General features: G+C 57.2%; 8 protein-coding genes and 1 long non-coding RNA gene across 16 annotated transcripts; 4 read left to right on the top strand and 5 right to left on the bottom strand.

Annotated features, from left to right (window-relative positions):
- The first annotated feature begins 14,321 nt into the window (after window positions 1-14,321).
- On the top strand, window positions 14,322-66,768 carry DOT1L (DOT1 like histone lysine methyltransferase). 5 transcript variants are annotated; one of them, XM_012745676.3, is made up of 29 exons: window positions 14,322-14,654; window positions 27,366-27,409; window positions 28,837-28,911; window positions 30,371-30,434; window positions 32,153-32,381; window positions 34,653-34,747; window positions 35,355-35,417; window positions 39,874-39,929; window positions 41,571-41,650; window positions 43,927-43,995; window positions 44,101-44,207; window positions 44,575-44,616; window positions 45,481-45,591; window positions 45,676-45,910; window positions 46,380-46,493; window positions 47,124-47,215; window positions 48,206-48,307; window positions 48,536-48,673; window positions 49,212-49,337; window positions 52,590-53,074; window positions 53,197-53,332; window positions 53,770-53,916; window positions 54,467-54,581; window positions 56,860-57,443; window positions 57,673-57,878; window positions 59,712-59,776; window positions 60,286-61,230; window positions 61,909-62,541; window positions 63,917-66,768. In XM_012745676.3, the coding sequence occupies exons 1-28, from the start codon at window positions 14,574-14,576 to the stop codon at window positions 62,505-62,507; spliced, it is 5,205 nt and encodes a 1,734-aa protein (XP_012601130.2). In that variant the 5' UTR covers window positions 14,322-14,573; the 3' UTR covers window positions 62,508-62,541; window positions 63,917-66,768. The 5 variants fall into 5 exon arrangements, with proteins under 5 accessions (XP_012601130.2, XP_012601135.2, XP_075854298.1 ...); XM_012745681.3 differs by lacking the exon at window positions 61,909-62,541; XM_075998183.1 differs by having other exon boundaries at window positions 14,331-14,654; window positions 48,206-48,673.
- A 553-nt stretch (window positions 66,769-67,321) lies between these two features.
- PLEKHJ1 (pleckstrin homology domain containing J1) lies at window positions 67,322-69,423 on the bottom strand. Its single transcript, XM_012745690.3, has 6 exons — window positions 69,185-69,423; window positions 69,030-69,097; window positions 68,886-68,952; window positions 68,060-68,150; window positions 67,902-67,965; window positions 67,322-67,831 (listed from the first exon to the last, which is right to left on the bottom strand). Exons 1-6 carry the CDS (start codon window positions 69,276-69,278, stop codon window positions 67,766-67,768), a joined length of 450 nt encoding a protein of 149 aa, XP_012601144.1. The 5' UTR covers window positions 69,279-69,423; the 3' UTR covers window positions 67,322-67,765.
- Window positions 69,424-69,780: 357 nt separating this feature from the next.
- On the top strand, window positions 69,781-78,856 carry SF3A2 (splicing factor 3a subunit 2). Of its 3 annotated transcripts, none has more exons than XM_012745683.3 (9): window positions 69,781-69,866; window positions 72,864-73,027; window positions 74,068-74,139; window positions 75,346-75,392; window positions 75,668-75,777; window positions 76,920-76,969; window positions 77,063-77,203; window positions 77,782-77,850; window positions 77,952-78,856. In XM_012745683.3, the coding sequence occupies exons 2-9, from the start codon at window positions 72,902-72,904 to the stop codon at window positions 78,747-78,749; spliced, it is 1,413 nt and encodes a 470-aa protein (XP_012601137.1). In that variant the 5' UTR covers window positions 69,781-69,866; window positions 72,864-72,901; the 3' UTR covers window positions 78,750-78,856. The 3 variants fall into 3 exon arrangements, with proteins under 3 accessions (XP_012601137.1, XP_012601138.1, XP_012601139.1); XM_012745684.3 differs by having other exon boundaries at window positions 69,785-69,872; XM_012745685.3 differs by lacking the exon at window positions 69,781-69,866 and adding an exon at window positions 69,925-70,418.
- Window positions 78,857-78,936: 80 nt separating this feature from the next.
- Window positions 78,937-82,372, top strand: AMH (anti-Mullerian hormone). The gene is made up of 5 exons (XM_012745682.3): window positions 78,937-79,977; window positions 80,518-80,660; window positions 80,860-80,968; window positions 81,053-81,212; window positions 81,293-82,372. The coding sequence occupies exons 1-5, from the start codon at window positions 79,566-79,568 to the stop codon at window positions 82,149-82,151; spliced, it is 1,683 nt and encodes a 560-aa protein (XP_012601136.1). The 5' UTR covers window positions 78,937-79,565; the 3' UTR covers window positions 82,152-82,372.
- A 41-nt stretch (window positions 82,373-82,413) lies between these two features.
- JSRP1 (junctional sarcoplasmic reticulum protein 1) lies at window positions 82,414-86,176 on the bottom strand. Of its 2 annotated transcripts, none has more exons than XM_012745686.2 (7): window positions 86,102-86,176; window positions 85,108-85,246; window positions 84,727-84,764; window positions 84,472-84,595; window positions 83,937-84,110; window positions 83,121-83,212; window positions 82,414-83,005 (listed from the first exon to the last, which is right to left on the bottom strand). In XM_012745686.2, the coding sequence occupies exons 2-7, from the start codon at window positions 85,208-85,210 to the stop codon at window positions 82,508-82,510; spliced, it is 1,029 nt and encodes a 342-aa protein (XP_012601140.2). In that variant the 5' UTR covers window positions 85,211-85,246; window positions 86,102-86,176; the 3' UTR covers window positions 82,414-82,507. The 2 variants fall into 2 exon arrangements, with proteins under 2 accessions (XP_012601140.2, XP_012601141.2); XM_012745687.2 differs by having other exon boundaries at window positions 84,472-84,586.
- Window positions 86,177-88,415: 2,239 nt separating this feature from the next.
- LOC105860740 (uncharacterized) lies at window positions 88,416-97,387 on the bottom strand. Its single transcript, XR_001149207.3, has 3 exons — window positions 97,206-97,387; window positions 89,109-89,370; window positions 88,416-88,918 (listed from the first exon to the last, which is right to left on the bottom strand). It is a non-coding gene; the product is annotated as an uncharacterized LOC105860740 (long non-coding RNA).
- A 253-nt stretch (window positions 97,388-97,640) lies between these two features.
- On the top strand, window positions 97,641-100,596 carry OAZ1 (ornithine decarboxylase antizyme 1). The gene is given in 6 exon segments (XM_012745674.3): window positions 97,641-97,886; window positions 99,260-99,317; window positions 99,319-99,405; window positions 99,597-99,769; window positions 100,002-100,087; window positions 100,195-100,596. Coding segments are annotated over 6 exon segments (684 nt in total). The 5' UTR covers window positions 97,641-97,740; the 3' UTR covers window positions 100,329-100,596.
- Window positions 100,597-102,113: 1,517 nt separating this feature from the next.
- On the bottom strand, window positions 102,114-106,414 carry PEAK3 (PEAK family member 3). Its single transcript, XM_012745672.3, has 3 exons — window positions 105,968-106,414; window positions 105,124-105,653; window positions 102,114-103,252 (listed from the first exon to the last, which is right to left on the bottom strand). The coding sequence occupies exons 1-3, from the start codon at window positions 106,047-106,049 to the stop codon at window positions 102,461-102,463; spliced, it is 1,404 nt and encodes a 467-aa protein (XP_012601126.2). The 5' UTR covers window positions 106,050-106,414; the 3' UTR covers window positions 102,114-102,460.
- A 1,346-nt stretch (window positions 106,415-107,760) lies between these two features.
- LINGO3 (leucine rich repeat and Ig domain containing 3) lies at window positions 107,761-111,831 on the bottom strand. Its single transcript, XM_020284001.2, has one exon. It carries the CDS (start codon window positions 111,829-111,831, stop codon window positions 110,053-110,055), a length of 1,779 nt encoding a protein of 592 aa, XP_020139590.1. The 3' UTR covers window positions 107,761-110,052.
- Window positions 111,832-121,627: the final 9,796 nt, after the last annotated feature.

The raw sequence follows: 121,627 nt of genomic DNA, 5'->3' as shown, positions 1-121,627 counted from the left end.
AGTGAGCTATGTTGACACTGCTGCACTTTAGCCTGGGTGACAAAGCAAGATCTTGTCTTTTTTTTTTTCTCACTTTGTTGCCCAGGCTAGAGTGCCATGGCATCAGCCTAGCTCACAGCAACCTCAAACTCCTGGGCTCAAGAGATCCTTCTGCCACAGCCTCCCAAGTAGTTGGGACTACAGGCATGGGCCACCATGCCCGGCTAATTTTTTCTATATATTTTTAGTTGTCCAATTAATTTCTTTCTATTTTTAGTAGAGACGGGGTCTCGCTCTTGCTCAGGCTGGTTTCGAACTCATGACCTTGAGCAATCCACTGGCCTCGGCCTCCCAGAGTGCTAGGATTACAGGCGTGAGCCACCATGCCAGCCAGGATCTTGGCTTTAAAAAAAAAAAAAAAAATGTAGTGCTCACATCACACCTGTAATCCTAGCACTCTAGGAGGCCAAGCCAGGCTGATCATTTGAGCTCAGGAATTCGAGACCAGCCTGAGCAAGAGGGAGACCCGTCTCTACTATAAATAGAAACAGGCCGGGCGTGGTGGCTCACACCTGTAATCCTAGCACTCTGGGAGGCTGAGGCGGGCAGATTGCTCTAGGTAGGGAGTTCAAAACCAGCCTGAGCAAGACCTCCTCTCTACTAAAAATAGAAAATTAATTGACCAACTAAAAATATATATAGAAAAAATTAGCCGGGTATGGTGGCGCATGCTTGTAGTCCCAGGAGATTGAGGTTGCTGTGAGCGAGGCTGACGCCACGACACTCACTCTAGCCTGGGCAACAAAGTGAGACTCTGTCTAAAAAAAAAAAAAAGAAACAAATTAGCCAAACAACTAAAAATAGAAAAAATTAGCCTGGTGCTCTGGCGAGTGCTTGTAGTCCCAGCTACTCGGGAGGCTGAGGCAGAAGGATCACTTGAGCCCAGGAGTTTGAGGTTGCTGTGAGCTAGGCTGACACCACGGCACTCTAGCCCAGGGAATAAAGTGAAACTGTGTCTCAAAAAAAAAAAAGTAGGAATTCCTGCCACATGTAACTTCAATGAACCTTGAGAACATTATGCTAAGGGAAATAAACCAGTCACAAAAGGATAAGCACTGTATGATTCCACTCCTTAGGAATATTTAAAGTAGTCAAAATCACAGAAACAGAAAGTATTAATAGAAAGGTAGTGGCTCACGCCTGTAATCCTAGCACTCTGGGAGGCCGAGGCGGGCGGATTGCTCAAGGTCAGGAGTTCGAAACCAGCCTGAGCGAGACCCCGTCTCTACCATAAAAATAGAAAGAAATTAATTGGCCAACTAATGTGTATATATATATATATATATACATATATATATATATATATATATATATATATATATATAAATCAGCCAGGCATGGTGGCTCGTGCCTGTAGTCCCAGCTACTCAGGAGGCTGAGGCAGGAGGATCGCTTCAGCCCAGGAGTTTGAGGTTGCTGTGAGCTAGGCTGACGCCACAGCACTCACTCTAGCCTAGGCAAGAAAGCGAGACTCTGTCTCAAAAAAAAAAAAAAAAAAGAAAGGTAGTTGCCAAGGTATGAAGGGCAGAGAGGGGGTAAGGAGGAATTACTTTAGTGGGTATACATTTTCACTGTTGCAAGATGAAAAAGTGATAAGAGATTCATAGCACAATCATGTGAACATGCTTAATGCTACTAAACTGTACACCACTTCAAAATGGTTACTGACCAGGCACGGAGGCTCATGCCTGTAATCCTAGCACTTTGGGAGGCCAAGGTGGGAGGATCATTCAAGGTTAGGAGTTCAAAACCAGCCTGAGCAACAGTGAGACCCCATCTCTACTATAAATAGAAAGAAATTAATTGCCCAACTAATATATGTAGAGAAAAAATTAGCCAGGCATGGTGGTGCATGCCTGTAGTCCCAGCTACTTGGGAGGCTGAGGCAGGAGGATCGCTTGAGCCCAGGAGTTTGAGGTTGCTGTGAGCTAGGCTGACGCCATGGCACTCACTATAGCCTGGGCAACAAAGTGAGACTCTGTCTCAAAAAAAAAAAAAAGAAACAATGGTGATATAGCACCTCTTGTGTTTTCCTGGATAGAGCTGGAACCCATTCTACTAAGTTATGTATCTCAAGAATGGAAAAACATAACTCAGGTTGACTATCAGATCAAAAAAAAAATAAAAAAAAAAAAATAAAAAAAAAAAGAATGGAAAAACAGGCTGGGCGCGGTGGCTCATGCCTGTAATCCTAGCACTCTGGGAGGCCGAGGCGGGCGGATTGCTCGAGGTCAGGAGTTCAAAACCAGCCTGAGCGAGACCCCGTCTCTACTAAAAATAGAAAGAAATTAATTGACCAACTAAAAATATATATACAAAAAATTAGCTGGGCATGGTGGTGCATGCCTGTAGCCCCAGCTACTTGGGAGGCTGAGGCAGTAGGATGGCTTGAGCCCAGGAGATTGAGGTTGCTGTGAGCTAGGCTGACGCCACAGCACTCACTCTTGCCTTGGCAACAAAGTGAGACTCTGTCTCAAAAAAAAAAAAAAGAAGAAGAATGGAAAGACAAACACCACACGTACTCACCAGCAAATTGGTATTAACAGATCAACCCTTAAATCGACATGTAGGAATAACATTTATCGGGTATCAGGTGGGTGGGAGGTGGGAAGGGGGCATGGGCAATATACGTAACCCTAACATTTGTACCCCCATAATAAGCTGAAATTTAAAAAAATAAAAAAAATAAAAGTCAGGCAAGATGGCTCACGCCTGTAATACCAACACTATGGAAAGCCGAGGAAGGAGGATCACTTGAGGTCAGGAATTTGAGACCAGCCTGAGCAAAAGCAAGACCCCATCTTTACAAAAAAATAGGAAAATTTGCCGGGCATGGTGGCATGTGCCTGTAGGCCTAGCTATTTGTGAGGCTGAGGCAGGAAGATTGCTTGAGCCCAGAAGTTGGAGGCTGCAGTGAGCTATGATAACACCACTGCACTCCAGCCTGGGCAACAGAGCAAGACTCTGTCTTTTAAAAAATTTTTTTCAAAAAAGGAATGTTTAAATATATACAGAGGCCTGTGATTTATGTTAACAAACACACAAAATAAATGTTTATGTTGATGTAGAATGAAGAATATTTTTGACGAGAGCTAAGTTTTTACATTCTGGAAGCTGGTAGGCTGTCTGTAATCTCTGGGGTGGCCAGCAGAGAGCAGTGCTAGACAGGCTCAGAAAAGGGGCAGCTCCTATGGAAGGATCTTGGTCTGAAGCCCTGAGCTCTGGCACCCTGTAGGAGGTTCAGACGTCTGTCATCAGTCCCAGCTACAGCCCTGAATTAATTCCATCATCCACAAATGATCCACCCATCTATTCTATCTACCTACCCACCCACTTAGTCATCTATCCACCCACCCATCCATCCATCCATCCATCCACCCACCCATCCGTCCACCCATCCAACAACATACTGACTATCTACCATATGCCAACTTTGGCAAGGAGCAGAGACAGAGCGCAAAGTCACAACTAGAATAAGGTTTTGGGGGAAAGTGGTCCAGGCAGACATCAGGACAGGGTCCTGCTCCAGCTTAGCAGCAGGAGGAGCAGAGAGGAGACTTGTGGGGCTGGTGGGGATTGAGGAAGTGAACTCGGTGGGGTTAGTAAGGGCTAGAGCAGGCAACATTTTGCAGGAGTATTCATTGAATGACTATGGAATACCCCACATAAGTTTCTGTATTTTGATCCTCATGACAATGGATGAAGGCAGTGGCCATCCACTGCAATCAACTGACCAGGTTTCATGAAGCTGTAGTGGATGATACCAGTGCTGGACCACCCCATAGACACCATTAGCATTCTTTGCAGAATATTCGGTTTTGGACTGTGTTTTGATACTTCATCATTATCCAACCATTGTGCCAAATGCTTGCGATTGTCAAAAAGAATCCATTTTTCACCACCAGTCACAACATGGAGTAGAAATGATTTGCCTTTATGTCGTGACAGCAAAGAAAGGCAAGCTTCCAAACAATTTCTCATTTTGACCCTCATTTAATTCATGCAGAACCCATCTATCCAGCTTCTTTACCTTGCCAATTTGTTTCAAATAGTCCAATATTGTTGGAATAGTATTAATAACATCAAACTTTGCTGCTAATTCACTTGTATGTTGAGATGGATTTGTTTCCACTATAGCTTTCAGCTCATCATTATCCACGTTGGTTTCAGGTCACCCACGTGGCTCATTTTCAAGATTAAAATCACCACAACGGAACTTTTCAAACCATTGACGTACCATGTGTTGATTAGCCACATCCTTCCGAAACACTTCATTGATATTTTGAGCTGTCTGTGCTACATTGGTTCCACGACGGAACTTGTATTGGAAAATAACGTGAATTTTTTTCTTTTTCGTAAAATACCTTCTGATAACATGAATTTTTTTCTTTTTCGTAAAATACCTTCTGATAACATGAATTTTTGACTTATGCATGGTTTCCAAAAAATTACTCTTAAAAAATATTTGAAAGATAATTATAAGCCAAAACATGCGTTTGAAAGACTGTACCTACACAATGAAGATAAAACAAGAATTGTCAAAGTGAAATGTCAGAGATATCAACTGTCAAACTTAGTGCTTAAGGAAATCAGACATATCATACTTAATAAGCTAATATTATTGAGTTGTAAGAGTACTTTATATATTTTAGACATCAGTCCCTTATGAGATATATGATTTGCAAGTATTTTCTCCCATCTTTAAAAGTTGCCTTTTCACTTGTCAATGATGCTCTTTCAGCAGAAAAAGTTTTCATTTTGATGGTGTGTAACTTATCACCACTATGTACATTTTTTTTTTTTTTTTTTGAGTCAGGGTCTCACTCTGTCACCCAGGCTGGAGCATAGTAGCATCATCATAGCTCACTGCAGCCTCCAACTCCTGGGCTCAAGGGATCCTCCCACCTCAGCCTCCCGAGTAGCTGGGACTACAGGTGCAGCCACCACTACACCTGGCTAATATTTCATGTTTTGTAGAGATGGAGTCTATGTTGTCCAGTCTGGTCTTGAATTCCTGGTCTCAAGTGATCCTCCTGCCATGGCCTCCCAGAGTGTTGGGATTACAGGCATGAGCCACTGTGCCCGGCCCCTGTGGACATTCTCCAACATGTTTTTTGGTATGCCCGTGTCCTGGTATAAGTGTATGTTTAGTTTTAGTTAGGCAACAACAGTTTTCCAAAAGGGCGGTAGGAATTTGCAATCCCTACATCAGTGAGTGAGCATTCCCAGTGAGTTCCATTCTTTTTTGTTTTTTTTTCCCAGTGAGCTCCATTCTTGTCAACATTTGTTTCATTTTGTTTTTTCAATTTTATTTTTAATTGTCATGGGTACACAATAGTTGTAATCCTTGGTTTTGCCAGCAACATTTGTTTAATGAATACACAAACATGATGCTGCAATCCTAACAGTGCCACCTGGCAGTTGAGGAAGTCTCAGAGGCTCAGGTCACCCAGCAGAGCTTTCTGGCTCAAAGTCAGAAACACCTGCTGCTTCTGTCTATTTTTTTTTGGGGGGGGGGACAGAGTCTCACTCTGTTGCCCTGGTTAGAGTGCCGTGGCGTCAGCCTAGCACACAGCAACCTCAAACTCCTGGGTTCAAGCGATCCTCCTGCCTCAGCCTCCCGGTTAGCTGGGACTACAGGCATGTGCCACCATGCCCGGCTAATTTTTTCTATTTTTAGTTGTTTGGCTAATTTCTTTCTATTTATAGTAGAGACGGGGTCTCACTCTTGCTCAGGCTGGTGGTGCCTCTGTCTTTGAGCAGCACAGGTCCCAAGGATGGAGCCAGGTACAAGAGCAAGTGATTGAGCACCCCCCACCCCTCGAGACACCCATCAGGACCTTGGTGGCTGGGGAGGGCCAAGGCAAGGCCCAGCAAGGAACCCATTGTCTTGCATCACCTGTGGTCCTGGTAACCATGAGCGCCATGTCCACTGGGAGGTGGGGGAGGGCCTGACAATTCCTGGAGAGATGATGTAAAGTCAGACTGCCAGGGAGGAGGCTGAGGAGCCTGGGGTGGAGGGTGGAGCCTACTCCTCACCAAGGCCCCACGGGACATTCAGCCTGACAGTGTGATCCTGGGCCTCAGTTTCCCCAATTGCATAAGGGAATCATTACATTCCCTGTTGGCCTGAGCCTATGGAAAGTAGGAGGGACAAAAGTGTTAATAATGCTGACACTGATTATCATAATAATAGGCATATTTACTGAGCATGTGCTGTAAGTTTGTCGATGGCAGCTCTTTAACGCCCATATGAGGTTTATATAAAAATCAGAGACTGGGACCATGACCCAAAAGCAGACAACTGCTAAGGGGACGAACTGGGATTTGAACCCTCAACTGCTAGGTGGCACCATGACTCCAGAATTTACGTTCTTCTTACTCTACCCCATCCCAAGAATAGGAGTATTGTCCTACGCAACCAGGGTAAGATGACCATGTTCAGGAAATTTAACATTAATACACTAATATGCTTAGGTTTTGCTTTTTTGTTTTGTTTTGTTTAAGAAATAGGGTCTTGCTCTGTCACCCAGGCTGGAGTAGAGTGGCATCATCACAGCTCACTGTAACCTCCAACTCATGGGCTCAAGGGATCCTCCCACCTCAGCCTCCCGAGTATCTGGGACTACAGGTGCATACCCACCATACCCGGCTAATTTGTGTTATTTTTTTTATCTAGACAGGGTCTTGCTATGTGGCCCAGGCTGGTCTCAAACTCCTGGGCTCAAGACGTCCTCCTCCCTGGGCCTCCCAAAGTGCTGCATTACAGGCATAAGATACCACCCTCAGCAACATAGCAAGACCCTGTCTCCACAAAACATAGAAAAATTAGCTGGGTGTGGTGGTGCACACCTGCAGTCCCAGCTACTTGGGAGGCTGAGCTGGGAGGATCACTTGAGCCCAGGAGTTGGAGGCTGCAGTGAGCTGTGATGACGCCACTGCATTCCAGCCTGGGTGACAGAGCAAGACCCTATTTCTAAAACAAAACAAAACAAAAAAGCAGTATACCAACATAGCAATGGCAAATAACTTCTGTTAAATAAAAATTATAGGAGGCCATTATTTGGAACCAAGTTCCCGCATGAGGCTGCCACAGCCCAGACTAAAAATCAACATGGGATTACTCACGCTGAGGTTCTAGGGTTCTAAACCCAAACCAAGTTACCTGGTTTTCCCTGGCAGTCAGGAGATACAACAGCCAAACAGGCCACTTTCAGGGGTTCCCTCTGCTGTAGTACTTCACATGGCATCACCTGCTGCTCCCCACTCGGTGCTCTGTCATTCTGTCCCTGTCCCAGCATCACAAAGAAAATGACTTTAAGGCCGGGCATGGTGGCTCACGCCTGTAATCCTAACACTCTGGGAGGCTGAGGCGGGCAGTTTGCTTGAGGTCAGGAGTTTGAAACCAGCCTGAACAAGAGCGAGACCCCCGTCTCTACTATAAATAGAAAGAAATTAATTGGCCAACTAATATATATCGGAAAAAATTAGCCGGGCATGGTGGCACATGCCTGTAGTCCCAGCTACTCGGGAGGCTGCGGCAGGAGGATTGCTTGAGCATAGGAGTTTGAGGTTGCTGTGAGCTAGGCTGACGCCACAGCACTCACTCTAGCCTGTGCAACAAAGTGAGACTCTGTCTCAAAAAAAGAAAGAAAGAAAAAGAAAGAAAGAAAGAAAAGAAAGAAAGAAAGAAAGAAAGAAAGAAAGAAAGAAAGAAAGAAAGAAAGAAAGAAAATGACTTTAAAATAACGAATACACTTTTTGTTTTGTGTCTGCTTCCTTCAGCCCTGGTCTGTCTACACAGCCCATCGCCTCTGGCCACCGGCTGCGGGGACACTTATTCTATTCTGTGGCTTGAAGGGCGCCCGATTCTAGAAGCACAATAAAGTCAATCGAGATCTTCAATGAAAACTTGTTGGAATTTTGTCCTTTGACAGTTCTAGGGCCCCATTTGCCAGGAGCCATAGCAGGACCTTGGCACCCACAGTTGTAAGGATGAAACCAGGGGACATGGTGACTCTCTCAGCATTACCCAGCTGGGCAGGGATGGGTGGCCCCTGGTGCTGCCAGGTGGGCCCTGGTCTTCCCTGGGGAATGAGGAAGGTTCTGGAGGTGCTGAGGGTAAGCTGAGCCCTGGAAGGAGGTGGAGGGGGCAGGGGGTCCCAGGAAGAACATTCCAAGCAGGGGACAGTATGTGTCCTGGGCCCCGGGTCTCTCCCTGCCAGGGTTGGCTCTGACCATCCTCGAATGGAAAAAGTGGGGTTGGGGGAGGGGAGCAAGTGCCCGAGAGCCACCTTCTGTGATAGACAGCCCTGCTCAGGGTGTGGGGAGCCCTGGGGGTGTCTGCAGAGAGCGAGAGAGGGGGACAAAAAGAGAGACAGCGACAGACAGATGGAAACAGAGAGACAGACAGACAGACAGACAGAGAATCAGAGGGAGACAGGGAGGCAGGGAGGGAGGTGGATGCGGAGAGAGGAGGGATGGTGCCAGGGTTCCCTGCTGGCTCTGGCTGCCTCCTAAGGGATGGAAGCTTAAAATATTAATAGCTGTGGCTGTGGGAGGCAGAAGAGCCAGAGTCTTGTCCCTCGGGCAGTGGCTGGGCCTGGGTTTTTAGGGCTCAAGGGGGTGACAAGCAGGGAGGGAACTAAGACCCTTTTGTCTGGGAGCCCAGGGCTGTCCATGGAGGGGGATAGAGCCCATCTGATCCTGGGGGGGTATCCATCCTCTCCTTCCCCTGTCCCCTGGATGACCCTCTTCCTCTGCCAGCGGCTTCCTTTTCCCCATCCCTAAACCTCTCAGTTTGTTCTCACAGCCACCTGGGAAGTTTCTTTTCTTTCTTTTTTTTTGAGACAGAGTCTCACTTTGTTGCCCAGGCTAGAGTGAGTGCCATGGCGTCAGTCTAGCTCACAGCAACCTCAAACTCCTGGGCTCAAGTGATCCTCCTGCCTCAGCTTCCCGAGTAGCTGGGACTACAGGCTAGAGTGAGTGCCATGGCGTCAGTCTAGCTCACAGCAACCTCAAACTCCTGGGCTCAAGTGATCCTTCTGCCTCAGCTTCCCGAGTAGCTGGGACTACAGGCATGTGCCACCATGCCTGGCTAATTTTTTCTATATATATTAGTTGGCCAATTAATTTCTTTCTATTTATAGTAGAAACAGGGTCTTGCTCTTGCTCAGGCTGGTTTCAAACTCCTGACCTTGAGCAATCCGCCCGCCTTGGCCTCCCAGAGTGCCAGGATTACAGGCATGAGCCACCGCGCCCGGCTGGGAGTTTCTTTTTAAAAAGGGTTTCACTGACACCCATACAGAAAAGTCCACGATGGGGACACGGCACAAACTCCTGGACCTTGTAACACGGCCAGCTCCACAGCCCCCAGGGCAACCACGGTCCTGAGCTCATGGCCGTCTGCCTCCGCGCACACGTCTTTCCGATCTGGTCTGCTTGGTAAAACTAGTTTGGGAGAGTCACCGTGTGCATACTGTTAGGGACCGACCTTCCACAGCCCCACCGGACAGAAAAGCAGAGACATCGAGGATGCAATCACACAAGAGGAGGTTTATTTTCTGGCTAGCCAGGGTCCAAGCCCCAGAGCACCAACACAGTGGCCACTCTCGCAGGCAAGGACCCCGACCGGAACAACGGCATGCCTTTTATCCCCATGGTGCACAAGCTGCGCACAAGCCGACTACGCATGGATCATTGACCTTTAAAATGATTGGTTGCCCACTATTGCCTTTTGAAATAATTGGCGGGTTGGTTGCCCTCTATTGCCTGATGGGCCAGTCGCCCGTGCTTCAATGACCTCATCCCATAATTCCCGTTACAGCGGTGTAGCGAGCAAGCAATGACCAGAAGCAAAGGTTTGTGGTTAGCTCAAACCTTACTTAGGTGGGGTTACTTGCCCCACCCAAGTAAATTCCTCTGCCCTTCCTCTGTCCTACAAATTTCTCTGCCCTACACATACATGTAGGGTAGATGGTTCTGTGACATCTGTTTGTTGTATCGTTTGAGAACACTCAATGCTACAATGGAGAACAAGAGAAAGAAATCGTGCCCATGAAGGATTTATTTAACAAAGAGAGAGACAGGGAGAGAAAGCAGTGGAATGGGAGAGACGCCTGGGTTGTGTTAAGTCCAGGCAGGGGAGTCAGTGGCAGGGCTTGTAACCCCCGAGACTGCTAAAGTCTGGAACTGGACACTGGGGCCAGATCTTTCTCTCGGTGGAGCCATCCTGGGCACTGCAGGGTGCTGAGTAGCGTCCCTGCTTCCACTCACCCCATGCCAGGAGCACTTCGCAATGTGACAACCACAAATATCCCCAGACATCACCCAGTGTCCCCTGGGGGGTAAAATCAGCCCTTGTTTAGAAATCCTGGCCTGGACAGCAAAGTAGTAACATGTCGTAAGCTCAGCATAGACAGCATGAGTAGAGTCTCTGATAGAAAGGACAGAACAAACAAGGAACTTAGTTAAGGACGTGCTGACCCTAGACTGGCAGAGATGGCATCCCCGAAACAGCCACCCATGGTGACCCTCCCTGTCCCATGAATGTTGTGCCCTGGATAAACAGACACAAGGCTGGGCCGAGCCCAGAGTCTCCCGAGGGACAACTATGTGGAGGACGTTGGCTCCAGGCCCCGTCCCCCGCTAAGCCTGCTCTGGTCCTGGGCCCCCAGCAGATGGCTGGTGCAGCACGGAGGACAACCATAAGCTCCGAGTCATCAAGTTCAGGTCACCTGGCACTTCCTCCTGCAGGAGGTGCCACACCCAAACCCCATCTCCTTCCTGGTGAGATTTAAGTTGCTCCACCAGCCATATGAATCAGCAGGGCTGGATTGATGGAGTTTTCCATAATAAACACAGAAAATAAACAGAGATGAATATTTTTGGCTTTGCTGGGCTGATGGGCTGCAGACTCCACCCCACTCGTTCTCCATAAGTATCATCCATCTGTCTCCCGCTCTGTGCCTCCTGCTCTGTGCTGGGCTCTGAACTGGCCCCCGAGGGCACCAGGGTGGCTGAGTCTGGGGTTCAGGAAGGCCCTGCTGGCTGCATGAGGACTTAGCTGGGTCCTGGCTGAGTGCAGCCTCTGCTGTTAGAACTCCACCTGTGCTGAGATCTCAGCCTCCCCACCTCTCACCTGTGGGCACCCCAGGCACCTGACCTGGGCAGAACAGATGCCAGCACCACCTGCCCCCCTCAGAAGTTTCCACATGGAAGGGAGATATGGGAAGGACGGCAGGTGCTCAGTGGTAAACAGGGGTGGCTGCATTTCTCAGGGGTCCCCAGAAGCAGCACTGAGGAGGATGCCCTGTATAGAACAGAGAGATTTATTTATTTATTTATTTTTATTTTTATTTATTTTTTTGAGACAGAGTCTCACTTTGTTGCCCAGGCTAGAGTGAGTGCCATGGCATCAGCCTAGCTCACAGCAACCTCAATCTCCTGGGCTCAATCAATCCTTCTGCCTCAGCCTCCCAAGTAGCTGGGACTACAGGCATGCACGACCATGCCCGGCTAATTTTTTGTATATATATTTTTAGTTGGTCAATTAATTTCTTTCTATTTTTAGTAGAGCCGAGGTCTTACTCAGGCTGGTTTTGAACTCCTGACCTAGAGCAATCTGCCCACCTCGGCCTCCCAGAGTGCTCGGACAGAGAGTTTTATTTTAAGGAACTGACTCATGCAATCGTGGGGCAGCAGGTCTGAGGTTTGCAGGGCAGGCCGGCAGGCTGGACACCAGGAAGAATGGATGGTTGCTGCAGCCTGGAGGCAGAATTCCCTCTTCCTTGGGGGAGTGGGACCTTGTTTTCTTTTTCTCCTAAGGCCTTAGGAGATTGCATGAGGCCTGCTAAGGAGGAAATGATTCAATGACACTTGCTACAGGCAGACTTTCCTCAGGACCCTCTGAGCAGGTGTAGGGACCATGCGACAGGGTTTTGAAGTAGGGTCGAGAGATTGGGCTCCCCTGGCTCTGAGTACAGCTAGGAAAAGCAGGAACTCACCGCCAAGGAGCAAGATGGGCAGGAGTCAGAGGCTGGAAAATTACTAAAAGGCAAAACTGACCTAACAGGATTCTTGCTGAAGGCAGGCCAGGGTGACCACACAGCACAAGGCCAAGGTAGCAAGGCCAAGGTGAGGGGTGGAGGAATTTGGTTGGATACCTAGCTATGGGGGATGGGTGACCGCTGGCTAAACTGACTTAAAGGCAGGATTTTTGCTAGAACTGGATTCTGCAGGAAAGCCAAAGATGCCAGGTGTGGTAGCTAACTCCTGTAATCTTAGTACTCTAGGAGGCTGAGGCGGGAGGATCACTTGAGCTCAGGAGTTTGAGACTAGCCTGAGCAAGAGAGAGACCCCATCTCTACTGAAAAATAGAAACATTAGCTGCTGGGGAGGCTGAGGCAGGAGAATCCCTTGATTGCCACCCCACTCTAGCCCAGGTGACAGAGAGAAACTGTGCAAAAAAAAAAAAAAATTGTTTTGTCTAGGAGGGAATCTTGGGCAGGCCTACCCACATCAGGAAAGAACCATTCACTTTACTCAAAGGCCCTGATTTAAATGATAATCAAGTCTGAAAATACTTTTAGGGGGACATCTAGAATAAAGTTTGGCCTAACCAGCTGACATATAGATTAACATGGAGTGAGGAGCATCTATGACACTTGTCATTATTTTCCCCCTTGACCATTATTATGACTATTTCTATTTTGAACGGAAAAATCCAAACTCTGAAATATTTGAAAGAAGTTTATTCTGAACCAAATTTAATGACCATGACCTGGAGCCACTCCAAAGAAATCTTGGTCAAGTGGACTCCGCTGCGGCTGGGTTATAGTTTGATTTTATATATTTCAGGGAGTCAGGGGTTACAGGTAAAGTCGTAAATCAATACGTGGAAGACATGCATTGGTTTGGCCAATAAAGGTGGGAAATCTGTAAGGGAGGGCTTACAGGTTACTGGTGGGTTTAAAGATTCTTTGGCTTGTAATTGGTTAAAGACTTGAAGCTTTGTCTAAATGCTTGGAATAGGCTGGTTCAAAGGTAGTGAGTTATCTCACGTGATTGTTCACAGTCAGTTACAGATTGAACTCCTTGTTCTACTACTTTCCCCCCTCCTCACTACTGCACTTGACTAGTCTAAAAATAAAAAAAAAAATTAAAAAAAATAAAGGCTTGGAATGTTTCAACACAAGGAGTTGTTATCAGAGATAAGCCACCGGGACATACATTTGTTGTGTTAATTGAGGACCTGCAGGTTTGTCTTCCATACCCTTAGGCTTGTCAATGGGTCACAAAGGATGTCTCCAAGAAGGGAGGGGGGATGATGAGGCGTGTCTGACTTCCCTCCTCCTGGCAGACAATTTATTTTTATTTTATTTTATTTTTTTTGAGACAGAGTCTCGCTTTGTTGCCCAGGCTAGAGTGAATGCCGTGGCGTCAACCTAGCTCACAGCAACCTCAGCCTCTCCAGCAGCTGGGACTACAGGCATGTGCCACCATGCCCAGCTAATTTTTTCTATATATATATATTAGTTGGCCAATTAATTTCTTTCTATTTATAGTAGAGACGGGGGTCTCGCTCTTGCTCAGGCTGGTTTCGAACTCCTGACCTTGAGTAATCTGCCTGCCTCGGTCTCCCAGAGTGCTAGGATGACAGGCGTGAGCCACCGCACCAGGCTGACAATTTAGTATTAGGATATTCCTTTGGCCACGAGGGGGTCCATTCAGTCAGCCGGTATGGGGAGGGAGAGCCTTAAAATTTTATTTTAGTTCACACTATAAAGTGGAAGCCCTCTGCAGGCAGGGTGTTTCATTTTTTCCACTGGGGAGCAGGAAATGGCCAGTGTCCTGTGCATCCTAGATGCTCAACAAACAGCATTATATACCTGAATCCCACACCTGGAGCTGGAGTTGGAGCCTGGATTGCGGCTCTAACGTTGCTCAAGGATTTGTGGTTTTATTACGCGGTGCGCCGGACGGCTGGCCGAGTCCTCCTCCGGAGGCGAGATTCGAACCAGCAATACCCGCAGGATCTCCCCGGGTCCCCCGCTTCGGGAGGCGGGGCGGGCGGGTGTGGGCGGGGCGGCTGAGGGCACTCGAGGACGCCCGTGCGTGCGTGCTTGCGTGCGTGGGTCCGAGCGGGCGGGCGAGTCCACGGGGCGGGGCGGCGGGGGGGTGCCGCGCGCGGCTCGCGGGCGGGGTTGGGGAACGCGCGCCGGCTCCTCGCGCTGGGCCCCCCCGCGCGCGCGCGGCGAGTGGTTGCGCCCGACCCCCGGCTCATTGTGCTCGCCTCACGCCGGCCCAAGATGGCGGCGGCGCTGGAGGCCCCGGGCCTGTGACCACAAAGAGGGAGCCGGGGGCCGGACGGGAGCGCGGCGGCGGCGGCGGCGGCGGCGGCCAAGGCCAGGCCCCCTCCCCTCAGCCTCCCGCCCCTCCCTCCCGCCCGCCCTCCTCCGCCCGCCCTCCCGCCGGCGGCCCCGCCCCTCCCCCAACCGCCCGCCTAGCATGGTGCGGCGGCCGCGCTCGCCGACATGGGGGAGAAGCTCGAGCTGAGGCTCAAGTCGCCCGTTGGGGCCGAGCCCGCCGTCTACCCGTGGCCGCTACCGGTCTACGTGAGTGCCTCCCCTCCCCCTGCCTCCGGGCCGCCCCTCCCCCGCGTCCCGGGATCCCTGGCCCCTCCGCCGCACGCGCCGGGCCGCCAAGTGGCTGTTGGGGACCCGCGTTCGCGCCCCGCCAGGGCCCCGCGGCCGTTCCCCGGGGGGTGGCAGCCGGCGCGCGGGGCGGGAGCGGGACTCCGCGCCCCCAGTCCGTTCGCGCTGCCGTTGCCCGCGGGCGCCGTTGGCGGCTCGCTCCCGGCGCTGTCAGCGTGCTGGGCTCTCCTATTGCTATTTTGGGGGACATCTTTCTCCTGTTCCTTCCCCGTTTTCCTCCTGGCTCTTTGTTTTTTTTAATTAGGAATTTTGTCCCGCTAATCTTGAATGGGCGGGACTGGACTGACCCTGGGAAGTTAGGAAATTTTGTTCCTCTAATCTTGGGTGCGTTTGGATTGCCCCGACCCTGGGAAGTTAGGAATTGCTGTCCCATTGATCCTGGGGACCCTTGGAAGCGACAGGCCGGGTGGAAACTTGGAAGGGAGACCCCCGGATGGTTTCAGGAGCCCACGCGGGGCGCCGGGGGTCGCTGTCACGGCGTCGGCCCGTGGCGGAGGCGGTGTGCGTGCGTCCGCGTGTCCCTACTCCTTCGGTCCACTTTTCGGGCTGGGCAGAGCACGTTTTGGATGGGAAACAGAACAGGCGCTGTTGGTGGGTGACTTTGGGGCGTCTGTTTTTGTGCACACTGCGTTTTGGGGAGGGACAGCCCTGCAGGGGGCCCCGGCGGGGGAAACCCGCACGCCCGGGGACTCCTGCGCGCGCTCGGCATGTGTCAGTTGTTGGAAACGTGGTGTCCGGGGGCGGAGTCAGCGTGCAACGAGCGCCCGGATAGCCCGGGCTGGCGCGTGGCCCCGGGTCCTGGCTACTTGGAGGGTTCGGTGGGGTTTCTAGCCCGGCCGCAGGCTCTGTTCGAGCCCGGCCCGCGCACAGAGGCTGCCCAGTCGGGCCCTGGGGCTCTGGCTTTTCCGGTTGGGCAGCTCCTGGTGTGCGCCGGGCTGGGTGCAGGGCGGGGAAACGTCCAACGACAGAAACTGAAAGCAGAGGTGCCCTAGCTCGCTTACCGGTTTCTACCTTCAAACATTCAAAGCTTTCCAAGCCCTTCCTTGCCGCTGCTTCCCCTCCCCCCTGCTGTGTGCTCATCCTGGGAAGTGGTAGAAGACCTCTCACCATTTTAAACTTTTATTTCTTCCTCTTCTAGTTGTCATACAGTATAGCTCACTGTAGGGCACAGTTGTGTGAGTTTTGACAAATGCATGAAGTCTCTAAACCACTGTCACAGACAAGAGGTGCAACGGTTCAGTCACCTCCCACCTCCTGGCTGATCCATTCTTATCTGAAAGTTGTGCTTTTTTCCAGAAAGTCAGGTGAATGGGCTCAGCCGCATGTAGCTTTTGGATTTGGGGGACTCTCTCAGAATGCGTCAAAGATTCACCCATGTTGCTGGGGGTTTCAAAATTATTCCCTTTATTTTGCTGAGTCAAAGCCATTGGAGGGAGGACCAGCAATTGTCCCTTTGCCTGCAGGTCACAGGACTTGTGGGCTGTGTCCGTGTCTGGGGATTAGAACGAAGCTGCCTTAAACATCTGGCAGGTCTTCCTGTGAACTTAGCGGTCACCTCACTGGGGAAGGTTCTCGGAATGGGACTGCTGGGCTGGTGTAAGTGTACATCTCACATTTTTCCATCCTAAGAGTTGTCGTTTTTGAGTGTTGAAAGAGTTAAGAAATCCTTGGAGCCTGGTATCTGGGCCCTGGGCAGTGATCTTGCCAGCTGCCTCTGCCCTTGTCCCCAGTATTAAACTGAAAGTTCACATGGAGACAGCCCCTCTGTCCCTGCCTGGGGATTTGTGACCTGACTGGCTGGCATTCTGTTGTAAGTGAGGCCCTCTCTCTGCCCAGGGCTGGCGGGAGCGAGCTTTCTAGTGGCGGGCGGGACTGAGCTGCCCAGCGCCTTTTCCTCACTGGCCAGCACTCCACTTGGCAGGGGACAGTGTGTGCTGGGCCAGCAGGCAGGCGGGCCCAGCGGAATTCTTAGCACGAGTAGCCAGCAGCTACCTTCTTACAACCTTACGGTGACGGCTTCTAACTTCCCGTTCCCATTGAGGAATCTGGCTTCCTATAAGGAACAATGAGGGGGCAGTACTTTGTAGGAATTCATGTGTGGTGAGAATTCTGTGATTGCCATGTGAGGAATGTGGACTGTTTGAGAAGCATAGAATTTTGGAGGGCCAGAGTACTCAGATGACCACTCATTTGAAAGGACGGAGCACATTTATTCCTGTTTTATTCCGAAAGCTCCTACTGAATACCTTCCCTGTTCATGGGGGGTGTAGAGGCCAGTCTGCCAGCATCCTTAGTCTCAAGAAACTCATGGAATGTGGGTAGGTAGGTTATAAACAAAAGAGTTGAGCAGATAAAGTGCTGAGTACAGAGAGATCCCTGAGGGAGAGCTGCCAGTTTTGCTCTGGGGGAGGTTGTGGGTGGCTTCTTGGGGGGAGGGGCACGTTTAGGAGGAAGTGGAAACAAACTTCTGTCCACACTCGGAAATGAGCCCTTTGGAAACGCGGTTTGCCCTTTGGCAATTGAAGGGACTGAAGGTGATTTTTGTTACATGGCTTGAGCTGGGGGGGGACTGCTTCCTGAGAACAGTGCATGGTGGCGCTTCTAAGGCAGGGCAGACTTGCCCTATTGGTGGGAAAGGCGCAGGTGGACGGGAAGAACCCGAGAGGGCCAGGAGTGGGACCTTCCCCTTCCTGACTCACCCAGCTGTGGGTGGGCAGAGAGCCTCCCTGGCTGAGTGTCCCTGTTCTCTGATGAGCGCAGGCTGGCCTGACCGTGGGCGGCAGTTAGTGGGTGAGTAGTAGCTGAGGGGGCGGAGTGAGCCATCCCGCTGTGACTCAGAAGTTATTTTCTGACGCTGACCTCCTTGTGCATGAGTGTCCTGCTTAATCCAAGCTTGTGGGGGAGGCAGATTAACCTTTAGACTATTTTGTGTGGCTGAAGGAGTTGCCTTAGTAAGGGAAGGAGTATAGCAGGAGAGACCTGGTGTTCCACGTCGGGGTCATAATAACACACAAGATGGGCTGTCCAGGAACTAGAGCCCCAGCCTGGTCTTTCCCTGAGAATGGTGCTCTTTTCTTCTTTTTTCCCCTTTTTTTCTTTTTTTTTAAATAGATAGGGTCTGCTTTGTTGCCCAGGTTGGCTTTGAACTCCTGGGCCCAAGTGATCCAACTTCATCCTCCCTAGTAGCTGGGACTACAGGCGCCACCACCACTGTGTCCAGATAATGTTCTTTTTTTGTAATTAAATCTTTTGTTTTGAGATAATTGTAGATTTATACTGTTGACCTAAAAGAAGAAAACTGGGGCAAAATTAATATAAGTAGAGACTTTATTTGGGCCAAGTTTGAAGACTGCATCTGGGAGCATAGGCTCTAAGTTGCCCTGAACATACAGTGAAAAGGAGAGCCAGTTCTAAGTTGTTTGCCAAGAACTTATGTTAAAGTAATGTGAGTGAGTGATTGGCTGTAGGCGTTGATCTTTGTGTCACAGAGTCCAGGGACCTAGAGAGAAAGGGTGACGCTGCCAGGCCCCCTGGTTGGGTGTGGGTGACTGAAGCCCCTGCTCTCAGCTCTGGGCCTGGCAAACCTTGGACACCTCACACAGCTCAGATACCTTGGGCTGCTCATTCCTCAGCACTGGAGATGTGTAGGAAGTAAGCCAGCGCATTTCTCTGGTATTCATTGGACAATCAGCACTCGGGATTCCAAATGTTTGGGGGCTTTTCACCACAGGCCGAGCAGCCAACCAATTCAGCAGCCGACAGCAGCTGGGCCCTTCAGTTCAGTTCCGAGCCACAGGTTGAGGACTCAGCCTCCAGGACTGCCCCCGCTTTAGATGCCAGTTGTGAGCCCCGGGTTCTTTTACCTGCTGTAAGGGGGGGGGGGTCCCATGCCTGCCTCAGGCTTGGTTATCCTCCTTGAGTGGCCCACTGGACACAGGGAAACACTGTCATTGGCTGATTCATGATAAAGGACTTGACAGACAGAGGATACCGGTGGGGACAGAGGAAGAGCCACTCTGGGCGCCACCTTCTAGGCACCTCTGGAGTTTGGCCATCTGGAAGCTCCCAGAAGCTAGTCCTCTGGGGCTTTTATGGAAGCTCCAGTACCTGGGCAGGAGTGATCACAACACTGGCCACTGGTCACCTACTCCACCTTCTGCCCCTCCCCATGGTTGGGGTGGGGCTGAGAGTCCCAGCACTCTAATTGGTGACCCGCCCTGTCCTGAAGCTACTTGGGTGGGCAGCCACCAGTGAGCTCATTAGCATATGGCAAGACATTTATCACTTAGGAGATTCCTAGGATTTTAGGAGATAAGAGGACAAAGACCATATGCATATGTCACAGCATCACACCCTCCCAGTTCTAAGATTACAGGAAGAACCTGTTCCTTTACCCAGTTCCCCAGTGGTGGCATCTTAGGAAGTATAATTATATCCTTGATGTTGATGTCTGTACAGGCAGGTACACAACATTTTGGGGCCCCCTTTCCTTGCTGGAATCTGCAGGTGCTCCTGTGTTTGCGGGTGGTGGGTCCCAGGAGGAGTCCTTCCCCGCTCTTTCTGACGTTCCTTCTTTCCTGAGTGCTGTCTCCTCCCTGCCTAGGGAGTGTGTCCTGGCCTCCCTAGTGGGGCGGATGCTGTGCCTCGGTTCCCTTCTCTCACCTGTGGTTTTATACCTTAGCCGCCTTTGTGCCTCCTCTTTCCCCTCACACCATTCCCACTGGTCCCAGCCATGGGTGCAGGCAGGGTGTGGGGTGTCTTTCGAGTGATGCTGCCAGTCGACTGAGCACCTGCCGCCCCCAAGCGAGGCATTGGGGAGCTTGGCGCGGTGGGGACCTGCGCTCCATCCTCTCTGGTCTGCTGGGGCCCACGGTGGCCTTCAGTGCGCCCCAGGGACTCACTGCATTCTTTGGGGTTTTCTAGCACCTCTCAGGGTCCCTGCCATATGGTGCTTGGGCCCTCTCCCTGCCCACAGCACAGGTCAGTGGTTAAGGTTTGAATACTGGCTCTGCCACTTCATGTGCCATTGGAATAATCTGCATCTCTGTGGCACAGTTGTGTCCCCTCTGTTATGGGATGAGTGAGACAGAGCACAGGAAGCATGTTAGAATCCCACTAGGCGCTTATGCGTGGTGAATGATGTTAACTTTGTTAATACTTTTGTGAACATAATTTTAAAAACCTGACAATTTTTCTCAGAATTCTAACCAGTGGTGGATCCAGCCTAGGCTGCGTCTGGGGCCTGGGGGGAGGGCCCAGAGGACCCGAATCTTGAAGGCAGCCTGCGAATGGTAGGAAGGTTTCTTTCCTGTAAGAATTTCTGCATTTGATGGCTCTTTTGGCTGTGATCTGTGAGGGCTGTTCTGTGGAATTGTGTCCCAGCACCTAGTCCCCACAAGGCCAGGGTCTGGGGTGAGGGACTCACCCCTCGCCCTGTAGGACTTCACGGGGTGAGCGTGCTGGGGCTGGGGGTATGGCAGAAGGGCTGGCTTGGGAGAGATTCCAACAGTAGTCAGGGCTGGTTCTGCCCCCAGGGGACACATGGTGATGTCTGGAGATATTGCGGTTTTCACCTCCGGGGCTTGGGGAAGCCCTGGGACGCTGCTCAGCACCCACCATGCTCAGGATGGCCCCAGCAGAGTGTGGAACCGTGAATGCCAGCAGTGCTGAGGCTTGGTGGAGTCACCCTGTACTCCATGTGCAGATGTCCTCTCGGGGTACTGAGGACGAGTAAGTCTGAGGAGCTCAGGCCCAAACTTAGGCTTGCTGAAGACATTCACCCTGAACGTCAGCAGTTCTTATTAGGTCTGTTGGAGGCAATGCACTGTGTCCACCTAGAGGAGGAAACTGAGGCAGGGTTGACGTATGTAGGAGGTTATTGGGGCCAGGTTTGGGGGCTGCAGCCTGAGACACATCCCAGTAGCCCTGAGCTTTGTCTGGACGAAGGCATTTAGGAGGGCATTCCAAAGGAAAGAGCAGGGCAGTTCTTAGGATGCCTCATTAAAATCACATAAGGGACTGATACTCCTCAGTGTTCTTTGTTTCACAGATGATAATGGGTGAGGGTCACCTTGTGCAACTGAGATACCATCTTTGGGGGCTTATCAGCTGGGCTAGAAACTGCTGGGAAGCAGAAGATGGGACACCTGCCTGTAAACAGTGGCCCTGGGGCATGGGGACTGAGGTCACCTCTTGCCTCTCTTGGCCTGATGGAGAGCTAACTTTTCTTGCTCAATTGAGTGAGACATGCCCTGACCTGCTCCTGGCATGGGCGTCACTGCCTTGGGGCTGAGGTTTCTGGAGTCCCCTGTCCTCAGAGCTCTACCCTTCAACAGGAAAGACAGCCTCTCTCCTGTCTGGGCTTCAGTGGGTGGTGCTGCACCAACCCTGGGTGTGGGAGAGGGAGTGCCCCAAGGGGAGAGCGAGGAGTGATGGGCAGGGCTGTGTGCCCAGGGTGGGGCCCTGAGTTGCTGGTGCCTTTTCACAAGTCATAAAATTCACCCATTTAAAGTGTATAATGCAGGCTGGGTGCGGTGGCTCTCACCCATAATCCTAGCTCTCTGGGAGGCTGAAGTAGGAGGATTATTTGAGCTTAGGAGTTGGAAACTAGCCTGAACAAGAGTGAGACCCTGTCTCTACTAAAAAAATAGAAAGAAATTAGATGGATAACTAAAAACATATAGAAAAAATTAGCCGGGTATAGTGGTGCATGCCTGTAGTCCCAGCTACTCAGGAGGCTGAGGCAAGAGGATTGCTTGAGCCCAGGAGTTTGAGGTTGCTGTGAGCTAGGCCGACGCCAGGGCACTCTAGCCTGGACAACAGAATGAGACTCTGTCTCAGAAAAAAATAAACAAATAAATAAAGTGTACAATGCAGTGGTTTTTAGTATATTCGTAAATCGTGCAGCTGTCACTAGTATCTACTTCTAGAACATTCTGGTCACTCCAAAAAGCCCCCTCCCCATGAACAGCCTTTCCCCATCTCCTCCTGAGCCCCTGACAACCATGAATCCACGTCCTGTGTCTGGATCTGCCTGTTCTGGACATTTCATATAAATGGAGTGACACACTTTGTGTCCTTCTGTGTCTGGTGTCTCTCACTGAGCACGATGTCCTAAAGGTCCATCCACACTGGCGTGTTTTAGGGCCTTGTCCCTTTTCACAGCTGAGTGATATTCTGCATGTGGAGGGACCAGGTGGTAGGGCCTTTGGCCTTCATCCTGGGGTGTGGTTCTGATGTTGAACCTTGTGCCCAGGGTCAAGAAGGAGTGGGACTGGCTGCGTGGGTCCGGGGTGGAGTCTGGGCTCGCTGCTCGGGGCAGCGAGTCCTGGACTGAGCTACTAAACGAAGTCCTCACCAGTGCCTGGGCTTTTCTGTCCTCCTATTACATCTGTGGCTGTGGCCTCAGCTTGGCGTGGTCTGTGGTAGTGAGGCCTTTCCTTGGATGAGGGCGGGAAGAGTGTGGTGAGAACTCTTGGTCCATGTGCCCAGCCTCCCTCCTGTGTGACTTCATGGCAAGCTGCTGGGCACTCACAGAGGGCACCCGTGTGGTTGCTGGGCAGCGAGCGGTCCTAGGGCTATTGTTAGGAAATCCACGGGAATGGTCTTGTCAGCCCTCGGTTGCAGCTGTGCCCTGGAGCTGCACAGCACACTCCGGTCTTGCAGCATCCTTGGGCCAGGCCCTTTGGGGACATGGGTTCAGGGTCAAGTCTAGGGATGCTCTGGCAACTGGGCACTGTGGGGTGACAGTACAGAGAAGTGGGGCCACTGGCTGCTGTTGGGACAGTGCGGCTCTGGAGCCTGCTTCCCTGTGAGACCCCCTTCCCTAACTACCACAATGCAGTGTGCTGGGCCAAGGGGGCATTGCGCAGTGACCGCAGGAATGCTTAGCACCCCACATCTGGAGCAAGGTCCCGCTGGGCTTTGCTACCGGTCTCTGGTCAGCTGCTCGAGATGGTGGGAAGGGGGTGCCGTGCCTGCCGTCTCACCTGCAGGGGTGTCCTGCTTCTGGGAGAGACCCCTTTCCTCCCACTGTCGGGTCCCCTGGTAAGTTTTCTTGCAGAGGCTGCCTCTGTTCAGGAGGTTCTGGCTTCTCCACAGTGACAGGGGTGTTCCTACATTGGCACTCATTTGCCAGAGGGCCGTGCCTCGCCTGGGTTTGGGGTTTTCCTTGTCACCTAGCACGGCTGTCTGCTGTCTCAGTTATAAGCCGCAGGAGCTGGAGGCTGGCTGGCTGGCAGGGTATTTTTAGCTGTGGTTTTGTCTTGCTAGTACCTCCTTTGTCACAGGGCCCGCGCAGGTCAGAGTTGGTGCCCAGTGTGGGCAGCGTGAGCCGAGCCCTCCTTCCTGGTGATTCATTGCCTGGTCGTGTTTCTCGCAGTTCTGTTTCGTTTGAGCAGAAAACATTCCCTGGGAGCCAGATGAATCACAGGTATGAGGATGGGAAGGCGCTATTAAAGCGTTGACTCAGCACCCCCTGCCCGAGAAAGATTACTTGCAGAAACGTCATTTGCCCTTTTCTGCTCTCCTTTGCAGCGTAACATTATTTTGGGGGGCCACGTAATAGTCATTCTTAACACGAATGCCATGCAGAACCCGCCGTGGGTGGCTTGACCTTTTCCACAGCCCTGTGCATCCACTCCTGCCCTCTCACAGACAGTGGCCCTGCCCACAGCTCAGGAGGCAGTTCCCCAGCCCGGCAGTGTGCCCTGTGTCCCTGTCACATACCTTTGTAGTAGCTTTTGCTCCCGCCAAACACAGGAGTCCAGAGGTAGCTTGTTGTGGCCATTGCTGTGTGCACCGAGGGCCATGAGCCTGGGGTCTAACTCTCGTGTGCGGATCCTGCCAGGCTTTTCTGAACCCTGAGGGTCAAGCAGAGATGTCTCCTTTCTGGGCAGGTGGGTGGGCGGTGCCTGCTGGACCCCGACTGAGATGGGAGGTCTGGGAGGGGGCTGGCACGCAGCGTGCCTTTCCAGCCCAGGCCTGCCCCAGGGCCTGAGAAACAGATGGGATACTGGGCCGCAGATGCAGAGTGACCTGTCCAAGGCCCCATTCCAGAAATGGAGTTGGATTAATTCTCCTGGTCTTTGGGTCATGAACCTCCATGTGGAAGAGGCCTGTGCTTGGTAGGTTCTGGCTATGTGGAATTCCTAAACCATGCTTGGACAAGGAGCCCCAAGAATGCTGCCCGTCCTCTTGCCACCTGGCCAGGCAGGCCTCCCCCAGTGCCCTCCGCCCATGACCCTAACTCCCCTCTGTCTCAAGAGTGCCTGTGAGCCTCTGCCTTCCAGCTGGGTCCCACTGGTAACTCCAAGGTTCTTGCTGCCCTTTCCTGGGATGGGACGAAGGGTCTCACCCTGCCTGCCCTCCAAGCCAGTCTTGAGAATGGGTCAGGCCGCCTGAGCCATTGTGCTGGTGTGTTTTGCTTTCTATTTATTTGTGCACAAGGCCTCTCTTTTTGGGTTCCTGCTAATTTTGACCTGGTGGCGAAGGTGCTGTCATTATACCGTATTTGGTTGTGTTAAAACCATAAATCGGTTACTTTTGTGCCTGCCGGAAGAGTTCCTCCTTAATTAGTTTAACCGTGGACTTAGTGTGACTGGACTTAAAGCAATCAAAGGCCCTGTGTATAATCCTAGCACTCTGGGAGGCCCAGGTGGGAGGATTGCTTGAGGGCAGGAGTTAGAGGCTGCAGTGAGCTATGATGATGCCACTGTACTCTACCTGGGGTGATAGAGCAAGACTGTTTCAAAAAAAAAAAAAAGGCAATCAAGAATGAAAGTTTTGGCCAGGTGCGGTGGCTCACGCCTGCTAATCCTAGCACTCTGGGAGGCTGAGGTGGGCTGATCATTTGAGCTCAGGGGTTTGAAACCAGCCTGAGCAAGAGCGAGACCCCGTCTCTACTAAAAATAGAAAGAAATTAATTGGCTAACTAAAAATATATAGAAAAAATTAGCCGGGTGTGGTGGCTCAAGCCTGTAATCCTAGCACTCTGAGAGGCCGAGGCGGGAGGATTGCTCAAGGTCAGGAGTTTGAGACCAGCCTGAGCAAGAGTGAGACCCTGTCTCTACTAAAAATAGAAAGAAATTAATTGGCCAACTAAAAATATATGGAAAAATTAGCCAGGCATGATGGTGCATGCCTGTAGTCCCAGCTACTTGGGAGGCTAAGGCAAAAGGATCACTTAGGCCCAGGAGTTTGAGGTTGCTGTGAGGTAGGCTGATGACATGGCACTCTAGCCTGGGCAACAGAGTGAGACTGTGTCTCAAAAAAAAAAAAAAAAAAAAAAAGAAAGTTTGGCCAGGGCGGTAGTTTTAGGAAGCTGAGGTGGGATTGCTTGAGCCCAGGAGTTTGAGATCAGCCTGGGCAATATATTGAGACCCTGCCTCTATAAAAAATAAGAAAAATCACTGTCTGTATGAAAAACAGAAAAATTAGCTGGACATGGTGGCACCTGTAGTCCCAGCTACTCAGGAGGTTGAGCAAGAGGATCGCTTGAGCCCAGGAGCTGGAGGCTGCAGTGAGCTGTGATGACAGCACTGCACTCCAGCCTGGGAGACAGCAAGACCCCGTCTCTGGAAAAAACAGTAAAATAAAAAGTTTGTTACAAGGTCATGTCATAACATTTGAGCAGCAAATGGAGCTCAGGAGCCTCCAGCCTCTGTCTCTGCCCCTGCTGTGTGTCTCTGGCCTGGCTGGGCATCAGGGAGCTTGCTGTTCCCATCCTTGCCTGGCATGGCTGACCCATGTAGTAAGCTTTTTTGAGACATAATTCACATACTGTACAATTCATGCCCTTTAAAGTATACAGTTCACTGGCTTATAGTACATTCACATAGTTGTGTAATAATCACCACAATCAGTTTTAGGATATTTTTATCTGCATGAAGAGGCCCTGCCCCCATCAGCAGTCACTCCCCCTCCCCCCCCCCCCCCCCGCCCCTGGCACCCACAAATCCACATCCCGTCTCTGTGGTTTTGCCTATTCTGGACATTTCATATAAATGGAATTTCTCACCGTGTGTCCTTCTCTGTCTGGTGTCTCTCAGATGTAGATACCTTGTTCGAGAATGTGGGGGCCCAGCACCGCCTGGTGGGGACGGGTTGGGCGTGTGTACTGCCATATGTAGCTGGGGAAATGCTGTTGTCTGTGGTCCTTGGCAGGGGGAAAGGGAGGAAGCCCCAGGCCGTGGTCTCCAGACTGGGGCTTAGGCATGGAGTCCTACCACCCGATGAGGGGTGAGGGCTAGGGAACTGCAGCCCCTGCTCTTCCTGTCCGCCTGTTCCGTTCTGTCAGCAGAGTAGTCCTCGTGTAAATGCTCATGTGTGAACTGGTGGGAAACTATCTCTGTTTCTTTTTTTTCCTTGGAGATGGGTCTCCCTGTGCCGCCCAGGCTGGAATGCAGTCATCACAGCTCACTGCAGCCTCCAGTTCCTGGGCTCAAGTGATCCTCCTGCCTCAGCCTCCTGAGTAGCTGGGACTATAGGCATGGGCCGTGGCGCCCAGCATTTTTTCTATTTTTAGTTAGAGATGGGGTCTTGCTCTTGTTCAGGCTGGTCTTTTTTTTTTTTTTTTTTTGAGACAGAGTCTCCCTTTGTTGTCCAGGCTAGAGTGAGTGCCGTGGCATCAGCTTAGCTCACAGCAACCTCCAACTCCTGGGCTCAAGCAATCCTGCTGCCTCAGCCTCCTGAGTAGCTGGGACTACAGGCATGTGCCACTATGCCCGGCTAATTTTTTCTATATATATTAGTTGGCCAATTAATTTCTTTCTATTTTTAGTAGAGACGGGGTCTCGCTCTTGCTCAGGCTGGTTTCAAACTCCTGACCTCGAGCAGTGCCCGCCTCGGCCTCCCAGAGTGCTATGATTACAGGTGTGAGTCACTGCGCCTGGCATTTCAGGCTGGTCTTGAACTCTTGAGCAGAAGCAGTTCTCCTGCCTTGGCCTCCCAGAGTGCTGGGATTACAGGTGTGAGCCACCATGCCCGGCTGTGATCCCTATTTCTAACTGATGGTTGTTCACTCAGGCTCGCCAATCCCTGCAGAGTGACAGACCTGCCTGTGGCCATGGGCCTTGGGAGTGGGGCAGATGGGAGCCTTATGCAGGGGAGGGGGTCTGGTTCTTTGGGTATGATGTGTTCCACAAGTGCTGGCCCTGTGGTTTTTACAGATGAGGAAACAGAGGTCCAGGAAGCTCAGTCACTTGCAGTCACGTGCTGGGTGTGTATGGACTGGGGCCTCCTAGGCCATGGCTCCTGGGCTGGACAGGCCTCAGGGAGGAGTCGCAGTGGGCACGTGGAGGCCAGGCGAGGTGCCTGCACTGCTGGGGTGTGGGTGAGGGACCAGTGGCCACAGGGAGAGCAGGCTGACTGGAGCTGCAGACTCTATCCGGCCCTGTTCCCTCTTCCCTGCTGGGGGCACAGCATGCTGGGAACAGGTCCCGGAGTGTCCCTGGTGGTCCCTGCCTGGGAGATGGGCTTGGGAGCCACATCAGTAGGAAATGAAAAGAGCCGATGGCGTGGACCATCCAGGAGGAAGGGTGGCCTCTGGTTGTCCAGGATCACCTCCTGAGATCACATGGCCCGACAGGTCTGAACTGTCCCTTTCCTTTCTAGGACAAACATCACGATGCTGCTCATGAGATCATCGAGACCATCCGGTGAGTCCCGGCACCCGCTGGGGGGCGTGAGGGGCGCTCATGGGCAGGGGTGTCTGTAGAACCACTTGTCCATGCATCCTACCCACTGGTCACGGTCAGCATCCTCTGGGCACGCTCACGCCAAGACACCGCCTGGGTCTTCGTCCCTGTGTGCTCTCAGTGTGCTCCTCCACCCAGCCTGCCCTCGGGATCTGTGCCCACATGTGTGACAACCCCACCATGGTTTTCCCTTTATGCCACTAAGGAGCATATCTCAGCGATTAATGTGAGAATGTCAGACGACTTTTCCTTCCCGGGTGAACCCTCTGGGCCTCGATGTGTGCTGAATTCCACTTACTAACACATTTAAAGGAGTTTGTGTCTGTGTTCGTGAGGGATGTTGGTCTGTATGTTCCTTTCTCATAATGATGACTTTGCAACCCTTTGTCTCTCCCTGGTTTGGTGTCAGGATGGTGCTGGCCTTGTGAAACTCTGAGCAAGTTTTTGTGGGGTAGTGTCACATCTTAAATGTTTGGTAGAATCCATCTCTGGGCCTGGAGCTTTCTTTGTGGGAAGGAACTTGATTAGGAAAATGGAAACCAGGCATGGTGGTGCTTGTCATCCCAGCTACTTGGGAGACTGAGGCAGGAGGATCTCTTGAGCCTAGAAGTTGGAGGCTGCTGTCAGCTGTGGTGATGCTACTGCACTGCAGCCTGGGTGTCAGAACAAGATCCTGTCTCCATAAAAAAAGGAAATGGAGTTCTTTAATAGGTGTAGGGCTGTTAGGACCTTCCGTTTCTTCATGTCCATTTTGGTAATTTTAACCTTCAAGGAATTTGCTCATTCCTTCTGAGTTGTTGGGGTTGTTGGCTTACCATGTCTCATACTATCCTGTTCTCCTTTTACTGTCTGTGAGACCTATACTGATGACCTTCCTTTTGTGGTTTTTGTCTGAGGGTGTGTTGGGACCTGAGTGAGGCTTACGCGAGTGATGAGTTGGTGTGTTTTCCCATCTCTTAATCTGGGAGTCCCTCTCCGTCTCGTTCTTCCTTGCAGTGTGTGTGTTGAAGAAGCTCTCATGTGTTTTGGGACTAGCGAATTCTTCAAATAATAGTTCTCTTTAGTTTCTAGTCGATACATTGCTTTTCCAGCTCAGCTTTGAGCCACCTTGGTTCCTTACTAACCCTATAACATAAGTTCACTCAGCTCCCGACAGCCACCATCATTCAACTTTGGAGCCACATAAAATCTGTGCGAGTCACAATTTCACCATAAACTTTCAATTAGTTGTTCTGAAATAATTCTTCCCTTTTCTGCTTTATGGTTAGAGTTGAGTAATGGGGGTTTATGTGTTTATAACTGAGAGTCAACAACGTTTAAGAAAGTTGAATGTGGAAAACAGAGCCTGAATGATGATATTCATTGTTGTTTCTGCATTTCTGTTCCAGATGGGTCTGTGAAGAAATCCCGGATCTCAAGCTCGCCATGGAGAACTACGTGCTGATAGATTATGACACCAAAAGGTGGGCGGGGCTCTTCCAAGCTGCCCCTCCCCAGGGGACAGGCTCACCACTCCGGGGACACAGCCTATTATTAGCTCTTCTTAGATAGTACAAGCCGATCCGACATTTCCTTTTAGAGTTGGCAATAGCTGCCATAAAGTTATTTTGGGAGGAAATGTTTATCAACTATTGGCAAAGGCTGTCAGAGCGAGGACATAATTGGAAACTGCACACTGTGGAAACTTGAGTTGCTGTGTGTGAAATCACCCGAGTTAGCAAGTGCTCTTTTTATAGCAGGCAGCTGACTGCCAGAAGTCAGCGCTCAGGCCCGGAGCCGGGCCACCGTGCTGGCCTGGGAGGCTTGGGCACAGCCCCATTCAGGTCACAGTTAGGTTTGGTGAGTAACTGTGTCTTCAGCCCTCTGGCCCCTTCTAGCAATTTCTTCCCAGCATCTCCTAGCTCTCAGAGGAGAGTCTTCTGGGTGGAGACGGGCAGGGCCGTTTCTGGAATGCCTGCCTGGGATTGTTTTGTTTTTCTTTGTGAAAGAAGGAGGATGTTCCAGGCTCATGCCTCTTTCAGCCCTTCAGAGGCTACAAGTGGACAGGGCAGTCCTCCTCCGTTCTGTGTCATCCTGAGTTTGGGTCACTGCCTCCAACAGAGGGTCAAGCCCAAAGTAGCCCTGAAGCCCCAGTGCACCCAGCACCCGGGTGGATTTACCTCATTCACGTTTTCCAGGATTTCGATTTCAGGGCAATGTCTTGTTTGCTGCTTCTGAATTCTTGTACTTGCCCACCTGCACCTGCTGTTTAAGGAGACTAGGATTTGTCCTAGTCTTTGAGTACTAGTCTTCTGTTAGGAAGGGAAAATGGGAATGTAGCCATGCAGAGCAATTGCCCCAGTTATGTAGGGCAAGGAGGGGGCTGGGCGGCTGGGGGTTCCCCTGGACTTCCTCCTTGTGTGTTTAGTACATATTACTCATATGTTTGGATGTGTCAGAGCTTTTTAAAAGGTTTTATGCATAGAAGCAACGGTGCCTCCCTCCCTCCTGCAGGGCTGGGCTGTCCTCCTGCCCAGCTCTAGCCATCCAGGCAGAGAGAGGCCTGATGGCCTTGGCCCGGTGTCCTGGCCTAGGTGAGGGGAAGGGTTCCTGTCCAGGTCTGACCACACTCAGCTGGGTGCAGAGAGGGAGGGCCCCGCATTGGTTCCACACTAAGGCCTGCTGGGTGCCCTTGGCCGGCTGTGGGTTTGACCTGTGAGCTCAGTCTGTCTAGGCTGTGGTGCCTGTGCGTGCACGTTGGCCATGGGTTTCCCCTCATCAGGTCGGAAATGAGGCTTCTGCCCAAGGGTTGTGATGGTTGGTGGCTGTCGTGGGCACCTGGCCCCATCTGACCTTGCCAGGTGCGGGGCTGTGCCCTCCCTGGGAAGGTCCTGATGCTGTGCTGAGCTTCTGGTGACTGGTGTCTTCCCTCGTCTTTTCCAGCTTCGAGAGCATGCAGAGGCTCTGTGACAAGTACAACCGGGCCATCGACAGCATCCACCAGCTGGTAGGTGGCCTTGCTCTCCCGACCTGTCTCCTCCTGTGGCCGCACTCATGCCTCTGGTCCCTGTCCCCTGGGTGGGTCTTCACAGTACTGGCCCCAGACCCCTCCAGACCATTAAGTCACCACATGGGAGCTCTGGCAGCCCCCCTCTAGAACCCCAGGATCAAATGTGCAGGTAGGGTAAGAACCACTGCTGTTGCAACAGGCATGGCCTGGGGTATCTTCGGCCGACCACGAGCTGGGGGCTGCTTGCTTGGTGGGAGTTGGCCGCAGTTTGCTGTCTGAGGCCGCTCCCTGGGAGCTGTAGTGTTTGCACACGCCTGTGCTCCTGCTCCTGTTCCCTGGGTGGTAGCAGGGGTGAGGGGCCAGCAGCTGCCTTGGGATTGTGTGGAGATCTACCTTTAGCTGGCCCCGAGCAGAGTGTCCTTGATTCTGGCCACGCCAGTGTCTTGTGAGGCCCCCGCACGAAGGACAGATGGGCAGAACGTGCTGTGGACACAGTGGTGCTCCTGCTGGCACGTGCAGGGTCCCTGGTGTGGGAGTCTTGGGCAGGCGTTGTGCACGCGGGGTTGTGATTAGGGGAGTATTCTCCTGGAGGCCCTTGCTGTGGGGGGGCTGGGAGGGGGCTGCTCTGAGCTGGCAGTGAGGGCAGCCCCTTAGAGCTTTTAGGATGAGGTTGGCCTGGGTGCACATTGGTGACAAGCTTTCCCTCTGTTGCTGTTGGAGGGGGGGCAGTAGACAATTCAATTGAAGGAGGCATGAGGCAGGCTGGGGACCTCGTGGCTCATGGCGTTGGGGGGCCTGGGACAATCCCATTGCATCACCTTCCACCCTGCTGCCTGGGCCAGAGGCCTGCTTTGCTCTCAGGTCGACATGGCCCGTGCACAGGGGTCTGCCCAGCCTCTTCCCCCTGCAGAGCTGAGGCCTGGCCCCCACGTGTCCCACCTATCACTACAGACCAGTTTGATGGGCGTGGTGTTGGTGAGCAGCGTTGGAGCAGACGGGCCCAGGAGGGGCTGTGTGCAGAGCCTCATATGCTGTCCTTGTGGGGCATCAGCGCCCTCCTCAGAGGAATATCTCGGATCTGGGGGTTCTGGGCGGCTGAGCAGGCCCCAGGCTGCCTTGCTCAGAAGGGAGCCCCTGCGGGGCCAGCCAACCTGTTGGACTGGATGGGCCGTCTTGGTGCCCTAACTTTGGAGCCAGAAGTGCTGGTGTTTTCTGGGGTCCTTGGCTAATTTCTTCTCCCTAATAGATGTTTTGTGACAGATGGCCTCTCTGAGGCCGAGATGCCAGAGTCTATGAGACTACACAGACCCTGTTGTCCAGTGAAGAGGCACATGCGTTGTGTATGGCCGGGGCTGCATGGGGGTCTCGCCTGCAAGTGGGGAGGCCGGGGCAGGACCAGGCTCCCCGGCCCAGGCTGAGCCTTTCACAGAGAGTGGGTGCCGGGTTAGAGAGTGACCTGTGCAGCAAGTGCCCAGCAGGCTGCCAGGCCAGGAAGAGGCAGAAGGAATTGTCCTGCCCCTCCTGTACCAGCTGCAAGTTAGAACTGAGAAAGGGTGCATGTGCTGGCTCACGTGCACACACGAGCACACACCCTCACTCATGTACACTTGTGTGCACACATTTTCCCAACTGGGGAAAGTACCCAGGTCTCAATATGGAGGGGCTGTCTGTGGCCTGTGTGACGTGTCCGTGTCCGTGTCCCTCCTTGTCCCCAGTGGAAGGGCACCACCCAGCCCATGAAGCTGAACACTCGGCCGTCCAATGGGCTCTTGCGGCACGTCCTGCAACAGGTCTACAACCACTCAGTGACCGACCCAGAGAAGCTCAACAACTATGAGCCCTTCTCGCCTGAGGTGTACGGGGAGACGTCCTTCGACCTGGTGGCCCAGATGATCGATGAGATCAAGATGACTGAGGATGACCTGTTCGTGGACTTGGGAAGCGGTGAGTGCCGGTGCCCGTGGCTGGGGTTTGCTCTCCCAGGCCACCCTCAGTGCCTCTGTGCCATCTTGGGGAGGAGTTTCGGCTGGAGCAGGGCCAAGGCTCTGGGCGTCTCACTCTGAGGGCTTCCGCAGAGGGTCTGCAGACTCACACATGGCGGACACTCTCATACTCAGTGAACTGGTTAGGCTGATTGATTCCTGACCACACACCCGGTGGTGGTCACAGTGCTGAGGGGGTGTCTGTTGGGGCCATCCTGGAGCTGTCCCCGGGCACCTTGGACCTCACTAGACACCAAACCTGGAGCTCAGATGCGGAAATCTTGTCTCAGTGCAGGGAAGGGGCCCGAGAACAGGGATGAAGGGGACTTCTTTGTGACGAAGGCGTCATCTTTAGTTTACTGTGACGAAGGCGTCGTCTTTAGTTTACACCCTTTTTAACCACTTCGGTATGGCGCTCACCAGCTGCAAAACTTTGCCCACAGCCGGCACTCATTGTCCATGTGATAATTTGTGCTGTGCATTGATGAGGAATCCGTTTTCCTCTTGTATGATGAGGAAATCTTTAAAGCACTGAAAGCTTGTTTTACTTTACAGGCAGCTTTACTTGTCATGTAAATCAGAATAGGTAACATATACATATATATTTTGATTACGTTATTTTTAAATGTTCACAATTTTTTTTTTGAGACAGAGTCTCACTTTGTTGTTCAGGCTAGAGTGAGTACTGTGGCGTCAGCCTAGCTCACAGCAACCTCAAACTCCTGGGCTCAAGTGATCCTCCTGCCTCAGCCTCCCAAGTAGCTGGGACTACAGGGATGCGCCACCATGCCCGGCTAATTTTTTCTATATACATATATATCAGTTGGCCAATTAATTTCTTTCTATTTATAGTAGAGACAGGGTCTCGCTCTTGCTCAGGCTAGTTTTGAACTCCCGACCTTGAGCAATCCACCCGCCTCAGCCTCCCAGAGAGCTAGGATTACAGGCGTGAGCCACCATGCCCGGCCAATGTTCACAATTTTATTTTGATAAATGAAAAATTAGAAAAGTCATATCATAGCTGTCAGCTAAAGTCGACGCTTGGCTGTGCGCCTTCATATCCCGGCTATCGGCTAAAGTTGCTGTGCGAGTTCATCTGTGGCTGTCGACTGTAGTCGACGCTCGTACCGAAGTGGTTAAGTAGACAGTTGGTAACACATGTGCCATTAAGAATGCACATCTGTAGTTCCGAAGTCAGTACCTTTCCATACAGCCTTGCAAAGCCGTGTGATCCATATGTGTCTGCAGTCCCTCCCTGCTGTAACAGAACACTAGAGCCTGGGTGATTCGTAAAAAGGAGACATTTATTGTCACAGTTTCTGGGGTGGAGGTCCACGGCCAGGGCTCTGGTAGGGTTGGTGTCTGGCAGGAGCCGGGACCCAGCTTCTGAGATGGTGCTGCCTGCTGTGTCCTCACAGGGCAGAGGGCTGTGGCCTGGTTACTTCCTGGGACACCCCCCCCCCTTACTCCTGTTGCCCCAGGGCTTTGTAGCATCTCCTCAGGCTCATCCTTTCTGGATGAGGTCTCAGTGTCCTGGGCCCCGTCTCAGGTGTTTCTAATTAGCACGTTTATGGTTCACATTCAACGTGGAAAGTGAAGTGGCTCAGGCATGTCCCGTTAGATGCAGACTGGCTTCCCAGGAGGAGAGGGGATTGTGCAGGCCCTGCTGCCCCCCATGGCACCAGTCTCCTGGCCTGGCCCTTGCCTTCTAGCCTAGACCACCTGGCCATGTGGATACTGTGGTTGGAGGCTCTGTTCTGGCTTGCGGGGTCTTCTGCTGCCCCCCGGCCCCGCTCGGGCCTTGGCCAGCTCCTGTTGAGCTTTCTGGAGGCACTTGGATCTGGTTAGCTGTGATGACATCTGCCTTGTACTGCAGTGGTGGCCTGGAGGGTAACCTGGGGTATTGAGGAGCCCCCCAGGCTGCTGTACCTCCGGGAACAGTGACTTAGTCTGAAAAGCGGGGCCCTTAGACTAAGACCAGATTCCAGTTTTGGGGGCCATAGCGTGGTGTCCACAGAAGATAGGACGTGCTAGGCCCCCTCGTGGCTCTGTTGGGCCTGGCTCTTCAGAGGCGTTGTGAGCCCAGAGGGTATCCTGTGGCTTCCTTGTTGGCTTCAGTGCCGTGTCCTATTGTACATGCCCTGACTCTGGCATGGGCCTCCCTGGGTGGTGTCCCAGCCTCTTTCTTGGGCACCGTGGGTGTCTGATGCGCCGCATCTTTCTCTGATCGAAGGTGTGGGCCAGGTCGTACTCCAGGTCGCTGCAGCCACTAACTGTAAGCATCACTATGGTGTCGAGAAAGCGGACATCCCAGCCAAGTACGCGGAGGTGAGCGGTCTTGGGGGCCGGGGGTGTGTGTCGGAGGTGGGGGCTGCTCAGAGGAGGTGGGCACCCAGGGTGGGCTTCTGTTCTGCGTGGTGGTGTTTCTGGGCATGGAAGGTTTGGCTAAATCAAGGGAAGCCTGTGTGTGCAGCGCCTCCCGCCTCCCAGCAGGTCTAGGTGGAAGCCCTGGTGGAGTCCCTCTGCCCTCCGGGCTTGGAGCGGCCTGTGGCAGAGATGACATGGTTCCACCCCAGCACGGGTCTTCTGTGCAGCCTCCTAGGCTGATGTGGCCCACAGCCTGACCCCCACCCAACTGTGGTCCATGCTGCGGCTCTGGCCTCCCTGTTGTCCCCGCACCTGTTGTCCTGGGTCTGCCCAGGTTTGGGGGTCGGGTCTCCCCACCACACAATGTGGTTTAAGTTTGAGGTGCGCTGTAGATTCTGGTTGACTGAGAGTCAGAAACCTGGATGGGCCCCACGTCGCCCGTCCTGGCTATGTGTCTCCTGGGGCTCCCACCTGTCTGTCCAGCCTGTCCTCGTGGGCCTTGTGGGCCGCGGGCATGTGGAGGGCCTGGCTGGTGGGTCTGTGACGGGCTTTGGTTTCTCCCCTGCAGACCATGGACCGAGAGTTCAGGAAGTGGATGAAATGGTATGGAAAAAAGCATGCAGAATACACAGTGAGTGCCATCGCGCCATGCCCGCGGCTACGACGCCAGCGCCAGCCTCCTTTCCTCCTCTCTCTCACCCCTCCTTTTTGCTATGTGGACACATGGCACTTCCTTCCAAATCTCATGGGGCCACCTGGCTCCTGCGTGGGGCTGGCACTAGGAGCCTCTGTTGGCGCCTTCCCTTCCCTCTGGCGGGAGCCTCTGTGTCCGCCAAGCACATGTGAACACAAGGCGCATGAAGGACAAGGGACTTGCGGTTCTTTGGCACAGAGGCCTTGGAGATGGGTCCGCCCGTTGGCTCCGGGGAAGCTTTGGGGTCACCCAGGGGGCCCTGGCTTCTCCGCTTGCTCGTTCTCACTCGTTGACACCCTCGTGGAGGCCTTCAGCCTCCCCCTGACAAGGTGGCAGACGTGGCATAGGCGGCTTCCTTCTCGGCCCTTATGTGACGTGGTCTCAGGAGTGCTCGGGCTCCCCCGATGACCCTGCCCTGGGAGCTACGCGGTGTGGCCCTGCATGTGGCACCAGTGTCAGTGGAACGCACTGGGGGTGGGAAGGGGTTGCTCTTTCAGCAACAGGAAGGACGGTTCTCCCAATTCAGACAGTTACTTATTTAGGCGGCGATCTTGAAGAGTAGCAGCTCCTCCATCGTCCTCTCGGGACGTTTTCCTGCTCTGGGCTATTTCCCTCAGACAACAGGGCTAGTGTCGTGTCCACACACACAGCCGCGACAGGCGCCGCTCCTAGGGCAGCATCCCAGGTGTGCGCGAGGCGGTGTGTGGGCGAGGTGGTATGTGCGCTCTGACATCCTCACATGTGCCTGGCCAGCAGAGTGTGTCAGCCCAGGTCCCTCACCTCCATGCTGCTCAGCAGCCTGTCACCCCAGTGCCTCGGGCTGTAGTTGGGACTGGATCTCTGAGGTCCCCCTGGTCCTGCACAGCCCCCTTCTCTCCCTGTTGGGACAGCGTGGGGTGCTGACTGGAGCTGGACCCAGGGTGTCGGGGCGGGAGGGTGACTGCTTCTGGTTCCCCAGAATGAGAAGGAGCCTCGAGAGCGCAGGTTGGCTGTCGGGAACCCCGGATCTAGGGAGAGAGCCCTCCTCACCAAGCAGGAGGAGCTGTGGGGACAGGAGCAGTGAGTGGTGGCAGGACGGGTGTGGTGGCGCGAGGGTCAGTAAACCCCAGCAGGGGCCGTGTGGACATGCCGAGGCCGACCACTCGTCCTGGGTTCTGGCACTGACCCAGCCACGGATTGAAGTTTGCTTGTTTCGGAGTCCAGCTGTGGCAGAGCTTGCATGTGTGGGGCTTGGGCCCAGCTGCCCTTCCCTTCTCTTGGCGAAAGGCTCTTCCAGAATCTCCCCGCAGCAGAAGGTGCATATTGGTATCTGTCCTCCGGTGTTTCTGGCTGTCGTTCAGGCTGGCCATGTGGTGAGTCCGTTTGGGTGGTTCTGCCAGCCTGGTGCCTGTGTCCGCTTGCACTCTGGCTGGAGGATCCCTGAGGCTTCACGCGCCTGGGAGGGAGAGCCACACAGTTCTAAGTGCTGCGAGGACAGGGGAGAAGGAGGCAGGAGGGTGGAGTGTCGGGGGTGGGGCTGCCCTAGGCAGTCGTTTCTCCTTCCTTTTTCCGTGTCTTTGTCGTTGGCAGTGGCAGTACCTGGCCTGCTGGGTTTGGGGTCAGCGAGGCGGCTGTGAGTGGTGCCGTCTCGAGTGGCACGCAGGAGGCACTCCTGGCGCTGCCCTTGTGCTGGTTAGGGTGTCACGGTTGTGCCAGTGGCTCCTGAGATGTGGCTGGGAGTGGGATTCGAGGAAAATGATGCCATTGATTGTGACCTTGGTGACGGTGTCTGGAGCGACCTCCTGCAGGGATGTGACGGCCCCTGTGCCAGCCTGTGCCCCAGCATCGGCCCTTGGCTTCTGAGAGGGCCTATGTCAGGGCCAGCCCTGCCATCAGTCAAACAGCCTTTCATCGCCCTTTTTGTCGAGAACTTGTGTCCTGAAATTTGAAAAACCCCTCCTCGCAGCTTCCTGTGGCTTTGACAAGGCGCCCTGGTTGGCACACTCAAGTCCTGCCTTCCGTTCCTCAAGAAACAAAGAGGAAAACCAGAAGCCTAAAAATAGCGTGGTGACTTTTTCCAGGCCCAGAGCCTGCTTCTGGGCTGAGGAGCGCTTGCCACTCTGCCCCAGAGGCTGGCACGGACCAGGCTGGCAAGGACTACTAGGCCAACGCTGCAGGCTGCCGCCAACTCTGCCCTGGTCCCTCTGCCTGGGCAGGGGTTGCCTGGCACTCCTGAGGCCTGGAGCCAGCCCCCGGGCAGAAACTAGGCCAGGCTCAGCTCTGTGCTCTCGGCACTTTGCAGTAGTTTCTCGCATCCAGACATGAGCAGAGTTAGTGGCATCTCAGGTGGCTGTGGTGTCACTGAAGTACCACGTGAGGAAGGCCTGCAGCTGCGGGTGGAGCTGTCGCTGCAGAGGCTCTTCCTGGTACTCTAAAAGATCTGCCACCCTCCAGGGATGTGCGTTAGGACTGTGACGGGGCTGTCCCCACAACAGGCTGGCTGTCCCGATGGGACAGTCAGCCAGGGCTTTATTTGAGGCCCTGGCACATCCTGGTCTGGGTTGCTTTCTACTGTGGCCTCCCTGGGTGTCAGGCTTGGCAGAGACGGTTCTGGTGATGGCACCAGGCCGCTTGGCATGTTGGCAAGACGACAGGACTGCAGAGATCCACAGCCTCCCTGGAGGTGCTACCCACGGTGTTTGCAGGGCCAGTTTAGGCCCAGCAGGCCATGGTCAGTAAGGTGGGGCCCGTCTAGGCTCCCAGACACCCCAATGGCAGCCTTACCAGCGCCTTCTGAGGACGCAGCCTGTGCTGCTGTCAGGGACTGTGGACCTGAGTCACATTTCCAGGCCTGGTGGCTTATCTGGGATGCCAGAGAGATGCAGGGGCTGCTCAGGGTGGAGGGAGGCAGAGATGGGGATGAGAGGGCCTGGGAATATGGGGGTGTCCCAGCACCCGAGGCTCAGGGTGGTCACCTGCCCTTCCTACCTCATGCTGCGTCCTTCCTATCTGTGGGTGGCCTCTTGGAGGACATGTGGCTGCTGCTGGCCTGCATGGACGGCCTTGTTGCAGTGGAGTAGCTGTCTGCTTGTGGGGCCGTTTCTGCTCAGGGTCTTCCTGCCCGTCCTGACAGATGCTCTGGGCTGGGCACCAGGCCTGCGGTGCCGTGCAAGGCGGCAGGTGTCCTGGTCACCGCACGGCCCCCAGGGGTGCCGGCGTGGGCCTCAGCCGTGACGCGTAAGCTGGTACTCCTCATCCTCCCAGCCCCGGCACGTACGAATCCATGTCCCGTCTCTGTGGCTCTGCCTATTCTGGACATTTCATATCAATGGAGTCTCACTCTGTGTGTCCTTCTGTGTCTGGCGTCTCTCATGGAGCACGATGTCCTCAAGGTCCCTCTGCGCTGTGGACTGTGTCAGAGTCTCATCCCTTTTTGTGGCTGAGTGATACTCCACGTGTGGATGGGTCACGTGTGACACTGGGCTATTTCCACCTGGCTGTTGTGAGTCACGTTGTCTGTCATAGGCATTTGTGTGCCGATGCCTGTGGACGTATTTTTGTTTGTCTTTGCTGTAGATCTAGGAATGGAGGAAGTGGTGTCTTTTTGAAGAAATATGGAACCAGAGTCCGGGCGTGGTGGCTCACGCCTGTAATCCTAACACTCTGGGAGGCCGAGGTGGGAGGATTGTTCAAGATCAGGAGTTTGAAACTAGCCTGAGCAAGAGCAAGACCCTGTCTCTACTATAAATAGAAATTAATTGGTCAACTGTAAATATATAGGAAAAAAACTAGCCGGGCATGGTGGCGCATGCCTGTAGTCCCAGCAACTCAGGAGGCTGAGGCAGGAGGATTGCTTGAGCCCAGGAGTTTGAGGTTGCTGTGAGCTAGGCTGATGCCATGGCACTCTAGCCCGGACAACAGAGTGAGACTCTGTCTCAAAAACATATAAATAAATAAATGAAATAAAAGAAATGTGAAACCAGATACGTCAGTTTTCTGAATGTTGTGGCTCTGGATGTAGGTTAATAGAGCCGCTCTCCCCTACAGACCTTGGTCTGTGGAGGGTGGAGGATGTTAGTCTGTAACCAGAGCTGCTGCATAGCAGGCAGTCGCCTGGTAGAAATGGCTCTGTCCAGCAGGGGCTTAAGGGCATGTGCTATGGGGACCCTCCGCCATCCACAGATGGTCCACCTTCTCCGCCTGCACCTTGGTGGTCTTGCCACACCCCTCTCATCCCTCCACTGACCCCTCCTGCCCTCAGAGCAGTGGCTGGTGGTGCCCTAGGCTCCTCCTGCGTCCTTCCATCGAGAGTGACTGTGTGCCCATTTCATTGTTTCTTCGAGGGGCGGGTGGGCCGGGCAGCAAAGCCAGAGGAGGCCTCGGGAATGAACGCCACTGCTGTCTTCTCTTGCAGTTGGAAAGAGGCGACTTCCTCTCAGAAGAGTGGAGAGAGCGCATCGCCAACACGAGGTACGCGGGCTGTGGGGCACGGTGCCAGGGCGGGCAGTGGGCACGGGGCCAGGCTCAGGGCAGGCCGGGGTCCCAGCACTCCCCAGGTCTCTTCTCACGCCAGGGTCTCCTCTGAGAGTCAGCAGGTCAGAAACGCCCCTGCCTGTCACCCACCTTCCCACTGGCGCTTGTCACCAGGCCCAGCCCTGAGCCTGTGCGCAGGCTCTCGCTCTGTTGTCTCCCTGAGCTGGCCTCCTTTGCTGCCCCTGAGCTGGGTCTGGGTGTTTTCCCGTCTCCTCGTCCCTTGCCTCTCCCCCCTTGAGTGGCCTGTGTCCACTGCACAGCTGGGTGGGCTGCTCTCAGCTCGGCTCCCACACACCTCACCAGGAGGCCCCTGGTGCCAGCAGCTCATGGAGCCGAGTCTTGGGGTCCCCCATCCTGCCCCATCTAGGCGTGTGGCGTGTGCCGCCTGCTGATCTGTGTGTGAGTGGAGCGTGGTGATCTCTCCCAGGTGGTGCTGCCGGGATCTGCTCTCCTGTGCAGGCCTCCACGTGGCCGGGCCCGCTGTGCCTATGGGCAGGTGTCCTGCCCTACGTGTGGGATCCATCCCACTGCCAGATATGTGGCCCTATCCAGGGGGTTGGGAGTACAGCAGGGTCCCTCCTGTGGGAACTCCTGGAGACACTGGGTTTGTGCTGACCAGCCGCGCTTAGGCTGTGGTTGCCATCTGTTAACCCCTTAAGAAGCTGAGGGCTTTCCTGGTGTCTTGTTGGTTCCCAGTTCTAGTTCATGTGGGCCTTGCTCCCTCAGCCTCCAGGACCGCATGTCTGCTTGCCGTCTGCCCTGCTGGCGGCTCTGTGGGCTCTGCCCTACAGCCCGAGTCTGGCTTGCCCTTCCTATGGCAGAGTGTGAGCGGGCCTTCGCCATGCAAGGTGGCTCTGCAGGCCTGCTTCCTGGCTGGGGCATCACCTGCTGTCCTTGTGGGGACTGATGGCGCCTTCCCTTGTCTCTAAAACACAGCAGGGTGGTAGCTCTGGAGCTAGGTGTCCTGAGGCTTCCTTCTCTGCAAACACCAGTTCCTGAGGGTCTTTTCTGGTGCCCGCTGCCATCCTGTGGCTACCTGAACTCATGGCTCTTACTCCCAGCCTGCCCCTGTGCAGTCCCTTGGGGACACCCTGTCAGATGGGGACGGTTGGCCCAGCACTCTGGCCTGTGCATGTCTAGTCTCCAAGTGGTGCCCGAGGGTGCCTCTGCCTGGGCCCGTGGTCTGGTGTCTTGCCCTTCCTGCGGGTAGAGGCAGGACGGAGCCCTGCTTGGTGTTCCCATCTCTGCAGCCTCCCTGGGGCCAAGGCCCTTCTTGCTGTGCTGGGTACCTGGGAAGGGTTGCTGGTGAATGTTTCCAGTTTCTCGGTTTTAAAACCATCAGGATTCAAAACTAGCAGTTCACCCTGTTTTCTGCCCCATTGCAAAGAGGAAGTGCTTCTCTCCCGCCTGCACTGGCAGCACCCAGTGTGGCACTCACTGGGGACTTGCGGCTATGACGGCAGGCTGGGGTGTGGGCAGAGCCTGGCGCCAGCAGGCAGTCGCTGCAGACTGCACTGGATGCTTTGCACCTGCGGAGATGGAGCCTTGGTCTTACTCAACTGGCACGTTGTTTTGCAGTGTTATATTTGTGAATAACTTTGCCTTTGGTCCTGAGGTGGATCACCAGCTGAAGGAGCGGTTCGCAAACATGAAGGAAGGTACGTGACCCGGCCGCCTTGCGTTCCCTTCCCGGAGTCCACAGTCCTAGGGTGCCTGGACGTAGCCCTTATGGGATGGCAGCTGCGGAGACCTTGGGCTCCTGCATTGGCTGCCCGGGTACCAGGCATCTGCCTGTGTTCCCTGTTCCACCGTCCCTTAGTTTGCAGTGTCATGTTGGAGGTGAGTGCTGGACACTCTCCGCCTAGGCCTGGGGCTGTCACTGGGGGAAACTAAGGGGCCTGAGAGCTGAGCTGAGCTGGCGCTGTAGCTCTAGGACAGCCTCCTTAGGCGGAGACCAGTGCAATTCTCCCATGGTTTTGTAAAGATGCCAGGCAGGCGAGAGGCTATAGGCTCAGCAAGACCCAGTCTCCAACTGCCTTCAGCACTGATGATTTTTATCCATGGGGGCTTGGTGTACGCGTGTGTGTATGTGCCTGCGCACGTGTGCCCTCCCTTGAGCAGAGGATGGCCCTGAATTATCTTAAAACCTTAACTGAGGACATGCTTCTTCCTCCAGCTGAGCGCTTCTCCTGGGCTTAGGGCCTCCTGACCCCGCTGTCACACTCAGGAGGGGCTGGGATTCCCACGGCCCTGTGGCCCTCTCCCTGGCCACACCTGCTGCCCAGGAGCATCCCTTGGGGGTGTTTCCCCAACTTTCCAGCCAGCACCTGGGCCTAGCTGTGGGTGGTGGTCGTGGCTGTGTCTGTTGCAGTGACCTCTCGTCTCCAGCCCTGCTATCTGTCTGTAGTGGTGCCTGTCTGGGCACCTGGCGTCCTAGGCAGGTCTCTGCACGTGTGCTTTGATGTGTCTCTCCTTGCCCTGCTTCCTGCATGTGGGACACCAGGTTGTTGCACATGGCTGGGCCCAGGTGCTTGAGGCAGCAGTGCTCTGTCATGTCAGGTGGTGCTGCCCAGAACCCCCACTTCCCATTGGAGGTACTGCCTGGCCCCTGAGTGCATAGCAGCCCGCCCACCTGGGTGGTCTCTGGCGAGAGAACTGCTTCCCGACATCCCAGCGGTGTCCTGCCAACCCCCTAGTTGGAACTCTGCAGGCTGATGGACCTCACGTGTCTTTGGAAGAGTGCTGTCACCATCTTGGTCCTTGTGAGGCACAGATCCTGGTGTGCCCCTGAGAGCCTGTCAGGCTGCCCTGAAACCTTTCAACATGGCTCTGTTAGCCTTTGAGCTTGTTCACTTGTTTGCTGACATGATGGGCACTGGCCTGACCTTGTCTGTGCCTGGCCCAGCCCCTGGACTGTCCCTTCCCTACTCTTCTTGATCACAGGGCGGCGAAGCTTTGGGAGGAGAGAGCTGGGATGGGTGTGTGTGTCTGTGTAAATGGATTCATTTTGAGTTTTCCAACTTAAATTTAGCATTATGATCTTTGATTTTTGTATTTGCTTCTTTTTCTTACGCTGAGAAATTTGGTTCCTGAAAGGGCTAACGTATTTACTTACAGTGTTTTTTGTACAGTCTATATGGAAGTTCCATGATTGCTGTTAATAGTAATACCGATATTTAACAGCAGATTTACTGAGTGAAGGTCAGGATTTCTCTGTGGTTCTTTTCATCGTTGGAATTTGTCACGTTAACGATGCACAGTCAGACGCGTGTTAAAGAGTTGGTTGAGATAATTACTTTTGCTCTGTGGCTATTGCCTGTTAGAACCTGCAGTTGGGTTGGTTTGTCTGTGGACAGTTGGGGGTTTGCCTTCTGTCCTCTCAAGTCTTAGTCGGGATGAATGGCGCATTTGCCCACATTCCTTGGCCAGGAGAGGCCCAGCCTGTCCCTCTGGCCCCGATGGGCTCCTGCTTGGTCCTTGTGGGGTGTGCTGTGTGCACACTGGTCTTCCCTTTTTTTCTCATTTAACAAGAAGTCCCGGAAATCACGCTAGACGAGCTCCACCTCTGGCCGCACCTTCCCCTGCAGTGTCTGTCCTGGGCCCTGTGCCTCAGGGTGTCCTGTGTGGGCTGAGCCTGCAGCTGCCTGAGCAGCTGCCTCTTTGGAGCCCACCCCGTGTGTGCGAGTGCCGGTTTGGGTCCATGCTTGGGATTTTGTGAGAACTTGGGGACTTTTTTAAAAGGAAAGTTGTACAACAGTCTCAAACATGGAAAGTAGTGCATAGTTTTGATTCAACTTGTAGGAAGACGGATGGGATTCCGAGCTGTGGTTGTTGCATGTTCAGTGTTTGGTTCCTTCTGTGTGACTTGCTCCATGCTTGTCTGTGTGTGTATCCACTTTCCCACACATGGCAGTGATCGGTGTTTATGTTTCAGGTGGCAGGATCGTATCCTCGAAGCCCTTTGCACCTCTAAACTTCAGAATAAACAGTAGAAACTTGAGTGGTAAGACACCGTCATGTTGCTTTGATTAGTGTCTGCTGAAGGTGCCTGTGGTGGGTGGTTAAGGCGGGGGCAGCTGTGGTGCTTACCCACCCGTTGTGTGTGCAGACATCGGCACCATCATGCGCGTCGTGGAGCTGTCACCCCTGAAGGGCTCCGTGTCGTGGACGGGGAAGCCAGTCTCCTACTACTTGCACACTATTGACCGGACCATAGTGAGTGTTCCAGCGGGACCCCTGCCCTGTGGCCCCTTACAACCCTGCTGGTGCCTCTCTCAGCCTGTTGGACCTGGGGGAGCTAGGCCGGCTCCTGTCCAGGGTGTCCTGGTCCTGACCACCCACCATCCCTGTTTGTGGCTTACTCCATGTTCAAGGAACGTGGCCCAAGTGTCCAGCTGCAGCTCGTTGGTGAACTGAGAATGATGCTCGCTGTGGTGGGGCTAGGTCACACCCTTGTCTGCTACTGGCGGGATCCAGCCATGCACTTGGTGTCCCAGAATATGTGATGTCATCTGGGGTGTCCCATTTGTCCTGACAGAGTACGAGACTCACTTATAATGAGATTCTTTTCTTTCCTTTTTAGCTTGAAAACTATTTTTCTAGTCTGAAAAATCCAAAACTCAGGGTAAGTTCATGTGTTTTCTTCCTCGAGCTAAGAATGTGGACGTGCTGCTGTATGAAAGCCTGACACATTCCCGAGTGGCTGGGTTATGGCAGGATAATGGCAGTGATGGGTCCTGCGGGCAGCCCTGCGATTCCCGCGGGGTCTGAGTCTTTCCCACCCTCGTCTTCCCCCACCTCTCTCTGTCTCTGTCTGTGCTTGTCCTCATCTTTGATAGACTCACCTGGGCCAGTCTTCTTAATCACAATCTGGGGGTGGTCATTGGGCAAGTCATGGTATCCTAAAGTTTATTTTTGGTGATTGGCGACTGGCTGTGAAGTACAGGACGGGGGATCTGCTCCCCCTGGTGCTGCCCTGGTGCCCCTGCAGGCTGTGGTGTGTACTGCCGCCACCTGGGGCTGGAGTGTTCCTTGTTTCCGGTGCAGAGCAGTTGCTTCTTGGCACTGCCATTCGGCACCCTTGAAGACTGATCATGCCGCGTGTACCTCCCATCTAGAGGGTGTTTTCAGTAGCAAATATGAGAGAACAAACTGCACAGAGCACCCACTGGTGGGGCCTCGGTGTATCTCACCAAGAGGGGAAGTGAGAGGGACAGGGAGGGGAGGGGCTTCTCATCCTTGCACCTGGGGGTCTGTCCTTGGTGTGGTTCATCAGAGGCTGCCTGGCTTCTTGTGAGTCAGGGCATCTGTGTTTGTGTGTGTGGCTGCAGGTGCCGCGTCGGGTGGCCTGTGGGAGCTTGTGATGTCTATGTTTCGGCTCCCTCATCTGTGCTGACAACCCCTCCGGTGTGGGCTCTGAGTCCCCTGGTGCAGTAGGGGCTCTGGCCAGTGCCAGACTCTGCAGCGCCATCCAGTTCTTCCTCTGCAGGAGGAACAAGAGGCAGCTCGGCGCCGGCAGCAGCGGGAGAACAAGAGCAATGCGACTACCCCCACCAAGGTGCCCGAGAGCAAGGCGGCCGGCCCCTCGGATGCTCCCATGGTAAGTCCCATGCTAAGCCCCATGCTGGGTGCAGCTCCTGCAGTGTCCCGTCCTTACTCTGCCATCACCCCCTGTGTCATGCAGGATTCCGCTGCCGAGGAAGACAGAGCCGGAACAGCCCCCGTCAAGAAGCCGTCCCCCTCCAAGGCCCGCAAGAAGAAGCTGAATAAGAAGGGGCGGAAGATGGCTGGCCGCAAGCGCGGCCGCCCTAAGAAGATGAGCACTGCAAACCCCGAGCGAAGGCCCAAGAAGAGCCAAACTGCACTGGATCTCCTGCACGCGCAGACCACATCCCAGACAGCGTCCCCCTCACCCCAGGGTGAGCCCTGTCCCGCCCCAGCGACTGCCTCCAGGCCGGGCCTCACACGCTGTGCAGCTGCCTGGGGAGCCCCTCAGTGGAGATGCGCCCTCCCGGGTCTCAGGTCTGCAGCGTCCCAGCAGCAGTGCCTTCGTGGTGGCTCTGCCACAGGATCCCCAGACCCCACCCATACCTGTCCCACCTGCAGAGGGGCCCCCCCTGCACACCCGGCCAGTGCCAGTACTGGCAGGGTCTCAGCAATGGGCACGAGGGGCTTTTCACCACATTGTTGCCAGCCAGGGTCTGGCGGTGTAAAAGCTGCCCCTGGGGGTCTTGGGTCCCAGCCAGAGGGGCCTCTGCCTTGGTGCTTAGCACCGTTTTAGACTCTGGGAAACATGTTGAGCTTCTCCTAAAGGAAGCAGGGAGTCTGGGATGGTCCTGGGCTCCATGGGAGTTGTTGGGTTGACACATTGTCCGTCCTTTCGTGCAGATGCCTACAGGTCACCTCATAGCCCCTTTTACCAGCTACCTCCGAGCGTACAGCGGCCCTCCCCCAACCCGCTGCTGGGGGCACCTACCCCGCCCGCGCTGCAGAAGCTGCTAGGTGAGCCGTGCTGGGAGAGCACTGGTGTGGGCGTGTTGGGGTCCCAGCAGACAGAGGGTCACGATTCTGGCCTGGCAGCAGCCCTTGGGACGATTACGCTGAACTCCACACGAGTTGCAGGGCCTGGGATCCGGCCTGTTAGAGATGTCAGCAGATGGGCCCCGGGGTTGTCTGAGGTCCACAGTCTCATTCCAGGAGAGCCTGGGTGATGTCTGGGGACATGTTCAGTTGTCACAATGAGGGTGGTGCTTCTGGCATCAAGTGGGTGGCGACCAGGGACACTGCTTAGCACCTTGCAGTGCCCAGGGCAGTCCCTCAGAGAATGGTCAGCTGTCCAGGGGAGAGAGGGCCTGGGCGGGCCCCCCATGCTCAGGCGCTCCCCATGGCGTGAGGGTGAGGGCGTGTTCTACTTTGCGGAGCCTGTGACACTCCTGCGATGACAGGAGGGGGGAGGCCCTGGGCCGGAACAGGCACCCAAACAGCCGCTCTGAGCAGGCCATCGAGTGGGTGCTGGGTGGGCCAAGTCCAGAGCTTGTTTATGCAGTGCCTCTCCCTCTTCCCCATGGCCTCAGGTGGGTTACATGTGCCACAGCGCTTTGATAAAACCATGTCACATGTCTTTCCCCCTAGAGTCCTTCAAGATTCAGTACCTGCAGTTCTTGGCATACACAAAAACTCCTCAGTACAAGGCCAACCTGCAGCAGTTGCTGGACCAGGAGAAGGTGGGTCCCACTCACGCTGCGCCTGTCTTCTGCTGCGTGGCATTGGCTCTGGTGCCATGCAGGCCCCAGGGAGTAGCAGGTCTGAGTGGGCTCTCCTGCCCCTTGCTGGCCGAGCTTCACACCTGAGGCCCCTGCTGTCGAGGCTGCCCCATGCCCAGCCATGGGGAGGCAGCCCCCTCTGGTCAGCGCCATTGGTGCCCAGTGGGTGTCATTGCTTTAGGGGTGAGGGTGCACAGCTTGGAGAGGCCAGGGCGTCCTTGGCTCTATGTCTTTGTGTGGCTCTGAGCCTGGCATGGTCCGTCTTCCTGTCACGGCCCCGGGGCTGGGGTGTGGGTGACTGCATTATCTCTAGGCTGGCTGAGCACAGCTGAGCTCAGAGACCGCCTTGCTGCCTGGTCCTTTGTCTTAGCTGAGGGACATAGGGGACAGTGATTCTGGCACTTGAAGGTGCTGCAGTCTAGAAACATCTCTGGCAAGAGGCTCAAGTGGCCTGTGATACTACGGTTGAGTTGTGTCTGAGCCCTGGTTTTTTGTTGGGACTTGGATGTTGCTGTGAAAGTTGAAGAGGCTCGTGCCGTACTTTATGTAGACACATGCACATCTCTCCCTGCTTAGCTGCTGAGGCCTTATTTTCCACTGGAGTAGGGAAGTTGTCATGTTTAAGTGGTTCCCAGTATCTTGTCGCATTTAGAAACCAGCCCTTCCTGTGTAGACAGGCTGTTGGGGTGGTCTGAATTTTTGCTATTATAACAGCAGTCTTTTTGTAAACTTTGGGGAAAAGCCCACTTTCGGTACTTCCTGGGATAAATCCCCAAAGGAATTGGTGGTCTCTGTGCTACTGGGATGTGCGGTGGCCCTGTGCCTGGAGCCCCTGCACGTGGAGCTCTTCATCAGCGTGTCTGTGGGGAGTGCGTTTGAGGGTATTGTGGAGGGTCAGGGCCTGGGGTCTTCCCTGGAGGGCCCTGGGGTCACCTGCCCTGTCTCCTGCAGGAGAAGAACACCCAGCTGCTGGGCACGGCACAGCAGCTCTTCAGCCACTGCCAGGCGCAGAAGGAGGAGATCAGGAGGCTCTTCCAGCAGAAACTGGACGAGGTCTGCCCTGTGGCGGGGCTGGGGTGGGCAGCTGGGTACAGTCTGGGGTGGCTCGGATCTGGCAGAGCATCTTGTGTTGGCCCTTTCACCTTTATGGATGTGTCCCCCAGACGGGGAGAGGACTGGGGCCTGGGAAGTCAAGGGGGCTGCCCTGGGGCTGGGCTGTGGGGTGGCCGCCCCTTGGGCACCCAGTGTGCCAACTGCATGTGTGTCCATGTGTATCCGCAGCTGGGGGTGAAGGCCCTCACCTACAACGACCTGATCCAGGCGCAGAAGGAGATCTCTGCACACAACCAGCAGCTGCGGGAGCAGTCGGAACAGCTGGAGAAGGACAATAGCCAGCTCCGTAGCCAGAGTCTGCAGCTGGTGGGTGCCCCACGGTGTCCAGCAGGGCGGCCTTCCCAGGCTGCCAGGGCTGGAAGCCTGTCAATCCGACTCCCTGGTCAGCGGGGCAGGGGCTGGGCTCTTCAGTGACCAGAGGGCCCTGCCTGGAATGGGATGGGCTTTCCACAGCCCTGCTTGTCTATAGCTGGAGGTTCCAGAACCTCCCTTCTGATCCCTCTGTCCTTAGCTCATCCCTAGACTTCCTGTGCAGCCTTCCAGAGCTCTGGCAGAGCACTAGGGCAGACGGGCCGGGGCTCCCCGAAGGCCTGCCTGTGTGTGGCTGCCCTGCGTTCCACCTCCGCTGGGGCTCCTGGAGCCCACACAGACCGCGGCATCTCAGGCCGTGGTGCTCACGCGCCTGCCGCGCCCCTCCCTGCCTGGGGTATGACACTTGAGGCCACGTCTGTGTGTCCTGGGGGCCTCTGCCTGCCGTTCTGGAGAGCGTGGACTCCCACCCTGTTCTGTCTGTGGGCCCTGCTTTCCAGGCCGTTGCTACAGCCACCACGTCCTGTCCCTGTAGCTCAAGGCCCGGTGTGAGGAGCTGAAGCTGGACTGGGCCACGTTGTCTCTGGAGAAGCTGCTGAAGGAGAAGCAGGCCCTGCGGACGCAGATCTCAGAGAAGCAGCGGCACTGCCTGGAGCTGCAGGTGGGTGTCACCGGGCTTCCCGCTGTGTGCACAGGGTGAGCTGGCCGCTTCCTTCTAGGACAGCCTCAGCTTTGGGGTCACTGTGGTGGCAGTGGCCCAGGAGCTTCGCCTTGCAGCCCTTGGAAGAGGGTTTGTGGGGATGGAGGGACAGGTGGGTTGTACCTGGACCATCGCTGTGCAAGGCCCCTGTGCCGCGTGGGGAGGCTCTGCTCACTGTTGTTCCCTCTGGTCCAAACAAGTGTCTCGGGGCTTGTTTAGCCGAACACTCATTGCTGAACTAAGATTTCCTGGTTGTCTTGTCGTAAGTGGTTTCTGAAAGAGTCAGCAAAGAATTTGGTCACTATTAACTTAATCACATCTGCAAAGAGAAGAAAAGAAAAGAAAAAAATATATGTATTTTTTTGAGACAGAGTCTCGCTTTGTTGCCCAAGCTAGAGTTTATGCCGTGGCGTCAGCCTAGCTCACAGCAACCTCAAGACTCCTGGGCTCAAACAATCCTCCTGCCCCAGCCTCCCAAGTAGCTGGGACTACAGGCATGCGGCACCATGCCCGGCTAATTTTTTTTCTATATATATTAGTTGGTCAATTAATTTCTTTCTATTTGTAGTAGAGACAGGGTCTCACTCTTGCTCAGGCTGGTTTCGAACTCCTGACCTCGAGCAATCCGCCTGCCTCGACCTCCCAGAGTGCTAGGATTATAGGCATGAGCCACCACGCCCAGCCAGAAAAGAAAATATATTAAAAAATTTAAAAGAACTTAGCCTGTAGTCCCAGCTACTAAGGAGGCTGAGGCAGGAAGATCACTTGAGCCCAGGAGTTGGAGGCAGCACTGAGCTGTGATGACGCCACTGCACTCTAGCCTAGGTGACAGAGCAAGACCCTGTCTCAAAACAAAAACAAAAACCTTGTCCTATTTGGTGGATTAGTAACAGAAACATGTCCACTGAGGTGAGTTAGAAGGCGCGAGGAGGAGAGGATAGAGGAGCATGGTGCGTGGTGCGTTTCCTTTCAAAATATTACCGGGAGTTGATACTTTTCTTTTGAGACAAAGTCTCACTCTGTTGCCAGGGCTAGAGTGCCGTGGTGTCAGCCTAGCTCACAGCAACCTCTAACTCCTGGGCTCAAGCAGTCCTTCTGCCTCAGTCTCCCAAGTAGCTGAGACTATAGGCATGCGCCACCATGCCCAGCTAACTTTTTCTATATATTTTTGTCCAGTTCATTTCTTTATCTTTCTTTCTTTTTTTTTTTTTTTTTGAGACACAGTCTTGCTTTGTTGCCCAGGCTAGAGTGAGTGCCATGGCATCAGCCTAGCTCATAGCAACCTCAAACTCCTGGGCTCAAGCAATCCTCCTGCCTCAGCCTCCTGAGTTGCTGGGACTACAGGCATGCGCCACCATGCCCGGCTAGTTTTTTTCCTATATATTTACAGTTGACCAATTAATTTCTTTCTATTTATAGTAGAGACAGGGTCTTGCTCTTGCTCAAGCTAGTTTCAAACTCCTGACCTCGAGCAATCTGCCCGCCTCGGCCTTCCAGAGTGCTAGGATTACAAGCATGAGCCACTGCGCCCGGCCTGTCCAGTTAATTTCTTTCTATTTTTAGCAAGATAGGATCTTGCTTTTGTTCGGGCTAGTCTCGAACTCCTGACCTCAAGCGATTCTCTCACCTTGGCCTCCCAGAGTATGAGCCACTCCACCTGGCCAGGAGTTGATTTTTTTTTTTTTTTGAGACACAGTCTCACTTTGTCACCTGGACTAGAGTGCTGTGGTGTCAGCCTAACTCACAGCAACCTCAAACTCCTGGGCTCAAGTGATCCTTTTGCTTCAGCCTCCTGAGTAGTTAGGACTATAGGCATGTGCCACCATGCCCAGCTAATTTTTTCCATTTTTGATAGAGACGGGGTCTTGCTCTTGGTCAGTATTGTCTCAAACTCTTTTTTTTTTTTTTTTTTTGAGATAGAGTCTCACTTTGTTGCCCAGGCTAGAGTGAGTGCCATGGCGTCAGCCTAGCTCACAGCAACCTCCAACTCCTGGGCTCAAGCGATCCTCCTGCCTCTGCCTCCCGAGTAGCTGGGACTACAGGCATGCGCCACCATGCCCGGCTAATTTTTTCTATATATATTAGTTGGCCAATTAATTTGTTTCTATTTATAGTAGAGACAGGGTCTCGCTCTTGCTCAGGCTGGTTTCAAACTCCTGACCTCAAGCAATCCGCCCACCTCGGTCTCCCAGAGTGCTATGATTACAGGTGTGAGCCACTGCGCCCGGCCTGTCTTGAACTCTTGAGCTCAAACAATCCACCTGCCTCAGCCTCCCAGAGTGCCAAGATTACTTACAGGCATGAGCCACCATGCCCAGCCCAGGAGTTGATTTTTTTGGTGCATGTAGCTATCACTTGGTACCAAGAATAAAGCAAAAAGACAGTTGGTGTCAGCATTTCTGTTACAGAGGCTCCATCCATGAAGGCTGTGTCCTCTTGGCATGTCCCCCGCCTTGCAGCACAGTTTCGTCATTTATGTGAGGTGTTCCCTGCCTTTGGGCCCTTGGGGTACTTTCAAACGGCTAATTCTTAGTACTAAATGATGCTGTGATGTGTTTCTTGACGCCAAAGGTCAATTCTCATGCTTTCCTTAAAGGCGTGCTCCTGAAAGCAAGTTTCTTAGTGTTTGAGGGCTGCAGGATGTGTCACTCTCTGACGCTAGCGTGTGACAGGGTTTGCTGGCCTCGTTCCCACGGATCTTCCTGTCTCCGTGAGAGATGAGTTTGGGTTCTGACTCTTTTTTGCATGTTTCTGTGTCATAATGAAATCACACGTGCCCATTGTAGGAAGGAGACAGAGACAGTGAACAGACCAAGAGGCAGAAACTTCCCTCAGGCCACCGGCCTAGAGGATATGCTGCTCTGTTTGAGAGGGGTGTGATCCTTCCTCGTTTCTTCCTGGTAGTCTTTGTGCTGACAAATCTATTTTTCACAGAGCAAGATCATTCTGTGTATGTTTGTGTTTCTTGCTGTTCTCGTGTTTCCTGTTGATGAGTACACGTCTATGGAGCCATCCCCACCACTCACGTGCCGTTTTATCCACGCTCCCTTGGCCTTACTGGCCTGACGCCAGACCGTGGGCCACTTTGGTTTTTCTATCCTAGCTAGTTGATTGGTGTCTGGCAGCTCCCCCGGGTGCCATGCATGGCAGCGTCCTGGGGATGGCACCCACGTCTACTGCGGCTCTGGGTCTTACACCGGCTCCCTCCCGCAGATCAGCATCGTGGAGCTGGAGAAGAGCCAGCGGCAGCAGGAGCTGCTGCAGCTCAAATCCTGCCTGCCGCCTGACGAAGCACTGTCCACGCACCTGCGAGGGAAAGGCACCCTGGGCCGAGATCTGGAGGCTGACCCCAGCAGGCTGCATCTTGAGCTGGATTGCACCAAGTTCTCGCTCCCCCGCTTCAGCAGCATGAGCCCAGAACTCTCCATGAATGGCCACGCCACCAGCTATGAGCTCTGTGGCGCCCTGAGCCGGCCGTCGTCCAAGCAGAACACCCCCCAGTACCTGGCCTCCCCCCTGGACCAAGAGGTGGTACCCTGCACGCCTAGCCACGGCGGCCGGCCACGTCTGGAGAAGCTGTCTGGCCTGGCCGTGCCTGACTACACCAGGCTCTCTCCGGCCAAGATCGTGCTGCGGCGGCACCTGAGCCAGGACCACGCAGCGTCCAGCAGGGCAGCCACCAGTGAGCTACACCCGCGGTGAGTGCCCTGGGGCTGTGGAGGACCTTCTTGGCGGGATCGCCTCAGTTGGGAAGAGCTATGGGGCTGTGTGCTGGGCCTGGGCCCGGCTCCCCGAGAGTGACCAGGCCTTCTCCTCCCAGAGCCGAGCATGCCAAGGAGAACGGCCTTCCTTACCACAGCCCCAGCACGTCCAGCAGCTTGAAGCTGAGCCCTCAGGACCCCCGGCCCCCGTCCCCTGGGGCCTTGCAGCTCACCGGGGAGAAGAGCAGTGAGAAGGTACGGCCCAGGCCCCTCCCGCCCTCTGCTTGTGCTCCAGGGGCTCACGCTGAGGTGGCAACGCCCAGGGCTTAGGGTTAGCAGGAAAGAAGCCCTGGTCACCTCAGGGTGGAGGAGAATGTGTGCCACAAGTGGGGGGCTGGTGGGCACAGCATAAGCAACACTGGGCAGGCGTGGTGGAGAGCACTGGGTCTGGGTGGCAGATCGGGTTTGTCTGCGCCATCGGGCTGGGAACACTGGTGTGATGCAGAGCCCTGCTCAGGAGGCCAATGTGTTCTCTGGAAGTGCTAGGGGTGTCTCTAGAACATCCCAGCACAGATTCCACGGGGAAGAGCTGGGGGCCCAAGGGTCTGGGACTGTGGGGGCCGTCGGTTAGGGTCCCCTGGTCCCATGGCCTGGGACCTGCTGACCCACGTGGTGGCTGGTGTGTGCTGCAGGGTATGAAGGATCGAGCCTATGGGAGCAGCGGGGAGGCCATCACCAGCCTGCCCATCAGCATCCCGCTGAGCACGGTGCAGCCCAGCAAGCTGCCTGTCAGCATCCCGCTGGCCAGCGTGGTGCTACCCAGCCGCGCGGAGAGAGTGGTGAGTGTCGCATGTGCCAGCTTAGGCAAAATGGAGTTGGAGGGCTTTTGCAATTTTTAAAAAATTGCACACTGTTAAATTTCAAACACATTCTAATGTGAGAAAAAAAGAACATCCCAAACCCATATACTTATGGTATATTTTGTAGTTTTTATCTCTACTCCGTTTCTCTGACAGAAGGCAGCGTTTGAGGTAGAGAGGAAATGAAACCCATGTCAGGAGGACCCCAGCCTCCCTCCTCCTCTAAAGCTATCTGTGGTGCTGCAGCCTGGCTCCCACACCCTGTTCTCCTGCCCCACATGGGTGGATGCACGAATGACCGTCAGTGTGGCCTGTGGCGGGCTTTCCTGGGCCATGACCGATTTCTTTTTGTTTTTTCATTGAATACAATTCACCCATTTTAATGGTTTTTAGTATATTCTCGGAATTGTGCAATTAGCTGCCTCTAACTCCAAAACATTCCATCACCCCCCAAAAGAAGCCCTATCTCCTCCCCACACCCTGATAACCATGGATCTATCTCCTGACACACCTGTTTTTCCCTTTGTAGAGAAGCACCCCAAGCCCCGTGCCGCAGCCCCGAGACTCCACGTCCACACTTGAAAAGCAGATCGGTGCTAATGCCCACGGTGCTGGGAGCAAGAGCCTTGCCCTAGCCCCCGCAGGTAAGGCCTGTACTTCCCCCACGACCTATGCCCGTCAGGTTGGCTCCAGTCTGAGTCCCTCCTGGCAGTGGGTCTGACCTGTAGCCACAGCGAGCCCCAAGGTAGCTGGGGGCTCTGCAGCCTCGGGCCTGGGTATCCCTGATACTGATGCACATGTTGGCTGTTGTGGCCTGTGCTGTGCCCCACTCCTGTCAGGGGTGGTCTTGTTGCTCACCCAGCTGCAAAGCATGGGGGTCTCTGAGGCCCAGGACTTGGGGATCGGCTGGGCACACAGTGGTGCCCGATGTAGGCGGCTGTGGTCTTCGGGTGTACAGCTGCTTTCTGGGTTCTGTTTTCCTTCGGAAAGCTTCAGCCACCTGGAGTTGTGTTAACACAGGGCTTTGCAAATGCTTTTGCTATAATGTCCCTCCCGTCATCCTACCTACCTGCCACTTAGTGTGCAAGCAGCCAGCGCCAATATGGAAATGGTTGGATGTAGCTGTGTGCCATTAAAACTTTATTTACAACAACAGGCTGTGGGCCAGACCTGTGGGCTATAGTGTGCTGGCCCTGTGTTAACTAATGCGTAGTGTGACATGGCAGTTACATTTTTATGAGTCAAGAGTAAAGTGCAAGAGCCTTTTTTTAGACAGAAACAGCCCGTGGACAGTTGTCTTCCCTAAGCCTGGGGAGGCCACCCAGTGACACCAGGTCCCTGGGGATGCCCTTGAGTCCAGGGATGGCCTGTCCAGTGCCCAGCGCAGGCGGCGCAGAGCTGTTCTCTCTGAAATAGTTATATCATCAGGACGTTTGTGACCAGGGCTTTGGAGGCGTCTAGGAGTGAACTCCCTGGCAGGCCCCACATGTGGAGTGGGAACTGTGGGTGCAGTTGCGCACGAGTCTCAGAACCACCCACAGCATGATCCCTCCCTCCCAGAGTGGGAGAAACCTCAGCCCGAGCTGGCCTTGCCTCCCCCACCAGCCACTGCGGTTCTTCCTTGTCCCTCAGCAGGCTCTCCTCCTCCCCTCCTGAGCCTCCTTACTCCTCTGGGCACCTTCCGTGCTGAGCACTCAGCGTTCTGACACGCCCAGGAGTGGAGAGATGTCAAAAGGACCATTCTGCAAGTCACATGTGGTACATGTACCAGGGTTTTGTTTTTTTTTTTTTTTAGAGACAGGGTCTTGCTCTGTCACCCAGGCTGGAATGCAGTGGTGTCATCACAGCTCACTGGAGCCTTCAACTCTTGAGCTCAAGCTATCTTCCCCACCTCAGCCTCCCAAAGTGCTGGAACTGTAGGTGGAAGCCACTGGACCCAGCCAGGGGCATTTTTTAGGGCTCTTTCTGGTACCTTTGTGCCAGGAATGTGCCACTGGCCCCACCTCCCATGGGCACCGAGCTGTCAGCGGCCAGGCCCGAGAGAGGAGAGCGTGCTGGAGCCAGGCTGGTGATGAGCTCCAGCCAGAGCACCTACCCGTCCCTCACACTGGAGCTGGGGCCACTGCTCCCCCGTCCCTGGGGTGGTCCTGAAGTGCAAGTGCAGCCTGGGGAGGAGGGACCTGAGAGGGCCCTTGGCGTTCATGGCTTCCATAGCAAGTGGCCTTGAGTTTCTGGGCCTAGAGCTGTCTTCTGGTCAGGAGGGAGGAGGTGGTTCTGGGGATCAGGCCCTGGGGCTCTTGCTGGGGCGGTGTCTCTGGTGTGGGAACATGGCCAGGCACACTTTGCTGTCCAAGGACGCGTAACCCAGCCTGGGACCAGTTCATGATAGATCCCAATGTAAGTGATGTCTCAGTTGAGACTTGGGGGCCTGGGCAGCTCAGCCCAGTGGCCAAGGCCCAGGTGTGCAAAGGCTTGACCCCCGAGAGTCTAAAGGTAGGGGCAGGTAGGCCAGGCTGTCGGGACCTGCCAAGGGGCACTACTGGGGCATGGTCAGGGTTGGGGTGAGATTTGGTGCCAGTGAGGGTCCCCAAGACCCCATGGAGCAGCATGGCAGGTCCCTCCCGCTTCTGACTCCCTGTCCCCTCCCACTCCCTCTCCTTCCATGTGACCCCAGAACACAGAACCCTCAATGTCGTTCTCTCCCACATGAGATTGACTTTGGAACCTTCCAGATCTGTACCCTCGGGCCATTTCTGCCTCCAGGACTGTCCCCGCTTCCCCAGGTTCTGATGGCTCTGCCCTGGGTGGCTCCTGAAGGAAGGCCTTCCCAAGACCAACTCCCTCCTCTGCCAGGATGGTTCCTGGCATCCACACTGTGGGCTCCAACCATTCTGCGTCCCTGAGAAACTGTGTCCCCCACAGGCTTCTCCTATGCCGGCTCAGTGGCCATCAGTGGGGCCCTAGCCGGCAGTCCCGCACCACTCGCCCCGGGAGCTGAGCCAGCCGCCTTCGAGGAGTCCTCTGGCTCGGGGAGCATCTTTGCCTCCGTGGGGTCCCGAAGCTCGACACCGCAGCACCTGCCCCTACTGGCACAGCCCCGCAGCTCTCGCCCAGCCTCTCCAGCCCACCAGCTCTCCGCCAGCCCCCGACTGGGTGGGGCCACCCAGGGCCCCCTCCCTGATGGCAGCAAGGGGGACCTGCCCTCTGATGCTGGCTTCTCAGATCCTGAGAGCGAGGCCAAGCGGAGGATCGTCTTCACCATTTCCGCCGGCATAGGCAGCGCCAAGCAGTCGCCTTCCAGCAAGCACAGCCCTCTGAGTGCGGGCACCCGTGGGGACTGCGGTCAGAGCCACGGGCAGGACAGCCGGAAGCGGGGCCGGAGGAAGCGAGCATCGGCTGGGACCCCCAGTCTGAGTGCGGGTGTGTCACCCAAGCGCCGGGCCTTGCCACCTGTGGCTGGCCTCTTCACGCAGCCGTCAGGGTCCCCCCTCAACCTCAACTCCATGGTGAGGACGGGGCTCGGGGCAGGTGGGAATAGGAGGGGGACTGGGACAGGGCTGAGGAGGCAGACATGGGCCTGGCTGCATAGCCCAGCCCATGTGAGCACAGGGAGGGGTCAGACTTGCCACTGCCATGTCAGGAGGCAGAAACTCCAAGACACCTGTCAGGCGCTCCGTCCTGGGGACCTGTCTGTCTGTGGGGCCTGTGCACATCTGCTTTGTTTCTGCTCCTCAGGTCAGTAACATCAACCAGCCCTTGGAGATCACAGCCATTTCGTCCCCTGAGAACTCCCTGAAGAGCTCCCCCATTCCCTACCAGGATCACGACCAGCCTCCCGTGCTCAAAAAGGAGCGGCCCCTGGGCCAGACCAACGGAGCACACTATTCCCCACTAACCTCAGACGAGGAGCCTGGCTCGGAGGATGAGCCCAGCAGTGCCCGGCAAGTTACGGGGTGGGTGGGCAGCAGGGCCTGGTGGGCGTGGGTGGGTGCAGTGTCAGGTGCCGGCTGGTGCTGGCTCAGAGGAAGGTGTCGACTTTGTAGGATGCACCTTTTCGAAAGTCCTGCGAAAGCATCGGGTGTCGTCTGCTTCCCAGGCAGTGTGGGCTCTGTGTGCCTGAGGCCGGGCAGGGCATCTTCCCTGGGGTCAGCAGGTATCCTGACACAGGTTTAACATCTCTGGGTTAGGAGAGACAAATGAGTAGAGTCAGCCACAGCACAACTCTACTGTGTCCACCTTTTGGGCTACTATTGGCCAGATAGCACGTCTGGCCCAGTTTATCTTACTGTGAAGAACTATTTCTTTTTTGAATAATAGCTTTATTATATGTAATTTGCATACCATGCTGCCCATTTATAGAATTCAGAGGTTTCCAGTATATTCACAGGACTGTGTGTCATTATTATCTAAATCCAGAATGTTCCATCATCTCATCCCCATGAAACACTAACTCCCTGGCCCCTGGCACCCACGGACCCACATCTTGCCTCTGTGGATCTGCCTGTTCTGGACATTTCATATAAATGGAGTTTCACACTGTGTGTCCTTCTGTGTCTGGCGTCTCTCACTGAGTACGATGTCCTCAAGGTGCATACACACTGTGGCCTGTGTCAGATCCTCGTTCCTTTTCATGGCTGCGTGATGTTTCACGTGTGGATGGTCCATGTAGTGTGTCCATTTACCCATCATAGGACACATGGGTTGTGTCCACCTTTTGGGCTATTATGAATCATGCTGATGTGAACGTGGGTGTACCAACAGGTCTTTGACATCTGCTTTCAAATCTTTTGGTGTATTCTCAGAACTGGAATTGCCAAATCACATGGTTAAATCGTATCTAAGTTTTTAAAGAACCGCCTTGTTTTCCTTGTGCCATTTGCGTTTCTGTAGGCTGGGGTTCCGATTTCTCTACATCCTCACTGAGACTTCTTTTCTTTTAATTGTAGCCATTTGAGTAGATGTGAAGTGGTATCTCATTGTAGTTTTTTCCCTTTGTTTATTTGCTTAAATTTAGGGTGGGTAAAAGTGCTTTTCCATTTGATGGTCCAAAGGGATTCAAGCCCCTTATCAGATACACAATTTGCAGATCTCCTTTGGTCTCACTTGGCGCCACTGGTGTCCTTTGAAGCACAGAGGAGTTAACTTTTAACTGGGTCCCATTTGTCTCTTTGCATTTGGCGTCTCTGCTTTTGGTGTTTTGTCAAGATGTCCATTTTGTTTCTATTCCACCTGTGTGAGTTATGTTAAAAACACGTTTTGCACTTGGGTGCTCTGTTTTTGTGTTGGGAACGCCCAAGGCAGGGATTCCAGAATCTTTGGGGATTCCTCTATGTCCTGGGGGTTGCAGTGTCATCTGGGGTATACAGTAAGACTACGGACACATGGGACTCGTGATTTAACACTACTGCGAATCCTAGCTCCATGCACAGCTGGGACCATATGCTGGGACAAACACAGAGGGGCTTGTGAGAGGAAAGAATATCTCCCCTGGGGACTCGCCTGCTTCCTCTGGCGTGCTGTGGCTGAGCTCTCAGCCTGTTGCCCCAGCAGAGGTCTTGGAGTCCCTGTCAGGACGGTCCCTAGTGCTGGGGCCGGCATGATGGGGGCAGGTCCTGGCCCTGGGGATCCGGCCTCGCCAGTGGGTCCTCCTGTCGGTGGAGAGTGCGCTGTGCCTCACCCGCCTCCCCTTCCTGGAGCTAGTCATTGTTAGCGTTTGTACAGCTCTCTAAGTGCACGGTTGGATTTCAAACATTAATGATGTTTTTTTCCCTCAGAATTGAGAGAAAAATTGCAACGATTTCCTTAGAAAGCAAATCTCCTCCGAAAACCATGGAGAATGGTGAGTAGTGAGTACTCCTAGGGTCTCAGATGCCCAGGGCCAGTTCCTTTGCTTGGGGTTAAGCTGCCCTCTAGACTCATCTCTGGTGGTGGCGCTTGGCATAGCCCAGGGCCACCCTGGGCAGAGGGTGGGCATCTGCCAAGCTGGCACCTGCTGTGTGGCAGCGATGGGGGCCTCCTCACATTCCTGGCCACATGACTATCTGTCTCCTTGCTCCCTACCTCCCCAGGCTGCCATGGCCCCACCTGCCTGTGCCTGTGTGGCCCCTCAGTCGCCCAGGGACAGCCCATCCTTGCTCAGAGCTGTATTCACCTTGGTACCTTTTCGTCCCTGGGAGACGCTGGTTCTGGGCAGAGTCTGGCCCTGAAGGCTTCTCTCCATCCCCAGACCACCCCAGCCTCCAGCTCTGCTGCCCAGTCTCAGCCTCGGACCTGTTGGGGGATATAGCCCTGCAGGGCCACTGCCCGGGGTGGCCCAGGTCTCACGCCTCTGCCTGTCCTCCCTGTCAGGTGGCAGCTTGGGAAGGAAGCTGACGCCTGCGAGTGAGCCCGTCAACAGCAGCAAGTGGAAATCCACCTTCTCGCCCATCTCCGACATCAGCCTGGCCAAGTCTGCAGACAGCCCACTGCAGGCCGGCTCCGCCCTGAGCCAGAACTCCCTGTTTGCGTTCCGGCCTGCCCTGGAGGAGCCCGTCACCACCGATGGGAAGCTTGCTGCTCACCCTAGGAAAGGCTTTCCTAGCTCCCTGGCGGGGACCGATGGACTTAGCCCAAACGCCAACCCCTCCCACGGCTTTGCCTTCAGCGGGAGCCTGGCCGCAGAACTCAACTTACACAGCTTCAGCGATGGTGCTTCTCTCGCTCATAAGGGCCCCGAGGCTCTGGGCTCCCCGCTGAGCTTCCCCTCGCAGAGGGCCAAGGAGGCCGCGGAAGCCAACCCCTTCCTCGGCAAGAGGCAGCTGGACGGCCTGTCCAGCCTGAAGGCCGAAGGCTCCAAAGGCAAAGAGGTGGGCGAAGGCGGCCTGGCCCTGTGCGGGCCTGGCGAGAAGGCGCCCCCACCATTGGGCAGCAAGGCCAGCAAGGGCCGGGACCGCGACCTCGATCTCAAGAATGGCCACAACCTCTTCATCTCTGCCGCAGCCGTGCCTCCCGGGGGCCTCCTCAGTGGCCCTGGCCTGGCCCCAGCGGCATCCTCTGCAGGCGGTGCGGCCCCTACCGCCCAGACTCACCGGCCCTTCCTGGGCGCCTTCGCCCCGGGCCCACAGTTCACGCTGGGGCCCGTGTCCCTGCAGGCCAACCTCAGCTCGGTGGCCGGCTCATCTGTGCTGCAGTCCTTGTTCAGCTCGGTGCCGGCTGCTGCGGGCCTGGTCCATGTGTCCTCTGCTGCCACCAGACTGACCAACTCACACGCCATGGGCAACTTCTCCTCCGGGGTGACAGGCGGAACAGTTGGAGGTAGGCAGGAGTGTACTCTCCCGCCTGTTGGTCCCAAGGGCAGGGCTCTGGCTCCCCTGTAGGTGGCGACTCCTGGACAGCTGGGGCTGGTCACTGGCTGCCTCACAGGGTCCCTTGGAGGGCCTGGCACAGGGCGAGCAGCTGCGCCCCCAAGGCCCCTTGTCTTCACTGGTACCTGCAGCCTCATTCCCATCAGGAAATCCTGGCAATGGTTGTGTGGGCAGTGGATTCCTTGCCGAGCCACCTGTTGGGTTCTCTGGTTGTAACGGCGTCCCTCTCGTTTTCAGAAGGCCACGGTGCACATGGTCACTAGGGCATTACTCTCTCCCGCGGAGGTCACCTGTTTAAGAGTGACCGCCCCGGGCCCTGGCACAGCCTGGGAGCTGGTGGTGTAGGAGCAAGTCCTGCGGTGCCTGCCGCAGATGCAGGCAGGAGTGGAGCCAGGCCGGAGCGGCGCCCTGGGCCGGGCGGGCTCCCTGCGGGGCGGGCGGCAGGTGGGCCCGGAGGGGCGGGCGCCCCACGCAGGTAAGCTGGTGCCTGCGCTGCCGCTGCCTGCGCTTCGAGCCTGCACGCACTGGAGCTGGCCTGCGACCTGCTTCCCCTCTGTGCTGCGCTTCTCTTCACTTGGACTGGACAGTGCCCACCTGTTGAAGCTGAGTTTTTCTCTCCTGTTTGCAGGTGTCTTTAACCACGCGGTGCCTTCCGCCTCTGCTCATCCGTTTGGAGCCCGTGTCGGCCGTGGGGCCGTATGTGGCAGCGCCACGCTGGGCCCGAGCCCGCTGCAGGCGGCGGCCAGCGCCTCGGCCTCTTCCTTTCAGGCCCCGGCCTCGGTCGAGCCTCGGCCGCCCCCTCCGCCTCCGCCTCCCCCACTCCCTCCGCCTCCGCACCTGGGCCGGCCCCCTGCGGGGCCACCCACCCTCCACGCACCCCCTAACGCCGCCTTGCCTCCTCCCCCCACGCTGCTGGCCGCTAACCCCGAGCCCGTGCTTCTGCAGAGCCTTGCGTCCATCCCACCTAACCGCGCTTTCTTGCCCCCTGCCTCTGCCGCCTCCCTGCAGCCTGCTAACGCCTCTTTGTCTGCCAAGCTGGCCTCCCTCCCGCACAAGGGCGCCCGCCCCTCCTTCACGGTGCACCACCAGCCCCTGCCTCGGCTGGCCCTGGCGCAGGCCGCGCCCGGGATTCCACAGGCCAGCACCACGGGGTCGTCCGCTGTGTGGGTTTCCCTTGGCATGCCGCCTCCTTATGCCGCGCACCTTTCGGGGGTTAAGCCGCGATAAAGACTTGCTTAGCTAGCAGTTCGTATTGTGTAAGGTAAGGCCAGAGCCACGCCTGCTGGCTCATTCGAGACTGAACTGCCCTTCCCTGGCACAGAGGATGGCCGCAGGGCCCTGCGGAAGGGCCGGGGGTTCTGAGGTGGAAAGAGGGAGACAGTGCCATAGGAGGGCCTCCGAGGGGCAGTGAGCACTGGTCATGGTGTGGCCTGAGCGCAGGGCCAGCGGAGCTCGAGAGTGTTCTGGGGCTGTGGCTGCCCGTGGTAACCCTGGTCCTGCACCAGCCCTGGCAGGGGAGGCTCCCAGAGTGGCCTCTGCGTCCCAGCCTAGTTCCAGGGCGCCTGGCACATGGCAGGCACAGTGTCCGCGGCAGAGTCGCCAGGAACTAGGGTGGTGTGATGGCAGCCCCACGCCAGCCTTGAGGACTCCTCCCAGGGCAGGGTGGGGAACCTGCAGCCCGAAGGCCACTGTGGCCTTCTGGGTCCTTAAGTGCAGCCTTTTGGCTGAATCCAGATTTTACAGAACAAATCTTTTTATTAAAAGGGGAGCAGCAGAGAAATAGGAAGCTTTTCTTGCCTCTTGTGGTGCTTAAAATTTAAGAGCAATCTTGAAGTCGGGAGGCCTAGGGCATTAAGAAAATGCACCACCTGTGAGGCCTTGGTGCTGCCTGCCTTCTAAGACCACCTGCTCTGGGGGAGCCGGGGGTGACAGGCGAGGCCACTAGGGCAGGTTCTGTGGCGCCCTGTGGCTGTGGCACACAGCCAAGGGCTCTCAGTCCAGAACATCAGGGCTGAGCTGGACCCACCAGTGCAGACAGGGCCACCTGGAGGCCAGGAGGATGTTGGGGTGAGAGTTTGTTGGGTGCCAGTCTGGCAGAAAGCATGCCACCCCGTTCCCCCAGGGAGACAGTGTCACCCTCAGCCTCCAGTGAGGACTGGGACAGGAGCTGGCTGCAGGGCCATGTGCTGCCTGCTGCCCTCACGTGTGTGTGAGTGGACACAGACCTGAGGCTTGGCTGCTGGGTGGGATCAGTGACTACTACCTGGTCAGTGCTGTTCACTAGAGGGCTGGGGACAGGTGTGCCGGGTCCTGCCAGAGTCCTGGAGGTAGGGTGGCTTTAGCTGGATTCGTCCTCAGAGGCGGCGGTGGTGCTGCTGGGCAGTGTCTCCTGTCCTCGCAGGGGCTGCTGGAGGAAGGCAGGCAGTTGGTGTCGGGCTCTCGTGTTGGCCCACAGGGTCACTCGCCTCCAGCAGAGGGAGCTAGCCCTACGCCTGCTTCAGACGGTCCCCGCTGTTGGGGGCAGCCCCAGCCCAGCGTGTCTCGTTCACACAGGAGACCTTCAGTCCCCTGGCCTGGGTGTGTGTGGGGCGCCTCAGAGCCAGGTGCTAATAGCTCTCCCCGCTGTGCCCCTACAGGTAACTAGGACTTCTACCTCAACCGCGAGACCTATGCAAGGACGGTGTGGACCAAGGCGCCTGCTACACGGTGCTTGCCAGCCTGCCCGGCTCCCCTGAGCAGCGAGGAGGACGGGAGGACGAGCTCTACTGTGAATCGCGGCACACCCGCAGGAGAGGCTGGGCCTGGTCCAGTTGTACTGTCGATAGTTTTAGATAAAGTATTTATCGTTTTTTAAAAAGTATAAACAATTCTGACTTATTTTATTCCATCTAAGTCGTCAGAGGCAACTTATTAAGAAATATAAATATCTATATATAAGAGGATCTATATAAAGACGTGTGTGAAGGGCTGGCCCGCCAGCGGAGACGCCGACAGCCTGCCCTGGTGCTATCGTCCCGGCCGCGCCCTCCACCGTGCTTGGTGCTGAGCCTAGATGCTGACCAACGCCGACGCCTGTTCTCAAGCTCCCGCCTGCCCTGTCCTATACCAAAGGCAAAGGCACGCCCACCCCTACTCCCCATCCCTGCGCCTTCCCCTCCCAGCCCTGCACTGTGAACGCCCAGACTTTTAACCCTGGGGCTCAGGATCCTGCCTTTGGCATAGGAACAGCTGTGCAGGCCCCTCCCCCGTGCGTGGCGACGTGGCCTTGCGGGCCGAAAGGAGTAGGCCCCATACTCAGCTCTGTGGTCTGTTCTGAGTGGTGCTCTGAGGAGGGGTCATGTGGGACCCCCAGTGGCTGGGTGGGCCTGTGTAACAAGTGCATTTACTTTGTATCTCTTTGCTGTTGTGGCTCGGAGCACGCGTGTGACATGGCAGGTCGTCGGTCGTGGGTCCCTGGTGTTTCTGTATAGGAGAGAGTCACGCTGAGGAGTGACAGTATTTTATAGATCTGATGAGAATTTATACATTTCATAGACTTGACTGCATTTATTTTTAGATGGTATAATGCACAGTGAACTTTAAAAAGAAAAACAAGGGGAAAATCTTTTATTTATTCAAGTGCACAAAAGTGGCCCCCAGGCCAGACCCTGCCTGGCCGCAGCCCCAGGAGCCTGGAGCGGAGCTGCCACCCCTACTGGAGTCGCCCAGGCCCACGTGGCCCCCGTCAGGTTCATGGTCATGTCCACCGTGCATGTCTGCAGGTTCTCGCAGCTCCTGTGGGTGTGCTGGGGCCATGTGTCTCTGGCCCCAGGCCTGGGTTTACTGCTTAACCCCTCCCCCTGCCCCAGCCTTGGGACGGGGTGTGGACGGTACAGCAGAGGCTGAGCTTGGTGGGAAGGCAGAACTGTTCCAGGCGTTCCCAGAGGTTCATGAAGGGTCTGGGGCTTCTCAGTTGTCAGAGCAGTGGTGTCTGGGGGGAGCCCTAGGTCCCCTGACAGGGTAAACATTGGCCACAGGCCACCCACTGGGGCTGGTAAATGGCAGGGGGTGTCCACCACTCCGAGGTTTGTGTCTGGGCCTCACTGGGGCTGTTGTCAAGTGTTTGCTCCTACAAGGCGGCATCAGGGGCCTGTCTTCCCTTCCCAGAGACTGCTGGCAGCCAGCCCTGGCGCTTTGCTGTGCTCAGCCAGAGCAGGTGTGCCCCCACCACCACCACCAGTGGAGGGAGCCCTGTGCTCGGCTCCCAGCTGGGGGAGGGCCTGGAAGAACCCTGCTCGGCTGTCCTGTCCCACTCCGCCCCCATCCCAACAGCCTGTATCTCAGATCCCTCCACCCCAGCAGTAGACTCTGAAGATGGTGCTTGAGACCGGCATTCACACTGGCCCGTCCTCCCTTGGGTGGTGGCTCTGGGTCCCTTCCTCCCTTCATGTTGGTGCTCTCAGCTTGTAGGTGCTGTGCCCTGGCCTTCAGGACAGGGTGGCCACTGGGCCCAGGGAGCCAGGGCTGAGCTGCCCAGCATAGCTCCCTGAGACGCTGTGGGGTTGAAACAGAGAGGGTGGCCTGTCCCTAGAACAAAACACATTCTTTCATAAACACTGTATGCTTCTACCCACCACCCCAGAGACGCGGGCGGCTCGGGTGCCAGTGCAGGTCCTGCTGATGAGTGCTGGGCTTCTGCTGATGTGCCACGTGTAGCTGATCCTACAGAACGGATGTCCATGTATACTTGAGTGTTGGGATACCAAGTACCACATGTCTGGACACGCTGGGTCTCAGGTGCAGCTGGCACGGGTGGAGTCTCAAGCCTGTTGGGGACCACGCGTGCATCCACACACACACTAACCCTGATACCAATGGCCACGGTGGCCCCCATTATCTGAGCCCCAGTACTGTGCCCACCCAGATGCCCCCAGAGTAGCATCAAGATGCCACTGCGCAGGGATGCGGGTGGCAGGTGCAGGATGACTGGGGCCCCGTGGACCAGGGGTCTGGCGCTGTTGCCTGGGCTGGCTTCACCAGGGCAGCTGTCTCGTGGCGTCGTGCTGCTGACTGTGGGCCGCTGCAGGAAAGCCTGGGGGGCTGCCCAGTGGCCCTTGCTCAGGAACCCTTAAGGAACCCCCTAATGACTAAGACAGCCCCCCGAGGCCCTGCGAGGCACCTTGCCTGGCCAGCAGGGACTAGCCCGCAAATGGTGACTTATTTATTTATCCACCCCCAGGACGCATCCTTCTGCTCAGGGGTCAGTAGGGGACCCCCCTTCCCACCCACCCGCCATTTGGTCAAATGGTCCATCCACCGGCTGCTTCTTTTTCTCATGTCTCAGCTTTTGTAACTCAAGCTTTGCTGTCTTTACGGTGAACTCTGTATCTGAACTGCGTGCATTGTCACGGTTCCCTGCGGGCTGCTGCCTGGCCCTTCCCATGGCACTCCGCCGCATCTTGCGTTTCCACCTCTAGATGCTGTAATAAAGAGACTGTTTTCACTTGGACCTGGTCTGAGAGGTTTATTCCTGGGTGACACAGGGCATCCCTGAAGTGGGACTATCCCCTGGCAGCAGCTTTGGGTGCTGAGGCTGGCAGAGGTGCCCTGCCCAGGAGGGCTCACGCTGGTCAAGCCAGACCCCTGGGACAGCCTTTCCTCTGTCTTCCCCCTGAGGAACTCAAACAAGCTGACATGGCGCCCTGTTGGCAACAAGGAGCAACACTCTTGGGCTTTACCTAGTCCCGTGGGTGAGAGGCCAGTCGAGGTCCCGGCCACACCCAAGGGCAGTGCCCTGGACACTAGGGCTGCGACTAGTCACCTTAGGAGTCCTGCGACCCCACTGCACTCCATCCTGGGGGTCCCAACTGCCCACACCTTTCCTGGCTTAGGGTTCTAGGTCTCCCTCAGCACAGGTGACCCAGCCCCTGCCCCTCAGGCACTAAACACTGAACCTGGAGGAGACCCCAACCCTGGGCGCCTCCCCCCTCTCTCAGAGCAAGGGCCTCCCCAGCCTGGGGAGGCTGCCCCAGCCCCTCTTCCTTCACTCCACCACCATCCACCACGGAACAGAGGTACCTTTATTTGAACAAAACGAGACACTGGCCTGGGATGACTCTCCCCAGGAGTCCGGCAGATTCACAGCTGGTTGAGGGAGACAGCCCCTCACCACATTCACAGCATCGTCTAGCTTAGTCTAGCTGAGTACATTCGCCCGGCGCAGGACAGGAGTTGCACCAGCCCAGGTGCGTGTGGAGCCTGGATGGACACAGCTGAGGGGCTAGGGCGGAGCTCCTGGGAGTGGACGTTCATGCCTGGAAGCAGCACGTGGCACCAAGTGCCAGACCAGTCCAGTAGGTCCCAAGGCACGGAGAGAGCAGCTTGCCGGGTCACTTCTCCAAAAAGGCAGCCCCTGCCCACCCTCACCCTGCCTTAGGCTTTGGTCTTCAAACCCAAACGCCTCCCACTGAAAATCCAGGCTTGGGTAGGGCAGGCAGCCGCCTGTCTCATGCCTTCAAGCTGCTCAGCTGAAACCTGGCCTCCTCAGATATGCCAAACTGCTCCAGGGGGTCCTGCAAGGCAGATGGGTGCCATGAGCCAGGCCCGGAAGACTGTCCCTGCCACCCCCAGGCCCGCACGCACTTTGCCTGTCATCTTCTGAATCTCTTTCCTATAGAAAATGAGGCTTCTCCGCATGAACTCGTAGCTGCAGGAGAGGGCAGTGCTCGGTCAGATTCCCACTTGGCAGAGCCGCTGTGCCCCAGCCCTCAACTGTCCCCCCACATCTCACTGGGCCCCACCTGGCCTGACGCAGAGCTTCAGTCCATTCCTGACATTGTTCCTCGCTGCAGCACTCAAAGTAGTACTTCCTCTCTGGGTCCTCGATGAAGCCTGGGGAGGGAGACAGCCCTGCTCTGCCAGCCACAAGCCCTCTGCCAGCCCTCCTCTTGCCGGCGCCCCAAAACCATCCCCCTCTGGCCCCAGCATCCCGTCATCCTTCTGCCTACTATGCGCTGAATTTCATCCCCAGAACCTAGAAAGATGGCCCTAAATCCTATCTAACTAGTCTCTTTATAAAAGGGAGAAACTTGGGAATCCCAAACGCACACAGGGAGAACTCCCTGTGAACATCGAGGTGATGATGGTTCTACAAAACAAGGAGACCAAGGATTGCCGGCCACCACCCGAAGCCCAGAGAGAAGCCCCCCAAACGACCCAGCCTTGATATCAGACCTCCAATTTAAGAAACTGTACAGAGGTGTTTCTGGTACTCAAGCCACCCAGTATGCAGAACTCTTACGGAGACCCTGGCAAACCGGGAGAGGCCCCACCATCCCCTGCACACGTGCATCTCCCACGGAGACCCGGGAGCACCCCCCTACCCCCGTCCGCAGCACGGGGCTCGGCAACCCACAGAGCGACCATTCTGGTGGCGGCTCAGGAAGCGACTCGGACGGCTGTCCACCCGGCCTCGTGCGAACAGCCGGCGTCCCACGGGCGGGAGCCTCTGGGCCACCTGGCAGGTGCGCGGAGTCGCCCGGGGCGAAGGCCTGACCTTGAGCTGCCCGCGAACAAGGCACTCTCGTGCCTGGGGAGGGTCCGCGGCCGCGCACCCCACGCACTCACTGATGGAGAAGCCGCTGGGCTCCTCACGGGCGACTCTGCAGCGCTCCAGCAGCAGGGCTCCGACGGGCTGGTGAGACACAGGGCGCCGGCAGTGAGCGCGCGGCTCGCGGGGACCCCCGCCCTGGCCCGCACCCCGCGCCCTACCTCGGCCTCGTCCGTGCGGAAGTAGAAGAGGAAATTCACCACTAGCTTCACCAGCCGCCGCTTCACCACTGCGGGCACAGAGCGGGCTCAGGGCGGCCGCGGGACCCCGCCCCGGCCCCCCGCTCGTCCGCGCCCCGGCCCCCGGCCCCCCTCACCGCTGCCCTTTTTGGGGCCCCGCATGCCCAGCTCGGCCGCCAGCTCGGCTGGCTGCCGGGACAGCGCCTGCAGCTCCTTCTCGTTGTAGCGCATGGCGCCGGGGACCAGGGGTACAGCGGGGACCTGGGCGCGGGCCGGGCCGTGGCCGCCGCCAAAAAGGTCTCGAGGCGCAGTTCCGGAAGCGCCGCGCGAGTTGCTGCGCCTGCGCGCTCGGGGCCGGCTGTTCCCGCTGGCACCACTGGGGGCCGCACGTAACCTTGAAACAGGAAATAAGCCGGACCCGGGTGGAAGGAGAACCAAAGCACCACCCCACCCCTGCGACCCGCGGCGCCCGCCCCCACGGCCGCCGGGCGCAGGCGGAGGGAGCGGTAATGTTTTGGGGAGGCTCAGCCCTCCCTCTCGCGAGAGCCGGTCCTGCGCGACCGGGAGCCCACAGAACACTCGCTGAGAGCGTTGTGCGCACGCGCACCTCGACTTCCGGCCTCAAGTTCAGCCCTGCCCCCTTGAGCCCTTTCTCTCGCGCCTCCACAGAGCCTCCGGGCCGCGCGCTGGACGGGCCGGGCATGCGCAAACGGCAGGCTCCGGCCCGTTTGCCCCGGAAGTGCTTGTTTCGCCCGCCACGCGCGTGCGCAGAGCCAAGTCGTGGCGGTGGCCGATAAAGCCTGGACAGCTAGGCCTCAGGTGCGTGTGAGTAGCGGTCCCAGGTGTGGGCGGCGGCCGCCGGGGTCCCGAAGTTCCCTAGAAGCGGGCGGATATGGGAGCAAGGCGCCTGCAGCAGGGGTCGCGGGCTGAAGGGCGCGTGGGCGGCCTCCCTCATCCTGCGGGCGTCCAGCCTCCCGCACCCCGCGCCCTCCGGCACCCCGCGCTGGGTGGGACCCTCTTTGCCCTCTCAGCTCTTTCCCGGCAGACCCGTTGGGGTCTGGGCTGAGATCGCAGCTAAAATGGCCTCGGGCGCCTTCCGTGTATCCCAGGGCTTTTCGGAGTCCTAACTTATATCTGTTAGTTGACTGGCTTTGGGATCGTGGCGGGTCACTAAAAGACACCGCGAGCATCAGTTAGTTGTCTTAACTGTTAAGACGGGAGTAACAGCCTCAGCTCCACGCCGGGGGCGACCTGAGACGGTAGCTGGCTCACTTTGCAGGTGCATCCCCGGGCGCTTAGACTTACGACCCCGGGTCCGCAGCTCTCATCTGCTCTTTGGCAGCACAGAACAGCTGGGAGGAGCTCTGAAAAGTAGGTTGCTTGCTTTTAAGAAGATAATTGTATTTCCACCAAAACAGCAATTAGTTCCTGATCGCTGGTCCAGTCCCAGGCCCCAGAGGCTGCCTCTCCTCAATTCTTAAAGCCGTTTTCGCTGGTCTTTACCTTCATAAATAACACACTTCTTTCTGGTTATATCGACTTTTAGATATCATCTGCTGATTTCTTATCAGGGGCGGTGAGATCTTACTTTTCCTTCCCATTCTCCCACTGCAGCATCCCTTTCTATACTCTGAATGAGTTTATATCACAAACTTTAGTCAAATTAGTGGTCACATTTTCCAAGGCTGAAAATACTGTTGGCTGATAAACCAAGTAATACGTTCAACTAAATTCCTTTTCTTTTACCCTCCCTCAAAGCTAATTAACTTCAGGATTTTCTTTTTTGTTTCATTAGCCTGGTTTTTATTTCACTTGTTAATGTTTTCCTCAAAGCTTCAACGTCTCACACACCTATCCAAGTGCATTTTCCACAGGTTTTGATAAAGTGATCTCCTCTTCTCTTCTGCCAGACTCCCAAATATTCCTGCTCCAAATTAGACTGGTTGTTGTCTAGCCTTGCAGCAGAGCTGTTTTCCCAGACCTTTGTGTCATTTCTCTCCTGGACTGGCTTCTGTTTTCCATCTGGCCATATCTTTTCTTTTTTCTTTTTTTGCAAGTGTGAAATAAAGTTTATTAAGGAAGTACAAGGTAGATTTACCGAGCAAGATATAAGTTTAAAGAGTAAGAGCAAGATACATTTGCCACGGAACAGTGTACAGACACCTCTGTTGTGACAAAAGGGCCTCTTTTCTTCATTCTATCAGAGCAGATCTCCTGGTAGCTTCTGAAGTAATAGGTGATTTTTTTTTTTTGAGTCCGTGATTATCTGAAAAATGACTTTATTTTACTCCCATACTTAGAAGTTTGGCTGAATATAAAAATCTAGATTGAAAGTCCGTATTCAGATAGCGAAAGTGTTGCTTTAGTTTTTGGTGTTGCTCTTGGAAGGTCTGGCCCTATTCTGGTTTCTGATCTTTTGTTTCCATTTTTCTTTCTGTCTAGCGGAAGCCTAAGATTTTCCTTGGTGGTATAAAAAATCCATTTATTGAGGGTCTTTTTATTTGTTGATCTGGGTGGGTCCTTTTTACCTGGACAATTAGGTCCTTTTCCTCCTGAGATTTTTTTTTTTTTAATTTCTTTGAGAACACTCTTACTTGTTTGATAATATTCTGCTATTTTTATTTTGTTGGATTTTTTCTTCCTGTTCTTATTCTGGAATTTCATCTAGACTCTTGCTTTTCCTATTTTTTTTTTCAATTTTTTGTTGTTCTTTATGAAAGATTTGACTCTTATCTTGATGCTCTGGTATTGATTTTTTTTTTTTTTTTTTTTTTTTTTTGAGACAGTGTCTCACTTGTTGCCCAGGCTAGAGTGAGTGCCGTGGCGTCAGCCTAGCTCACAGCAACCTCAAACTCCTGGGCTCGAGCGATCCTTCTGCCTCAGCCTCCCGAGTAGCTGGGACTACAGGCATGCGCCACCATGCCCGGCTAATTTTTTTTTTATATATATATCAGTTGGCCAATTAATTTCTTTCTATTTATAGTAGAGACGGGGTCTCGCTCTTGCTCAGGCTGGTTTTGAACTCCTGAGCTCGAGCAATCCGCCCGCCTCGGCCTCCCAAGAGCTAGGATTACAGGCGTGAGCCACCGCGCCCGGCCTGGTATTGAATTTTTTGTTTGGATCCTCCCATTTTTACTTTTCAGGGGCTTCTTTTTGTTTTAATTTGACTCCTTATTACTTGGCTTCCTATTCAGCTTCAGGGCACAGTAACTTCCCGTATAATGAAGAAGCATGTTAACAATATCTTTGTTGGCGTTTCCATCGAGTTTCTTTTTTCTCAGATACATCTTGAACATCTCCTGTGCATTAGGTGGTGAGGATCTGCAGAGAGATGTCTTCATGCCTCCATCAAATTTACAGCTGAGCACAAGAAATAGAGTTTAGGTTGGGATGAGTCAGTGTAGCCAATCAGAAAGGGACTTTGAACACTGGAGGGTTGAGGGCAGTTAGTGAAGACTTCCTGGAGGTGGTGACTCATGAGAACTTGAACTTGTCTTGCCTGATTGGGCCTTCTGTGTGCTTTGCATTGGCATTTCACTCTGGGCTGTGACCTCCTTGCCACCATCCTCCAGGGTCACTTGCAGATGTGCCCATGATCCTTTAGGACCTGTGTTGGGAGCCTCTCAAAACAGGTTCTGGCTTCCTGTTTCTGTGCCTGTCCCACAGGGGCCCCAGCCTCCTGGGAGAGACTTGGTGGAATAGGTCATGGTCCCTAGGCCTGGCTGCATTCCAGGTGGGGGGAGTGCAGATGAGGGCGGGTCCCAGCTGCAGCCACCATACCTGAGCTGTCATAGTCACTCTCCTCTTTCTCCACAGGCTTCACCCCAGTCTGCTGAAGCCCTAAGGCTGGCACCATGGACTTCCAGCATCGGCCCGGGGGCAAGACCGGGAGTGGGGGCGTGGCCTCCTCTTCTGAGAGCAACCGTGACCGGAGGGAGCGCCTCCGGCAGCTGGCCCTAGAGACCATCGACATCAACAAGGTGTGCCCTGCATGCTTTCGGGGGGCACTGGGAGGGGACGAGCAGGGGCCTGGGGTCAGGACAAGGATCCAAGGCGTCCAGGAAGAGGTGCTGCAGGGCTCTACCCAAGACCTGGCCCCTGCGCACATTGGGCTGGGAGCTAAACCTCGGAACTTGACCCTGGCTTGTTCGGAGACCCCAGGGGCCCTGGGCCAGATGGTTCTCTGGGGTGGGGCCTTCCTGGGCATCACAGGGTGCTGAACAGCATCTCTGCCTCCACCTACTCCATGCCAGGGGCCCTCCCCAGCTGTGACAACCAGTGTCCCCTGATGTTGTCTTCTTGGGTAAGACCCCTGGCATCAGCGTGTGGTTCCCCTCACACTCTAAAGTCCACTGAGACGTGCCCAGCCCTTGCCGTGTGCTGGGTGCCCCTAAAGGGCCTCATGGGCTTGGCCTGTGAAGTGCTCCTGTTATTGTCCCCATCTTCCAGATGAGGAAGCAGGCTCAGAGAAGGGTGGCACAGCTGTGGGTGGTGGGGTTGGGAATTGAGCCCTGATCTGTCTGTTCTGGCTCTTAAGGTGAGAAGCGGACACACTGGTGCCTCTGCTGCTGGAAGGAGGGAACCCAGCTGCCCTGGCTCAGGGCCTGCGGGAACGTGGCTCTTGAGGCCACTTGTCTGGCCCATTTGCTTTTCTTCTGCCTGTGTCTGGCTCGTGCTGACACTTGGCCCATTGGTGTGGTTGGGGACAGACCCCTGCCTGGGAGACAGTGACTAACAATGCTGTCCTGGCTCTGCCCCCCTTAGACTCAGAATGTGAGCCTGGGACTCCCCAGAGTCAGGCGCGCCGGCCCTGCTGAGTTGGCCGCTGCACTTTCATGAGACCCCAGATGGTCTGCACCAGTGTCATCAAGGTCTCTTGCCAGGCCACAGACCCCGGTCTCGCCTGGTCCTGCGTCTCAGTGACACTCAACCAGCCACGAGTGCCCTGCCACAGGGCAGGGACATCTCGGTGTGGGTGTGATCCGCTGCTGTCTAACTGGACTGTTTGTTCCCTCCCCAGGACCCCTATTTTATGAAAAACCACTTGGGTTCATACGAATGCAAACTCTGCCTGACGCTGCACAACAACGAGGTGCGTTCTCGGGGCTCTCGTGAGTCTGGCCTGGGCTGGGCTTCCCGAGGTGCTGCCCTGCCCCACAGCTTCCTCCCCTTGCCCAGTGCAGTGTGTCCCTCCAGTGTTGTGTCACCCTGTCCCTGGCATGTCCCAGCCCCCAGCCCTGTCCCCTGAGAAAGTATTACAAGCCTGGGCCCACCACTCAGAACTGACCGCTCACTCGCTGGGGAGTTTGCTTTGAGTCGTGTCTTTTTGTGGAAAAAATTTGGCTATAAGTACAGGCTGAATCCCTTCGTCGTCAGCTCTGTCCTCGACTCCTGGCTCCTGAGGCCACCACCACTGCCGGTTTGCTGGGCGTCCTTCTTTGGACACTGTTGATACCATGTCTCACATAAGCATATGTCTGTGAGCAGCAGGTGTGGCATGAGCGACAGGCACTGTCATGTGCTTTTTGTGTTAAGTCTCCCACAAATAAGAATGCACCTGTCACTTGGCGGTGGTTTTCATGCTACGTTGTGGTTTCGAGATCTAGTCGGGTGTGGCTCTAGGTCACTTACAAGGGTCGTAAGATCGTCCAGGTGACACTGCAGTGAATAGCCACTGGACTGTCATCTACATTAGACTAATTCATTCACTAAGTAGCAGGTTTTGTTTACTTTTTGCATGTTGAACGTTTGGTTTGCGGTCAGGGCTGAAGGGAGCAGTCCTGTAGACCAGGGTCTCTCCCTGCCCGCCGCCCCCCCCACTCCTGGATGGTTCTCTGGGGTGGGGTGTCCTGGGCACTGCAGGTGCTGAGCAGCATCCCTGCCTCCACCCACTCCTTGCCAGGAGCACCCCCAGCGTGACAACCACAGATGTCCCAGACATGGCCCAGTGTCTCCTGGAGGGTTGCAGGGTCACCCCTGGTGAGACGCCGATAGAGGTGTTGCATCCTGCCCATGCGGGTGTGCTGGAGTTGGAACGGCGGGTCCAGCTGTGCACGCTGCAGCATCCCACACTGCTGAGGCTTCCCATTTCCCTCTGCAAACCGGCTAGAACTGGTTTCCTCAGCATGGGTCAGGTGTCTGCTTTGCTGCAGGCCCCTCCAGTTACTCTGTCTCCGCGGACAGGCCAGCCTAGCTCCTCTCTGGGCCCTGTTCGTGGCAGGCCTTTACGAGGGCTTCAGGGACCTGCACCCTTTGCCTGTGCACTTGGCCTTGACTCCTGTTTTCTTCTCCACCCCAGGGGAGCTACCTCGCACACACCCAAGGAAAGAAGCACCAGACCAACTTGTGAGTACCTCGTGCTTGTGCCCCGACCCATGGTTGACGCTCACACCCCCGTGAGGCCTCCAGACCCGGCTCCCGGGTGCTGGCCCCAGAGTGAGGTCTCCGATGGGTGTTGGAGAGCAAGGAGGTGTGGCGGAACCCGTCATTGTTCCATCCCCAGAGTAGATGAGCTCCAAGGTCGGGGCGGGGGGGGGAGGGGAGACTGCCAGCACCAGGGCCTGTGGCCTTGGTGGTCTGCACGAGGAGGGGCCCCAGTGCCTCGTCCGTCCTACCCACAGGGCCCGGCGAGCAGCCAAGGAGGCGAAGGAGGCCCCTGCCCAGCCTGCGCCCGAGAAGGTCAAGGTGGAGGTGAAGAAGTTTGTGAAGATCGGCCGCCCGGGCTACAAAGGTAAGTCTGTCCAGGAGTGGCACCGGCTGGTGGCTGCTCTACAGCATGAATGGGCTCTTTGGGCTCAAGTGCAGGAGGTGGGACCTAACATCCTCATCCCTGAGCCTCAGAGCCACAGTCCTCTGGCTTTTGAGGCCATCCCTCACCCACGCACAGCCTCTCACCGCTGTCCAGGATGCTGGCTGAGCCTCCGTCCCACCTGCGGCCCTTCCCTGGCCGAGCCAAGGTCCGCACACTCCTCGCCCTGCTGGCCCATGCATGTGGAGCTCAGCCTCCCCTCTGCGCTCTTGTTAGGGTGTCCTGGAATCTCTTGGAGTTCTTTCCACTCCAAGTTAAGTAAAAGCAGTGGGAGGGCACTGGGACCCTGGTACATCCTCGGCACGTCAGGATAGGACAGGGAGAGGAGTGTGTCTGGGAGCAGCTCATGGAGCGGGACTGTCTAGGGTTGGCTGTCCCAGCAAGCTGGGCGGGTGGCCAAGCTGGAACAGGGATTGAGTTCTGCAAGTTGAGCAGGGAGGAGGGCCACCTGCCTAGCCAGTATACTTCACAGATGCTGGGGCGTGCTGTGCACCTACTGCTGCACACGGGACACCGCAGTGCTGAGGCCTGGTCAGGCCAATGAGGGCCAGCTGGAGCCCTGGGTTCTGGGTGGGCAGGCCATGACAAGGTTCTAGGTCTGTCCTCAGCACACTTGGGAGATGGAGGTATTATGGGAGCTGATGTGCCCTGGGGCCATGTGGGAAACTGGCTGTGATGTGCAGGGGTTTGGCTTGGCCTCACTCTGGTGGCAAAGTGGCCTCTCCCAGCCATGAAGTCCTCGGCTCCTGCCTGGTGGTGTCCCAGCATCCAGGGATAAGGGGCAAGGCCAGTGCCAGGGCCTCCAGGGACTGTGAGACTGAGCACCCTATTGGATGGCATTTCCTGCTAGGCTCTAGGGATGGGACCCACTTTCCAACCCCTGCCTGGGTTATCTTGGGCAGGTGACCTAGCCCTGGCACACCTGTGCGTCACCTGTAGCACAGTGCCGGGCCCAAGTGAGTCCATCCAGCCCCAGAACCTCCCTGATGTCCTGCCCTCCTGTTGAGTGGGCGGAGTTAGCTGCAGACCAGCCGCCCTTGACCCAAGTTCCTTGTGTGTTGCAGTGACCAAGCAGAGAGACTCGGAGATGGGCCAGCAGAGTCTCCTCTTCCAGGTGAGATGAGGACCCCAGGTGTCGGGCATGAGGGGAGGGGGTCCCATAGGTGTCCCCTGAACGGTGGTGCTGCCACTGTCTGTGTCCCCACAGATTGACTACCCCGAGATCGCTGAGGGCATCATGCCACGCCACCGCTTCATGTCCGCCTATGAGCAGAGAATCGAGCCCCCCGACCGGCGCTGGCAGTACCTGCTGATGGCCGCGGAGCCCTATGAGACCATTGCCTTCAAGGTAGCATGGCTACTGGGGTCCCCCAAGACCCCATGACACGTGGCATCAAGGAGGGTCTTCACAGTCTAGGTGGGGGTGTCTACCAGCCCACTCCAGGGTGCCCCTTCCTTTGGTTGGAGGTGTGTCCTCTGAGTGTACCCTTCTTCCCAGGGGAGGTACTTCTAGTGACTACCATTATGGCCACAAAGTGCAGACCCTGCCTGATGTTGGCTTAGCGCCCAGATCTGTAAGGCCTTGGTCAGGTGATTTAACCCCCAGAGGCTGTTGTAACCTGTATTCCATGCCTGCACTGGGCAGCAATAATTAACATAACTGCAGCCTCCCCAGGGTGTTGGGATTGGCAAGCAGCTGAGCCAGAATCTGCCCCAAAGGGGCAGTCATCCCAAAGGTCACTGAACCTTGTCCCCCTACAAAAAGCCATATCAGGCTGGGCCGCCTCAAGGCTCTAGGAAGGGTCTACTTTCAGACCCCGGAAGCTGGCGCCTCGGGCTCCATTGAGCTCTCTGCCTGGATGGCAGCCCTGGGCCCCTGTCCTGAAGGCCAGGAACCAGGAGCCCTTTCTGTCACCCTGCCCCCAGGTGCCCAGCAGAGAGATTGACAAGGCCGAAGGCAAGTTTTGGACTCACTGGAACAGGGAAACCAAGCAGGTCAGTTATGCAGGCCCTGGGCAGTTCGGGCTTTCTTGCAGCACCCTGCCCAGCCGTGTCCTTGTGCCAGGGCCCTGCCAAACCTCTTTGTTTCTCTCTAGTTTTTCCTCCAGTTCCACTTTAAGATGGAGAAGCCCCCGGCTCCACCCAGCCTCCCCGCTGGGCCTCCCGGGGTGAAGCGGCCCCCACCCCCACTGATGAATGGGTTGCCCCCGAGACCACCGCTGCCTGAGTCCTTGCCGCCACCCCCACCAGGAGGCCTGCCTCTGCCACCTATGCCTCCCACGGGGCCTGCACCCTCAGGGCCCCCAGGACCTCCCCAGCTGCCCCCACCAGCCCCTGGGGTCCACCCCCCAGCACCAGTGGTCCACCCTCCCACCTCTGGGGTACACCCCCCGGCTCCTGGGGTACACCCCCCAGCACCAGTGGTACACCCTCCCACGTCTGGGGTCCACCCCCCAGCCCCTGGGGTCCACCCCCCGGCACCAGTGGTCCACCCACCAACATCTGGGGTCCACCCCCCAGCTCCCGGGGTCCACCCCCCAGCTCCTGGGGTCCACCCACCAGCCCCAGGGGTCCATCCTCCATCAGCTGGTGTTCACCCCCAGGCCCCTGGAGTGCATCCCCCAGCTACTGCAGTTCACCCCCAGGCCCCGGGGGTACACCCACCAGCCCCAGGGATCCACCCCCAGCCTCCTGGGGTCCACCCTTCAGCTCCTGGGGTACATCCTCCAACTCCTGGGGTCCACCCCTCCGCTCCAGGAGTCCACCCCCAGCCCCCTGGGGTCCACCCCTCAAATCCTGGAGTGCACCCCCCAACTCCCATGCCTCCCATGCTGAGGCCCCCACTCCCCTCCGAAGGCCCAGGGAACATACCACCTCCTCCCCCAACCAACTGAAGAGCTGCCCCCTGGCCCAGCACCCCTGGTGTTCTGTGTTCCTGTGTTTTCCCATGAGAAGTCCCGTTTTTGTACTGTCCTGAGCTCATTAAACAGCCTCCCCTGTGCGTGGCCGGACTGATGTATGCAGCGGCTGTGGGGCCCAGCGGGCTACTAGTGAACGCTGGGCATGCCGGGCAGGGGCCCCCCACCCACCATGCGCAGGGCAGCTCAGGGCCAGGACCAACTGGGGGGACCCTGCAGCCCCCCAGGAGACACTGTAGGTGGCCAGGGTGGCAGCTGGTCCCTGGAAGGCTGCCCTGTGGAGGACAGACCTGTCAGCCAGGAGTGGGTCTGGGGGCCCATCCTGGGGAGGGAAAGAACAGACTCCTTGCTGCCTGTTGGGGTCTTTAGGCAATCCCCCAGGGGTGGGGAGACCAAGCTGAGTTTGGGGCTATCATGCTCCTCCAGGCCCACCCACGGGCGGGAAGACAGGACATCTGGTCTCTGCTCTCCTGGCGCCACCCCTGTGCAAACCCGCCACTGTCTAGTCTGGCCGCCCCCGCTGCTCACTCCCCGCCTGGGTTCCCGCTCACTCCAGAGGGGAGAGCCCCTCAAGGACAGGGTTTGACACGTCCTGCAGGCTGAGAGGGGAGATAGGCTGCCGAGTGGCACAGAAAGGGCTCTTTGAGAAGGTTGCTCAGGCCTGGGCTCAAGAGCGCTGGGCATCATCCCCCAAGGTCACATGGAAGAGATAGGGCCTGCCCTCCCGCACAAACATCCCGCCCTCGCTGGGACCATTTAAGCTCAGGCAGCGCAGCCCTGGCAGCACCCACAATGCAGGGCCCGCCTCTCCCTCGCCTGGTCCTGTTGCTGCCGGCCATGGGGGCTCTGCTGGTGGCCGAGACCCCGAGAACAAAGCAGCCAGCCGCCAGCACAGGGGGTCTCATCTTCCATGAAGACTGGGACTGGCTGCCAGGCAGCTGGCAGGACCCCTTGTGTCTGGTGACCCTGGGTGGGAGTGGAAACCACAGTAATGCCCCCCTAAGGGTGGCAGGGTCCCTAAGCAGCTATGAGCGGGCCTTCCTGGGGGCCGTGCAGCAGGCCCACTGGGGCCCCCGAGACCTGGCCACCTTCGGGGTCTGCAGCTCCAGCGACAAACAGGCTGCCCTGCCCCTTCTGCAGCGCTTGGGGGCCTGGCTGGGGGCACCAGGGGGGCAGCGGCTGCTTGTCCTTCACCTGGAGGAAGGTAGGTGGGGGCCCGGAGGGCAGCGCCACCTGCATCCTTTAAGGCAGCTGGGGTCCTCCCAAGGGAGACTGGGTGCTAGGGAGCCTCACCCACCGCAATCCATGGCCTGGGAGGTGGACACCGCTGTTTTCCTGTCTGGGGTCAAGTCCCCAATGCCCCTCTCTCAGACCCATCCCTCCCACAGTGCCCAGGGAAGGTGTCACTCACCCTACCTACAGAGAATCCAAGGGTATGTGGCCACCAGAACTCTGGGGTTCCCCCTCCCCACACCCCAGGCCACCTGCCTCCTTGAGATCTCCCACCCAGAGCCCCCAAGGCTGCAGCCCCACCCCAACACTGACATGGCCACTGCCCACCGGTCACTCCTCTCTGGCTGCAGGAGGCAGCAGAGGGGGCCCGCCAGTGTCCTTCCCTTTGGGGTCCAGAGTGGCAAGAATGGATGCCAAAGGCTCCCAGCTGGGGTGGAGGCTCTCCCTGCAGGACAGGTTGGGGAGGGTCCTGGGCCTCCATGGCTCAGGTGCTCCCTTGTCCTGGCTGCAGTGACCTGGGAGCCGACACCCTTGCTGAAGTTCCAGGAACCCCCATCTGGAGGAACCAGCCCCCCAGAGCTGGCACTGCTGGTGCTGTACCCAGGGCACGGCCCCGAGGTCACTGTCACTGGGGCTGGGCTGCTGGGCACCCAGGTACTAGGGAGGTGCACGCCTTGGGCCCTGGGATCCCTTACTTTGCAGAAGGGGGGTGGATTTGTTAAAAGGTGGGCGCTTCACAGGAGGGCTGAGTCAAGTCTGGGATTTGGAGCGGTGGTGGGAGAAAGGGATGGACAGCAGGGCTGGGCAAGTCGCTGCTGCCACCCCACCCAGCCGGGCCGGGCCCATCCCGCAGAGCCTTTGCCCATCCTGGGACACCCGCTACCTGGCGCTGGCCCTGGACCGCCCGGCGGGGGCCTGGAGCGGCTCCGGGCTCGCTCTGACGCTAAGGCCCCGCGAAGACGGTAGGTCCTCGGAGAGGGGCTGGATGTCGGGTCGGCTGCCCTGGGCCTCAGCGCCTGAGCTGGCCCCACGCCCTCCCACTGCAGGTGTACTCCTAAGTACAGCCCAGCTGCAGGCACTGCTGTTCGGCGACGACCCCCGCTGCTTCACGCGGATGACCCCCGCCCTGCTCCTGCTGCCCCGGTCCCAGCCCGCGCCCCTGCCCGCGCAGGGCCAGCTAGACACAGTGCCCTTCCCGCCGCCCAGGTGCGCGCAGGCGGGGAGTGGAGGCGGGGGCAGCGCTGCCTGGCGTCCGCTCTCAACAACCCCCCCGCTGCGTGTTTCAGGCCGTCCGGGGAGCCCGAGGAGCCGCCGCCCACCACCGACCCCTTCCTGGAGACGCTCACGCGCCTGGTGCGGGCGCTGCGGGGCTCTCAGGCCCCGGCCTCTGCGCGGCGCCTGGCCCTGGACCCGGGCGCGCTGGCCAGCTTCCCGCAGGGCCTGGTCAACCTGTCGGACCCTGCGGCACTGGAGCGCCTGCTCGACGGCGAGGAGCCGTTGCTGCTGCTGCTACCGCCCGCCGCGACCACCGCAGGGGACCCCGCGCCGCCGCAGGGCCCCGCGTCAGCGCCATGGGCCGAGAGCCTGGCGCGCCGCGTGGCTGCCGAGCTGCAAGCGGCGGCCTCCGAGCTGCGTGGCCTCCCTGGCCTGCCGCCGGCCGTGGCCCCGCTGTTGGCGCGCCTGCTCGCGCTGTGCCCGGGCGACCCCGGCGGCCCGGGCGGCCCGCTGCGCTCGCTGCTGCTCCTGAAGGCGCTGCAGGGGCTGCGCGCAGAGTGGCGCTGGCGGGACCTGCGTGGGCCCGGGCGGGCGCAGCGCAGCGCAGGGACCGCCACGGCCGACGGGCCGTGCGCACTGCGCGAGCTCAGCGTGGACCTCCGCGCCGAGCGCTCGGTGCTCATCCCCGAGACGTACCAGGCCAACAACTGCCAGGGCGCGTGCGGCTGGCCGCAGTCCGACCGCAACCCGCGCTACGGCAACCACGTGGTTCTACTGCTCAAGATGCAGGCGCGCGGGGCCGCCCTGGCGCGCCCGCCCTGCTGCGTGCCCACCGCCTACGCGGGCAAACTCCTCATCAGCCTGTCGGAGGAGCGCATCAGCGCGCACCACGTGCCCAACATGGTGGCCACCGAGTGTGGCTGCCGGTGAGCCCTGAGTGCGGCTGCCGGCCTTGCGGACCGCTGCCCCCGGAGGGGCCCGGCACGCCCCTTCCCATATTTATTCGGACCACAGGCATCGCCCCAATAAAGACCAGGAAGCACCCGGCTGCGGTGTCCATGAGTGTTCCGGAGCCCGTGGGCCCCCTGCGCGCGCTCCCGCTGCCTCTTGCCCAGTTGAAAGCACCCCGACCCCCTCATTCAGGCCCTGCGTGTGGCTCCGGGTTCAGGCGCAAAGGAGCAGGCGACGCGGCGACCGCGGCACTCGCTTTTATTTCGCTGGAGCCGTGGGACACCGCGGGACGTCGAGAAGGCGTCCCGGAACTCATGCGCAGGACCCAGGCCGGCTCAGTCCCGCCCCTTGCCTGCGCGGTGCTTGTGGCGACCCGGGGGCCGGTCCTGCTCCTGGGGGCGCCGCGGGGAGGCCCAGGCCTGCCTCTTTCTGTCCTCCGCCTCCCTGAAGTCCCGCGCCCACGGCCGACGGCCCCCTTCGCGAGCCTCCCAGCGCCGGGGCGCGGCTTCTCGGGGCTCCCTGGCTGCCCGCGGTCTCTCCTTCCTCGGCCTCTCCTCTTTCTGCGGCCTCTCCGCCTTCTCCTTTCTCTCCGCCCTTCTCGGCCTCTCCGCCCTTCTCGGCCTCTCCGCCTTCCTCAGCCTCTCCTTGGGCCCTGGGTCTGCGAGGGGTTCACGGTCCTCCCCGGGTGCCTCCCTGGGTTCCCTTTCGTCCTTCTCTGCAGCCTCCCGACTCCCGGGAATCTTGGCCTTGTCCCCTGGCTTCTCCTGGGGCTCAGGCGGCCCGGGTGGGGGTGCAGGCGGCCCGGGTGGGGGTGCCCAGGCCGTGGGCTTAGGCTGCAATGCAGACAGCGCCATCCTGGGGTCAGTGCCCACCTCTCCCACCCCAGGCCTGGCTCCCTTTCCCCCATGAAGGTCCCACTGCCCCCTGTCACTGGGAGGAAGCGCTTACCGGGGGTGACTCTGGCTCTTTTGGGGCTGAGCTTGGAGGGACCCACAGCTCCCGGGCAGGTGCGGGGGCGGCCACCTCTCCAACCACAGCGTCTAGGGGGGTAGGGTCCGGATGAGTAACCCAGGACACGGACCGACCACACTGTCCATCCCTCCCTCGCCCCTAGAGCCCGCCTCCCCAGGACAGATGGAGACAGCGGCACGCGCTACCGGGTGCGCTGACGCTGGCTGGTCCCGATCCCTCTGAGAGAGCCGCTTCCCTCGGAACCTTCCTTTTTCCCGTCACGAAAGTACTGGTCATTCTTTCTCCGAGGGCTGTAGGAGCGTCCCAACAAGGGAGGGGCGCAGGCCTGCCCCTGGGGACGCTCACTGGCTGTCCTTAGCGCACAAAGGCCGCGGAACAATGTGGAAAGCGTTGCACGAGGTCCCTGGGGAGGCGACAGCCGGCTCACGTGGGACAGGGGTGCACAGGGTGCACCCTGGAAGGGGAAGAGCCCCTGCAAGGTCCACAGTGGGGGGCCCAGACCTGACCGTGGGGCGCACCAGGTCCAACCCTGCGGAGGGAGTGCACAAGGTGGGGACTCGGGGAGGGAGGTCCCGCACAGGGCCCAGCATTCGGTGAGAGGGCGCCCAAGGTCGGTCGCTTAAGGGGTGATGTGCAAAGCTCTATGGCAGGACGCAGGCCTGGCTACTGAGGCGCACAAGACTGCCTGGAGAGGAGGCTCCCAGCCCCTGCCCTTGTGGCCCTTCCCTGGAGAGGTGGGCGGGCCTTCAGGACGACCCCAACCCCGCCCCGCTTCTGGGGAACCCGGCTCACCGCGGCACCGCTGGAAAGCCGAGCCCAGCAGCGCCACCAGCAAGGCGAGCACCAGGCACTTGTTGAGCGTCACGTCTCCCCAGGGCAGCTCCTCGCTCAGGGCTGGGGGTGGCGGCGGCGGCTGCGGGGGCGGCGCGGCCTGCGCCTTCTTGCGCGCAGGGGCGCTTCGAGGGGCTGCGGGGGCAAGAGTGGGCTGCGCTCTGGCCAGCGGTCCGAGCAATCTGAGCCACCGCAGGCGCAGGGAGCAAGGGGTGCCCTGTGTCCTGAGCCCAGCCCGCCCCGCCTGGCTGTGCTGTCTGGGGCAGCTTCCCAGGGACGCCCAGACGCTCCTGGAAGACAATTTGCTGGAGCTTAGAGGACACCTTAGCTGCTGTCTTCACACATTAGTGGCGGCTCCCAGCCCATTTCGTCGCTGCCTGCCACTCCTGGACGCATGCCCTCCTCCCACCTCCAGATCCAAGGACCCAGCCCCAGGGACCTGCCCCATGTTGTCCCATGGCCACCCCCACCTCACCCAGGCCCCCTGCAAACCCACTTGCTCCAGGTTTCAGCCTTTCCTTCCCAGATCCTGGGGCCCCCCTGGCCGCAGGCTCCTTTTCTATCTTCTTGGGCCTGGTATCTGCACCGCCGCTGCCTTCAGCCATGGGTTCCTGAGTGCCCTGAGGAAATCACGAGATGTTCTGGGTGTTTCCTTCCAGCCCCAGACCCTTCCCATTGGCTTTAGAAACCCACCCCCCTTGACCTGCGAGTCTCTGGCTCAGGCTGAAACCTGGAGGGCCCAGCTACTCACGTGGGGCCAGCTGCTCGGGTCGGCCAGCCTGGGCGTCACTGTTGGTGTAAGCAGGGAGAGGCAAGGTGGCAGGGACCCCCAGGCCAATCCTGCCCTCCCTCCACCCCCGGCCCTGCTGGGTGGATGTGGGTGACTGTTCCATGTCACAGACGGGCTCAGAGACAGCCTTGCCCAGAGGTGAATATGGCTTCAGTGGCAAGGAGGGGTTCAAGCCTGGGCTTGTGTGGACCAGACTTGCCTTCCTTGGGGACACTTTACAGACCCCGGGGCAGAAATAGGGGCCTGGGGTTGGATGTGGGGAGGGAGCACAGTTCAAGCCAGTCCGATGTGGAGACTGCACCACTGGGGATGGGTGTCGTCCAGCCAGCGCCCGGGGGGTACCTGGAGCCTTGTCGTCCTGTGGCTCAGCCAGTGCGGAGAGGTCCTCGCCAGCCTGGCAGCTGCCCAGGCCTCCATCCAGCTCCTCCCAGCCTCTGGTCGCCATGGAGATGGCCAGAGCCCGGCCGCAGGCCCAGGGCGCCTGGGTAAGGTGGGAAAAGGGGTCTCGCATGTCCCTGAGCCCCTGCCACGGCCTGGGCCTGACCCACGGGTTCTGCAGACATGAGCTCGCTGGCTCCACCGCTCCCATGTCCCGGCCTTTGTTCTCGGACTGGGCACCCTTCACTTGGCAAATTCACCCTCATGCCGGGCATGGCCCCCGACGCCTGCCTTGGGACCCCGCCCTAGAGCCCAGCCATGAGCACATTAGCAAAGGCTGCTGGGGCCCAGAGAAGGCTGGAGCCCACCCAAGGTCACACAGCAATGAGTCAAACCAGAACCCCTAGCCTCAGGGTCGGCTCATGTTCTCTGAGACCAGGGACTATTTTTATCTGGTGCCCGAGGCCAGCGGGATAGGCCAATGGGTGGCACAGCCCCTCCCAGGCCTTTGCTCCCATGGGGTCTCCCTCCGTGCCATCCCGACTTGCTATTCCTGGCACCCAGACCCCTGCCTGACCCTGTGAGTCTAGAGGCACACGGAGCCCCCGCAGCCAGGTCCAGCCTGGCTCTGTTCCCGTGTGCCAGATAAGGAAACTGAGGCTGGAGACTAGGCGTTGGCTGAAGGCTGCATGAGCTTTGAAGTCAGACCCTGTTTTTTGGGGTCCCTGTGGCCTCTAGCTGCCAGCAGTAAAGTGTCCCCATCCCTGGGGCTCCAAGGCTGGGAAGTGGAGTGGGGGAGGGGGCCCACGGACAGGGGAACGTGGTGTGTGGCCCCTTGGTGTGCGTGTTTGTGTATGGGGGGCAGCCACAGGAGTCGAGGACCCCATGGACCTTGACGACACCCTCCCAGACCCAGGGGATCCCCAGCAGTTCCCAGGCCACCCCCAGCCCCGCTTACCCCTCAGCCGCTGCGCTGAGCCTTGTGGCCGGGATGGAGTATGGGGAGGGTGGCCCCTAGACAGACAGCAACAGGTGGCCGGACACAGTCGCATGGGCCAATCAGCATGGCCTTGGAGCAGGGGGGGTGGGGCTGGCACGAGGGAGGTCATGGCCAGGGAGTCCCCCACCCACCTGCTATTGGAGCAGGGCAGGGCATTAGCCTGGAGGGAGGGACCCTGCCCCTATTTCAGCCCAGAGCCACTGTCAGGCCAGGAAGACTTGCTCGCTCTCTCCCCGTGGGGGGCTTGGCAGTCACCCACAGGGACGGAGGGGACCCTAACTGGTGGCTGGCAGAGCCCAGGGGCAGCAGGGAGGGCTCCCTGGAGGAGGTGGCGTCTCTATCAGTTTGTCCCACACAACCTGCCGAAAAAGAGCTGCCTGGAATCTGGGCCCAGAGACCTGTTTCCTCATCTAGAAAGTGGGGCCACTCCCTTCCAGGGTGGTGACGGGGTGGAAGTGAGTTAATCCTCCATATATGACCACCCGATAGCCCCGGGCTGCCTCTGCGCATGGTTTTTCATCGTTCCACCTGCTCACACGCCTATACCTTGGTTGGATCATCACCAAACACAGTTTGGGGACCAACACCCAGAGGTGAGGCCCCCTCTCCTCACACCCTGTCGGGACACCGAGTACCCAGGTGACATCACCTGGTGCAGATGGGGTCCCAGGTTCTCTTCGGCCGATCACAGTCTCCCCTCGCACCCCGTTCTTCTCTCAGCCCACCCTCGGGGACGGCAGGAGTGTTTCATCTCCGCCTCCCGGAGAGTGGGTGTCCACACCTCGGACGTGGGGTTCTTCTGGGAGGGAGACGCCCCCGTGCCTTTTAGGCGATCGCTTTGAGTGAGGAAGCCTAAGGGACTGGAGGGCAGAGGCAGCCGCAGAAGCCACATCATTCCTGGGGAGTCAAGAGAGAGTGGCTGGAACCTCATGTCCCCCAGTGTCGCGGGCTCCCCAGTCCGTGCCCTGCTCGGCTGAGCAACGTCTCCCCCTGCCACCTGGCGGCGCCGCGGCTCACCCACGCCCTTTACGCCGGGTTGACCTGGCGGGGCCCTCCTTCCACAGCCTGCTCCCCTGTTATGGGTGGAATCCTGTCTCCAAAACACACGTGCAGTCCCAACCCCTGGGCCCCCAGAAAGTGATCGCATTTGGGAATGGGGTCTTCGTAGATGGGGCTGGTAGAGATGAGGTCGGACTAGAGTGGGGTGGGCGGCACTGCAGCCGGTGGTGTCCCCATGAGAAGAGACACGGCGTCACTTAGAGACACAGCGGAAACCACGTGGACACGGAGGCAGAGGCTGGAGCGATGTGGCCACAACCCAGGGGACGCCTGCAGCCCCCAGAAGTTGGGAGAGACGGAGGACCCTCCCCTGCAGCCTCGGGAGGGAGCTCAGATGTGCAGACAGGTCATTTTGGACTTCTGGCCTCCAGGACAGCCACAGGATAAACTCCTGTTGTCTAAAGCCCCCCACCGTGTGGCCGCACACCCTGGATCTTCATTCTGCCCGCATGGCCGTGCAGAGAAACCCAGCGCCCCTTTTCTGGGGGGCCCCAGGCTTCCTCTCAACCCCCAAGGGTGCATTCCCAGGCTGGCCCCAGATGTTTGTGCACAGCTGGAAACCGTGGGCTGCTTTGGGAGCCCCGAGGGGAACAGGAAAGTGGATCTTGGCGGTGAGTCACCACCATTACAAATCTTGAGCAAACACAGCCACCAAGAAACCCGACAAACCAGCCCACCTGAATAGCACAGGCACAGCGTCCCTGTCCCCTCTTGCACCCGGTGCAAAAACAACTCTGGTTCCTTCCTTTCCACACGCGCCAAACATGCACATTTAGAAAATGCAGGCCGGGCGCGGTGGCTCTCGCCTGTAATCCTAGCACTCTGGGAGGCCAAGGCGGGCGGATTGCTTGAGGTCAGGAGTTCTAAACCAGCCTGAGCAAGAGCAAGACCATGTCTCTACTAAAAATAGAAAGAAATTAATTGACCAACTAAAAAAATATATATACAAAAAAAAAAAAAAATTAGCCAGGCATCCTGGTGCATGCCTGTAGTCCCAGCTACTCGGGAGGCTGAGGCAGGAGGATCGCTTGAGCCCAGGAGTTTGAGGTTGCTGTGAGCTAGACTGACGCCACGGCGCTCACTCTAGCCTGGGCAACACAGCGAGACTCTGTGTCAAAAAAAAAACAACAAAAAAAAAAAAAAAAAAAAAAAAAAGAAAGAAAGAAAATGCAGACAAACTGCAAAAAAACATTTTTTTTTTTAAGAGAAAATAACTCTGCATCTTTTATTTTAGACTCAGAAAACTCAGTCCAGGTCTCTGATTAGAAGTTCAACAGAAAACACACACACACACACTCCCTCTTTCCCACGTGGTGCTGTGCCAGGAACTTGGGGTTTCTCTCTTCTTCCCAAGTTTCCCAGCATTCTGTGTTAGGAAAGGAGGGCCCAGGCCCCAGCAGGTACAAACAGTACACCTAGAGGCAGCAGTAGCAGTCAGTATTTCCGCTGCCGGGGAAAGAGACTACTCCCGGAGGACCGGAGTTGGGGGCTGGTGGAGTTGGGGTCCTCTGAGTCTAGGCTGAAGAGGTCCCCCCAGTACGAAGGATCTGTTCCTCCAGCTTCTTATGTCGCTTCATGTCTGAAAGGACCTTGTCCAGACGGGCCTCTCGTTTCTGGCTCCGGGCTGAGCTTCCTGGGGTACGTCTCCGGTCAATCAGGGAGTCCTTTGGTGCCATTGGCTCGTCATCAAAGTCAAATTCTGTGGGCATGTGTGGTCTGGGACAGGTGGACATAAAGAGAAGGGTGAAGGTGACCCTCTCAAACACCCCCATAGGTGCTTCTCCCCAGCCTGCCACCTCTTCGTCTCCTGGTCCCCTTCCCTCCCTTCCCTCTCCTTGCTACTGGGTCCCACCTCTTTGCCTCCCCATTTCCTCCAAAAAAACATTTTTAACACCTGTCATCTTACCAAGCAGAAACAGCCACTGTGAAATAGTTTGGTGGTTTTTTTCTTCCCTCTGGCATTTGTTTTCGTAACTGTTAATTTTATTATTAGTTACATATTTATTTTTATAAAACTGAGCAATCATCCTTCCTGAAGGTCTGAACATCTTTGTTTGGTAACGTAGATTTTTTTCCCTGTCTTTAAAGTGTATTATGGCTTGGCAATTCCTCAAGAAGCTAAACACAGACGGACCATAGGAGGTAGAAATTCCACTCCTGGGTACCTCCTGGAAGGGATTGAAGGCAGAGAATCAGACAGGCACTTGCACTCCACGTCATGGCAGCCAAAGAGTGACAAAAACCCAAGTGTCCACCAGCACACGAGTGGACACACACACGTGGCCCATCCACACGTGGACTATCACTCGGCCACGGAAAGGGACGAGGCTCTGACACAGGCCACAGCGTGGAGGGACCCTGAGGACATCGTGCTCAGTGAGAGACGCCAGACACAGAAGGACACACGGTGTGAGACTCCATTTATATGAAATGTCCAGAACAGGCAGAGCCACAGAGATGGGACGTGGATTCGTGGTCGCCAGGGGCTGGCGAGCGAGTGGGGGTGACTGCCAATGGGGGCGGCTTCCTTTTATGGTGCTATTTAACTTTTCAAAGAGCTACCAGACTGTTTTCCAAAGTGGCCGCACCACTTTACCCTCCCACCCGCAGCATAGGTGGGTTCCACTTTCTCCGCATCAGACACTTGTCATTTTCCAGTTTGTGTGTTTGTGTGATGGCCAGCCTAATGGCTGTGAAGCGGTGAGACCTCACTGTGGCTTTGATTTGCATTTCTCTGGCTGATCCCAGGACTGCAGTTTCTCCCTGGGCCGCCCGTCCCAGGAGGCTCAGCTCTCCCAGAGGCAAAGTCCGGACACGAACCTGGGGCTTCCGTGAGACTTCTCTGCAGGCTTTGTTTTTGTTGTTGTTTTTTGAGACAGAGTCTCACTTTTGTTGCCTGGGCTAGAGTGCCGTGACATCAGCTTAGCTCACAGCACCCTCAAACTCCTGGGCTCAAGCGATCCTCCTGCCTCAGCCTCCCGAGTAGCTGGGACTACAGGCATGCGCCACCATGCCTGGCTAATTTATATATATATATGTTTAGTTGGCCAATTAATTTCTTTCTATTTATAGTAGAGACGGGGTCTCGCTCTTGCTCAGGCTGGTTTTGAACTCCTGACCTCGAGCAATCCACCCACCTCGGCCTCCCAGAGAGCTAGGATTACAGGTGTGAGCCACCGCGCCCGGCCTCTGCAGGCTTTGTTTTGAAAGAGTGAGAGAGATTCGAGGCAGGCCCTGCTGCAGCGAGTTGTCTCTGGGGCCTGGAAAAGTCCCAAACCTTATTAATAGAAGGTCCCTGGTGTGGGTCATTTGGTGATGTTGACATTCAGCTAATGAGAGAAGAAACTAAAATATGCAAACTCATTTCTCCCGGAGCAGAAGCGAAATAGCAAAACAGAGGCCACGTGTGATATCACCCACCCAAGCTCCTTCCTCCTGCCTCCCTCCTGGGCCCAAAACAGGCATCACCGGGCACACTCTGCCTGGCGTGAGGGACACTACTGTGCCCACCCCTAACCTCACCAGGCCCCCAACTTCGGGGCTGAGACGGCGGGTACCGAGGGAGCTGAGGTTTTCCCTCTGCCCCCACCGATCCTCTCACAAGATCTGTTGTCAGAGATGGTTCTCGAGTTTTCCCTGATGTCAATTTCCCTGATGTCACTTGGGCCTCCAGTCCGGTTCTGCTAATTGTGGTGGTGGCAGCTGAGAGCGTCAGCTCACTGCCCAGATTCGAGCCCTTGCTGGTCTGCCGCCTCCTGGCTGTGCCTCAGTTTCCTTTCCTGTGAAATGGAAATGTAACGGAGTCCCCAGCTCGTGGGCTTATTGTGAGAATTATGCCAAGTGGTTGGGCGGATGCCTGGATCCGGGGAATGGCTGTCATTGTCATCTCTGTCATGGGTGCCCGACAGGGCCCTTCCAGCCCCTGCAAGACAAAACACCCCCACAGAAAATCTCCAGGGGCCCTTGGGACTCGCCATTGACGTTTCTGAGAACTTTAGGGGCTGCCGGGCGGGGGGTGTGGGTGGCTACCTGTCCTGTCCACGCAAGGGCAGTGCCCCAAACTCATTTGGGTGTCTACCCTCCTCGTCCTCAGGGAGAAGTGGCCCCGTTCCTGGGGTGACTCCCAGGCTTTTAATAGGAGAAGTGAGACCTTCTATGGCTGTCCTCTCTCTGCTATGGTGACATTCAAGATGGCAGGGGTGGTGGGCAGTGTCCCCATCGGCCAAGAAAGCCACAGAAGGAAAGCAAGAAATAATCCTTCCCTGGTTTGCTGGGGTGTTTTAATTTTAATGTTTTTTAAAGATACATAACAAAATTTACAATCTTAATTTTTCAGTCTATAGTTCAGTATTGTTAAGCACATTCACATGGTTGTGCAGCCATCACCACCCTCCGCTTCCAGAACTTTCTCATCTTCCCAAACTGACGCTCTGTCCTCATGAAACACTCACTCCCCGCCCCCTCCTCGGCCCCCGGCACCCACCACCCTGCTTCCTGTCTGTGGATCTGAGGACTCCAGGGACCTCCTGGGAGTGGAGTCACACGGGACTTGTGTCTGGCATCTCTCACTGAGCACGATGTCCTCAAGGTCCCTCCACGCTGTGGCCTGTGTCAGAGCCCCGTCCCCTTTTAAGGCAACACATGTGTTTTTTTTGTTTGTATTTTTTTGAGGCAGGATCTCACTCTTTCACCCTGGGTAGAGTGACGTGACATAATCACAGCTCACTGCAGCCTCCAACTTCTGGGCTGGAGTGACCCTCTTGCCTCAGCCTCCTGAGTTTGAGGCTGCAGTGAGCCACAGTGACACCACTGCACTCCAGCCTGTGTGACAGAGACCCCTATCTCAAAAAAAAAAAAAAAAAAAGGCCAGGCACAGTGGCTCACGCCAGGTCAGGAGTTCGAAACCAGCCTGAGCAAGAGTGAGACCCCGTCTCTACTAAAAATACAAATAAATTAATTGACTAACTAAAAATATATACAAAAAATTAGCCGGGCATGGTGGTGCGTGCCTGTAGTCCCAGCTACTCGGGAGGCTGAGGCAGGAGGATCGCTTGAGCCCAGGAGTTGGAGGTTGCTGTGAGCTAGGCTGACGCCATGGCACTCTAGCCCGGAGTGCCAGAGTGAGACTTTTTGACAGAGTGAGACTCTGTCAAACACACACACACACAAAACACCACACAAAAGACAAAACCAAAATTCTTCATGTAAACAGAGGCCTGGGAAAGTGAACAGGAAACGTTAAGAGCTGCACAATTTTGTTCAGGCTTTCAGCCTGGGAATCATCTGTGTTCTAGAATGAGAACTTAAAAAAAAAAATAGGCCGGGTGTGGTGGCACACATCTGTAATCCTAGCACTCTGGGAGGCCGAGGCAGGAGGATTGCTTGAGGTCAGGAGTTCAAAACCAGCCTGAGCGAGACCCCGTCTCTACTAAAAATAGAAATAAATTAATTGGCCAACTAAAAATATATAGAGAAAAAATTAGCCGGGCATGGTGGTGCGTGCCTGTAGTCCCAGCTACTCGGGAGGCTGAGGCAGGAGGATCGCTTGAGCCCAGGAGTTTGAGGTTGCTGTGAGCTAGGCTGATGCCACGGCACTCACTCTAGCCTGGGCAACAAAGTGAGACTCTGTCTCAAAAAAAAACAAAAACAGAACAAGACCTTTGTAAAACACTGGAAATATTGCAAAATAAAATAATGAAGGGGTGGAGGATAAGAAATGACTAACGGGGACAATGTATTTTACTGGGGCAATGGATACCCTAAAAACCTAGCCTAGACCACTATGCATGTAACAAAATTGCACCCGCACCCCATACATTTATTTATTTAATTTTTTTATTGAGATAGAGTCTCTGTTGCCCAGGCTAGAGTGCCGTGGCGTCAGGCTAGCCCACAGCAACATCAAACTCCTGAGCTCAAGCGATCCTCCTGCCTCAGCCTCCTGAGTAGCTGGGACTACAAGCATGTGCCACCATGCCTGGCTAATTTTTTTCCTGTATATTTTTACTTGTCCAGTTAATTTCTTTGTATTTTTAGTAGAGACGGGGGTCTCGGTCTTGCTCAGGCTGGTTTCAAACTCCTGACCTTGAGCAATACTCCTGTCTCGGCCTCCCAGAGAGCTAGGATTACAGGCGTGAGCCACCGCGCTCAGCCCCCATACATTTCTATACACCTCTAAAAAATAAAATAACAGGCAAACGTAAAAACAATGATGACAGTGTAGTGGGAGCATCAACCTAATAAACATAAGCAATGTGAAGCGAGAAACAGCCATCTGCCCGAGATAAGCCCGTCATCTGGGCCCAGGCTTCCGACGGGGGCTGCCGGGCGCGGTTTGCACAGCGGTCACAAGGCTGCAAGCACGATTCTGGGCCCCGGGTCTTATCACCCAGCAGCAGATGCCCCTGTGGATTTGTGGCCAAATTGCAGCCGTTCACAGCCTCCATGGAGCCTGATTTCATCGCTGGAGGCGTGATGCGTATTAGAAATGGTCGATTCTTGGTTACTTCCTTTTTTTCCACACTGTTTGCTCAGAAGAGCCCAGAGACCTTCTGACTTCTTGTTTTAACAACTCAGGAGGCAGAGGCAGGCTTGAAGACGATGCCAAGCAGAGGCTTAATCCTTCTTTCCTCTTTGCTAATTTTTTTAAAAAATATTTTTGTAGAGATGGGGTCTTGCTATATTGCCCTGGCTGGTCTTGAGCTTCTGGCCTCAAGCTATCCTCCCGCCTCGGCCTCCCAAAGTGCTGGGATTACAGGAGTGAGCCACTGAGCCCAGCCATAGGTCCTTCGTTCTTGACACACCCCCGCCAATCTGCTGTCCCTCCCAGGCTGTTCAACTGTCACTACCTCCAAGAAGCCCTCCCTGATACGCTTCCATGCTGAGCTCCAGTGAGGCCTGGTGAGGTGGCCACAGAGTCAGACGCAGAGGGGAGGTGAACTGCCGCGGTAGGAGCAGACAACACTCCCCTGGACTTGGCTATGTCTGGAGACATCTGTGGTTGCCACAACTGGGGGGGAGCTCCTGGCATGGAGTGGGGGGGGGGCAGGGACACTTCTCAGCACTTGCAATGCCCAGGACGGCCCCACCCCAGAGAGTGACCCAGGCCTGAATGTCAACAGTGGGAGTGAATTTCTGTGTCAACACCTCATAGTGAAGGCTTGGTTCCTGCGACAGCTAGCCTTTTGGCGTCCTATGAAATCTCCAAAGAGTGCCGGGTCTGGCGCCAGGGATTGTAGTCCGTGGGGGTGGCAGGAAAGTGCCCCCACATCCCTGCCCAGAGCTGAGATCCCTCAGACGGCACGAGACCCCCCCCCCAGCGACTTCCCTTGAAACCCTCCCAGCCTCCCACCTGACTTTTCTGCCAGCCCAGCTTTCTTGCAAGCTGCTCCTGCTCCAGTTTGTTTTTACCAAGAAGCTCCTTTTATTTTTTTCTTTCCACCCACGATGCTTCCAAATTAAAGCCTGTTCTGCCCAGTGGCCCCGAAAGACCTACCGACAAGGAAGGAGCCCTGCCCGCCCCAAGTCTGGGCTCCAGGCCTCTGCTGGTTCCATGTGGCCCACGTAGGCCTGGGTGTGGCCCAGATGCTCCCCCCTGGAGACGGCCCAGCAGGCCGGGAGCTCTTGGACACCCCACTAGACCAGGCTTTGCACCGGCTCAGGGCCAGACAAGACAGCCTGGCACTCACCACGCTGGGGGGCAGTGGCAACTTCCCCCACTTCCTGGCTTGAGTTCTGGGGGTAAACACAGAGTGACCCGGTGACCAGGGGCCAGCCATTGACGGGTCCACATTCTGGACTCTTGGCCCAGAGTCGCCTGTGCAAGCCCCAGGGAGCTACCAAGAGGTCAAAAATCAGATTTTGAAACCTGGAGGCTCTCCTAGCCTCAAGAAACAGCCTAAATAATAACAAGGCGTGAATCCTCCTGCCAAGGAGGACACTGGATCCTCCTTGCAGGGGCTGGCGGGAGCGGCCCCTCGCAGTAAAAGCCTGCACCCTCTGCAGAAAATTTAAAACAACTATAAAGTTTGCCAAACACCCCATTTGCTGTTTATTAAGAGCAAGATACACCTTCCCTGGCAAAGTTCTCTAGTTTGTCTAACACCTGTACTCAATACAGTTTGTGTTAATTCTTTTTTTTTTTTTGAGACATAGTCTCAGTCTGTTGCCCCAGCTAGAGTGCTGTGGCGTCAGCCTAGCTCACAGCAACCTCAAACTCCCAGGCTCAAGCAATCCTTCTGCCTCCCGAGAAACTGGGACTACAGGCATGCGCCACCATGCCTGGCTAACGTTTCTTTTTCTTTTTTTGAGATAGAGTCTCGCTTTGTTGTCCAGGCTAGAGTGAGTGTCGTGGTGTCAGCCTAGCTCACAGCAACCTCAAACTCCTGGGCTCAAGCAATCCTCCTGCCTCAGCCTCCCGAGTAGCTGGGACTACAGGCATGCGCCACTATGCCTGGCTAATATTTTTTTTTATACATATTTGTTGGCCAATTAATTTATTTCTATTTATAGTAGGGACGGGGTCTCGCTCTTGCTCAGGCTGGTTTCAAACTCCTGACCTCCAGCAATCCGCCCGCCTCGGCCTCCCAGAGTGCTAGGATTACAGATGTGAGCCACCGCGCCCGGCCTCAATTTAGGCTTTTAAAAAAATAAATCTTTTTTTTTTTTTTTTTTTTGAGACAGAGTCTTGCTTTGTTGCCCAGGCTAGAGTGAGCGCCATGGCGTCAGCCTAGCTCACAGCAACCTCAAACTCTGGGGCTCAAGCAATCCTCCTGTCTCAGCCTCCCTAGTAGTTGGGACTACAGGCATGCGCCACCATGCCCGGCTAATTTTTGTATTTTATATATATTAGTTGGCCAATTAATTTATTTCTATTTATAGTAGAGACGGGGTCTAGCTCTTGTTCAGGCTGGTTTTGAACTCCTGAGCTCGAGCAATCCGCCCGCCTCGGCCTCCCAGAGAGCTAGGATTACAGGCGTGAGCCACCGCGCCCGGCCTAAAAAATAAATCTTTTAATAAATATTGCAGTCCACATGGATGGGAATTTGGAGACACGTGGGACACAGCCTCGCCCATGGCAGAATAAGTCTCTGTGGGTTTGTAATAACTCCTGATCATAGAAGGTCCCTTTGGGGAAAGTTTGTGCCTGTAACTCATGCCAACACAGTAGATTCAAAATCAAACCAGAGCTGGAGATGCTACAGACAAGGAAACAAGCAAGTTGACGGGTCCAAATTTTAGTTCACACACGAAATAGTTTACCCAACCCGACATCACTGCAAGAGGAATAATATTTTTGCTTGGTAGATCCAAATTTTAGTTTATATGTGAAATGTGTTTCTGAATTTTAACTCCCAGGAGTAATACTTTTTCACTGGTGGGCAAATTTTAGTTCTCACAGGAAAAATCTTTCTGGCTGTATCTGCGAGGAGCAAATTTTTTGTCTAAGTCTAAATTTAACACGTAATATTTTATCATGTTAAATTTGAATAATATCTTTAACATTGAAAGTTCTTTTTTTTGTAAATGTAAGCTGTTTTAAAACTTAAAAGAATTAAAACAGGCCGGGCGTGGTGGCTCACGCCTATAATCCTAGCACTCTGGGAGGCAGAGGTGGGCAGATTGCTCGAGGTCAGGAGTTCGAAACCAGCCTGAGCAAAAGCGAGACCCCAACTCTACTAAAAAAATAGAAAGAAATTAATTGGCCAACTTATATAGAAAAAAAAAAAATTTAGCCGGGCATGGTGGCGCATGCCTGTAGTCCCAGCTACTCGGGAGGCTGAGGCAGGAGGATCGCTTGTGCCCAGGAGTTTGAGGTTACTGTGAGCTAGGCTGACACCACAGCACTCACTCTAGCCTGGGCAACAAAGCGAGATTCTGTCTCAAAAAAAAGAGAAAGAATTAAAACAACTATAATTAGTACCTATTATTACAAGGTTATTACAAAAAATAATTTTCTCCTATGGGGGGGATGGGCGCGGTGGGACACCCCCTCCCCCAATACCTGAGGGCCTTTGTAGCCTCAAGCCACCCGGTGAGGTGGTCCCGCGGGGTTCAGGTACCCTAGTGAGGGCGACAGGGACGATGACGGAGACTAGGACACGGCAAGACCCCTAGAAAATGGGCCCCCAGCGCGACGCCCCCGCCCCAAAGCCCGGCTGTGGGGGCGGGGCGGCGTGGGGCGCGCGCGGCGCGTACCCGGCGCCACAGTAGCCCCGCCCCCTGCGCGCCCGCAGAGTGACGTCCGCGGAAGGGGCAAGGTTTGAGGTGTACTGACCAATTACCTGCGCGTTCCCGCCCCCAGATTCCTTATTCACCAATCAGAAGCCTGTAGGGGCGGGAGCGCTTCGGTTTCCCGGCGGCCCTGTGGCTCCGCCCTCTTGTGCGGCCGCGTTCCCGGCGGCTTGGAGGGCGTGGCCAGAACGCAGCGTCTATAAAAGCCGGCGGCGGCGGCGGCGCCATTTTGCGAACGGCGAGCAGCGGCGGCGGCGCGGAGAGGCGCAGCGGAGGTTTTCCTGGTTTCGGACCCCAGCGGCCGGATGGTGAAATCCTCCCTGCAGCGGATCCTCAACAGCCACTGCTTCGCCAGAGAGAAGGAAGGGGATAAACCCAGCGCCACCGTCCACGCCAGCCTGACCATGCCGCTCCTCAGCCTGCATAGCCGCGGCGGCCACAGCAGCGAGAAGTGAGCGCCCCGCCCCCGCCCGAAGCTTCCAGAAACGCCGGCCGCGCAGGCCCACGGGGGGCCGGCCTTGGGGCGCCAGAAAGTCCTAGGAGGACGAGATCCGCCCGTTTCTCTAGGCCACAGTTACGCCGGTGGGGGGGCAGGTCCCGTGGTCCCCCCAGGGCTTAGCAGCAAACTCGGGGTGTCAGGTTTGGGAGGGCACAGAAAGGGAGGCTGATTTTGGAGAGACGTGCGTGGCTGGGGTCGCGGGCTGGGGGATTGGATTGGGAGAGGGGCGTAGGGTCGGTGGTCAGGTGGATTTCGGGCAGGGTCAGGGGGTCCAGTCGGATTTGGGGGACGCAGGACGCGGAAAGCAGGTGGGGGCGGGGTCGCTGTCGGGCAGCTGGCCCAAGGCCGAGCTGGGCCCGCAGGTCCCATGAATCTGCACTTTTATGTCGCCGCCAACGAGCGTTGGCTGCAGGAGCCGCGAGCTCCTCCGGGTGGACCAACTAGAACGAGGCATCCCGGCTCCGCGACGCGGCCTCCGGACGCGACCGGCCTTGTGGGCTCGGTGGGTAGCGAGCCGCTGTGGTTGCCCATGCCCCCCAGGACGTGCGGCGTGGCCGCCCACGTAGGCGGCGCCCGCTGCTTTTCCCCGCGTGACCGCCGGCCGGACAGCGCCCCGGAGCGCGCGTGTCGACCCCTCCCGGGGGCGCGGGGCCGATGTGCTGGTGGTGGTGGTGCTGCTCGCAGCGTCGGGGCCGCGTCTCCCCGAGGGCCGTCTCGGCACGAGGTGGGCGTCGGTGGGGTCCGGGGACCGGAGCTGGGGCCGCGGCTAGGGGTGTCCCTGGTGGCAGCAAAATGGAGGCGACTCTGGGGCCTGTTTACGCCAAGCAGCAAATGGCTGCTGGCGCTGTAGGCTGCGCGATTGTGAAAATCTCCCCCGGGGCGCGGGGCGCGTCTGCAGAGGTGACGCAACTGGGAAGCCCCGGCCGGGTGCAGGGGGCGGGGGGAGCCGGGCCGGAGCGAGCGCTGCGCCCGGCCAGGTTAGGAGCTGACGGCCTGGTGTCTCGACGTCGCTGAGTCTGGGCCGGCGGCTTTTCTCGAAAGGCAGGTGGCTGGTGGCTGCGCTGCACCAGGCTTGGGCGATGTGCAAAAGGGGAAGCTTTTGCAGGCGTTAGAAAGAGGAAGTGAAACTGGAGGGACTGGTTCGTGAGATTCTGCCTACCTTGAGGTGGTCGAGGGGGACGTCGTTGTGGGAGGAGTGGAGCCGCCCTCGCAGGGCCCCATGTTTGGCAGGGCTGTGGGCAGTGGACACCGGCCGAGGCTGAGCGAGTGGACGGCCCTTGGGGTTCCCTCCAAGCTGGCCGCATCCTGATGGCCGTTTCCTGCAGTTCCAGGGTCTCCCTCAGTTGCTGTAGTAACCTGGGTCCGGGGCCTCGGTGGTGCTCCTGATGTCCCTCACCCACCCCTGAAGATCCCAGGTGGGCGAGGGAATAGCCAGCGGGATCACAGTCTTTCAGCTAACTTACTGTACTCCGTGAGTATCCTCGCGTCTCGGTCCTGTGCACCTGCCGCCCCGCCCCTGCCATGGCACTGCTGGGTGGTCTTCGTGTTTTTTTGTCTTTTCCAAATTGCTGCCAGCCACTGTTCGCTTTTGCTTTGAGGGGTTCACTGTTGCCGTGGGAATGGGGTTTGTAAGATTGGGGATGTGGCATCATCTCCCCGCAGGATAATCGGCTGAATGTAACAGAGGAACTAACGTCTAACAACAAGACGAGGATTCTTAACGTCCAGTCCAGGCTCACGGACGCCAAACACATCACCTGGAGGGTAGTGCTGCGCGGCGGCAGCCTGTACATCGAGATCCCAGGCGGCGCGCTGCCCGAGGGGAGCAAAGACAGGTGAGGGGGCTGCCACCCTCCCTGCTTTGTGGGAAGGGAGCTCCCTTTTTAAAGTGTGCACCCCCAGGAGTCCTGCGGCCCCCACGCTGGGCAACCTGTGGGAGCCTTTCCTGTTGCCATGGTGGGTGGGGTGAGAGCGGGCGCAGCGGCCCCACCTCGGCCAAGAAGCCCCGGGCAGTGGGAATAAGGGGGGCGGGGGTGGCCTGGCGGGGCATGCTGAGGGCCGGCTCAGTTTCGCAGTTCTCCTCGAGTTTGCGGAGGAGCAGCTCCGCGCCGACCACGTCTTCATCTGCTTCCACAAGAACCGTGAGGACAGAGGTAGGTGCCACCGTCCCTTCCTGGTCCCCGGGGAGGAGAGGGTGGCGGGGTGTGGGGTGGGGGTGAGGCCTGCCGGACCCTGGTGTGACAGCCTGTACCCCCCACAGCCGCGCTGCTCCGTACCTTCAGCTTTCTGGGCTTTGAGATTGTGAGACCGGGGCATCCCCTCGTCCCCAAGAGACCCGACGCTTGCTTCATGGCCTACACGTTCGAGAGAGAGTCGTCAGGCGAGGAGGAGTAGCAGCCGCGCGGCCTATGCTCCGCTCTAGGGTTGGGGCTGGAGGCCCGAGCCCTTCCCTGGCAGCCCCTGGTGTCACCGCGGGGTGGGGTGGCCGCTGCTGCGCTGGGGATGGAAACGTCAGACTTGTTCATCTCTTCTGGGTTTGTCGCATGTTGTAATTGTGCAAATAAATGCTCACTCCAAATTAGCGGTATATTTCTTGAAGTTTAATATTGTGTTTGTGATACTGAAGTATTTGCTTTAATTCTAAATAAAAATTTATATTTTACTTTTTTATTGCTGGTTTAAGATGATTCAGATTATCCTTGTACTTTGAGAAGTTTCTTATTTGAAGTCTTTTGGAAACAGTCTTAGGTCTCTTAACTTGGAAAGATCGGTATTAATCTACCCTTCTGCTCAAACATCCGAATAAAGTGATCACACCTCCAAGACCGCGTTGCTGGTGATGTTGCTGGGGACTGGGAGGGGCTGCCCTGGGTGGCACCTGTCTAGAGAGGATAACTGGGCCTGTGGCCTAGGCCAGGCCCACGCGCTCACTCTGCAGTCATTGCCAGCACGGCTGCCACTCAGGACCCTCAAGCCTCACTTTCTGACCTTCGAATTGGCCGTGGGGCCCCTTGTCCCCCAGTCTCTCCTGGGGGGGCCTCGCAGCGCTATGCTGGGGACAGGAGCCCTCCTCTGGTGGTCACCTGGGCTGGGGTGGGGTAGGCAGGAGGTGGCACGCAGAGGCGAAGGCCTAGAGCTCTGGGCTCCGGGCGGGGCCGACTGTCACTTCCGGCCCGCACCCGCCAAAGTCCACGTGGCCACAGCGCCACCTGCCGGCCGCATCCGGGAGCGCCGCCCATTCGGGCCTTGGCTCGGATGGGCGGGGGCGATGAAGGGGTCATTCTACAAGAGGAGGGAGCTCTCGGAGGGTGGGACAGACCTGGAGGGGTGAGACATCCAGGCATACGAGGGACAGTGGGGTTGGCTGTGAAAACAGGGCCGGACACATGCTTTCTGCCCGTTTGGACGATGCAAATGCAGGGAAAGGGCTTTGGAGCCTAGGTGTTGAAGGTTGAATAGGAGTCTGAAGCAGAGGGGAGGAGAAGTAACTTGGGTAAAGGACTAGGCAGCCAGCATGTGGGGTTGGCCAGAGAGAATTTGCAGAGCCTTTGCAGGAGCCCTGTGTATATCCTGAGGGCACTAGAGAGCCATGGGAGGTGTCTGAGCAGGGGAGGAGCCTGGTCATACCTGGGTGTTAGATCCCCCAGGATTGCCGGGGGGGTGGGGGTGGGATGGGGGCATGTCAGGGAGGAGGCCTCAGGCGAGGTCAAAGGGACCCTTCAGAGCTCCTGAGTTCATATTTCAGAGGTGTAAACAGAGACCCCTGAGGAATCTTTGCCCATTTGCTCATTCTATCGTGTTAGGCTACTAATTGAGCACTTACTGTATGCCAAGCCTGGCCTTGCCCTCAGGGAGCTCACAGCCTCACAGAAACTAACAAATACACCAAGTGGTGACCACCTGCTGTGGCAGGGAGAGAACAGGGCTAGCAGGCAGCACTCGACTGGAGGGGTGACTTTATTTGCTTACAGGAGGGGGACTGGAGCAGTCTGGCAGAGGAACAGCCCATGCAAAGGCTTGGAGGCTGGAAGGAACAGGGAGGGGGTCGAGGGGTGGGGAGAGTAGGAGGTGGCAGGGACAGCATGAGAGGCTTGGGGGAAGGAGAGTCTGGACTCGCCCTGGGTGGGCTGGGTGTCTATGGTCCCAGGGAGCCCCCCCCCAGCCTGTGAGCACCAGGCAGCTCTGCACAAGGGACTGGGATTGGGGTCGCTGGCCGTCCTAGGCACGAGGGTGTGCTCCAGGACCAGAAATGCCTTTGCCCTGGCTTTGGAAGGACAGCATCCACACTCCCATGGAGACAGTGACCGGCTGGGAAAGTGGGACATATTCAGAGAGACGTTTATTGGCAGGGTGTGTGTGGCCCTGGCATCAGAGAGGTGCCCTGGAGCGGGCAGTTGCACTCTTGGGGAGCCCTGGGCCTAAGTCCCCAGCATAGGAGGGGGCAGGCATTGGAGGGGCCCGCACTCTGTGTCGTCTATGGTGGAGACACGGGGCCATCTGCCAGGTGTATCGGCTCCGGGTTGGGGTCAGTCCCACAACAGCACCAGGGCCTGGCTCAGCAAGGCCTCAGTGGCCTCGGCCAGGTACTCACAGCACAGCCAGTCCTCCAGGCCGGGCACCTCTCCACCCGCGGCTTGCTCGGCCAGGTGCAGGACCAGCAGCGCACGGCGCGCCCGCAGCCAGGGCCCGAGAGGGGCTCCGCGGCCGCGCAGCTCCGGCCCCGGCCCCCACAGCAGAGCCTGCAGCGCGCCGCGCGTCTGGGCCGCAGAGGGCCGCACTCGGGGCAGCTGGGCCGCCAGGCGCTCCAGGCCCGCAGCCAAGGGCGAGGCCAAGGGCGAGGCCAAGGACGCAGCGGGGCCCAGCAGCAAGCGGAGCAGGCGGCCCAGCTGCGGCGCGTGGGTCCCCGGGGCTCCCAGGGGCCGCCGACGGACGCGGCCAAAGTCGGCCAGCAGCAGGCGCGGGGGATCCGAGGCCACGCAGCCCCGCGGCGCCACCAGCAGCAGGTTTTCAGGCCGCAGCTCGGCCAGGGCCACGCCCTGCGCCTCCAGGCACTCCAGGGCGGAGCTCAGCTGCAGTAGCAGTAAGGCCAGGGCCCAAGCGAACTCCTCCGACCGCTGCGCGCGGACCTCTGCCAGCCACTGGGCCACCGTGCGCTCGGGCACCTCTGCCGCCAGCACCGCAGGGCCTCTCCAGGGCGCCCCGGGCAGTGTGTCCTCGGGCACCAGGCCACACAGCCCCTGCAGGTTGAAGTGTGGGGGCAGGGAGGCCTGCAACTCCAGGCCCCACGGGTGGGGCACCTCGGCTCCGGGCTTGGGCACCTGCAGGGTAGAGGGGGCGTCAGGGCCTGGACCACTAAGCCCCCAACCAGCACAGTCTGCCCCAGTGCTCTACCTGCCCTGAATCCTTCCCCGCCCACCCCCAAATTGCCCCTGCCACGGCTGGGGGTGGGGGGCTGCTGCATCACCTCCAGAAACAGGGGTCAATGTTAATTCGGGTCTTAGTCGCAAATAATGACTTTCAGGAAAATTAAACCAGGGAGGGTGGTATTGGGGGTTAAGGTGTGTTTGCCAAAGGGCCAGTTCTTCCTGACCACTTGGTAAGGAGGGACGGACGTGTCAGCTGCTGGCCAGAGCTGGGCTGTCCAATACCAACAGGCCACTGGCCATCATGACATGGAACATTTCCCCATAGCCACATTGGAGGGAAAAGTGAAATTAACCCAGGTGAAGCTAATTCTCATAATACATTTTATTTAACCCAGTAGATCCAAAGTACTCTCATTTCAACTGGCCCTTCAAAAATATTGAGATAGGTACATAACCATTACTAGTATAATTTTCGATACTGAGACTTCCAGATCCACTGTGTATTTGACGCCCGGCATATCTCGATTGGGACCAGCCACAGTTCAAGTGCTCAGAAGTCACACATGGCCAGTGGCTGCAATGCTGGACAGTGAAGCTCTTTCTAGAAGTCAGCTGGGCGTTACATTAGACTCACCTGGGGTGGGGGTATTTAAAAGTTACAGTTGCCGGGATGGGGATCTGGGGGTGAGTATTTTAAAAATAAACTTGGCCAGGTGCAGTGGCTCATGCCTGTGATCCTAATGATTTGGGAGGCTGAGATGGGAGGATGGCTTGAGGCCAGGAGTTTGAGACCAGCTTGGGCAACACAGCAAGACCCCAACTCTACAAAAAGAATTTTGTTTTTCCTTTTTTTTATTTTGTAAATTTTATTTTTTCATTTTAGTATAATAGCATTGGTAATTTGTTTAAAATAATAATACAAGCCGGGCGCGGTGGCTCACGCCTGTAATCCTAGCACTCTGGGAGGCTGAGGCGGGTGGATTGCTCAAGGTCAGGAGTTCGAAACCAGCCTGAGCAAGAGCGAGACCCCGTCTCTACTATAAATAGAAAGAAATTAATTGGCCAACTAATATATATATATATATATATAAATTAGCCGGGCATGGTGGCGCGTGCCTGTAGTCCCAGCTACTGGGGAGGCTGAGACAGGAGGATTACTTGAGCCCAGGAGTTTGAGGTTGCTGTGAGCTAGGCTGACGCCAGGGCACTCACTATAGCCTGGGCAACAAAGCAAGACTCTGTCTCAAAAATAAAATAAAATAATAATACAAAAAGCAGATTCCTGGCCGGGCACGCAGTGGCTCATGCCTGTAATCCTAGCACTTTCTGGGAGGCCAAGGCAGGCGGATTGTTTGAACTCAGGAGTTCGAGACCAGCCTGAGCAAGAGGGAGACACTGTCTCTATTAAAAATAGAAATAAATTAATTGGCCAACTAAAAATATATAAAAAAAATTAGCCGGGCATGGTTATGCATGCCTGTAGTCCCAGCTACTGGGGAGGCTGAGGCAGGAGGATCACTTGAGCCCAGGAGTTTGAGGTTGCTGTGAGCTAGGCTGACACCATGGCACTCTAGCCCAGGCAACAGAGTGAGACTCTATCTCAAAAAAAGCGGATTCCTGCCCTCTGAGAGGCGTAGGAAGGGATTAAAATGTTGGTGGCCTCACACTTTAGAAACTTGGTTCCAAGGGTTGAGTGTTGATTCATATGCTAGTTGCAAGATAAACTACTGAGCCCAAGCTGAACAAGCCCCGGGGTATGTCTAAGACGGGAAATCAGGGAGACCTCCGAGAAGGTGGGGGTGGGGGGCGGGGGGGGGGCTCACCTTGGCAGTCAGGATGTGCCACGTGTCCTCGTGCACCCGCACCACCCGGTAGTATAGGGCGTCCCCGCTCTCCACTCGGGGCGAGCTGTCCAGGAGGCGGAAGCCGTCGCCAGGGCAGCAGGGGCCAGGGTGGCCCCCCATGAGCCGGGCCCCAAGCAGGGCACGGATGACGCGGAGGCCCTCCAGCTGCCGGGCGGCCAGCGCAGCGAGCAGGGCCTCGGGGCTGCGCAGGTCTCGGGCCAAGAGGCCGAGTGTGGCGTCAGGCATGCTGAAGGTCAGCTCTGAGGGGGGGCCGGCTGGCCCGGCCTCCGCCTGGGTCTCGTCCACACTGTGGGACCCTAGAAGGAGCTGCCGGGGCTGCTGTGCCCTGGCAGAGCTGGGGCTGGGGGCCCCGTGGGTGGGCAGAGACTGCGTCCGGGTTAAAGTCTTCTTGGGCAGGGGTGGGGGCAGGGGCTCCAGGTCTGGGGAGGGGGACCCAGGGGTCCGGGGGCGGCAGGCCTTGGAGGGCAGCAGGTGGGCGCGGACCTCACCTGTGGGGTGAGAGAGTGAGGATGTTGAGGACTAGGTGGAATGTGGGACCCTGGACATGTGACTCCACCCCTCAGCCTCAATTTCCCCATCTCTAAAATGGAAATAATACCCAACCGCCCTGTACCCTCTGTGATGCCAACCGCACGGTATGGAGGGGAGAACTGAGGCTCAGAGGAGGGACGGGGCAGTGGCAGAGAGTCCTGCCACCCAGCCCCGGGTGACCGTTTCCTTGTGTGGCTCTGGGCAGGTGACTCACTTTCACAAGCCACTGTTCCCAGTGTCCCCCAGCCTGGTCCCTCGAGGCGCTGCTCACCGAGGTTGCTGTACGTGGGCTGAGTGGGCCAGGTGGGGCCATCGGGCTCGAGGGTCTCGGGGGCTGGCTCGGGGCTGGTCATGTCGCTGGAGAGGGGTCAGAGGTGGGGGCCCGTGTGGAGTGGGCTCCAGCTCTGGGTCTGCGTGTGCTCGATGGATGCTGTCGCCCGGGCTGGGGACGCTCCAGGCCCTCGGGGAGGGCAGGGGCACCCAGACTCCAGCTCCCCTGCCCAGTGGCCTCCCTGCAGTGTGACCCCGAGTGTTTCTCTCACCCTCTCTGGGGTCACTTCCTCATTCATGAGACAGGAGTGCCACCCATCAATCTTCACTGTGGGCAGGGCCGCCCTGTGCATGTGGGGCAGGGACAGAATGTCCAGCCCAGATGACAGGCTGTCTGGGGTCATGGCTCAGATGGGCGACAAGACACACGGACCCCGGGACCGACCCTCTGGCCTGTCCCCATGAGCTCAGCCGTGCAGTCGCCCACAGCAGCCAGCGCCCGGCCCTCCCTCGCCACACCCCCAAGCTCAGAAAGTGGCCGCTTCTGTCCAGCCACCCTCCGGGAGCCCCTACCTTCAGACCACAGTGACTTCGGGGGAGAAAGGGTCTGTCTCCTGGGAACAAACTCCTGATGGCTGCAGCGCCTGGCCTCCCAGGAGGGGTCTGGCCGGGAAGCCAACAGGAAACGTCCATCCGGGCGACTGTTAGACCGCAGCCCGGCGGGGTGGGGCTGGGGCCCCTGCGGGACCCACACAGCCGGGCGGGATGGCGTGACATCCCAAAGGAAACAGTTTTGGGGCTGGGGGCGGGATTGGGGGAATGGGAGCCAGGCTGTTCTCCTGCAGGCCACGCTGGGGTGCGGGGCAATGGGGGCCTCCTGGGATTGGGGGTGGGACTCATCCTCCTCCCTACCCCAGGTGAGGGCAGTCAACCCCGGCCCGGGGCCAGGCCGTTAAGGAGGAAATGCAACCAGGCGCCGCTTCCCCTGTGGCTTTTGCTTCCCTGAGAACTTGGTCCCCTCCTGCGCATGCCCCCTGCCCCGTCCCAGAGCCCTGGCAGCGTGGGCGGGGACCCTCCGGCGCTGTTCCCCGTGCTGTGTGACCGTGGGCAAGTCTCCACCCCTCTCTGTGCTCCAGCGAGTCAAGGAAAGCATCTCCCACATCCCGCCTCGTAACAGCTGCACTTGCTGGATTCTTCTTTAAAAAGTTATCTCACTTCCTACCTCCCCCTCCTCCACTGCCTTAATGCATTTTTTAATAGCAAAGACGTTCTATATATAATTACCATACATGGACGATCAGGAGTGGTTAAAATCTAAGGAGGCATCCTCTGCCACCCCCCGCCCCCGCCCACCTGTGGAGTGGGCTCATAACGGGACCCGGCTCCCAGAGTGGTCATCGGTGCGAAAGGACAGTGTCTGGAACAGCACCGGGAACAGCATGGGCGCTCCCGAGGTGTGACCTCCAAACATCGTCACCATGTGCCACTCTTTCAGAGTCAGCTCCCCCATGCCGGGGACCCTAGCAGTCCCCTTATCCCTCAGGCCTGCCCCCAGCCATGGGAATAAAAAAGAAAGCAGAAGTTTGTTATTAAATTAGTTTCATTTTTTATTGGATTTTAACCAAATGCAGCAGGGGGAGGTGGAGGGCAAGGGGGGGGTTGGTTCAGGTGGGGGCCCTGGGGGGGGCGGGGGCTGTGAATCCCACTGTACTGACGCCTGCAAACCCGAATGCCGCGGAGAATGTGCCCCCTCCTGTCTTTGATGATCTAAAGGCACTTGGATGTCGTTTTTTTTTTGTTTTTTTTGTTTTTTTTTTGAGGGGCCTTTGGGGTTGTCATGGCAACCAGGGTCAGGTGGATGCTGGGGGAAAAAATAGTTCTGCTCAACTCGGGGGTGGAGTTTGGGGGTTGCAGGGTCTTCAGCCCTCACTCAGGGCCAGTCCAGGGGCCTCCCGACGCCCCCAGCCGCAGCCTAGGGAGAACAGGCTCCACCTGAGTCCTCTGCTCAAGGCCCCAGGATTGCGCCGGCTTCCTCTCCGGCCGTCATCGCAGCAGCCTAGGGGGATCCGGGACCAATCAAGCCATGGAGCCCATCTGCGGGCCTGGCCTCTGAGCACAGGGCGACCGGTTTGACCCTCAGACCCACTTCACAGACGAGGACACTGATGGTCTGAGCGAGTGGTTCTCAGTGGGCAGCTGAGACCGCAAAGCTGGGTGGGAGCAGAGCTGGCTTCGAGCCTCCCGCAGAGTCCTTCGGGACCCTGTCCTCACCTCCCAATGGCCGAGCCCCTTTCTGGCCAAGGTCAAGCCCCATGATGTTTCCTGGGCCCCTTCTCCCAACATTGTCCTAACTGTCGCCTGGCCAAGGTGAAGGGTGCAGGGGCAGGAATCTGGGATTGGGGAGGTTGGGTCATGGGTGGTCCCCGTCTGGTGTCTGAATCCTGCAAAACCTCAGCTCCTGTTTGCTTAGCCCTGGTGACGGGGAACTCACCATCTATAGAGCAACAGAGCAGTGACCTTGGGGAAGCTCTTCCTTAGCTGAAACTGCAATCTGCCTGTGACCCCCACTCTGGTCCTAGGTCTGCCCCACTCTGAATGTTGCAGAGACCAAGGACTCAGGTCCAGGCCTCCCTATAGTGTGAAGCCTTTGCTCTGTCCTTGTCCCCATTGCTGCCCCTGCGGTGCACATAGCAGGGAACTGAGAACCACCCACGCTCTCTGATCTCATTCTGCACCGGAGCCATGGGCCAGCGGGGGCTGGGCATGAGGGGCCACACTCAGGGCTTGTCCGAGGCTGGCTCAGGGTCAGTGTGTACTCAGGGCTGAAGGTCCCTCCAGCTGGCTTGTTCAAGGGACACTGACACCCCAGAAGCCATGCTCGTGGGCCAGGGGTCAGGGCACCTGCCTGTCCCGTGTGGGGTGGGCACCTTCTTGCTGGCTGCCCCACGGAAGCAGGTGGCAGCCGAGGGGGGGAAGCTGGGAAATGGCTTCTTCTAGTGGCGGCTCTGCTGGGCAGGGGGCCCAGGTGGGAGGATGGAGAGCAGGGCATGGGGACCCCTGACAGGGACCACCTGGGGAGTGCTGGGCCCCTCAGGCTGAGGCTGACCTGTTCCACGCGACCTTAACCTGGTCCCCAAGGTCTACTGGGAGATGCCTGGCTCAGCAGGACCTGGGGTGAGCTGTGCCTGTCCCAGGTGTGAGCTGAGTGTGTCCTTGGTGTGATTTGTGACTGTTCCAGGTGTGCACTGTGTCTCAAGTATGACCTACGCCTGTCCCAAGTGTGAGCTGAGTAGGTCCTGGGTGTGAGCTGAGCCTGTCCAAAGCATGAGTGTGTCCCAGGTTGAGCTGAGTGCAGCCCTGGGGTGAGCTGTGCGTATCCTGAGTGTGAGTTTAGCATGGCCCAGGTGTGAGCTTAGCATGTCTCTGGCGTGAGATGAGCGTGTCCCAGGTGTGAGTTGTGCGTGTCCCAGGTGTGAGCTGCGCATGCCCAGTTGTGAGCACTCACGAGAGCCCTGGTTCCCCCGTGGTCAGTTCTGGAGCCGGGGCCTGGTTTTGGTGGCAGCTGGGTGTGAGGTGTGCGCATGTCACCTCTGAGCTTTGTGTCTGATGGTGGCCCGGGCGCGAGTGAGGTCTGGGTGTGCCACCCACGTGGGAACGGTGCAGACTCCCCTCAGGGCTGTGGGCGCTCGGTGGGTCCTGGGTGTAGACCACCCCCCGGGTGTGAGCTGTGCAGAGGGGCCGGGCAGGGTGGGAGTTCTGGGTGTGGCTGTGGGCCCTGAAGACCCCGGGGTCCCTGAGCTCCCATGCCCCCCATCTCTTTACACTCCTTCCACCCCCACCAGCTCGGCCACCGCAGCAGGGGCAGGAAGACAGGTTGAAACCTTTAGAAAATGTTTGAGAAACTGCAAAAGATGCATCCGGATGAAAAACAGTCCTGCGGTTGGTTGGGTGTCTACAAAAACAACCCGGGAAGTTCTGCCGGGAGCTGCCTTGCAGCCGCCCCTCCCCCTGGGGAAATGCATAGGTAGAATCAGCCCGGCCCTCCCGGTGGGGCGGGACCCAGTGGGGGTGCGGAGGGGGGACCCCTCAGATCATCTTCATGTTGAACTTGCGCGCGCCGCCCTGGCCCGCGGCGGCGGCCGGGCCGTCCACCTTGCGGAAGGAGTACTCCACGGAGAAGTTGTTCTTGTGCTGCCCGCGGCCCCGGCTCCACACGAACAGCAGCAGGAAGCAGAAGAGGACCACGCCGAGGAAGGTGATGCAGCCCATGGCCGTGGACACCAGGATGGTGGTGAGGTCCAGCGGCGCGCGCGCGGCCGCCTGCGTCTCGTTGCGCGCCTCGGCCAGGGTCCGGTTGGCGACCGGCTCGGGCTGCACGGTCAGCGTGGCGAAGTAGGTGTCGTTGCCGCCCGCGTTGCTGGCCACGCAGGTGTAGGTGCCGCTGTCCTGCGGCCGCGTGTCCCGGATCTCCAGGGTGCCCCCGGGCAGCACGTGCGCCCGACCGGCGCTGGCAGCCGTCACCGCGCGGTGCTGGGGCGTCACCCAGGCCACGGTGGGTGCCGGCTCGCCCTCGGCGCGGCAGAGGAAGCGCACGTCGTCGCCCGCGGTGGCCGTGACGTGCTGCAGCCGCCGCTCGCGGATCTTGGGCTTGCGGCACACGAAGTACTCGAACAGCACGGAGTCGGGCAGGTTGCGCAGCGCGTCGCCGCGCACCTCGGCCGGGGTGGCGCAGGCAGGCAGCCGCCCGTCGAAGTTGAGGGTCTTGCGGCGCTGCACGATCCACAGCAGGCGACAGTCGCACGCCAGCGGGTTGCCGTCCACGCGCAACGTCTCCAGCGTGTTCACCGAGTGGAACGTGCTCTCCTCCAGCGTGGACAGCAGGTTGTTGGAGAGGTTGAGCAGGCGGATCTGTCGCAGCCCCAGGAAGGCCTGCGGCTCCACCACGGCCAGCAGGGCCCCTGCCAGGTGCAGCTCGCGCAGGCGGATCAGGTCCCGGAAGGACCCGCGCGGCACCGTGCTGATGGGGTTGTGCGAGAGGTTGAGGCAGGTCAGGTGCTCCTGGTGGCGCAGCGCGGCGGCCGGCACGGCGGTGATGTTGGTGTGGGTGACCGACAGCGACGTGAGGTTGAGGCCCTGCAGGCTGCCCGCGGCCACCTCCTCCAGCAGTGGCCAGTTGTCGATCTCCAGGTGCAACAGCGCCGGGAGCCTCCGGAAGTTCTGGTCCTCCAGGGCGGCGATGGCCAGATGCCGCAGCCGCAGGGCGCCCAGGCCCCGTAGGTGGCCCAGAGACTCTCCGGACAGTGCCGTGAGGTTGCAGCGCTCCAGCGTGAGCTCCTCCAGCGCCAGCAGCCCCGCGAAGGCCCGGCGCGAGATGAACACCAGGTCGTTGTCGCCCACCTCGAGCCTGCGGAGGCTGTGCAGGTCCTGGAAGGTGTAGTCCAGCAGGATGACCAGCTTGTTCTCGCTCAGGTCCAGCAGCGTGAGGTTGTCCAGGCGCGTGAACACCCCGGGCGGGATGAGCTTCAGCTGGTTGCCGCGCAGGCGCAGGACGCGCAGGCGCGGCAGGTTGGCGAAGGCGCCCGGCTCCACGTGCGCGATCACGTTCTCGCTCAGGTCCAGCTCCTCCAGCGCGGGCAGCGCCGCCAGGTCGCCGGGGTTCAGGCAGCGGATGCGGTTGCGGCTGAGCTCCAGCACGCGCGTCTCGGCCGGGATGCCGTCGGGCACGGCGGTGAGCCGGCGGCGCGCACAGGCCACGGCGCGCGTCGGGGCGGTGCACTCGCAGCGGGCCGGGCAGCCCCCGGCCGGGGGCGGCGCCGCGGGCAGCAGCAGCAGGTGCAGGCTCAGGACGCACAGCCAGCAGCTCATGGTGCGGGGCCTGGGCCTAGGGCCGCGCCACCATCCTCCTGCGCACCTGAGGGCGGGCAGGGCAGCGTTAGCATCGGCGCCTGCGTCCCCGAACCGCCCCCCCCCCCAGCGCGCCAGGCCTGGCAGGTGCGTCTCCAGGCCCCGCAGTCCCAGGCCTGGGCCTCCGCGTGCGCGAGCGCTGAGCGCACGGAAACCTGCACGAGGACGTGCACAGCGGCAGCACGTGAGACAGGCAGACAGCAGAAGCGGCTCTAATGTCCCCGAGTGGATGACGGACACACACAGCTGGCCCCTCCACACACTGGAACATCACGCAGCCATGAAAAGGGACGAGGCTCCGACACAGGCCACAGCGTGGAGGGACCTTGAGGACGTCGTGCTCAGTGAGAGACGCCAGACACAGAAGGACACACAGTGTGAGACTCCGTTTATATGAAACGTCCAGAACGGGCAGAGCCACAGAGACGGGACGTGGATTCGTGGTCACCAGGGTCTGGGGAAGGCAGACAGGGTTTCTTTTGGGGTGATGGATTGTTCTGGAATTAGATAGTGGTGATGGTTGCATCCCCTTGTAAATGTACTAAAAACTACTGAATCGTACATTTTAAAAGGGTGATTTCGGGGTACAATGAACACTATTCCGATGGTGGGCACACCAAAAATGCTGGCCTAAGCATTAGACAAGATATCCACGTCACAAAAGCACTTATACTAATATTTTGGAATTAATAATATTTGGAACTAATATTTTGGAATAAAAATAAAATAAAGGGATGATTTTTATGTTATGTGAATTTTATCTCAATAAGAACATTGCAAAGGAAAGGATTGGCTGGACTGAAGAGGAGCCATACACGTAATATAAAAATTTTTGTTTAAAAATCATTCATTCCAGGAGTTGGAGGCCGTAGTGAGCTATGATGACGCCACTGCACTTCAGCCTGGGCAACAGAGCGAGTTTCTCTCAAAAATCCCTGTCTCAAAAAAAAAAAAAAAAAAAGCCAAGTGTGGTGGTTCTCAACCTGTAATGCCACCACTTTGGGAGGCTGAGGCAGGAGGATTGCTTGAGGCCAAGATTTTGAGACTAGCCTGGGCAACATAGCGAGATCCTATCTACAAAAAATTTAAAAATTAGCTGGGTGGGGTGGCTCATGCCTGTAATCCCAGCACTCCGGGAGGCCGGGGTGGGAGGATCACTTGAGCTCAGAAGTTTGAGACCACCCTGAGCAAGAGTGAGACCTTGTCTCTACTAAACACAGAAAAATTAGCTATGCACGGTGGTGCCTGTAGTCCCAGCTACTCGGGAGGCTGAGGCAAGGGTTGGAGGCTGCAGTGAGCTTTGATGATGCCACTGCATTCTACCCACGGCAACAGAGTGAGACTCTGTCTCAAAAAAAAAAAAAAATTGAGCGCCTACTGTGTACCAGGCTCAAATACGCCAGTGAATATGTTAGACAGGGACTCATGGGGCTCATGGCTGGAGGGTGGGGACACAGGTGGCCAAAACAGCCCCCAGCCCCCTGAGAGGCCTCACTTGCTAAAAGCCAGCCCCTGTCTTGTCCTCCATGTGTTACCCTGTTGGTCTATCTGGCTGTGTCACCTGAAATTATGGTGTGTCTAAAGCCCTGCTTGCTGTGTCTTCCAAATGCATGGTCACTCCCCAAGGCCTCTGTCTTCATCACAGCTGTCATCCCAGGGCCTAGAACGGTGCCTGGGACTCGATAGTTTGCTAAACATCGATGCATGCAATAAACATGGGCGACAAGGCTGTAGGATGCCCGTTCTGGGCTCTGCAGGGAAGTAGCCTGTTGGGTGACCAGGCCTGAAGGAGGGTGGGACTTCGGGCTGGGAAAGGTGACATTGGAGCTGAGGTGCTGCTGTGGACAGGACTGTGTCTCCCCGAAGGGTACGTTCAAGTCCTACTCTCTGGTACCTGCGAACAGGACCTTATTTGGAAACGAGGTCTTTGCAGATGGGCTCAGGCCACAAGGGGGTTGCACTGGGGTCGGGGGTTCTTGTGACAGAGGGGTCTAGACACACGGAGAGCCGGGCGGAGGGAACGACCCTGCCTGAACACAAGGCCGGGACTGGCGCGATGCAGCCACAGCCAGGCTTTGCTCGGAGCCCCCAGGAGCTGGGAGAGCCAGGGTCCTCCCCGGCAGCCTTTGGCAGGAGCAGGGCCGTGTGGACGGCTAGATTTTGCACTCTGCCCTCCAGAACTGGGGGGCGGGGAGAATGCGCTTCCGTCCTTGAAGCCCCCGGTCTGTGGTGCTTTCTCACAGCAGCCCTGGCAAACTCACAGACCCAAGGGATGAGCAGAAAAGTGCCCTGTGGGTGTCCTGGGGAAGGGCATTCCAGGCTGGGGGAACAGCCTGTGCAAAGGCCCTGAGGCAGAGTGGGCAGCTGGCGGAGCTGCAAGGAGCGTGAGTGGGGGAGGGGTGGGAAGTGAGTTGGGAGGGGTCTCGGGGGCGGGGTGGGGGAGATGGCGTGGACCTGTGGTGACCGGAGGAACAGATGACGCCAACATGCCCTGGGTCCCGGTGGCTGTGACTTCCCAGCTGCTCCCATCTCTCCCGGAAGCCTGCTGTCCCCCTCCCCCGCCCCTGCCTGTTTGGCCACAGCCCAGCTGGGGGGCGGGGGCGGGGAGGTCAGGGTGGGTAGGGAACAGCACGGTGGCAGCTAGACAGCGAGCCCAGCGCCCTCTGCCTCGTTTGCCAGGCAGCCACTTCCAGCATCTGAGCAGCTGAGCCCCCCCAGGCACCCCCGACACCCTGTGGCCCGCGCCAGGCCGTCTGTTTCCCACGGTGCCCGTAACATCCGTGTGGGCCGCTCCCGCCCTCCCCGGCGCTCTGCACAATTTAAGGCGACACGCTCATGGCCCGAGTGGCCGCTTGCTTAGCGCCGGAGACGACGCGTAGGCAACGGGGAGAGTTTGTGCTTGCAGATGTGGTTAGTTAGGATGAGGTCGTGACGGATGCGGGTGGGCCCCGGTCCAGTGACTGGTGTCCTTACAGGACAGAAATGTGGACACAGACGCAGGGGGATGGCCGTGTGACAACAGAGGCAGAGACTGGAGTGACAAGTCGACGAGCCAAGGATTGCCGGCAGCCACCAGCAGGGCAAGGAAAGATCTTCCCCGGAGCCCCTGGAGGCGGCCCGGCCCTGCCGACACCTTGGTCTTGGACCTCTGAGCGCCAGAACCGCAAGACAATCAGCCTCTATCGTTTCAAGCCACCAGCTTGTGGTGTGTGGTGATGGCGGCAGCCCTGGCAGCCTCCTACAAGACTCGAATGAGGACCGATGTATTCTTGAGAAAAATTCACAAGTAGGACCAGAGCGGGGCAGAGGAGTAGGGTTTCTGCAATGTCTGAAACACTGAAAAAAAAAACTGGAACTAACCAAAGTGTCCACCAATAGGGGATCAGTCAAGTCAACTGCAGTCCGCGTGCGTTGTGAGATGCAGGGAGATTGGGCTGGGGAAAGGTGGCTGGAATGCGGTCATGCAGGGGGTGACAATGGAACTAACCTTGGTGTCCATCAGTTGGGGATCAGTGAAATAAACTGTGATCCATACCTGTTGTGGAATTGTGGAATGCAGGAGATTCGCATGTCCCCACAGAGACAGTCAGCTGAGACCTAGGTGTGTGTGTGTGTGTGTGTGTGTGTGTGTGTGTGTATTTGGGGGCAATAGAACTAACCTAGGTGTCCATCAGTTGGGGATCACTCAGATAAGCTGTGATCTATGATTATTGTGAATAGATCCGTGTCTGGGCAGAAAGACGGCTGAGATGTCTTTATACAGGGGAAAAAAAATCAAGGTTGCCAAACACTTACAGATGGTGCAATCCTCTCCATGGCAAAATAAAACGAAATGCCAAACTGAATTCTTGAGCGGGGTGGACACGTGCTTGTGCGCAGATGCCCAGAAAACGTGTGGGAATCCGCACAGCACATGGGGCAGCACCAGCGCGCGGCGGGAAGCTGCCGCAGCTGAGAGCGTGGCCACACCATGAGAAGACGGGGGACCGCTGGTCTCCGGGAGCTCGGCAGCTTCGCCAAGCGTGGGGACACGGAGGACAGCGGACTGGACGGGGCCCTCCCACGGGACTTGTCCTTAATCCCGACCTGGGCATTGCAGGAAACGTAATCTTCTCTCACTGCAGACTCCCTCCCGGGGCTGCTTTTCTAGGTCATTCTTTCCCGAGCTCTTGCCCCTGGACAGCTCTCGGGGAGGCCGTGTCCCGAGAGGCGACAGGAGGGCCAGAACGGCCGACGGGTCCCCGATTTCAGGCCCCATCGCCCACCTCTGGCAACTTCCTACCTTAAACCTGTCCCGGGTTCTCCGGCCAGCGCCGGGTCCCCGTCCTGGCCTGTGCTTCTCCCTGGGGTCGGGGGCCTGGACCCTCACCCGGGAGAGGGGTCGACAGCCTCAGCGGCCTTGCTTCCGAGGGGCCGGGGCCCTGAGAGGGGGTCTCTTCCAGCCCCCGAATCACACACTCCCTGCAGGAACACAGGTGTTTGGTTTCTCCCCTGCTGGAGAGAACTTCACGACCCTAGAATAAAATTTCAAGTCTTCCAGGCGGCCCACAGACCCTGCCTCCCCTGGCCCTGTCCTCTCCCCGCCCTCCCCTCGCCCTCTCTCCCACTCTTCACTCTGCTCCAGCCACACGGGCCTCCTCCCTGAGCCTCCAACACGCCAGGCGCGGCCTGGCCCCAGGGCCTTTGCACAGGCTGTGCCTGCCACCTGGGACACCTTCCCCGCCTGGCTCTCTCACTGCATTTTGGTCACACCTCAAATGTCAATTGCCTGCCTGCTCTGTGTCCCCACCCCACTCTCCCTGAAATGCCATTTGAACTCGTCGAATGCGAGTATTTCTTCCTGGACTGTGCAAATAATGACATTCAACGCCCTCTCCCACCTCCCTGGCCTAATCCCGGCCACCGTGAGCTCCCTCCCCTCAGCGGGAGACCCTCTTGCACCCTGCTCCCTGCTGCCCCAGGGCCTTTGCACGAGCCCTCCCTCTCACTTCTCCTCCTTTAAACAGACTCTCAGCAACCCCGCACCTCGCCGTGCCGTGCTCCTCACGTCTGGTTGGAGGGGCCGCTCTGGGAGCTCAGAGTCCAGGCGACCAATATCACGGACCCCTGTAGGGAGACGGTCGCTCCCTTCTCGGGCACCACTGAATCCCTCCTGTTAGGGGAAACTCTTGGGGTGGCCCTCGCACCCCGACAGCCCTGACGTCTGCTAATTTTTTTTTTCTTTAAACAGAGTAAGGACAGAGTCCTGGCAGCTCCTCCATCTAGAACTTAAAACACACTTGTGTTTTTGCTGGACCTACTTTTATCTTTCCCTCCCAAGAGACCACAAAGCTGGTTTCTCCTCATGCATGCATGCAGTCGGTCAATCAGTCAGTCAACAAACATTGACAGTGCGCCAGGGACACAGAGGGGCATAAGACAAAGAGCTCAGCTTTCTCTGCGCAGACAGGAGAATGCAGCTAAACAAGGAGAATGCAGAACCCTGTCCCTCTGCAGGTGGCGACCAGCACAGAAAAATAAATCCAGGGAGGGGCGTCGGTGAGTCTCCAGGGAATTACAGTTGTGAAATTTACGCAGGAAGTGAGTAAGACTCGCAGGATATGAGGAAAGAGGGCACAGCCAGGAGGCCATGGGGGCCCTGTGGTCTTAGAGATGAAAATGGACTTTTTCTTTTATTTTTTAGAGACAGAGTCTCCCTCTGTCACCCAGGCTGGAGTGCAGTGGTGTCATCACAGCTCACTGGGGCCTCCAACTCCTGGGCTCAAGCAGTTGATCCTGCTTCAGCCTCCCGAGTAGCTGGGGCTACAGGTGCCACCACCATGCCTGGCTCATTTTTCAATTTTTGGTAGAGATGGGGTCTTGCTATGTTGCCCAGGCTGGTCTCGAACTCTTGACCTCAAGTGATCCTCCTGCCCCAGCCTCCCAAAGTGCTGGGATTGCAGGTGCTCAGCTGACATTTTTTGAATGAGTTTTTTTTTGTTTTTTTTTTTTTTAAGTTTGAAAGAATTCTTTAAAAACTAGTTCCCATAGGACACAGATAAGGACAAAATCAGGAAGTTCTCAAGTAGCCAAAGGTCAGGAATCACTCGGTCACGGCCACCGAGTCCCAGCCGGCAGGAGACCTCAGTTCTGATGCGCTGTGTGACCTCCAGTGAGAAATGCACCCTCTCTGGACCTCGCCTGTCAGAGCCCAGGCACAAGAGCCCTCCGGGGCGCCCGCAGAGCTCTGGCTCTATAATTACTCCCGGGCTGAGAGACAGCTGATCCCTGTGCAGGCAGCGGGGGCCACGCGGGCTGTGACCTAGTTTCTCAACCCTCACCTCTCCCCGCGGCTTGGCCCGATCATCTTCTCTGGGTGGTGTTGAGAAGGGTTGGGGGGGGATGCAGGTGGATTAAAGCCTCTAATGTCGCCCCTAAAGGGTCTGGCGCCCCACTTTGGGAGGAAGGGCCGGTGGGAACATGGGTGCCGCCTGCGGGACCCCATTCGTCCACTGTGTGGCCCGAGGGAGCTGCATCGGCCTCTCTGGTCTTCCTTCCCCGACGCACTGCCTGGGAGGTGCGGGCACGCAGGAGGGCGGGCGTGGGGGGAGGCCTACGGGGGGCTCCAGCCGAGATGCCCGGGGACCCCGTCGGTTCTGCCACTGCCGGGCGAGGAAGAGGCTGGGCGCCCCGAGCAGGCGGGTGGCCCTCTCTGGGTCCAGGACCCCACCCCCAGCCCTGTCCCCACATAAGGTGGGCGAGGAGCCGGCCTGGGTTCTGGTTAGGGTGGGGCGTCTCATTCCCAGTCTTGCTTCTGCGGCGGAGTTTCGAGCCACCCGGCCCAGAGCGGGCTGACTTTGACTCTATGCATTTCTCTGCCCTTCCCTTCGCCTCAGCCTGTGGCCCTGGGAGAGGCGACACTGCAGGGCCAGCTCCGTCCCCTCCCGGGACCTGCCTGGGGCACCTCCCCCTGTCACAGGACGGGGATGCCATCTGTTCACTGGCGCCGCTTCCTGGTGCGTCTCCACCACCGTGTGTCCCCTGAGCGCCAGCCCTGGGGACCCGGCCACACCCCCGCCTCTCCTGGGACCACCCGCGGTGTCCAGCCTCACCCCCGATGGCCACACGGGCGGACCCCCACTCCACCCGCCCTCTGGCTCGGGCGAGAATCCTCGCCCACAGCCTGGCCAGTCTGTCACCTGGCGCCATCGGCTCCACCTCCAAACACATCCAGGACCCGGGCTCCCCCTGCTACTGGCCTCACGGCTCCCACCCTCGGATTGGGACCCGGGGTCATGTACGGGCCCCAAGGCCCCATGTCCTGGGGGCAGAGCCACCCCCAAGCCAGAGCCCCTGCTGTGGCAGGGGCGCAGGGCAGAGCAGGCCTCCCACGGAGCCCCGGCAGGAAACAGTGACTCAGCCTGTTACAGACGGGGAAGCAGAGGCCCAGAGAGGGCAAGCAGCGCGCCCAGGGACACACAGTACTCGAGCAGCAGCTGCAGGGCTGAACCCCAAGAGGACACACTCCGTGCTCCTCCCACGGCTCCCCCAGGGCTGGGGGACCCCGCCCTCCATGGGCCCAGGCGCCTGTCCCATGCCAGCCTGGCAGAGCCGCGAGGCCCCTAGGAGCCACCCTGGCTGAGCGCGGCTCCGTCCTCTCATGCTGCCCTGGGGGCCTTGCCAAGACAGCGCCGGGCCAGCGGGCCCACGGGCAGCTCAGCGGGTGTTCGGGGACGTGGGCAGGGGGCGCCTGGGGCGGCCGTGCGGCCACTGCCACCAGAGGAAAGTCCACGCGGACTCAGACTGAACATCTGCGGAGCCCCGGGGCCTGCGTGGAGCACGCCACAGGCCCGACCCCCGCGCCCCAGCGCCCTGCGGGGCCAGGGTCCTCTGCCACCCCCACTTTCCAGATGGGGAAACTGAGGCTCGGAGATAAATGAGAGACTCACCCAAGCCACTACCATATGTTTGTCAAGCACTTCCTCTAGGCCAGGTCCTGGGATTCACTCATTCATTTGTTCATTCATTTGTTCATCTCTCTTCCCTGAGCCGGGACTACAACAGGGAACAGAGACGTGCAGACAATCCCTGTCCTTAGGGGGCTTATATTGTGGCGCAGCGACACACAATGAAACAAGCATATGGCGCGTCAAAGCTGGGCACAGTGGCGCATGCCTGTAGTCCCAGCTACTGGGGAGGCTGAGGCAGGAGGCTCGCTTTAGCCCAGGAGTTGGAGGCTTCAGAGACCTAGGCTGACACCACTGCACTCCAGCCTGGGTGACAGAGTGAGACCCTGCCTCTAAAAAAAAAAAAAAAAAAGGAAAAAAAAAGCATATGGCATATCAGTTGCTAATAAATGCTAAGGCAGGAGGGGACAGCTGTGTCCCCGGGTGATGTCACCTCCTCAGCTCTGTGCCCCGCCATCCACAGGCGTGAAGCAGGAGCTGGGGCCGGTGGCTGACGACCTTCCTGCCTGTCCCCCACCAAGGGGCGCACCCCACAAGAGCCAAGCTGCCAGCTGTCCCCACGGGGCCTGCTCAGGTCCAGCCTGGGTGGCGTCGTGCCTTGGCCGTGGGGGCCGGGGTGCGGCACCGCCCCCTGTGGACAGACGACGCCCGTTTCAAGGACAGAGGCTCATTGCCATGCACGGCGAGCCGCAGCAGAGGCCTTTGGCAGGGCTGGGCGGTCGCAGGGACTGCGGCCTTGGGGGTTGTGGGCGGGGGGCGGGGGCTGCCCTGAGGAGGCGGGGACAGCGCGTGTGCAGACACCCCGATCCCGGATCGCACCCCAGGACTCGAGCTCGCCTTCTAAGCCGCAGCCCGCGCGGGCCCCGGCTGGCACGGGGAAGCCCACGCAGACCGCGCACCCCGCCCGCGCCCTGCGATTTGTCCCAGTCCAGGTCCCCATTCAACGCTTTGTATATTCACGGTTGTGCGACCACCACCGCTGTCCAATTCCAGAACATTCCGTCACCCCCACAAGAAGCCCCGTCCGCATCAGCAGTCACCCCCCACCCCTCCCCAGCCCCCGGCACCCACGAGTCCAGGCCCCGTCTCTGGACCTGCCTGTCCTGGACATTCCACACTAACAGTCTCACGCTGCGCGTCCTTCTGTGTCTGGCGCCTCTCACCGAGTAGGGCCTCGGGGGCAGAAACGGACAAGAATCGTGGAAACACGGTGAGCCGGTCGCCTGGGCAAGGGCTGAGGGGTCTGTGGGTCTGTTGCTTTGCTCCGCGTGGCCGGGACCCGGACGGTGAGCAGGAACCAGCGGGCGAGGCGCAGGGAACAGCGTTCCAGGTGGAGGGAACCGCCTGGGCAAGGGAGGCTGGGCGCGGGGGGCGTCTGAGTTTGGGGCTGTGCGTTGGGGTTGGCAAGTGTAAAACCACACAGGAATCTGAACCCACGGTGGGGTGTTTGGACTGGAATCTACGAGCACTGGGGAGCCACGGAGGATGCTGAGAGAGAGCATGGCATGACCTGAGTTGCGGTTTGAAGACGTGTCCAGCTCCGTGTGGTGTGACTCTCGGGTCACTCCACCTCACCCGAGCCTGGAAAGCCTTGTCTCCTGCCTAGACCTTGACCTTGACACAGCAGGACTCTAGTATTCCCCTCGCAAGTCCGTCCCCGCCACTACACACAGCTGGGAACGCCAAGGGCTCAGTGACGCCCCGTGAACTCAGCGCAGACTCAGAGGAGGCGGAATCGCAAACCTAGCGCCCGTCCCACTCCGGAGCCAGGACAAGGACTTACGGTCTTCCCCTGAGCCCACCACTGTGGC

This window comes from Microcebus murinus, chromosome 27 (genome assembly GCF_040939455.1).
Source record: "Microcebus murinus isolate Inina chromosome 27, M.murinus_Inina_mat1.0, whole genome shotgun sequence".
Lineage (NCBI taxonomy): Eukaryota > Metazoa > Chordata > Mammalia > Primates > Cheirogaleidae > Microcebus > Microcebus murinus.
The sequence above is the reverse complement of the archived record's forward strand: the minus strand, read 5'-3'. Positions and strand labels throughout refer to the sequence as shown.

What these genes read in the sequence shown, in the direction of transcription:
- PEAK3 (XM_012745672.3), bottom strand. Translation starts at nt 106,049, where the DNA reads ATGACCAGCCCCGAGCCAGCCCCCGAGACCCTCGAGCCCGATGGCCCC. An exon ending in GCCCACGTACAGCAACCTCG is followed by an intron (nt 105,654 to 105,967) that starts GTGAGCAGCGCC and finishes CTCACCCCACAG; the next exon opens with GTGAGGTCCGCGCCCACCTG. An exon ending in GGCACATCCTGACTGCCAAG is followed by an intron (nt 103,253 to 105,123) that starts GTGAGCCCCCCC and finishes TCTACCCTGCAG; the next exon opens with GTGCCCAAGCCCGGAGCCGA.
- DOT1L (XM_075998183.1), top strand. Translation starts at nt 14,574, where the DNA reads ATGGGGGAGAAGCTCGAGCTGAGGCTCAAGTCGCCCGTTGGGGCCGAG. An exon ending in TCGACAGCATCCACCAGCTG is followed by an intron (nt 30,435 to 32,152) that starts GTAGGTGGCCTT and finishes CCTTGTCCCCAG; the next exon opens with TGGAAGGGCACCACCCAGCC. An exon ending in ACCAGTGAGCTACACCCGCG is followed by an intron (nt 53,075 to 53,196) that starts GTGAGTGCCCTG and finishes TTCTCCTCCCAG; the next exon opens with AGCCGAGCATGCCAAGGAGA.
- PLEKHJ1 (XM_012745690.3), bottom strand. Translation starts at nt 69,278, where the DNA reads ATGCGCTACAACGAGAAGGAGCTGCAGGCGCTGTCCCGGCAGCCAGCC. An exon ending in GCCCAGCGGCTTCTCCATCA is followed by an intron (nt 68,151 to 68,885) that starts GTGAGTGCGTGG and finishes CTCCCTCCCCAG; the next exon opens with GCTTCATCGAGGACCCAGAG. An exon ending in GAAGCTCTGCGTCAGGCCAG is followed by an intron (nt 67,966 to 68,059) that starts GTGGGGCCCAGT and finishes CCTCTCCTGCAG; the next exon opens with CTACGAGTTCATGCGGAGAA.
- LINGO3 (XM_020284001.2), bottom strand. Translation starts at nt 111,831, where the DNA reads ATGAGCTGCTGGCTGTGCGTCCTGAGCCTGCACCTGCTGCTGCTGCCC.
- JSRP1 (XM_012745686.2), bottom strand. Translation starts at nt 85,210, where the DNA reads ATGGCGACCAGAGGCTGGGAGGAGCTGGATGGAGGCCTGGGCAGCTGC. An exon ending in AAGGCTGAAACCTGGAGCAA is followed by an intron (nt 84,111 to 84,471) that starts GTGGGTTTGCAG and finishes TTGCCCCCGCAG; the next exon opens with CCCCTCGAAGCGCCCCTGCG. An exon ending in GGCTTTCCAGCGGTGCCGCG is followed by an intron (nt 83,213 to 83,936) that starts GTGAGCCGGGTT and finishes CTACCCCCCTAG; the next exon opens with ACGCTGTGGTTGGAGAGGTG.
- AMH (XM_012745682.3), top strand. Translation starts at nt 79,566, where the DNA reads ATGCAGGGCCCGCCTCTCCCTCGCCTGGTCCTGTTGCTGCCGGCCATG. An exon ending in GCTAAGGCCCCGCGAAGACG is followed by an intron (nt 80,969 to 81,052) that starts GTAGGTCCTCGG and finishes CTCCCACTGCAG; the next exon opens with GTGTACTCCTAAGTACAGCC. An exon ending in GTGCCCTTCCCGCCGCCCAG is followed by an intron (nt 81,213 to 81,292) that starts GTGCGCGCAGGC and finishes TGCGTGTTTCAG; the next exon opens with GCCGTCCGGGGAGCCCGAGG.
- SF3A2 (XM_012745683.3), top strand. Translation starts at nt 72,902, where the DNA reads ATGGACTTCCAGCATCGGCCCGGGGGCAAGACCGGGAGTGGGGGCGTG. An exon ending in TGACGCTGCACAACAACGAG is followed by an intron (nt 74,140 to 75,345) that starts GTGCGTTCTCGG and finishes TCTCCACCCCAG; the next exon opens with GGGAGCTACCTCGCACACAC. An exon ending in AAGAAGCACCAGACCAACTT is followed by an intron (nt 75,393 to 75,667) that starts GTGAGTACCTCG and finishes TCCTACCCACAG; the next exon opens with GGCCCGGCGAGCAGCCAAGG.